The sequence below is a fragment of the Thunnus thynnus genome, chromosome 10 (genome assembly GCF_963924715.1).
Source record: "Thunnus thynnus chromosome 10, fThuThy2.1, whole genome shotgun sequence".
NCBI lineage: Eukaryota > Metazoa > Chordata > Actinopteri > Scombriformes > Scombridae > Thunnus > Thunnus thynnus.
The window spans coordinates 2,869,596-3,013,774 of NC_089526.1; the positions used below are offsets into that span (position 1 = coordinate 2,869,596).

The following is a 144,179-nucleotide window of genomic DNA, read 5'->3' on the forward strand; positions in this document are numbered from 1 at the left end:
GTTAGTTGCATTTAAACCTGCAGTCCACTGGTTTTCATCAGAAACAAGTAGTGAACAAAACTCTGACATATCATCAGCTTTTCAGTGACTTGTTAGCAAACAGCTGCTTATTTCCACATCCAGCAGTTACAACATGATCATCACATTGATAATGTCAATAATTACTTGTGGGGTTCCTCAGGGTTCTATTCTTGATCTTTTGTAGTTTCAATCTAGTTAAAGCTGCTTGAAATGATGTTTTGTCCACCGCAGTTGCGGCTAACATGTTAGCAAACAGTTGCTTATTTCCACATCCAGCGGTTATGTAGCAACATTATCATTCACATGGAGTCGTGTTTCTGTCCACCTGGTGAATGTGAGTCCAATATTCACTCTCTTTTAGCTTCTGTTTTTACTCTCTACCAACTCCTGAGGGAAATATCTGACTCTTTAGCTGCTAAATGCTCCACTATGTTCACCAGCTAGTCTACAGCTAACTGTGTCTGTTTGCCGTTTGGTGCTGAGCAGGTAGTGTACAGCGGCTTTTTACAGCTTTTTCTCTGAAAATGACGCTATGAGAGCGCTGAGAGTGAACCAGAACAGTAAAGTTGAAACTCACTATAAAGCTCCGTAAAGCCGAGAGAAACACATTACACACTGACAGCTCAGACAGTGATAGTGTAAGAAAATATTGATTATAGCTGCTCTAAGTTTATATTAAGGTGTGTGTGCACAGATGAGGAGATATTTTTAAAGGTATAATGAGATGTTTGTCCCCTTTTTGATAGACTGTGGATAATAATAATGAGCTCATTTCATACAAATCATTGGTCTCATGTTGTATTTATTAATATTACAGGCACACAATGAGGCACACAAGCTGTTCAGTGTGTGTGTGCGTGTGTGTGTGTGCGTGTCTATGGACATAATGTCCTGCTTGCCAACATAATATGTTATCACTGTTGTGCATCACAATCAGCCGTCATAACAATGTACAGTCGCCTTCCTGCTGCTGCGTCTTTACATAAGTGGCTAATGTTTACTGTCTGTGTTGCACAATACCGTCCTCTGTAAGCACAGCGGGGGTCAACGACCTCGTGTTGTTGTCACTGAACTCTTATTGAGTAATGTATACGCCGCCAAGTAGGCTGAGTCTAATTCTGGAAAAATCCAAAAAGTGTTGTGTTTAAGAGGTGCACACTCACTTCCTGTAGGCGTGATATGTGGCAGTAAACATCTCCTCATGCAAACAGGAATTCCAGCGGTGACGAGTGTTGAAGGTGAGATAACAAGCGTTGACTGTAAAGGCTCATGTGTACCTCCCACACACTGTCCTTTCACTTACAATAAACTTTACTAGAGATATGTTTCAGTCCTTACAGCTGCTTTATCTGATGAAGGTCTAAGAACTGAAATGTTGTATCTCTAATAAAGTTTATTGCAAGATAACAAGCATCAAAATGTCCACAACCAACCTCTCTACTGTCCATCTGTATGCTTAGTATGCTCCATATCTTCTCAGAGATATTGACAAAAACACAACTTTCCCTCATACACAACCTTGTTGAGATCCTTCTGTCACAGCTCACTCACTAATTAACTAATTTATTGTCTCAAATATGCAATTGATGCTCTTGAAATGCAAATATGTGCTCTCTAATTACTCATCTGTGTGCACAAAGTAACAGAACTCAACTTTCAATGATGTATTTGATGTTTTAAAAAGATGTTTTCAGATCCTTTACTGCAGTAAAAGTACCAATACAGCGATACAAAAATACTACATTACAAGTAAAAGTCCTGCATGAAAAATCCTACAACAGTAAAAGTACATAAGTATTGTGAGCTTGATGTAGTTAAAGTATTGCAGTAAAAGTAGTGGTTTACTTTAGTCCAGTGGTTCCCAACCTAGGGGTCGGGGCCCCTCCAAAGGGTCAGCAGATAAATCTGAGGGGTCGTGAGATGATTAATGGGAGAGGAAAGAAGAAAAAACAAAAGTTCATGTTTTGACTATTGTGATATGTTGGATAATTTTACCTCTTTGGACACCAAGCTGTGATTTAAATGAATCCATGTGGGAAGTCTGGAGGGGAACTAATGCTAATAACTCCTGTTGTGTGAATATTAGCAGATAAACAATCATTGCTATTAAACCGTTGCAGTAGAAGAGGACAAAATGAGATGATGTCATTAAAAAAGCAGCAGCAGTCAAAGCTCAAATGATGGAAAACAAGATGAAAATATGACATTTCTGTTTGTTTCCACTCAGAAATTGAAAATGCACATAAAGACAAATGGATGGAAAAACACCGACAGACGTCTGACACAACTGACTCACGAGCCAAAAGGTTCACGTTGAACAATGTGTTGTAGTTTATGAGACCATCATGTGTTTGTTTTTACGTCAAATCTCAACCTGAAAACTATTTACAGCTGTCAGATAAATCAAGTGGAGTAAAGCTTACATTAAATTATATTTCCTTCCTGGACCTTTAACGTCAGATTCTCCGCAGCAGTAAACACTCACACTACCTCCTCCAGCTGTTGACGGTTGCTATGGTGACGAGTCGTGTCAGTCGAGGGTTCATCGGTCGATTTGTCTCTTCCCTCAGGACGTAAACATGCAGAGAGGAATGTGGGCCAAGCGGCACGCCGTAACACACTGACCTCTGTGGGGTGTGACTGTTCACAGCTTTACAACCACACACACACACACACACACACACACACACACACACACACACACACACACACACACACACACACACACACACACACACACACACACACACACACCCTTAACGTTTGACCAATTGCAGACGCAGCTTTTGTTCCAAATTGCACAAGTCGTCTCCAATCAACTGGTCTTATGTTTGGTTTGTGTGATGTGATGTTTTTACAAAATTCCATTAAACAATATAAATATTTTTTATAACAAAACATCGTTTTTTTTTTTTTGCATTTTCCAAATACAAGATAAAATATGACCAAAAACCATTAAAATATCCATGTTCAGGGGAAGAAAATAAGATATTTAATCAAAAAATAATCTTTTTATACAAGAAAATGCTTTTTTTTTTTGCAAAATAGGAAATGGTTATTAAGTATTTTTAGTCTTAAATTGGGATTTAGTGTGAAATTCAATAAGAATAAACAAGGATTTAATAGAATTTCAGTATCTGACATTCATTTTGTGACGTTCTGTATAACTGAAGCTCGTCTTCTTATCAAGTTTCTTTTTTTTAAAACATGACAAATCTGACGTTTACGCCAATACATTAACTTTTTTTTTTTTTTAAGAATTTCCTGGAATAATTTCTCATGAGTCAACTGTGGTGACTTTATTCTGTCTCATTTCACCATTTAATTCATTTAATCTGAAACACATGATTGCTGTAAAAGTGGAATTTCAGCCAGGAGACGTTACTCTTAACATCGAGCGAGCAGAGATCAGTTTTCTCTTTATATTTCAAGGATTTAATGTAGATTTATAGAAGTGAATTATATTTAACGGAGCAGAAACAGACATTTATCTGTCTGTTCAAACTGGAACACATTGAAAAGTTGAAGTTATTTAGATTATAATATTTATTTTAATGGCATATGATGACTATTTTTTCAAGATATAACCACTTTTATGGAATCTCCTGGACAGATTTTTTCGGGAAAAAGTGAGATCTGCAGGTTTATAACTGAGGCGTCGCTGCAGTGACGGCGTCTGATTCGTCTACACTGATAATTCAGACGGGCAGAGGAGCGCTTTAATGAGTTTGTGATACTTTCTTTCCAGCATGAAAGCAGTTTGAACCCATTTTAAAGAATCAGGATGTTGATTTTCTATATTTTTCTTCATGTTTGGATCCAAACCAACAAAGAACTGATCTACTAACAAGTATTGTACGTGTATACAAAGCCTGATATATCTTATTCCTCCGTTGTTGTCCTAAAAAAACTATTAAAAACACGTCAGTGAGTCACACCGCTGCACTGGGTGACATGTTCCTTCATCATGAAGAGTTTGGTCATGTTAGTTTGTTAAGAAATGGCTCCAAAGACTAATAACAGCATCACGTTTTCAGTCTCTGGAGAGCAGTTCTGTGTAAGGCAGACGTCACTGAGCATGTGCAGGAACACGGTTCTGTTTACAATGTAGTACAAAGTCAAGAGGTTTGTTCCAGTTGTTTTTAGTCTACAGCACAGAGGAATAAGATGTTTCAGGCTCTGGATAAACACATCATACAGGAGATGTTGTATTTGGAGAATCAGCAGACTGGTCCTTTAACAGACTGACTGTAGGTTGACCAGCTGGTGTTCTCTTCCTCTCTCTCTCTCTCTCTTAATGATGAAGCAACACTTCTGCACAGGATGTTTGATGCTCAACAGATAGATTGAAGGGTGGAGTGTCACTTTAAGTCACGATAAGCTTTTGACATGCGAGACCACAAACATGTGAGCACACCCAGAGGAAAAATGCAGCGTGTGAGAGAGAGGTGGAGAGTTTGATGGGCTGATATCACACACAGATGATAAAATGATAAAACACTGAGTATCTGCAGGGTTAATTTAAAGACCTTTTTAATACACGTTTTACTATCAAACAGGCTAAAATATGAAAGTATGATGGAAAACCTCCAGTTATTTATTTCTGTATCACATATCTTCAGCACTGTAGTGGAGCTGTATGTAACAATAACCTCTAATGATGTAATTAATTAAATTTAGGCAGAAAATAGATGGATGGATGAACCTCCAGCTGCAGCAATTAGTTGAATTAAGCAATTAGTCAACTGACAGAAAATTAACTGCAAGTATTTTCGCAATTGATTCACTTTTTTTTCAAGCAAAAACACTAAATATTCACTGTTTTCCAGCTTCTTGAATGTGAATGTGTTGCTTTTTAAAACCTTCTAAGACTCTTTTTTTTCAAGGAAGCTGAATTCAACACTTTACAAGTCATGAAAAGTCATCTTGTTTCTGCAGAACACACACTCAAGTCTGGAGGAAAAGTGACATCCTCCTCCTGAGTTGCATCAGCTGAGCAGAGCCGGAGGCGGGACCAAACGGCAGAGAGCCAGCGGGTCATTGGCTCTCGACGTCCCGTCAGTCACCTCGGTGAACCCGCTCTGTGCTGGCTGAGCTGCAGACCTCAGCTCATAAAAGTCTGTTAATAATAGCGGTGAAGTCATGAAAACAAAGCCTGTTTCCTTTCTCCAACTAAATAACTTGAGGAAAGTGAGTCACTGAAAGTTTGAGTGCTTGTGAAGAGATCTTCCTCCTCCTCCTCCTCCTCCTCCTCCTCTTCGAATAATAATTATCTACGATCACATGAGCAACAGAACCAAATGTGAACATATAATAAAGCATTTAACCCTTTAAACCCCCTGCTCAGTTTTCACTCCCTTTTGGTAGATTCATGTCTCTTGACCTTGCAAAAGCAGCTTTAGCTCACTTGTTCCAGACCTTTTGAGTGTATCACATGATCTTCATCAGCAGATGGACTTTACTCTGATGTCATGGAAATATACTGTACATGTTCAAATGTACCAACCCTAAAGTGTTCAATATTAAATAAATAAAAAAGACACACAGTTTGTGAATTAATTGGAGAAATTATAAATAACTACAGTATAAATTAAAGACATTTTCTCAAAAGTCTGTTTTTATTTCATCAATGTACGTATGTGTGAATGTCTTTGTGAACACAACACTGACACATCATCAGCTCTTAAGTTAATATGTTGAACTTGTTAGCAAACGGTTGCTTATTTCTCCTCCCTGGATAAAAAAAAACTATTTTGTGCTTCTCTCGTTATTGAACTCTCAAAAGCATTTAATACCATATTATCCTACTCTATAAACTACAATCTAAAGGTTTAAATGATGTTTAATTGGCTCCACTCTTCCCTTACAGAGAGAACTCAGACTGTTGTTGCTGATGGATCAGAAATGGGGTTCCACAGGGGTCCATACTTGGTCCACTGCTGTTTTACATTATACATAAATAAAATAATTCTCCCTAATCAATACTTCAATGTCTATTTTTTGTTTGCAGATGATACAATTTTACACGCCCCAGGCTCTTGACTAGTCTTCAGTCTGCCTTTGATCCTTTCTAATTATCACTCATTAATCACAGACTGGTTTTAAACCCGGAACAGACCTGAGTACACGGTGTTCTCCACCTCCACCAGTGACTCAGACTATCCTGCCATTAAAACTTTAAACGGCACCCATATTACTCTCAATGAGTCATACAAATACTCAGGAATTTGGCTTGACGGCAGACTATCATTCAAGATTCATATTCAACATTTGACTCAAATTAAAAATCAAACGAGGCTTCTTGTATAGAATCAAAGGACGTCTGTCTTCCTTCAACCGTAAAACTATTGTGCTGCCAACCTTCATGTCTGTCCTTCATTATGGAGATATTCTGTATTGTTATGCTGCCCCATCAGCACTTTTCTACTGCTGAAGCTTCTAAACTGTCTCACATCTCTTCTCCTATTTACATCCAGTAACTACTGAACCTCAGATATCTCATATGTTCCCACTAACGCTGGCAGAACTGGTTTCAGCTGCTCTGCAACTTTTAAATGGAATGAACTGGGTTCATCATTTCTCTTGGAGATTTTAAAGCTTTATTATCTTTTGTTTTTTATGGTTCTTGTAACTGTTGTTATTAATTCCTTGTTGTGTTGCTTCTCTCTGCTGATTCTGTTTTTGTCTTATGAATGTTTTCTTGTTCTGAGGCCTCTCTTGGAAAAAAGATCTTAATCTCAATGAGACTGCTTGATTAAATAAAGATTAAATAAATATTTCCACATCCAGCAGTTACGGAGCAACATTATCATTCATTCGGAGTCGTGTTTCTGTCCACCTGGTGAATCTAAGTCCAATATTCATTCTCTATTAGTTCTGTTTTTGCTCTCTACCGACTCCTGAGGGAAATATCTGGCTCTTTAGCTGCTAAATGCTCCACTATGTTCACCAGCTAGTCTACAGCTAACTGTGTGTTTAGTCTATAAAACGTCTGAAAAACAGTGAAAAATGTCCACCACAGTTTCTTAAAGCGGTGATGTGTTCAAAACACGGCTGCAACTAACTAATTCATCTGATGATTAGTTGTTTAGTCTATAAAATGTCTGAAAATTAATCACCGCTTCCCAAAGCCAAAGATGACGTCCTCAAATGTCTTGTTCAGTTTACTGTCATAGAGGACTAAAGAAAGCAGAAAATATATATTTATATTATATTAGATTCATTTTAGAGGCTGGAACCAGAGAATTTTGGCATTTTTTCTTTAAAAAAATGACTAAATCTAGTAAAACAATGATCAAAATAGTTGACGATTCATTTTTCAGTCAGTTAATTGTTCTTCATGTTTCATGCAAATAAAGTCTCACATTCGGCTGCTGGTTCATGTAAACACCAGAGAAGAAGACAAACATGTTGAACTAACATTACAGATTAACTGGAATCACTTTTTGTTTTGACTCCACATCGCTGCCAAAAAAACCCTCGAACCTTGCAGGAGGACTGGTTACCGGAAATCTCTTACTGAGTCATGTGACCTATTTAGAAACGCCTGGTTGTCCTTGCAAACAGGACAAATGATCAATCTTTGCAAAGGAAACAGCGACAGCAGAGAGAAAAATTAACCTGAGGAGAAATTAAGCTTGTGGTCGACCTCATACTTTCCCCTCTGCAGACGGTAAATGCAATCAGGATTATTGAACACTGCTGCACCTCTGCAGATAAGTGCTTAACGACCGCCGTAAGTCAACCAATTTCACCTTCGCTCAGAGCACAAGAACAAAACAGAGACAGAGAGAAGAGAGTCAAACACAGCTGCTTATTGAAAAACCAAATGGGAACAATCTGAACGACCGAAGCTGCTGAGTTCAATAATTTACCGCTTTCTGTTTCAGTTTGTACAACATGAACACAATAACTACCGAGTCACATCAGACGGAGGCTTTTAATCATTCAGTCAGCGACGCCAAGTGTTTAAATAAACTCCATTTTTGTGGACTTAGTGAACATTTTGGTTTAATTTACGCAGACAAATAAGCCCTGTTGGTATTCTCTGTTAAACTGATGCAGATGGAGAACATCCTGGTGTTTTTATTACATATTAATGTCACACTTTTATTTGTTTAAAACGACCTGCTGCTGCTGCACCTGGTTCATCTTAAATATCTCAACTGTAATTGGAAGCATTGCCATGAAATTCTGTTCAGACATTCATGATCTCCAGAGGATATATCCCTCCCACTTCAGTGATCTTCTGACTTTTCCTCCAGCGTCACTGTGAGGTGAAATATCTCGACGATTATTGGATGGATTTCCATGAAATTTACTACAGATATTCATGATCCCCAGAGGATAAATTCTAATGACTTTCATGATCCTCTGACAGGTTAAATGTTTCACTCTGTCAGTGAGACATCTCAACATTTATTTATTTAAAGTTTATTTGTATAGTGACACATATGTAGCATAAACTAGCATTTATAGCTTAAGCTAGTTAGGGCTTTTAAAATACATAAAACTCAACTATAAAATAAATATGAAACTGCACAAGACTCAACAACATAGAGACATACAGAACCAGTCAAAAACCTGGACTACATGACTGATTTCTCTTTAAAAACTGTTTGAGTTTAAAATGATCTCAGTCATGATCCATTCGTGGTTCTGTGGGTAAAAAGTTCCACATGTTGAAAGTCGTCTGACCAAGTCAATCAATCAATCAATCAATTTTTATTTATATAGCGCCAAATCACACCAAAAGTCACCTCAGGGCACTTTTCACATGGAGCAGGTCAAGACCGAACTCTTTAATTTACAGAGACCCAACAATTCCCTCCATGAGCAGCACTCGGTGACAGCGGGAAGGAAAAACTCCCCTTTAACGGGTAGAAACCTCAAGCAGAACCTTAGTGGGCTCTTGGTGGGCGGCCATCTGCTTTGACCGGTTGGGTTGAGAGAGAGAAAGAAAGAGGGAAAGTGGGGGGGGGGGGGGGGGGGGGGGGATTTAAAGAAAGAGAACTTTACATCTATCTGACGGATCGGCACACAATCCCGTTCAGACGTTCATGTTCCCCAGAGGTTGAATCCTGATGACTTTTCATGTGGCGCCACCATGAGGTCAAATTAACCCAATAATTAGCCCAATAATTAGATTTATGATGAAATATCTGAGAAACATTTTGCCATTTTTACTAACAAGAGCCCTGATACAAATTCTCAAGTAGCTGATGAGCTGCAGCGAGCGAATACGAGTTTTTCTTTAAATCATTAAAAAAAAAGAAACATGTTGAAGTAGACGAGTATCAGAGATACGATAAACAACAAGAAAGTAGTGCAACAATCAATAAACTGCTGAAAGGTTAAAAGCTCACAAGTGTTGAGGTTTTCATGGAAAAGCTGAGTTTTCAGACATTTCCTGTCCTGATTTACGGAGCTACAGTCTGTTTCTCTAAACTGATGTGCACCTTAACTCGTCTGAATCACATTTCAAAAACATTATTATTAAACTACGAACATAATCTGGAACACTACAGGACTCTTATGGTCACAGACTTTGTGACATTTGTACTGCTTGTTAGAAGAACGTTCAGGCCAAACACTGATGCAGGATTTCTCTTTAAATACACATTTTTTTCAGCCTGTAGTTGCATTTTATCTGTGAAATGTTTCACCAACTGTAGGAGAAAGTGTTCTCATATCACAGATACGAGCTCCCAGTCAGCAGATTTGGTGAAACAGTCCTCTGGGCAGCAGATTGAGGGTGATTGCAGCCTGTTTTCCATATCAGCTGACAGCGCGTCTGATGCAAGTTTTGTTAATGTTGGAGTATCCCACTAGCCTGCGGCAGAGAGAGAGAGAGAGAGAGAGAGAGAGAGAGAGAGAAGCATCCTGACAGGTTTTGTTGTAAAGATGTCGGCCGAGTTTCAAAGAAGTAATAACAGCCGACCTGATTCTTCAGATTCCTGCAGCTCCTCACATATCCGAGCTGCGGGGCAAAACCGAGCCTGCCAAATACTTGAGCGTGTATGTTTACATGCTGCCTGTCAGTCAGTCTGCAGGGAAACATGCATGTAGCGTTTCTGACCTCACATACAGGGATGTTTTGGTTCAATCGCTCGCCAACGTCTTCATTCCTGGAGCCAGAAACTTATAATTTTGGCTGCTCAGCTCCAGTCAGAAGAGATTTATTTCTTTAGAGGTCTAGAGGAGGTGGATCATTTAAATATTACCTGTTTGTCATTTTTCATCCTTAAACCCAGTAATTACAAGACCAATTAACTGTTTTTTTCTCCATCATTTAAATCCGCAGTGTGCCCATCAGGGATGTGCAGAGAGTCCAGTATTTGTATTTGTTGAGGCAGCAAAATTATTTGTATTTGAATAAAAGTGGAAAGAGGCTTAAAAATCCTGTTTTTGTTTCTATTACGCTTTTAATTCTAGAAAATTAAAGTGTTACAATAAGTGTTCATGAAGCGTGTGTCAGTAGTTCAGCTTTATCTCTGGGGAACACCCCCAACTCTGGGAGTGATGTCGAAATTAGGAAATGTGCGTCATGTAGCAGGTGGATGTGACTCCCCTCACTGAGACCTGCTGATAGACGTCACAGCGGAGCAGAGGAGAGACACTGAGATAGTGATGTAACCGACCTGCACTCTGGTATTTGACATGGTTTATTTTTCTTCCTGAAAACAAATAATTTTTGAAACATTTGTATGAAACAAATATTCGTAAAAAAAAGACCCCACTATTTGTGCTTTTCCGAATAACGTATTTGTATTCGGGCACACCCCTAATGTCCACACAGTCATTTAAAAGTCTGTGTGAAGCTTCTATTCAGCTTCAGCAGTCTGAGTTAGTCATATCAAGTGGATATCTGACACATTTACAGTCTTTTTAGCATCAAATTCCCTCTTTGTGTTTCCTCGGACAGTGTTTCCCTGTTGAGCTGCAGGTGGAAGTATAAAAAGACTATAACGTTGAAAGATATCTACTTGATTTGACTCATTTAAACGGCTGAAGCTTCATATTTTGCAGCCTCATCAAAAGTGTTTTTTGTGACGTCTTGTTACAGCTGATTCTGTCTGACCTTGTTACAGTTGAGCTGATTTTACGTGTAGCAGGGCTACATGACAAATAAATATAATAATATATATTGATTTCCATTTCTATTATTATTTTATATTTAATTTCATATTTTATTTACAGAATCCTCAAAGATGGAATTACTCATTCTTTATTTTCTATGACATGAAACAAAAGCTTCATTGTCAGTTATATTTGTATATTTTGATGTTAAATTGCATCATTTTAAATTTCCAACCAACCAAGACGGTTCGCTTGGAAAACTAGTTAAAAATCCACCAAAATGTCAGTTAAAGCAAACATCCTGCAAAACAGAAATAATATCTTCTGACTCCGTATACTTCATCACCAGTAAGTATGATATAAACTTACTGCGTACTGTCATATAATGTGAGAAACGTCTCCTACGTTCATTTAATCCAGCATGTAGAAACTCAGCTGCTGAAAAGTGAAACTAGAACAGATTGTGGTTTTCACACGTAGTCGTTGGAGCGATTCGGAGTTCATGTGAACGCTGGTGGACAGAAACGCTTCGTCTGAGCTCGACTCTACAAACTGACAACAAACCGAAACAAGAGAAGTTTTTACTCACAGCAACACCAGAGAGCTGCTGGTAGAAAATAATAATAATAATAATCCAGTCAGAGAGGCAGAGAAGAAACCTCGTTTCCTTTTCACACAGTCAGTCCTCTGTTTCTAAAATCACTATATTTAAAAAAAAAACAACAACCAAAACAACTCAGGATACAGAAAATGAAACATTCAAACCACAAAGAAAAACAGCAGCTGTGTGTTTGTGAGCTGCAGAAAAATGCACTAAACAGACATCATGACCTCAGAATGACCCAGAGCTTGTTGTGAATGTCTGAGCTCATGACAGGATGAACTGATGTGCCTTAAAATCTGCGTACTATCCCTTAAAAGCTGCTGATGAAGCCTTGAATATGTTAAACTCAAAGCACAGCTGAGTCTACGTACGACTGTTGTTAATCCAGGTCTGAAGTCAAGTTTTCATCCAAATTAACACAAATTTCCAGAATATATCAGCAGATAAACAGCAGGTGGCGCTAATCCTCCAGTCGGTGCCATTAAACCGCTGCAGAAGAAGAAGACACGACGAGATTCAATTCTCTTTAAGTGCCAGTCAAACCCTCAGGAACGGCGCCACAGTTACATAGTGGCCAAACTGTGTAATTACATCATATCAGACTCACACTGTGAAAGAGACGTCTGTAAATCGTTTTGAGCATCAAAACAAACGACTTCTGGTCTGATCACGTTTCGAAAGTCTAGAAGAGCCGCGTGATCGAATTGTTGTTCAAGTTAACTGGAGGCTAAAACAGAAGTTAGTGGTCTCGGCTGGAGGAAGTCTCTACTGAGCATGCTCCATGGGTGCACTGTATATTTACAGGAAGTGGCTTTTATGGCTTCATGCACCGCTGAGCAACTTTCATAGAAATGAACGGGACCCCCACATACATCCAGTACTGTACTGGTACCAGTATAAATGCAACACATCAAAGATTCCTTCAATCTTTGAAACTCTAAAGAGACTCTGGTGAACGCAGAAACAAAATCAGACGCAGATTCATCGTTTTGTGGTCAGAATTGAATCCTGATATTAATATTTATTTATTTATATGTATAAAACAGGCAGAAAAGAACCTGTGATTGACGTGACAGATATGACAGTTTGGTGACTTTTACAAAAAGAGTTATTATGAAGAATGTCGTGAACATTATGAAATCTTGATTTAATACAAAGCTGAAGAGAAACCTGACCGGATATTTACCACTACGACTAAGAATTGTGCTTCTTCTTTATCGTCTTTTTTTTTTTTTAATCTGATATGATTTGATATAATCTGCACATTATTTCATCTCACAGTTGTGTTACATTCAAACACGGAGCTCAGTGCATCATGAGAGGAAACATTTAAAAAACCTTTTTGTGTTAGAAGATTAAAACCTCGGTGACCACAGATGTCTGAACGCCGGTTAGTTCATCAGTTTACGAGTTGAAAACGTCGTCCTACCTGAAGCCGTGATGGAGACAAAATAAAGCTTTGACATCTTCTCTTTCATCTTTAAATTCAAAGACTTCTTCTTCTCCTGGAAAACTGTTGTGCTTCGCCTTTAAACTTCGTCGATGGAACTTTGACAAGATTCAGATTAAATCGATCAGTCGGTCGTTTCTCTTCGTCTCTTCTCATCGTCACTTCTTGGTCCTTAGACGTCGTTCCTCCCGACGACAGCTACAACGTCCCTGAGTTCTGCTCAGACCAGATTTCATCCTGAGAGTCGGAGTCCTCCAAACCGACGCCCGCTTCTTTCCCGGAGGAGCTCCTGGCGCGTGACGAGACTCCGTTGATGTTGTTGAGCGGGACGTAGGAGTAGTCACGGCGCTCGGGGAAGTGACTCAGCGCCGCCGAGCCGCGACACGCCCGCATGACGTGAGCCAGCAGGCTGACCGACAGCAGAGCGGCGAGCGTGAAGGTGATGATCAGCCATGATCGTCTGAGGAGAGGAAGAGGAGGGAGGAAGAGGGTCAGACAGGCTTCATGGTGTAAACATCAGCAGATGTTAAAGTTGTTTCGTTGGAGTCAGTCTAACAATGAGCCGTTTGCTTAGAAACTAATAACAACGAGAGCGTTTTCAGTCTTTGGAGAGTAGTTCTGTGTAAGGAAGACGCTACTGAGCATGTGCGAGAACACAGGTCTCTTTACAGTAAACAATCACCATTTCTTTCACGCTTGTCATATTGACACATTTCAAACAAACCCTTCCAGCAAAAAGTTGCTGCAAAGATGAACTAAATCTAACAGAAACAGAACAGGGTTACTGCACATGCTCAGTAGCGTCTGCCTTACACAGAACTACTCTCCAGAGACTGAAAACATGATCCCTGTTATTAGTCTTTGGAGCCGTTTCTAAACAAACTAACGTGACCAAACTCTTCATGATGAAGTAACATGTGACCCAGTGCAGCGATGTGACTCACTGACGTGTTATTAATCAGATATTTCAGCTTTGATACAAACACATAACACTCGTTAGTAGATCAGTTCATTGATGGTTTGGATCCAAACATGAGATTTGTTGACAGTAAGATAAATATAGAACATTTCCAGCCTTTTGCTTTAAGTATTGAGGTATGATTCAAACAAATCTCTCCAAACTACAGTAAGACGAAAAGTACTTTTTGGTATTATTATTATTATTATTATTATTATTATCATTATTATCATAATGTCCAAGTGAATAAGTTTGGTAAGTAAAGTAAAATGAAGAGAAAGAAAGGCACAAAAAACTTCTCGTGTATATAAAAATCAAACAAATAAAAATAAAATAATGGTGATTTAAATTATAAATGTAATATAAGAAGAGTAGAAATGCTATTTAACCTGATGCACTAATAGCTGTTTGTTTCCTCGTCGTATCTATAATTTCTGATGTATGTTGTCGTATTTGGAGTTTTGTAAATTAAAATATAACCTGAAGTTAACGGTGCTGTTTTTCAGCCCTGAGTAGCGTCTGCAGGTATTTGTGTCACCGTTAAAGTAGGAAAGTCTGTCTGTAACCTGAGAGCTGAAACTCAGGACTAAAATAAAAAAAACAGATGCCAAAGACTCCGAGCAGCTCACAGCGACTCAGATGTTTAAACATCTTCTCTCATCTGGACAACAGTCACTGTTACAGGAAGACGATTCGATTCCTTACACACTATTAGTCTCCAGATATTCTGATAATCGATTCATCGTTTCGAGTTATTTTTTTGAGGAAACAAAATGTCCAAATTCTCTGATTCAGCTTCTTAAATGTGAATATTTTCTGGTTTCTTTAATCTCTTTGACAGTAAACTGAATGTTTTTGGGTTTTAGGAAACACTGATCAACATTTTTCACCGTTTTCTGACATTTTATGGACCAAACAAGTAATCGATTAATCTAGAAAATAACTGACAGACGAAACATTGCAGCTCTGAGACTTTAGCAAAGAAAATCAACCTGAAACAATTAAAGTGTTCGTTCATTAAATCTTTAACAGCAAAATAAGTTTTAAAATCCATCAATGATGCAGCCTGAAAAGTCTCCTTCCTTCTTATCAGAACATTTTTAGGTTTTTCGGTAAATATCAAACAATCTTCATCTGTTTCTGCGTCTCGTCATATCTGAATGAAGCCGTATCGAGGATTAATGTAACAGTCACTTCTGTCTAAAGACAAAAACAGATAAATGAATCCAACAATGTTACATATTCCATGACTGAAAACAGCTTATGAATGTTTGCAAACTTCTGTCTCACCTCCTGACTATTTTCTTAATTAATCGATTCATCTTTTAATCTATAAAATGTCAGAAAAACATTAAAAATACCACGACAATTACACAAAACCCACCTGGTCCTGAAAATATTCAGTTTATTTTCATATTTGACAAACAAAAGGATCAAATAGTCACATTTGACAGCAGGATTTTGGCAGTTTTTCTGTATAAATGATTAAAAAGATTATTAAAAGTTATTAAACTAGTTGCCATCTTTCACCTTCCATACCTGCATCACTGCTCCAGCTGTTCAAATGTTTTCTAAACCAACTTATCTGGTCAAATAAGGGTTAAAACAGATGAATTAAAAAAAAAAAAAGTCCCTTCCTCCATCTGTAGTACCCCTTCACAAAGCGCTCTCCGGTAACCATGGCAACAACTAACAATCCCTAACTTGCATGTGAAAGGTAAGGAGGCTAATGAATGCGTCCGTCCTCAGAGTGTTTACATGTAGAGAGGACAAGAAGCCAGACGCAGGCCTGGAGAGCCTCCGTGTTGTTTATTTATTTATTTATTTTTGTCGTCGTCGTCACGGACGTTAATCAGAGCAGAGGACAGAAACGGTCACGACACGACTCCTGAGATATGATCATACTCCTCGTTAAAATATCTCACGCCTCTGTGTGAGACGTAGCGCCGCTGCGTCCTTGTGATTTCTCTTTCTACGTATTTTTAAAAAAAAGTGTTTTATTAGTGAGTTTAACTTTGAGCCTCGCTGACAGGAAACAGACCCTGCTGACGACGTGTGTGTGTGTGTGTGTGTGTGTGTGTGTGTGTGTGTGTGTTTAAGTGGCTGCGAGAGAAGATAAACCGAACAGTCGTGGTTTCAATTTACAAGCCGTCGGCTGGCAGATGGAAGAGATTTCACACCTCAGTTCACTAAACGTTTTCTACATCTGAGGGTCAAATCTGTCGACCTGCCGACTGTCAGAGAATGAAACTTCTTCTTCTTCTAGTTTTGTTTTATTTTTGTCTCATGTGTGTTGAAGTTTAATTTATTTTTTTAGCAAAATAAGATGCTCAAGCTGCAAAAATGTGTCTGTTTTTTTGAAGGGGACGGTTTATTGAACAGACGTGAAAGACGGTCCTGCAAAGGTGAAAAGGTCAAAGGTGAGGGGTGGGGTCATGTGACCTGAAGCTTTGACACTTACTCTGTTAGATAAGGCTTCTCTCTGTGAGCTTCTTCCTCCTTTCTCCAAGATGTAAACATCTTTTTGGCCAGGCAGTTTCCAGCTGTGGAGAGAAGAAGAAGAAGAAGTTTAATCTTAGTTTTTTCTTTTCAGGCTAAGTTGAGCTGCGTTCCTCTTTTTGTTACTATACTTCCACCTGCAGCTCAACAGGGAAACACAAAGAGGGAATTTGATGCTAAAAAGACTGTAAATGTGTCAGATATCCACTTGATATGACTAACTCAGACTGATGAAGCTGAATAGAAGCTTCACACAGACTTTTAAATGCATTTTTGCACATAATGCATAACGTGACAGGACGTTTATGGAAAAGAGAAAACGATCGATATTTGGCAGCTGGTGCTTGAGAGAAAGCAGAAAGAGCAGATAGCAATGAAGGAGATTTAATTAATGATGAAAATAATCATTAGTTGCAGCTTTATTATGTTTCATGTTCATGTTGGATGTTTACTTTGCTTGCATGTAAAAACTGATTCTACCAGTAAAAACATGTAGAAAAGGCAGATTTTTGTTTGGATTATTATTCTAATCAAGGTTAGAACAACTTTCACAAAGCAAAGAGCTTAACAAGAGAACAATTATTCAAAATAAGACCATAAAAAACAAATAAAGAGAGAAAAACAGTAAAATACACACAATGGAAAGACGTTAAAACCACTAAATAAACACTAGACAGCAGGCCAGACGAAGGCCCGTCTGGATAAACGTTACACCGACGGCTCCAGATAACCACGAGCGGTTGGAGAAGTGGGGTTTTTTTGGGGGAGCTGATGTGCAGATGTGAAACATTTCCAGTCCTCCCAGTTCAGTCGATACATTCAGAGCTGCTGCTGCTGCTGCTCTGTTTGGACAGACGGCAACAAAGACAGAACTGTTTTCACTTCTCGCTCTACGCAAACAGTCAAAGATTTGCTAAATGTGAAAGCACATAAAAAAAAAACACACACACACAATGATAAACACACACAGAGAGTCACTGATATAAAACACATTCAGCCTCTCACACCATGCGTGTCTCCGTCTCCCAGTCTCACGCTTTCTGTTTCACTCTGTCAATACACCGAGCAGCAGCAGCAGAGAGAAGACTAGAGATGAAACTACTGATTACTGTCACTACTGGTGATCTGACACTTGTTTTCTCCATTAACTGATTCATCTTTTTGTCTGTAAAATATCAGAAAATCCAAAGATATTCAGTTTACTATCAAGTATGACAGAAAAAAGCTTCATTCAGCACATTTGAAAAGCTGAAATCAGCGATTTTTTGTTGTTTTTGCTTTAAAAAAACGACTAAAACGATTATTTGATTATTACTGCAGATATGTTTTCTGTCAATCAACTAATTGATTAACTGACTAATTGTTGCAGCTCTAAAAAGGAGCCTCATGTTCTGGCAACACCTTAAACCAAGTGACCTTAAATCACTTCACTAGCAGGCTTTAACAAGAACATCCTCAGTCCAACTATTACAAACACTGAGGAGCATCAGAGCAATCAATTAAATGACACACAACAGTGTTTCTCCTGCAGGATTATGAGCGCCGCTGCTAAAATTTCAGACGATCATTAATATCAACGAGCTACTGATGACCCTGTGTTATTGTGGATTTTTTAGTCATCCTCCGTCTCTTCGTTCTTCAAAGGACATCTGTGTGAAAGGTACAAGAGTAGTGTAGCTCCGTTAGGGAATAAGGCAGTGCTTGTGTGTGTGTGTGTGCGTGTGTGTGTAAATGTGTGTGTGTAGTAGGAGCAGAGGAAAAGTTTAGCAGTTAGTTGTCAGTCTGGCAGTAAATGAAGAGTACAGGCTGTGTGTCAGTAAATAAAAGCTGCAGCTCCTCAAGACAAAGATAATACTCATCTATCGAGGGGGTTAGCTACAACGTGTTAGCTTAACTTGACTCAGACTTCAGGCTCACTGAAGGTGGACCAGCTGTTCTCATTTTAGTGTCAATCTCAGCCGCTGTCTAACAGAGAACGGAGAAATGTCTGACTGATGAGTCTCTTAATCTGGTATCTGTGGTGGATGTGCTGCTGTCAGGTCACATGACCTCCTCACATATGTGCACGTGTGTTCCCATGATTGAGAAACGTACATCAGGCCGTGTGAACCAATCAGAGCAGTGAGTTTTTACGTGTGTTTACTACAGAAAGCAAAAGAAACATGAAGCTGGAAGTGGAACAGTAGTCGTGTACAGAGCTGCAGACTGAGTGACCGCCGCCGCCGCCGCCGCCGCCGTGACCTCACTGGGATCAGAAACCTGCCACCACACAAATGACAGTAAACTTCCTACATGTTGGAGGAAGCAGCTGAACAGATTTCATGGTTGTAAAAAATGAAAATGAAAAACAACCAAAGATAAAACGTTCATTCTGTATATTTGTTCTGATGGATTTTACTGTTTAAAGTGTTTTATCATCCTGAGATCATCTGTTTTATTTTCTTATTATTCAACACAAGGCTGCAACTATCTCTTTATTTTCATTATTGATTCATCTGCAGATTAGCTTCTCAATTAATTAGTTAATCATTTTATCTATAAAATGACAGAAAATTGTAAAAAATCATGGTTATAATTTTCCAGATTGAAGGAAACGTCTTCAAACATCTTGTTTTGTTTGACCAACAAAAACCATTAATATACAGTTTACTATCATCTAATTAAGAAAATCTTTGGTTTTTTTTCTTTAAAAATTACTATAAAAATGATTAAATTATCAAAACAGTTGCCAATTAATTTTCTGTCAATCGACTAATTGATTAATCAACTAATCGTTGCAGCTTTAATTCAATATTATTAATTTAGCTTTAACATTGATTTTTATACATTTGTTGAATATCTGTGTGTGTGTGTGTGTGTATGTGTGTGTATATGTGTGTGTGTGTGTGTATGTGTGTGTATGTGTGTGTGTGTGTGTGTGTGTGTGTGTGTACCTGTGTGTAAAACGTAGTTGGTCTCTACTGGCAGTGTGGCGTTGCAGCTTCCTGTCAGCGGGTCACATGGACACTGGTCGTCACAGCGACACTTCTCAGCACAGGACACGCCGAAAAAACCCAGAGGACACACTGACGGAGAGAAATTAAACTTTAAAGATGATAAACTGATGTTTTTTATATTTAAACAAAACCAAAAAAAATCTCTAAAAAAATCGGAGGACAAATGATTATATATTTTAATGAGTAATTTAGTGTCACAAAGAAGAACTAAATGTATAGAGGGAAAGTAGACGCAGCTCTACCTTGTTCACAGGTGTTGCCGTGGAAACCAGGAGGGCAGGTGCAGAGTCCGTGGACGTGGTCGCAAGAACCGCCGTTAACGCAGGCGCAGGTCTGGTTGCAGCCGTCGCCGTAGAAACCGGGGAGGCACTCTGCAAAGAGGAAAAGCTGTAAATGTTACCATGGAAACGACAAACCGAAGCATAAAACTGAATAACAGCTGATCTGCATCTCTGTAAGTAAGTGAAACCAGAACCTCCAGGTCCTGGTCCAGAAGTAAGAAAACTTCATTATATCAGTGTAATAATGCAGATAAACAGTTTGTCCTGCTCTTCACTCCGTATGTCGAGATAACGACGTGTTTTCTGCTTCAGCTACTTTTAACAGTTTAATTTTACTGGAAAAACAATAAAAACTGACAAGTTAGACAAAAACTAACATTCCTCACATATACAGTATGAACAACAAACACATTTATAAGAGTAATTATCAATAAAATAATGCAGCATTTGGCAGAAAATTACACAGAATTTGAAGGGATCAATAAGAGATTGATTACTTCTGGAGTGATTTGGGTCTCTAGAGAGAAATAAAAACATCTCTGGCTGAATTCAAATCTTTTATAAATTATATGCTAAATTAATTATATGTTTTTAGGTTGTTTTAGCTTTCTCAGTACTGTTTCTCTCTTCTTAGCTTATTTCAGCCTTCATAACATTGTTATGTGGTTTTTCTGATTGGCCGGCTTCCTGGAGCCGACCAATCAGAACAGAGTGGTCTCATCAGGAGGCGGGGCTTAAAGAGACAGGAGCTGTTTCAGACAGAGGCTGAACTGAGGGGCTGCATAAAGGACCAGTAGAAGATAAATAAGGAGTTTTTAACTGGAAATCATGTAAAGTTATTCCAGTAGAGCCCCAGAATATAAATATAGAGGCTGGAAATGAGCAGAATATGTGTCCTATAAGACTTTGGGAGTGAGGACATACAGCCCTGAACTCACTTCCTCAAAGAGCAGCTTGAAGATTAAAGAAAGTAATTAGTTTGAATAATGTCAACACTTGAAGGAGGAGTGAAACCCGGCTGTCATAGAGACGGGCGACATGTGATAATCCTTCAAATATGGGTGTTAATAAAGGGATGTATGGAGATACGTTAAAGGGCAACGTGTCAATGAATGAGGATACTCACAACCGTGTGTGTGTGTGTGTGTGTGTGTGTGTGTGTGTGTGTGTGTGTGTGTGTGTGTGTGTTACCTCGGCTGCAGTTCTTTCCTCTCCATCCAGCATCACAGACGCAGCCGTCTGTCAACACACAAGAGACAGAAAGTAATGAAACGGGCCTCATGCAAGAAGCAGTTATACAAACAGATTCGCTCTGAAGTGGCAAATATCATAAATATCAGTGAATGATGTTTGTGTTTGTTCTTGTATCGTCGCTGCACTGGGAGGTGTTTCTTATATTAGGTTTATTCCAATGAGTTTATATCTCAAGAGACAATCCTGCTTAAATAAAATAAATTACTAAATGAAATAAAATTCTGAAAATGACGTTTTTGGAGTCACTGGTCTGGTTCTTACTGGCGGTGCAGACGCCGTGGACGCCGCAGGCTGGCGGCTGACACACCAGAGAGTCACAGGCGTCTCCCTGCCAGCCCTCCTGACACCGACAGCTTCCGTCCACACAGTCGCCGTGTCCGCTGCAGTTCGCTGGCTGACAACGCCGCGGGTGGACACACAGGATGGTGGAGACACGCCGGGCGCAGCGCCACCTGCTGTCTGGTTGACTTGGGAGGGAGGAAAAGAGATAAACATTTTTATCGTATCTGTCGAAACGTTTCATGGTAGAGGCGAGGCGATGGATTAACGGCTCACCAGTGATCAGACGGGTAGCTGGCCAATGAGCCATCGGTCACGAAGGTGGAAGACCCGCCTCCATCCAGATTAATGGCGTTGATGATTCCATACTTCTTCAGAAACTCCGCCATCTCCCAAAGATTCATACTGTAGAGACAGAAACGACCACATGGGTCAGACAGACAGTCAGCACATCTGTCAGTCCGTCACAACAGTATCAGGTACCTGACAGGAAGTGACGTCACAACTTCCATGTTTTGTTCTAAAAATGTAGATCTACAATAATGCAAATGACCAAAGATCCTGCTCTACAACATAAACCTTATAAACTCTGTCTTCATTTTGAATAATTTCCAAATCAGAAAACAAAACATCAAGATAATGTCGTTGTTATTTAACATTTCTGTTCTGAACAACTTTCAACATACGTATAACTAACGGAGGGTTAAAACTCCCGACGTTGACAGACTGAGGCCGTCGAGTGTTGAGCTGTTGGCAGCGATACATGTTTTAGAAAACAGAGATTACGACTAAAACGTTGGAAAGTCGACGTTAGAAGAGAGTGTTGGTGGAAAAAGGAGAAAGTGTTGATGACGTATAGCACTCACTGCCGTTTCAACCTCTAACATGAAGCGGCTCAGCAGTCGGGTTATCCTGAGAATTTATTTGGCGTCACAGGGTAACTTCCATGTGAGTGAACGTGGCGCCATCTTTGAACGCAGCATCGAGTTCTCACAATTTTTCATCCATCAAACACTTATTTTCTGGAGCTTAATGTTTTTTTTGTTATTGACAATTACCTCAAAATGATTCATCCATTATCAAAATAGCCATCAATCAACTTTCTCTCTCTCTACTAATCTGCAGCTGCAGGGCTCAATTTAAGACTTTTTAAAGAGCTTTTATATAGTAAATTAAATGTGATTTTTTTCAGGATTTCCAAGCAGAATATAACAACACCACCTGATGAAATCATGTTTATTATTATTATATTTATGCAACCTAGCAGCATAAAACTGATGGATGGATTAACCAATAAAAATAAGACTTGCTCGTTAGGAGATGATGAGCTTCCTGGAGACAGTCTACAGCAGGAAAGAGAAAATATTTAAAACCTTTGTAAATGACATTTAAGACTATTTAAAGGATCAGTGAGTGAGATTTAGCAGCATCTACAGACTTTAACACCTTCTGAGGCCGATTCTGAGGAAACTTAATTCAGTGGCTTTTAAGACTTTTGAAGACCTGCAGAAACCCTGTAATGACTTAAATACACCTACTCCAAGAAGACTACAGACCACTGCGGAGGTTGAGGTTGTTGTTGATGACAGACGGAGGTTGAGGTTGTCATTGATGACAGACGGAGGTTGAGGTTGTCGTTGATGACAGACGGAGGTTCAGGTTGTTGTTGATGACAGACGGAGGTTCAGGTTGTCGTTGATGACAGACGGAGGTTGAGGTTGTTGTTGATGACAGACGGAGGTTGTTGTTGATGACAGACGGAGGTTCAGGTTGTCGTTGATGACAGACGGAGGTTGAGGTTGTCGTTGATGACAGACGGAGGTTGAGGTTGTCGTTGATGACAGACGGAGGTTCAGGTTGTTGTTGATGACAGACGGAGGTTGAGGTTGTCGTTGATGACAGACGGAGGTTCAGGTTGTTGTTGATGACAGACGGAGGTTGAGGTTGTCGTTGATGACAGACGGAGGTTGTTGTTGATGACAGACGGAGGTCGAGGTTGTCGTTGATGACAGACGGAGGTTGAGGTTGTCGTTGATGACAGACGGAGGTCGAGGTTGTTGTTGATGACAGACGGAGGTTCAGGTTGTTGTCGGGTCAGTTCAGGTTTTATTGAGCTGCTGCTGGTCTGATATCGAGTGTTGATACACAGAGAGCAGCAGACATGTGCAGACATGTCAGCTTGTTGTCCTGCTTTTCAAAGTCAGATCGTTAACAGCAACACATTCATCTCCAGAGTCACAGCGGGTCTGCAGGGTCACCGCTGCTCTGATGATGATGATGATGATGGTGGTGGTGGTGGAGGGGAAAGTCCGATCAATAGAATCGATCAGTGGAGAGGTTTAAGTGGGTTGAGGTGACGTGAGGCTGACAGCGTTAGTTCATCTCACAAACCTTTCAGAGGTTAAAAGGTCTTTCACTTCACTCCTATTTATCATCTTTATTGTTTTTATTCTCTGCCTCCATCTTTCCTCTTTTTCATCAGTTTATTATCTTAACATGAACTACTTCCTGTTTCCAAGCAGCCTATCAACACGTCTCCCACTTCTTATCTAATAAAGATTTTGACAACACATTTACAATAAAACCTCGATGTTTCTTGAGAGCCGTGACACCACTAACCAGCTCCAGTTTGCGGTGTATAATAACTGATAATAACTGTCACAACCATCTTCATCTTCACTATCTTGTCAACATGACATGTTTATCACGTACGACCATGTTCTTCTTATCTCTGCTGTAATTCAAGAAAGTTTCTCAGAGCTTGTTCTACTTGTTTTACTGTGGTTTCAGGAAGTAAACAGACATGTTGGATTAATGTTTGTTCAGATTATCTACTGGTTTCTGTTTGCTCGTCTGTCTTGTTTGCTTTGTTTATTCAAAGCTTTCCTTAAATATCTGGATTGAAGATAATGGCGCTATTGGTTTTAGACATGTATTTATGCCAACCAGTTAATATACAGCATTGTAACTCTGATCCTTTTTATTATCTGTATGAATATACAACATGTTTTTCTATTCATCTGTATCATGCTCCTATTGACCTCTCTGGCTTCTTCTTGTGCTGCTGTAAAGCAACATTTCCCTCCTGAGATCAATAAAGTTTGATTTCATCTTAATATCTTTTAAGGACCAACTGAAATGTGTCTGTAGTGTTGAGTGTTGTATTTCCTGCTTGTCTTAGACATCATTTTATTTTAAGTTAACTTCTTCTACGGCTGCTCGTGTTAAGAAAATGTCCAACATCGATCCAAGTTTGTCATATTCTGTTAAATTAAACATTAGTAATAAAGTATGTTCATATTCTACAAACCAATGATCTCCATCTACCAAGTCAGACAGTTATTAAAATGTTTTTTTGATATTCATTTGACATCTTTTGACTCTCAGAATGAGCCTCTGATGCATCGACTGGAGTCTTTGTGACAGACGTTAAAACGTTCTTGTTTTTTGAGGTTTTGACAAAACATTTTCACATAAATAAAAGCAGCGAATTAAAACAAACATGCGTTTTGTGTTTTGAATAAATCGGGCAAAGAAAATTGCAAAAAAAAACTTTATTTAACCTCATCAAGTCAAACTCTTCTGAGACGTTTTTCACAGTGAGAAGATGTTTTTCACAGCGGTGGTTCAGGCATGCAGAAGTAAACTGTGCATATTTAATTCCTTGTCGAGGCACTTTTGTATTGACTCAGAGGCCTGTGAGTCACTTTATGTTAATGGAATAAATTATCATATGTTTTTTTTTCTCTCGTCCACAGCTGCGTCTCCTCTCTTTCTTTCCTCCCCAGAGGGAAACTAACTCTCTCATCCACTTACTGGGTGGTAAATAAGAATATTGCTTCCTTTTTTTCCATTTCGTCAATTTTCTAGCTGACTTCTTAAAAAAAAAGTTTAAAACAAACTGCTTGATCTGGAAGTTAAATTTAGGGACTTGGAACGACTTCTTAGCTCTGCTACGGATCCATCTGCCTTATTGGAAATGAGATCTATTAAACAGGAAACGGATCAAATCCACAGTGACGAGGTTGAGAAGAAAATAAGATTCATGAAACAAACGTACTATGAGGCAGAAAGCTCCATTTATAAAGTCAGAGACCTTAAAACAAATAAAATAACAATCAGAAAACATGTGAAATATATTACTAATCACTATAAACCCAAGCAGAGAGAGCTAGTGACATTAAAACACTTCTTAAATTCATTAGATGTCTCCTCTCTTTGCAAAAAGCACAACGACAAACTCTCCTCTGAAACGTCAAGTGAGGAAACAGGCACTGATGGATATCCACCAGAATCATTGTTTTCATTAGTTAAAACCTGTTTCCATCACATCATGATGGGAGGGAGACTTTTATTTACCAAAAGAGGGCAAAGATCAGCTGGACTGTAACTCTTATCAGCCAATAAGAGTCCAGATTATAAATTGTAAACATCAATTCTGACTAAGGCCTCAGAGAAAACGCCAGTCCTCCCAGTCATCTGAGTGGGGGTAGTGCGTTTCGGCTGCAGCTGTTTTGGCGGGGGAGTAGGGGAGTACATTTATCTTCATATGATAACGTTAAAAGTAAAGTTAGACTTTGCTGTCGGCCTCTCCACTCATTTCAAAAAAAGATGAGAGAAAAAGAGAGAGAGCAGCTGTGGTCGAGTGAGCTATAGAGTGAATGAAGAGAGGGAGCGTTGGTAACGAGAAAGCCGGTGAAATCAGATCAATAAAATGTTATTTTGTGATTGTTTCACAGCGGTTACGTTCTGGAGCATAAATAAACACACCCACACCCCCCCTCCCCCCCACCCTCCCCCACACCTCCACTCGACCCTGCTGCTGAACGCCGCACCGCCTGATTTAGTGTGAATACGACCTAAGAGGATGATAAAGGTGACGCTACTCTTGATAGACGAGGATCAAACTGGGTTTATAAGAAACAGACAAACTCATGATAATATACAGAGACTCTCCATGTTATTGATTATTAATACAGGAAAAAACAGTGCAGGCTTTTGACTCTGACAGCTAAATATTCCTATACCAAGTAATGGACAGATTTGGGTTCAGTAAAGGATTTAAACAATGCACAAAGACACTATGTTCAAGGGCAAGAACGGCCTCTACAATACTGTGAAGGTCTGTTCTAAGATAATTGGTATCTGGCAAAGAGACTTGCGTTCTCTGTGGGAGAGGCAGGTGGTCAAAAAAGCTTCCCGACCCGACCACATCCTGTCCTCCGACTTCATTTTAATGCCCTCAGGCTGTCGTTGCGCCACCTGTGAAGGCAAATCGTCTTTCCAAATCTTTCATTCCTTCTGCCATCGGGCTGTTAAACCTTCATAGCAGTATGTGGAATGAATAATATTTCCATACTTGTGGAGTTTTTATTCGTCTTAACTAATCATTCTGGGGCTTGTTATTACTGGGACTAGGATTCTACTTATTTATTATGTACCTATTTGTGTACTGACTGTCTCTGGCATAGATCTCTCTGTTTTTTGTTTGTTTGTTTTTTGTTTTTCTTATGCATGGTCTGGGTATCCTGCTAAACTGAATTGCCCTTTCAGGATAAATAAAGTGAATCTGAATATTCATCCTCGACTGCTTGGATAGAAATTAATGGCAGACTCTCTCTAATTCTACAGACAGAGCTGCTCCATCAGCCCAACGCTCTTTAATCTCTTTATTGAACCTCTGGCACTAAATATTAGACAGGAAAGATGTTTGGAGGGTATAAAGTCTGCCTGTACGCAGGATCATTACAAAACCCAGGTTCAGGGTTACCTTTGCTGATGAATTTATTAAAGATGTAGTCTGGATATGTAGTTAATATTCACAAAACACAAGCCTTGACATTTAACTACACCCCCGCCCAAGAACTGGCAAATAATTATAATTTTAACTGGCATTTATTATATATTCAGTACCTCGGGGTCTATAAATGTCCTCCTTGTATGCTATTAATTATAATCATATATATTGACATGGACAGTAAGATCAATCAAGATGAACCCTTCTCAAATTATTATCTATTCACAGCTCTGCTGGTACAGGAACCTTTTAAACAGTTTAGAGAATGGGGATAAACACATTTCTAGGTTTATATGGAACAAAAAGAGACCTCAAGTAAAAAATACTCAATCCTTGAGCTTCCGCGGTTACCAGATTACCACGGTAACGCAATCACATCAAGCCCACCGCAGAGTCAAACTGATCAAGCTTCATCGCTGGGTGATCGGCTCAAATGTTGGGACGACAGTGATTCTCTCAGGCTTGATATAAAGAATGACTGACTGATATTCAAGCTGCAAGGTTGGCCTCTTAATGACAACGCTGGAATAAAGACATTTAACTTATAGAGGCTATAAAGTACAGACTACAGGAATAAATGCATTTGAAAAGTTTACCGTATTGGTCTGAATATGAGGCGTTTTTTGTTTTCATGGAAATATGTCTGAAAAAGTGGGGTCGTCCTACATTCAGGGTCTAGACAATTATCACAACATTACATTTTCTTTTTGAATGGATACAGTGTAAAACCAAGCCAAGTTGTACCCATGGTCTGGGTACAAGACCAAGTTGATTCTCTCTTATATGAGGCATCAGTGCTGAAATGTCTTTGTAATGAACTGTACTTGTCCACATGTCTCTAATGTTTGTTGATACCAAGCAACACCTCATGTTCTCTGCCTCATGTGTTTGTATATTAAACTTGAAATGTTGCAGCTGCTTCAGATAAAAACATCAAGGTTAACCTTTTTCCCGTTGTTCTCCTTCAGTTAAATCCTTTTCTTACCCTCTTCGCTCCGTCTGTCCATCGATCTGGAACAGGATCAGTTTGCCTTCAGCGTCGTGACCCACCGCCGTCCTGGCCGACACCACGTCCACAAAATAACGGAGTACTCCTATTACAAAAAAAAATGTTTAGTATAAATAAAAGTTTTTTACATATTCACAAGGCTGTAAATAATCTGAGAAACATTAGAGGGAATATTCATTATTTAAAATCACATTAAGCAGGCTCCAAATAAACAATTAGACTATTAAAGCTGCAACTAATGATTCCAATTATTTTATTGATTCGTTGATTATTAATTTTGTCAACAAAATGTTGTAAAATTGTGAAAAATGACCGTTATAATTCCCAGAGTCAAAGGTGATGTCTCATTTTGTACGACCAACAGTCCAAAACATCAAAGTATTCAGTTTACTGTCATGTATGACAAAGAAATCATCATATTTAAGAAGCTGAAACAGGCACATTTTTCACATTTTTCCATTAAAAGGGACATATTCTGCAAATTTCCAGCTCTATATTTATATTCTGGGGCTCTACTGGAATATCTTTACATGATTTCCAGTTAAAAACTCCTTATTTATCTTCTACTGGTCCTTTATGCAGCCTCTCAGTTCAGCCTCTGTCTGAAACAGGCCGTTTAAGCTCCTGTCTCTTTAATCCTTTAAGCTTTAAAAATCACAAAAAGCATAAAATGTCCCCTTTAAAAGACTGACTACATCAATTAATCGACTAATGCTGTACTACTACTACTAATACTAATGCCATGATTGACCGTCTACAGTGGGCAGATGTCTCTATAGAGTTTTACAGAAAATTTGAGGGTAAAAACACAACTATGAATTTATTTAAGAGTGTTTTTTTAATCTTTATCAGTTAAATAAATGAATCAGAGTTTTACGCCCTGATTTGGAGAATCAGAGGATGATGAATCAGTGCTGTGAAAACTCATCTCATCTCTTTTATAAAGTGTGTTTCTGTCTCTGCAGCTGTAACAACAGTTGAGAACACTGATGTGAACTTTGGTTGGTGCTCACAGTTTCACTCTTGTCACTGTTAATCAAACAGTGCAGTGTGTTGTGTTCTGGGTTGGTGTGATGGAGTCACGTCAGGTAACTCTCGGGTTTCTACATTATGCAAACATCGCTCGGCGGCGTTCTGAGATACGGTTACACTTAATTACTGCTGAACCGAAGCGGATCCAGTCGCTGCCTCCCGGTCGGGTGAACTGATCCCCGGCAGCTGGAGGGAGGAGGGAGGGAGGGAAACCTAGACCAGAGCGACTTACCTCAGTCTGATGAGGTGAAACTCAGGGAAAACTTTGATTTTCTGTTACAAGAAAAGACTCTATGTATGTTACTATGGCAACTAATGTCTGGAAACTAACCGCCTTATGTGTTTCAGCAACCAGAAATGTGGATACGTCACCTTCTGTACATTAACATCTGCAGTTTATTATCACCTTGCACTCACATGTTAGTATATAAATATAATATCTGACCAGTTTTATAAAATAACACTCAGAGTGACGGACTGACGGAGCTGAAAGAAGACGAGAGACAGACAAACACTGAGCGCTATTTTCATAACGGCGCTAATTAGATAATTTCTCTCTCGCAGCAACGAGATCAGCTGCTCATGATGTTACCGGTTATAACAGTCACGGTGACTCATCATCTCAATGTGTTTGTGTTTTGTTATGTATTTATAAGAAATATGATGCAACAGAAGATGTTGAAAACATGTTAATGCAATATTTCTTCATCCAAAACACAGAGTGCAAAGCAGAGACTCATTAGCTTGGTCACACAGTGTTCCATCAATAAAATATGTTTTAATACATGTTGATAAGTGAGACTTTCTACTGAAGATCTTTGAGAAATTTATAATATAATATAAAGTGAGGAGGTTGTGTTATGTAGCACAACAAGCTAGTGAAGCTGGTTACTATCTTATTATTTTTACTCTTTGGAGCTGTTTCTAAACAGGATACATTAACCAGCGTCTTCATGCAGTTGATGGTTTTTGTGGTTTTTTGAATATCTTTAAAAGGAGCGTAGACCCGGCGCCGTACGTACCCGTCTCCTGCGTCTTGTCGCATTCGGCCTCCAGGCTCTGGTTGATGTAAACCTCGCCGTTCCTCAGCAGCCACACGACTCCGCTGACGAGCTGGACGAACGGGTTGTTCTGGTCCTGGACGTCTTCCTGTGAGAGATACCTGAGAGGACAGACGGGGAGACAGATAATCAGCCTGGTACGAACCCACCGACAGGGAGTTCCTTCTATACTTTGTTTGTTATGTCGGCGTAAACTGCAGCTTTGAATCTGATAACCTTATCCTGACGCCAGTTGTTTAAACTGATGTGTTGGCTGCTGGCACGACGCCACAGATGTAGTTACATAACTCTGACAGCAGCGATCTCCCCGATTATTATTACTGTGACAATGTTACCTCAACTCACACTGAGGAATCCCCTCCAGTTACATTACATCACCTTACATTACCAGCCAGTGGGAACCTTCTTTGGTGTTTTGAACTTTGACTCTGGTTGAACACACCCAAGTCCTCCAGCAATCCTTTACTTCCTTTACTTTCCTTCAGTAACAATAGCGCATGAACTTATTGTTTATATCTCGCAGCAGCAGCTGCTGTTTGATAAAGCTCATTAAAACTCTCTCAGATATTAACACTTCAGGCCCATTTAGCAGTCAAATTAAAACAACATGTTCTCATAAATAGATTGTTTACACTCCATGAAACACAGGAGCTGCACAGGTGCACATGTAGCCTCCAGCCTGCAGTAATAATCTACCATTTACATCAATAAACACTCAAACAGATGTTGGTTTACCACAGTCTCAGTCTCAGTTTAAATGTGATACTGAGATGAACTAAAATAACAAGCTTAATGCAAAATTAATATCCTGTTCACCATCTAATCATCACTTTACTGAGTTTGTTTAATGTGCTGATGTTTATGTCAGTAAACAGCTGGTTCAGGGTGTTTCTGACAGTGTTACATCAGCTACTGTAGGCTGTAATATTCTCTCCTCTAATATCTCTGATGGTCACATGACACCTCTCATATTATTCATGGAGTGTTTTGCTTTATAAAGAAGTTTTTTAGCTTCTAACTTCATGTCCTCTTTATTTCTGTCACAGTGCAGCTGCTCTGAGTTGTATTAATATTTTCTAATAGTTTTATGCTGATGATGAAATCTCAGGAACGTTCAGCTCCTCGTGAACAGGCGACGTTCATCAGGCTGAAACAAGCGATTTCCCACCAATTTTTAAAAGAGTTTACTGAATCAAACTTGGAAAACTTATACGAGTAAAACTCACAGAAAAGAGAAAGAACATAAAACTGTTGATGCATTGAACACATTGAGGCTCAATGTTTGTAGAAAGAGTTGCGTTCACTTACAGCTTTATTTCCACTAATGAAAACATCTCTCAGGTCTCATTTATAGGATCCAGGGTGAGACGGCGCTGACGAAATGTTGAGCTGACTTTGATTTGAGGTTTGAGTTGGATTATATCTTTAAAGATTGAAAGCTACTTATGGAATAGTTATGGCTCACTGGCACAAGCACACATAATACTGCTGGTTTGAATGTTTATGAGAGGAATCATTGTCTCCAAACTGTGCGTATGCATGGCTCAGAGTTTGCGTACAGGTCAAGTTTGTTCTTATAGATCATAACTTTTACGTGGGAAGCGTATGCAACACTTATAAATGAGACACCTGATCTGTGCAACATAAGAAAACACGACTTTTAAGCAGGGAGGTGTAAACACGGCTCGACTGTTGCATCACACCGCGACCGAAAGTTGACATTTTGGGGATGAAGCAATCGCTGGTTGAAGCAGGTTTTTGTGGTTTCTGTGTGTGAGGTATATCAATGTTTACTTTACTTGAGCTTCACTCTTCTCTCTGGATGTTTGACCTCCACGACACCCACACACACACACACACTGTTGCATCATGTAGAAATTCTTGGTTTAACTGACCTCAGGTATCGAACAAACAAGTTAAATTGACTTTTTTGGGGGGTTTATAGATAAAATGTGTGTGTGTTTTGTTTGCGTGGTGGTTGAGCGTTGACCCTGCGGTGGTATTATAAATATCCAGCTCTATCCTTGGGGGAGTAATGAGGAAATTACTTGAGAATTAACTATTTAACTCCACTATTTCATGCTTCATTTGTTGTTCTTTTCCAGACGATCTGACGTGAAGGTGTCTGGATTTCCATTGTGATGTTACCAAAGTTGGACCCGAGCCACCGTGAGTCAACAGTGAGTCATGGTCTGTGAATTGTTTTGGAGTTGTTCAGATTGTCTCAGATAAGCAGATGTTATAAAGTTACTGATATGAGCAAACAGGAAGTCACTCGACTGCAAATGTGGTTTATTTCAGACGAAGGAGGGGAGGCTGGAGCGAAATGTGACATTATAGAAACAGGAGGTGGTCAGGTGCAGAAAAGCAGAGAAAGATTAAGACTGAAAGCGGGTGAAGTTTGTTTAAAGGCACGTTCCGACACTGATGCTATCTCTCATGAAGAATGGCAGCTCGTGTCTTATCAAAACAAAAGCTGTTGTACTCAGAGAGCTTCTGCGGTTGATCGACTTATCTTATTATGTAACACCATCAGGGAGGCGTCTGATCATCTGCAGCATGGCAACAAGCCCAAACATCCAACCAGACTCATTATGATCTATCTCCAGCTGCAAGAGGAACAAGGAGTCCTGCAACAGACGGTCTCTGATCTCAACATCATGACGTCAGTAACATGATGAGACAGAAGCAGCTGAAGAAGAACTGTGGCAACTTCTCCAAGATGCAGGAACAATTTTTATTTTATTATTTATTTATTATCATTATTTTTGTAGGCATCCTTACTTTACTCTTAGTACCTAAAACATTTACTGTATGTGTGCCAGAGCTGTGAAAAGCTTTAAATAAGTCATTATTGAGATCTTGTTGTGTTATTGTGATAATGCCAACAGTGTTTGGCTGCATCTCACACCAAGCTGCACAAGCACAGTGTCAAGTACATTTTTATTTATGCAGCCCAATATCAGGGGGCTTTACAATCTGTACAGCTGAACAACGTCCTCTATCCTTAGACCCTCGATACTGATTAGGAAAACTCCCCCCAGAAAAGCCTTTAATGGGGAAAAAAGTGGGAGAAACCTCAGGAAGAGAAACAGAGGAGGGATTCCTCTGCAAGGACGGACAGACAGGAAATAGAAGTGGTGCTCATGTGCGCTTATGAAGTACAAATAACATGCGTGGCTGATATGTTAACCCTTAGGAGTCGTCTATCACGCCGGCGTGATCAAATGACTGTTTCAGGACGTCATAGCGTGAAAACAAAGTCACATAGTATGTCAAAGTGAAAAAATGATTGTCTGGTCTTATAGGTGATGTTGTGCTGAAAAAAAAGATACCAAACATGTTAAACATTTTTTAAAGTGATATATAAAAGGCAAATTCAAAAGTATACAAAAACGGCCAAAATAGCCCAAAACTCCTAAGGGTTAAAAATCACTTTTACATAATAAACTTTTTTCACATTTTTGGGATACAGATGCCCACCGACGTGTTTCCTCCGGGTATATCTGGTAAATAGGTATTCAGCTGTTCTTCAGGTGAACATGAGAGTCGTCACAGTAAACAGAGAGGCATCGGTGAACAGCTGGTGGTTCCAAATCTCCATCTGTTCTAGTTCTGTTTTGAGTTTTATCAGTTTCCTTTATGTCTAGAAATGATTGATAACTTCAGGGTGAAACGCTGATGTTCACTGTGGGAACTGAGCTGAGTGACAAGTTGTGGTTTCACAGGAGGTTGTGTTCTTCTGTGTTCTTGGCCGGGAACAGTGATTTCCTGGAGTCTTGTTCTCACCGTGAGGGTGCCAGACATCCAGGAAGTCACAGCATCATAACCACAACTTGACATGTTTAATTTAATAATAATAATTGAATCAAACAAACGAGATAAAACATGTTCATCAGTGAGCTTTAGCGGTGCTGGTAGGTGGCCAGGCTAACAGTTTCCCTCTGCTTCCAGTCTTTGTGCTAAGCTAACCAGCGAGTCCAGAGAGTGGAAACAATCTTCTCATCTAACTCAGCAAGCAAGCTTATTTCCCAAAAGGTCAAACTATTATAGATTATGTTAGAACTACCTTATATCGTTTGTCTTTGGTTTTTCATCTACTGAATTTATAAAAATGTCCGAGTAGACAGCCACATTTGGGAAAAAGTAAAGAGAAACAGCATTCAAGTCAAATCATACATAGATAGAACAGTATTATACTCTGCAGAGCTGCACATTGAAGTGAATCAGTAAACCTGCATCCTGCAGAAACCCTGATGTTGAAGTCCTTGTTCAAAGTTTACAGTGGTTGAAGTGGTTTAATGATGCAGTGAGTTTACTGACCCAGCACAGAAGGGATGGAAACACTTTATACCGTAAAATCAAACAATTGGTAACCAAAAGGTAGAGAGGTAGGGCATTTGCATACAGGATCAAGGCAGTATAGTAAGGGGGGCGGGGGGGCTCTCAGGTAGGTGAAATCAAGGGGGCGCTGCATTCAGACAGGATCAAAAGGGTCAAATCAGCAGGGGTCAAAGGCAGGAAACCCTAACCCTACCCTACTACCCTAACCCTAACGCCCTACCCTGACCCTACCCTGACCCTGACCCTACCCCGAAGCCTGACCCTAACCCTAACGCCCTACCCTACCCTAATCCTACATAGTTGGCATCTTGTTGATCAAGGAGTTATTCCCAGACATCACTTGATTATCAAATCTCTACCCAAATGTGTATTTTCTTCTTCAGAAGGAAAAGCAATCGAGCCTAAAAGGAATCGATCCGATCTCTGGGCTATCGGGTTATCAATCAGAGACCTCTGACCCTCAATCTGCCTGCGTCTCTGTACTGTGTTCTGTCCAGATGACCGGAGGTGAGCTCGGTTTAAACAGGAATACTTTGGAAATTTACAGTACGCCTGTTTCTTGTTAAACTCTTTTTTGTATAAGTGGATCAGACATCACTTGATTATCAAATCTCTACCCAAATGTGTATTTTCTTCTTCAGAAGCCACCGTTTCTGAAAGTGGTTCTGTTTTTTTTTTTGCATGAACTGACCCTCTCAGGCTTCCTTTCCTTTTGCTGCCGTCTCCAACAAAGTTACCAATCAAGTAAATCTGATTATAAATGGTTAAAGGGTCATTTTCTCTCTTATTAGCCATGCAGGTAGTTTTAGTTTTACCACTATTCTTAATAATTTTGGTAAACTGACCCTATAACATGGTTGAAGCTGGATCTCTTACCCGAACACCAGCGTACCGTCCCTCCTGATTCCAAACTGGGCGTTCTGCACTCCACCGCTGTCCTGCACCATCGTGCCGTCGCTCACCACGTTGCCCAAACACTTGCCCGTGCTCGTGTGGAAGAAGCCGGCGTTCTGGGCGTACAGACACCCGGCGGCCTTGGCGGTTTCCTCCACCGACGCCTTCTGGTTCATCCCGCAGCCGCCCGGCCCGCCCGGCTCCAACACCGACACCGTCCTCAGCGGGTCGTGGACCACCGTCATGTGACCTGGAGACAAAGATGCTGCTTCAGGGACACGCATTTAAAAATCTATTTAAGTAAAGGTACATAAGAAGCACTTTTACTTAACAACATTTTTGCCATTTTTAGGATACAGATAACCACCGATGTTTGAGGATTTCCTCCATGTATATTTGCTAAAATAACCAATTTCAGGTGGTTCAGCTTTTATTATACAGCTGTTGCTTGTTGGAATATGAGTTTGAGATTGGTTATTTAAAATTCACGTGGAAAATTCATGTTCCTGATATTCAAAAGCTACATTCAGAGCTAAAAATCAAAGTCAAAAATTCAGATACGTTTGGTCAAATTCAGACTCTACAATTCAAGATATAAAGTTCAGAGCTCAACAGGAGGGACAATGAGGAAAAGTAATCGAGCCTGAAAGGAATCGATCCGACCTCTAGGCTATCGGGTTATCAATCATCAATCAGAGACCTCTGACCCTCAATCTGCCTGTTTCTCTGTATCCGTGTTCTTGTGAAACATCATCAGTCACAAGTCCAGATGACCGCAGGTCAGCTCGGTTTTAACAGGAATACTTTGGAAATTTACAGTACGCCTGTTTCTTGTTAAACTCTTTTTTGTATAAGTGGATCAGAGGTTGGAGAGTAAATATTGAAACAGACGGATCAATAAATCAGAGGTTCAATCAAACAAACATCCAGAATTCAACACAGATCAGCACAAACTCACTGCACTCTGTCAATAAAGTCCATTTTGTTTTCCTGTAACTTCTGACTCATCACTGACCGTAAACCCATCTGGAAGTTCCCGGCACATCGGACACAAACACTTTGGATTCGGCCACCGGCAGCCCGCTGTGGTTACTGGAGGGCCGGCTCTCGTGGGTGGTGTTACCGTGGACAACGGACTGACAGTCTCGGACATGGCGGTGGGAGTGGGAGGGGCCGTGGCCGTGAGCGTAGGGCAGCAAAATGTCATCTTTCATTGAGTCTCTGAAAAAAAAAAAGAGAAAGAAAAATGTTTACAAAGTTTTACAGGAAGTCGCCTTCACTCCTTGTTGCTCAGGCTGCAGATGGATGTTAGTGGGACACACTGAGTAAGCTAACGATTATTTTCATTATTGATTAATCTGTCGATTATTTTCTCAATTAAGCAATTAGTCGTTTGGTCTAAAAGATGCCAGAAAATAGTGAAAAACGTCGATCACTGTTTCCCAAAGTCCACGGCGACGCCCTCAAATGTTTTGTTGTGTTCTGACCAGCAAATATATTCAGTTTATTATTATAAAAGACGAAAGAAAGCAGAAAATATTCACATTTGAGAGAGAATTTTTTCTTAAAAATGACTCAAAACAATTGATTGATTATCAGAATAGTTGGCGATTAATTTTCTGTCCATCGACTAATCGCTGCAGCTCCATCATCTTTTTGTTGTTTTGTTCACACTGATGTTAGTCTGAGTGATGTTTGGATTATGGAGTAAACAAACTGGTTGCATTTGGTTTAAAACCTCAACTTTTTAGTCTACAAAATATGAAAACAATAGTGGAAAATGTCCATCATAAAATCTCCTCGAGCCTGAAGTGACGTCTGTTTCGTCTGACCAACGTTCCAAAAGTAAATCCTGACAAACGAGAAGCTGATTAAACAAATATACAACATTAACGTTCATAACTGCTGTTAACTGTTGACCTGCAAATGGTATTATTATAATCAGATTTGTGTAAAAATTGACAGAAGAAGAAGAAGAAGAAGAAGAAGAACATGATGATATTGTGACATTATTTAAATTCGTCTACCATCAGAGATGTTTCTATTTACTATCATTTTAATATCTCTGTGTGTATTAGACCACTGTGGCCAGTGCTGCACATCAGATATGTTCATATTAATAATGTCTTTTTATTGATTTACTCTAACTTGTTTATAGTGTTTAATACCTGTTTTATTAACAAGAGTTGTGATACATTTTCTGCAGCGTTTGCAACACTATGCATGAAGTGTTTTCTCAGTTTGTCAGTTTTCAGTCGTATCAGGACATCAGGTGTTAATTAGCTGAGAGAGGCCTGAAACATTTATATTAATGTTGTTAAAATGTTGATGTTTAATGTGCATTGCCCTTTATAAATAAACAAACAAACAACACAATCTAAAAATCCATTATTGCTAAATATTTATTTTTTCAATTATTAATTTGCCGAGAATGACAAAAACAGACACTCATGTCCTTCCATAAAACGTTCAGAAACTTTACAATATAATGATTCACAGTGTACATAAACCGTGATATATGTATCTTATTCATATCGCCTACTCTTTAATGCATCTTAGAAAAATAAAAAGCATAAATGAGCTCTTCTTATGACGCCAAACAACACACCAACATCAACGTGTCCTTTACTGTCTGTGTCGACTCGCTGTGAGGAAGAAACTGTCCTGAAAACATCGATTTCTTTACTTCAATCCCCTAAAGGAGACCGCAGAAATGAAAAATATGTTTTTAGTGTTTTAGGGTTTGATAAATAAATCCTGTGTTGGGTCCCGTGTGGATTCGTTGAACGGGGCGGATTTCATCACACAGCCTCCGTTGGTCAAATCGTTGAGTTTCATCACGTGAAGGAATGTTTTCAAAGAGCTGAGCTGTGGTTTCTCTCCGACCGGAGAAATAACAGTAGAAGAAAACATCAGGACAAAAAGCGCAAGTTTGTTCATCCATTAATCTATAACGGAGACACGAAGGCAGATGGAAATTCTTTAGTATGTGTTGACAAAAGTGGTTGGTAGCATGTTTATGTTTTCACAAAATGAAAGAAACTGTAATAACAGATTTTCTTTTTCCGTTGATTTTCATGACAAAAAAAATCGTTGCAGCCCTGTTTCAAACTGCCAAAACCCAAAAATATTCAGTTTACTGTCATTATTGCTTTAAAAATGACTGAAACGACTGATCGATTATCAAAATAGCTGCTGATTATTTTTCTGTCAAATGAATTAATCGACTTATCGTTGCAGCTGTAAACGAAAGGCGCATTGTAAAGCACTTTGGTGTAAAAGTGATACATAAATACAGTCTATTTAACATTCACCACACTGAAAATGTCACAAACAAGATGTGGTTGAGGTCTCTGTGGGGGGGTTGGGGGGTGGGGTGGGGTGGGGGGTGTTAACTGTTATCTAACTTCCATCTCAAGGCCACATAGCGTGTGTAGCATCATATTACTGGTTTACAGACTGGTCCCAGATCTCATTTTATCATCTTTGTGTGGTTTTTGCTCACAGTGATGTTTGAATCAAAGGGTTAAAAAATTAGTACTAATTAGTATTTTCATTAATGACAATTGCTTTTTAGACTATTTGATTGTTAAGTCTAGAGCTGCCACGCTTAGATGTTTAATTGATTAGTTGCCAACTATTGAATTAATCAACAGCTGTTTTGATAATCAATTAATCGATTTTTAAAAAAGTCAAAATTCTCTGATTTTCTGGGTTTTTTAATCCTCTATGAGAGTAAACTGAATATCTTTGGGTTGTGGATTGTTGGTCGGGACTCAACAAGACATTTGAGGACGTCATCTTGGCTTTTGGGAAACAGTGATCGAGATTTTTTTAACCATTTTCTGACATTTTATAAACTGAACAACTAATCAATTAATCAAGAAAATAATCCACAGAGTAATGGATACTGAAAATAATCGTTAGTTGAAGCCCTAAATGTTTTATTTCATAAAAGTGTTTTAATTTTTATAATGTTAGTGGAGGGTGTTGTTAAAGGACAGGTTCACAGTTTTTTCCAGACTGTCTTAAACCAACAGTCAGGTGTCCATCTGAACAGTTTAAGAGGTTTTCCTTTGGCACTAAAAAGACTGTAACGCTGAAAGATATCCACTTGATTTGACTCATTAGGAAGCTTCATATTAGCTTCAGATAAACTTTTTAAATACATTTTTGCACAGAAGGAGGACTGTGGATTTTGTAAGGTCATTATGAAGGGATCTTCTAATGGTCAGTATGCACAGGAGGAATGATTACAGCAAGAACAACATGTTTCACTGTTCATTTGGGCTCCTGACTGTTGTTTTAAGACACACTTGAGAAATGATGAACGGGTCCTTTAAAGTCACTGTGCCTGTGTGTGACAACGACACCATCTTGTGGCCAAAGTGTCTTTGCACATAAACTGTCAGTTTCTGTGAAGACTGAAAGCAGAAGAGTATTGACAGGTCTCATCATGTGACTACAAGTTTTATCAGTTAACTGTCCAAACTAATGTTATTCGCTCTTTTAATCATTTCAACACAACACAGAATCAATCTATTGAATACTATATATGCAACACATGAAACCAAAGTAGCAACAGTTGTTAAATATTAAAATTTTACTTATTTGTTTTTATGATTAGTCAAATAAGACTTAGATACGTGTTTAAGGAGGACAGACAGTAAGAGTTTTGAACTTTGCCTTCAACAACTGTGATAAGAACTTAAATAGCATGTTAGCATGAACGTGAAGTTTCATGATAAATTTACCTAAAACTTAACCTACCACAAATGATCCTTATCCCGTTAACTCAACTGTCACTTCCAATGAAGAGAAACAAGTCTGAACACACTTCTCTAAAAGTCTTCAAGCTCGGCTAACAGCTGGCAGGCTAACGTTAGCGGTTAGCTCCGCGTTGGAACCGGCGGTTCTTACCGGGAGTTTCTGGTCTCGGACAGCCGGACACAGAGCCACAACAGCAGCCCCACACACCGACATTTCGCCGTCGCTGCTGCCATATGAGGAGGATAACTAGCCTGCCACACTCCCCTCTCCTCGGGCTGGATCCCACATCCTCCAGCTAGCGCACTGACACACACTTCCTGTTCGGCTCTACAAAATACAAGCTGAAAGTTCTGCTTCTTCTTCGTTGGTTTTTTTTTTATTGGCGGTTTAACATCGGAAATGCCGCATTACGCCATCTAGTGGGTTGAAAATAAGACTCAATTCAATCATACCTACCCTAAATTATTATATATTAAATAAAATTGAATTAAAATAAATAAAAGTCTTCCTCACCCCACCCCTGAGAGAGCCTGACAGCCTCTCAGCAGCTCCTGCATTTCTTCTCCAGTAATTTCCACAATATCCAAAAACTTTCTTGCTGCATCAACAACTATCTCTATTCTGTCGGATTTCCTCTCTGCCTCAGCGGCATTGTTAATTACCATGGCCAGAAATACTCAGAACTTAAATTTGTCCTTATAAAAACAATATTCATCATGCTTCCTATCTGATTTGTTCTCCCTTACCTCTTGAATCTTTTCATTCCTAGTCCTCATGGCTTTGCTTTCTCTTGGACCTGATCCTAACCTGATCTCTTTCTTTCTCTTTGGACAGTGTTTTACACGCCTCATGACTCCCCCCACACTCATTACACTTCTGCTGCACTTCTCATCTCCAAATTTACACATGTCCCCAAATCACGTCAACACATGAGCGAGCTGTGTCCAAATTTACAAAAATGTCAGCACTGAAAGGGTTTGAGAACAAAAAGGCCTTACTGGGTAACTGATATAATGTAAGAATACTTTGTCAGGTAGGATTTCTGATTCAAAATGCAACAATACACCTTTCTCCGTCACTCATCCTGATCATTCTAAAATCTACTTGCATTGACCACATACGGTACTCCATCCCCAACGCCCTTTACTGGAGCTCTTCTAGTAACGGGGGACACAAGACACTTGGTAACCATCTAACTCAGATATTTCTACGACACACATCCAACAATGATCACTTCTTTTAATATCAAGTACATTGACAACGCCAGCGTTGTCCAGAATCCAACTGGCTGCTTCACGTTTGTCCACCAGAACTCCAGATCTGTCCACTGCTCCCAGTCAGTTTTATCCCAACCAAGTGGATTCTCTTTTGTTCTCTCTATCATCACTGTAACTTGAAATTTCTTCTCTTTTCTTCTTTTTCTCCCTGATTTGTTCCCGCTGCTTACACACTGATGCTTCAGTATTAATAATCTAATGAAGTCATATATAATAATATATCAGTCAGAGGGACCAAACAACTACTTTTACTGCAATACTTTAACTACATCAAGCTCATAATACTTATGTACTTTTACTGCAATACTTTAACTACATCAAGCTCATAATACTTATGTACTTTTACTGCAATACTTAAACTACATCAAGCTCATAATACTCATGTACTTTTACTGCAATACTTTAACTACATCAAGCTCATATACTTATGTACTTTTACTGCAATACTTTAACTACATCAAGCTCATAATACTTATGTACTTTTACTGTAGTAGGATTTTCATGCAGTAGTGCATGAGTCATGCAGAGTATTTTTACATTGTTGTATTGGTACTTTTACTCAAGTAAAGGATCTGAGTATTTCTTAATCCACTGGTTGATTTAACTTTCTCTCTAAAACTGTGGTGGTTCCATATCTTTTTAAAACACAGTGTTAGCTTGTTTACTTGTACCTTTATAAAAAGCTCAACATTAACAACAAAGCCAAAAAATATCAGTGTAACTTTTGGCACTAAGTGTGGAAATTACACATAAAAGACAGCTGAGTTGTCTGTAAGAAAGGGGATGGATTGCCTCCAAAAACCAAAGACACACTGACGCAACAGCCTCAGTCAGCAGATACATCATCAAAAACAACACCAACACATATTGACTGCACTTCAGTCTTCCTTAAGGAACAAACACACGCAGACAAGTAAACACAATAAGCACAGATTTCAAACTCGGGCAGCAACTAACAATTATATTCATTATGGATAAATCTGCTGTGTATTTTCTCGACCATCAAATATCAGAAAATAGTGAATAATGCCCATTATAATTTCTCAGAGCTCATTTTAATGCCTGATGTCCTATTTTGTCTGCTCAACAGTCCAAAATCCAAAGATATTCAGTTAACTGGCATGACACAGAAAAGCTTCAAATCCTCACATTCAAGAGGCTGCAACCAGCAAAGTTTTAGCATTTTTGTTTAAAAATTGACAAAAATGATTATTCCCTTATCAAAATAGTTTCTGATTAATTTTTTGTTGATCGTCACAGCTCTACTTCAAACACGTGAGAACAACTGTAACAACTCAATGAATGAACATTATGTCAAATGTAAAGTAATAGGGACATAAAAATACATGTGGATTTTTTTAAAGCAACTTATGAGCACTAAGACGGTCATCATGGAGGAAAAAATATGCAAATGCAAAGAGTTGCTGTTAGCATGAAAAAGTCATTTCATCATAAACAAGACAGAATATTCTTTCAATGTTATTATTTTTTTATTTTGAAAAAATACCAACATTTCTCTGGTATTTTTAACGTAATTTGTGTGGTCACATGACTGTCACAAACTGACTTGAATGAATGCTGTTTTGGTGTAATTAATGTTTTGGGTCTGTCTGCTTTTTTAATGTATTCCTGTACTGGCACAAAATCTTTAAAGTTGGGAATATGTTCACTCGTCCCTTTTCATTTGCTGGGTTTTTCTCCCAGATTTCAGTATATTTGTGTTTAATTTTTAAGGGGGTATCAATGAAGTTGAAGCAATCTGAGACTCAGTTTGTCTCCGTTGGCGTTGCTCAGTGGGACGTGTGTGTAGGAATAACCAAAGAGAAGCCATCTGCGACTCGCCCGCATGAAGTGAAACACCAGTGGGACCAACAGCAGGGAGGCCAAGACGACGGTGATTATCAGCCATGTTTGTCTGTAGAGAGAAGAAAGTTTAGATTTGACTTTTTAATATCTTACAAACTTTTAATCAGGTTCTGATCCTGAACGCAGCATGTTGAAGGAGATTATGAACAGAATATTTCTATAAGCAACCACTGGAAACAGCTTAATCAAAAGATATGAAACATACTGTCATATTTTTTTTTTAAAAAAGTCCAGTTTTGCTGTGATTAATTTGTGGCATTGAACTGGAAAATTAGAGAAAGGCTGCGTCTTCATAAGATTTCTCATGGTTTGTTGAGGTCCTCCAACCACCATAATGAAGCTTAACATCAAATTTCCCATTTCAACTGAAAAAAAGGACACTTACACTTTATATGACTGTTGCAATGATCTCAGTTTTGCTTTAACTTGGCAGTTATCAGCATCAGTCATTAAAAAGACCCCTTGCAGCGCTACGCTATCAAAAATCATCATTTTTAATTCACAGGAATATTTTGGATGGTATGTTTGACCCTCGCTAATTAACTTTTGGTTATGTTAGTCAGAACCAAAAACACATTTATTGCCATGTAGGTTCGCACGTACAAGGAACTTGCCTTGGTGTTGTGGTGCATTACAATAAAAAAAAAAGAAAAGAAAAGGAAATACAAGTACCTGAAAAGTCAGGTGATCATAAATAATGTAAATTTAAAAAATCTGCAGGAAGAAAGGGTCATAGACTCCTCATAAACACGCAAATTTTAGTTAAACTAGATCAGATTAAACTAGATGTAAAATGTAGGAACTTATTTGAGACTTTGGACTGAGGAGGATAAATTCATCAGAAGGAGAATATCTTACTCTGTCAGATATGGTTTGTCTCTGTACGCCTCTTCTTGTTGTCTCCATACTGTAAACATTTGTTTAGCTAAACATTGTCCTGCTGTGGGAAAGACAGAAGAAAATCATTTACAACCTTACCAGTAACTCCAGTCATCAGAGAGAGTTGTTGCAGTAAAAAGTGTTTCTTGTGCGTCACCTCTGTTTAATCTGCTGTCAAAGTTGGAGACGCAGCTTCCTGTGTGCGGGTCACATGGACACTGGTCATCGCACTGACACCGCTCGGCACAGGAGACGCCGAAGAAACCTGGAGGACATGCTGACGGAGAGGTTCGATCCTTTCAACATCACATCTTCAGCACAAAAGCTTTTATATTAAAAACGCCGATAATTAAAATAAATCTCCCTGCTGTCATGCAGTCCCACCTTTTTCACATAAGTTGCCATAGAAACCAGGGGGACACACACAGCGTCCATCGACACGGTTGCAGGAAGCTCCGTTAAAACATACGCAGGTGTGTCTGCAGCCGTCACCATAGTAACCTGGAAAACATCCTGCCGAGGAGAAAGGAGGGAAATGATGCAGAGGCTGATCGCAGGTGATCAATGAACCTTCAGACAACAACAGATGAACATTAATAAAACATCACAGTCTAGAATCCATTAGCTAAACTAACTGAATTAATTAAAATAATTGGCATAATAAGATGCATTTTTGGTTTGAGGTTTGTTCCTAACTTCCTTAGTAAGATGAGATATAAACAGTTAATAAATGCTTTATAACTCACTATAATGTAGATGTAAGCAGATATAAGTGTTTATTAATATATTTGTCTACGACTGTAGGGTAAAGTTGTTTTCTGCTGTATAAAAAGAGGATTGACAATATAGTAAAACACAGCTGTAATAATATAAAATATGTTTTAATAGGAGAAGTTATATTTACTGACAAATATTGTACATAAATAAACACTTAAAATGTCCTTATATCTGCTTATAACTACAGTATAGTGTGTTATAAACCATTTATTAAATGTTTCTATACTGCTTATTAAGGCTAAATGGGGAGATTGAGTTATACTACTAATACTTCCATAGCTGTTTCACATAATCTGGATTCCCCCAAATATTGAAGTGAAACATCCAAATTAGAGATAATATATAGAGAGATAAAAAAAAAAACAGGTGACAGATTCTGCACAGTCCCACACAAGAATAATGGATACGACATGTAGACCAATTCTGATCAGAACTGAGAAGCAATAATAGCATGAAAGCAAGAAAGTGTGTGTGTGTGTGTGTGTGTGCTTGTGAGTGACCAGATGATTACCTTGGCTGCAGTTCTTTCCTCTCCATCCAGCAGCACAGACACAACCGTCTGCAACAGGAGACAGAAGATGTGGTTTATAAACCTGTAAAACCTGCAGTCATTCAACACGGCATGGTTTTACTGTGTGTGAGTGTGCATTCTTCACTGCAGTGACAAACATGTTAAGTCCAAAAATGTACCAAAGCTTAGATTAATCTATAAGTGAAACAGAGCAGACTGACGGATGGTTTGAGTAGCCATCACTATCACTAGTGTCAAGTGAATATACTCGTTACTGCACATGCAAGTATCAGTATCCCGCTGACTGTGTTTCATTCTTCTCCACCTTGCCAAGAATAAAATCCAGGGAGACATTAAAAACATGGTTCATAAATGGGAAAATAATATAGATGTTGCTGAAAACTGCCATGATATATATGCAGGAAACTGCAATTTCTTGGCCAGGAAGTGCTCTTTCTAGTTTTGTGTTTTTTAAATACAAACTCCACAGTGCCGTTTCTCAAGGATTCGAAGAATAAGGCTGGTGATTTTCTATATTTTTCTTATCTTTAGGGTTTTTAGGGTCTGCCTTACACAGAACTACTCTCCGGAGACTGAAAAGGTGATTGTTGTTGCACTACAGGACTTAATGTTTACAACTTTTAAAGCAAAAAATCAGCTACCAAACTGTTCTGGCACAGTGATACGTCACCTCTACCTCTTAACTACATGTCTTTGTTAGCTTGATCATCTGTTTTAACCACCACTGGCTGCAAGTGAGCTCCAGCTCCACACTTACTAGCGGTGCAGACGCCATGAGGGCCGCAGGCTGGCGGCTGACACACCAGAGAGTCACAGGCGGCTCCCTGCCAGCCCTCCTGGCACCGACAGCGTCCGTCCACACAGTCGCCGTTTCCGCTGCAGTTTTCTGGCTGGCAACGCCGCCGGTGGACGCACAGGATGGTGGAAACACGCCGGGCGCAACGCCACCTGCTGTCTGGTTTACTGGGAAGGGAAGATGAGCGGTAGAGAGCATGGAAAGAAGGAAGAAAAGATGAAGTAGAAATTATACCACTGCTACTACTGGTATTACTACTTCCACTCCTACTACATCTGAAACAGTGATGATAATAAACTTTATTTAGGTGATATTTTTCAAGTTTGAGTTTTTTTTGTTTGTTTGTTTGCTTTTTGAGCTTAAAAGGGGGATTTATTGTATAGAATTGTGAGATCAAAATTCATCCAACAATAACTGGAGCCAGGTTTCTTTGTTAAAAGACAAAATAAACCCACAACAAAGAGCGTTAAAGGATGATAATCTTCAGTTTTGAATGGTCAGAGTCAGCTTTTATCAATTTCATCCATGTCAGTGACAAGATAAGCCCAGAGACACAAGGAAACACAGACAACTGACTGACTGTTGCCTGATGATGATGTGAAAATGATCAGCTGTAGTAACGAGCTTGTTGAACATCAGCCGAGTTTCCCAACAGCTCTGGAGGAAAGAAATGTACTGACAGTGAATACAAGAAACAAAAGCAAACCTTAACAGATAATTCTGCTGATTTTCAATTATAATCGTAATCAGGAAAAGACGAAACGAGGGGAAAAAAGCAGTAACAGTTACTGAAAAATAAAATCCTGACCCTTGAATAGATAAGTCCAGTGCTGAAATCACGGTTACTTCTATCATGTTTAATTGGCTCACCATTGGTCAGGAGGGTAACTGGCCAATGTGCCGTTGACCACGAAGCTGGAAGACCCGCCTCCATCCAGATTGACAGCATTGATCACACCGTTCTTCTTCAGGAAGTCTGCCACCTCCCAAAGATTCATGCTGCTCAAATATGAACAAACATGTGTGTTATGAATGTTATTCTGTCAAGTGTAGAGTGACCACTGTTGTTTTTATCAGGTGTGTTTAATATGTACGACCTGATACAAGCTGACAAATGTTAAAGTGCTGGAAAACCAGGAGGACAGGTGAACAAATGCTTCACATGCTGCTCTGATTTAGTAGAAGTATAAATGAATAAATGTATAAGTATAAATAATAAATGTTACCCTCTTTCATTGGTCCGTCCGTCCACATGAAATAAAACCACGTTGCCGTTGGCATCATGACCCACCGCCGTCCTCGCTGACAACACATCCACAAAATTGCGGAACATTTCTGTCAGAATATAAAGGAAGTGTTTTATATTCAGATTCAACACGAAACTAAAATGTAATATTTCCAAATGTTATTTCACATTCAATTTCATTTTATTTATGGAATGGTTACTATGGTAATGATGCCTTTTCAAGCATGAAAATAAAAATTTATTTAATTTTCATTTCACAATGTGAACACAAATTGCAAACAAAATGTCAATTTGATTGAATAATTAAATTTGAATATTGACGATGCTTGACATCCATTTTGACCACTTTTTTAAACAAAAAGCTCCAAAACAAGAAGCTACAATAAACTTTCACCATTTTAGTTCTGATTCAATCATCAGAAAATGAATCAACAACAATTTTTAGGTATCTATCAAAGAAAAAAATGTCATATGTCACAACATTTTGTAAGGATTTGTTGTGTTTCTCAGTTTTATATAATTGTAAACTGAATATCTTTGGGTTTTGGACTGTTGGTCTAGTTTCGGTCACCTTGGTCTTTGGGAACTTGTGAGGGTCGTTTTTCAGTATTTTCTGACATTTTATAGAGCTGCTCATGTGTTTCTATCAGTGTATCAGTGATGTGAAGTTTGTGACTGCAAGTGGAGTCTTAATTACTTTACTTGACATGAAGTGTGGAAAAAATGTGAATGTGGATGTGGATATCTGCCACATTTACAGTCTTTTGTAGAATCAAATTCCCTCTTTGTGTTTCCTCGGACAGTATTTTTTTTGGTTTTTTAACCCTGACTGACTGAACCACGCAAGTATTGCAGTTTGCATGGACTTTGTGCCTGTGGAAATGTCAATAAAGTCTCTTGAATCTTGAGCTACAGCTGGAGGTTGATTGCTTCAACAGAGATGTGAATGCTGTGCAAAGTAAAAAATGACAGTAACAGTTCACTTTGGAAAGTGTGTCAGACGAGTCACTAAATTCTTCCAGGTCTGAGTATTTGTGTTGAAATGCTGTGACTTTTAGCTGCAGCTTTACCCTGGTCGACTAACTCGTCGCACTCGGCCTCCAGGCTCTGGTTGATGTAAACCTCCCCGTTCCTCAGCAGCCACACCACTCCACTGACAAACTGGACAAACGGGTTGGACTGGTCCAGAACATCCTCCTGTGAGAGATACCTGGGGGGACAGAGGAGGCTCTTCTTATCTTATAATTCTCGTTTTTTTATGCTGCATTTTTGTTTGTGTTTGTCTTACCCGAACACCAGGCTGCCGTCCTTTCTGATGCCAAACTGGGCGTTCTGCACCCCGCCGCCATCTCTCACCATCCTGCCGTCACTCACCACGTTGCCCAGACACCCATCGGTGGTGGTGTTGAAGTAGCCGGCGTTCTGGGCATACAGACAGCCGGCGGTCTCTGCGGTTTCCACCACCGTCACCCTGTGGCTTTTCTCACAGCCGCCCGACCCGCCAGGCTCCAACACTGACAACGTCCTCAGCGGGTCCTGAACCACAGTCATGTGACCTGAGAACAGTGAAGCTTCAATATAAGATAACACTTATTACAGCTTACGACACGTTACTGCTGACTCCATCACTGACCGTAGACCCAGCGGGAGCTGCCCGACCTGCCTGGCATGTCTGATATGAAGACAGTGGACTCAGCCACTGGAAGGCTACTGTAGCTCCTGGAGGGCCAGGTCTCATACGTGATGCTGCCATGGGCCACGGACTGGCAGTCCCTGACGTGGCGGTGAGAGTGAGAGGGGCCATGGCCATGAGCGTATGGCAGCAGAACATCACTGTCTGTAGAGGTTCTGTGGAGAGAAATTCACTTCACTTGCTGCATTTGACACTGTGGATCACACTGCCCTCCATACTACCAATAGACTGTCAGAATTCCCTTCCCTGTCACATGTGGTGTTCCACAAGGATCGGTTCTCAGCACCCAGCCTCTACATGCTCCCCCTTGGACATGTCATCAGCAGACATGGGATGTCTTTTCATTGCTATGCCAATGATACTCAGCTGTACATCAAAACTGCCCCAAGCCCTTCTGCAGCCATATCAGGCCTCAGCACCTGTCTTAAAGACATAAAGGTCTGGATGAGCACAATTTTCCTGCAGTTAAACAGTAGAAAAACTGAAGCTCTCCTTATTGGCACTCCACACAAGATTCAGATTCACCCTTTGACAGCCAGGACGTCCCCCTTTCTCCTCAGTCACTAATGTGGGTGTTAGGTTTGACCCTCAGCTGACTTGATGACCTCATAAGACATCTGTGCAAAACCTCTTTCTACCATCTCAAAAACATCTCTAAACTCTGTCTGATGCAGAGAAGCTCGTCCATGCCTTTATCTCCTCAAGATTGGACTACTGCAACGCGGTCTTCACAGGGAACCTAATGAGAGTGCCAAAACACGAACTTACAACACCAATTCTGTTTTCATTGCACTGGCCGTCTGTCTCCTTCAGTAGTGACAACAAAGTCCTCACATACAAACTCATCAACCGACATGCGCCCTCTTACCTACAGGAACTGATCACTCCACACAAACCTCCACAAGCTTGCATCTCAGGGCCCCCAGTATAAGCTCAGCACCATGGTGCAGGGCTTAGTAAGGGGGCCCTACTAAGCTCTGCACCACATGGGGGTGTGAGCCTTCTGCTCAGCTGCACCATGCTTGTCTTTAACACGGGTTAATTTTAACATCTCACCGTGCGTCTTTGCTCTCCAACAGCCAAACCCGGAGATACAGCAGCAGGAGCCTCACACTCTGGCGCCTCGCTGAGCTCGTTGCCATGGTTACGGCGGGTCCTGTGGTACCCGCTGCCCGGGTTTTTAATGTGTGCCCGCGTGTGTACCCGCGTGTAAGTGTCCTCTCTGTGCAGACAGGCGGTGTGGATCCCGTCCTGTAGGCCCGGGTGTTGGTTTTTGTTTCTCGCTGCTCCGGATTCTTTCCACATTCCAGGAGCCAGATGCATTAACGAGGCGTACGCACAAAAACCTGCACATAAACTGGTATTTATGAACACAGAATGTGCGCATCTCAGGGAGATGTGATGAGGTGGAGATGAAATATAAGGTGAGAATCTTTTAGTGAAACATTGTTTGTTTAGGTTGATAACCAGCTGCACTGACTGTTTGATTTATTTATTTATTTGCGTTTACACAGAGATTTGTAAAATGCCAATCAAAGGCACATTTATAAAAGTACCATTGATCGCTTTTGTGTAATTAATTTTATTATTCTTTTAATTTACACAGGAGTCAACATTTTATTTTGCTCTTAATATTATTTTTATTTTATCCTTAGTTATGACACATCTTGTAAAGTCAGTTTAGATATGAGAGCTACAAACTGAGATATCACTGCTGATGATGGTTTACAGTCCGTGTGATGAATTAATGATATGGATGTTTTAAAGAGCCGTACAGCTGCTGTTGTTGGAGAAACTCGCCGGTGCAACACAATCTTTGAAACTGCACTTCTTCTTCTTCTTCTGTCCCGTTTGTGTCATTGACAGCTGTACAGACTGGTGGAGCAGGCGGAGAACTGATATGAAAACAGCTGGTTCAGGGCGTCTTCATCCATTTATGGCTAATTGTGGAAGCGGAAATGAGGCTCTTGCATGTGCGCCCAGTTCTTCATTACTGAGTAGGCACAATTTTATGAATCTGGCGAAAATAATGCTTCCTGGCTTTGTGCGTAGACACAGTTTTAGTCATGAATCTACACAGAGTTTTACGCATCTGGCGCCTGGAGTCTGTCCAACATGTCTTGATACGTTGTCCGCTCTATTCTGGGGAAAGGAGGGTTTTGTTCATTGAATTACAGAAACTGTGAATTAAAAAGAATCCCCTGAGAAAACTGGAGTTTCAGTAAACTTCCTCAAAACCACATATAGATATCACATCATATATACAGCAGTAATGACGGTCTTACACCAGCGGGAGGCAGCAGTGCATTAAACCGTGCCCAGTCTGCGGGAAAAAGGAGAAGAAGAAGAAGAAGTTGAAGGGTAACATGGCAGCTGGCATCAGTGTTAAACATGGATTATTGAGCAGTAAAACCTGGCTGTATCTCGCTGTTCACAGACAGATTTCTCCCAGCGGTGCCGGAGTCCACAGAGCCGCCAGCAGCGCGACGGCGGACTCACAACACAACGAGAAGTTCTGCTTGGATCTGGTCCGGTGGGTCTGACTGCACTCAGTCATCACAACAAACCAGCTGAAGTTAACTTAATTAACTTCATTTACCTCTATCATCAGACTCCACACACCACGTCTTTAATTAAAAGGAATATAGCAATATTATATAAGGATAAGTTTCAATTTAGATTTCTATTTTTTGTAGGGAGACGAGTCCTCGCCAGACTTCATTCAAATATTAGGTATAAACACAGACATCGCAAGAATTAATAACACTAAATACATATATTTTTAAATGTTAGTGTTTTATCTTAATCTTTAGTGTTCACTGTTAATTTCGGCTCAATCCAGATCACACAGAGGTTAATATTTAGTATCAGAATCATCTTTATTGGCTGAGTAACGTTTACGCACACATGGAGTTGGACTTCGGTTCCTGATGTACTTATACAGAACACAAAAGGCACAAAATTATCATCAGACAGCAGCCAAATGCTGGTGAAACATGCAAGTAGCTGCTTCACTCACCAGCCAAAAAACCAAACAAACAGTGATCTATTGAGCGGCTGATAAAACGTGAACATTAACCAGCCGTTTGACCGGTGGACAAAAAAGTTGATTTCGCAACTTACAACACAACAGAATAGACAAGGAATAGACAAGGAATGTACATATCTATATGTATAATATACAGACGGGTGACGAATTAAAGGAAAAACCAATATAAAGCCTCCAGAACAGCTTCAGTGTTATTGATCCTACAGTCTCTGAACTCTTCTGGGATGAACATTATTCTTCAGAAAGATTTTCCCTCATCTGGTGTTGTGATGATGATGATGATGGTGGAGAGCGTGTCTATAGGTGATCAGCTGGGTTGAGATCAGGTGACTGTGAAGGTCATAACATATGATTCACATCATTTAATACTCATCAGACCATTCAGTGACCCGTTGTGTCCTGTGAATCATCCTGGAAGAGAGACCACTCCCATCAGGATAGACATGTTTGATCATAGGACAAAGCTGATCACTCACAACTACTTAGTATTGATTAGTAGTGATCCTTCCTTCTAAGGGGACAAACCAGGCCAGCAAAATGCCCCCCACAGCATAACAGAACCACCAGATCCCCTCACTGTAGAGGCATTCAGACCTGTACTGGTTTTTCCTTTCATTTGTCATCCGTCTGTGTTTATAGTAATGAATGAAATGTATTTCACATTTTGTATTTTAAACTAAAATAAATATATATAACTTGTAAACAGAGTTCCTGTCAGTCAGCGTTCAGGTTGTTGACGTACTTTCTATGATTATTGGTCAACTTTTATCTCATATTTGGAAAATGCAATGGACTTTTGATTAACTTTTGTTAAAGACAAAGCTCATTGTATTTCATTGAAGCACTGTTTTTGCTTTTTGTTTGTTTGTTTGTTTGTTTGTGACCGGGGTAATGATGAAGTGTTAAAAATAGTGAAAAAAATGCATTTATGATTTTTTTTAGAGCCCACAGTGATGTCATCAATTAGCTTGTTTTGTCCGACTAAAGCTCCAAAACATAAAGATATTCAATCACTGTTATATAGGACAAAGAAAAACAGCAAATCATCACATATGAGAACCAGGAAATATTTGGGGTTTTTGCTTGAAAAATGACTAAAATGATTCATAGATTTTCTAAATAGTTGTATAATAGTTTAGTTAAAAGTCTCAAACACGTTTCATTTTCAGTTTAATAGCTTTGGTGCCTAATGAGCAGAGGTTTGATCATGTTTAGGATTGTTTCCATATCTGTTGCATCTCTGTTTGTCTGAAAAATATTAATATAGAACTTGTTGAGTCCCTGCTGAATGAAAAAGTAGTAAGAAAAGGAGGAAAATGTTGTCAGAAGTAGAAAAGTACTGCAAGTTATCTAAAAATGACGAAGACAAAGAGTGAAACATGACTATAAGTATGTAAGAATGATATGAAGTGTATGTCTTCACTCTTCACTCTCAGGTCCAGAGACTATGACGGCTTCGTGTCCTCGCTCCTCCTCCCGGAGGAGGCGCGGCGCTCCTCTCTGGCTCTGAGAGCCTTCAACGTGGAGCTGGCACAGGCAGGTATTCCTACAGCCAGACAGGACCAGGACTCACTACTCATAATACTACTGATACTACAGTACCACCTCTACTACTACAGCTAATACTACTGTTCTGTACTTTTATAACTACTGATACCAGAACGTCACGTAAAAGCTTCTCTGTTTAAAAAACTACATTACGAATCATCCAGTCTTTGTTTCCAGGCTGCTCCAAAGTAGTTTATTTAAACATTTGCCTTCTTATGTGTGTTTCTCCACAAGGTGAAGGACTCCGTTTCCCAGAAGACCATTGGTCTGATGCGAATGCAGTTCTGGAAGACGGCCATAGAGGAAATCTACCGAGACGAGCCGCCGAACCAGCCGGTCAGCAACGAGCTGTGGAGGGTAAATATCAGCCTGCTAGATGTTTTATATCTCTGTAACAAGCTTCATTGTTCTCTCAGGAACTTTAAGTCGATTAAACGATGCCTCGTCAGATAATTAACGGTCTGGATGATGTTTTGCAGGCGGTGAGGAAACACTACCTGACAAAGAGATGGCTGCTGAGGATCATAACAGAGAGAGTAAGACACGGCTGCATCATGTGTCACTTTATTAAAGTCACCTTGTTGAATGTGTAGTTATAACAGCTTATACATCATGTGTCTTGTTTGATTGGTGGGTTATCAGTGTTATTTTAAAGCACTGGTTCCCAGTCTGGGGTTCAGGAGCCTCCTCAAGAGTTTTTTGGTCTTTATACTTTTTATTTATTTATTTGCTCATATTGAGATGGTGGGTCGTTATACTGGACGTCTTCAGGACCTTTAAATATTCAAATAAAACAGTCTGAGAAAGAAAAAGAAACAGACATGCTTTGAATAAAGAGGTCATAAGTCAAAAATGGTAAGTTAGTCTAAAGTGCTGTCAACAAAGGAAACAGTTACCCAAAAGACAGGTTCAGTTTTTCCAGTGTGTCTTAAACCAACAGTCAGGAGCCCAAATGAACATTAAAGCTGTTTTTCTTGCTGTAATCATTCCTCCTGTTCATACTGACCATTAGAAGATCCTTTCATAATGACCTTACAATGGAAGTGATGGAGGACAAAATCCACAGTCCTCCTTCTGTGTAAAAAAATGTATTTAAAAGTTTATCTGAAGCTAATATGAAGCTTCAGCGTCCAAATGACTCAAATCAAGTAGATATCTTTCAACGTTACAGTCTTTTTAGTGCCAAAGTCCCTCTTTTTGTTACTATACTTCCACCTGCAGCTCAACAGGGAAACACAAAGAGGGAATTTGATGCTAAAAAGACTGTAAATGTGTCAGATATCCACTTGATATGACTAACTCAGAATGCTGAAGATGAATAGAAGCTTCACACAGACTTTTAAATGACTGTGTGGACACACTGTGGATTTTGGCCTCCATCACTTCCATTGAAAGCACATTTGAAGGATCTTATAATATCCAGTATGAACAGGAGGAATGATTACAGCGAGGAAAACCTCTTTCACTGTTCATATGGACACCTGACTGCTGGTTTATGGAATGGAAACTGTTGAATCCGTCCTTTTAAGATGAATATTCACCAAAACTGTCTGTGTCTCAGGAAAAGGATATGGATGACAGAGCCTACAGGAACCTGCAGGAACTGGAGAAGTATTCAGAGAACACACAGTCCTCCTTATTATACCTGCTGCTGGAGTGTTTAGGTGAGGACAGGTGGACTTGAACTTCAGCAGATGAAACACTGAATGAAATGTCAACATGAGTAAAAAGTGAGTAAAGGATGAAACTTTTTGTCTGTTTTTGTTCACAGGGGTGAAAAACGTGCACGCGGACCATGCAGCGAGTCACATCGGGAAAGCTCACGGAATCGTGACATGTCTGAGAGCGACTCCGTATAACAGCAGCCGACGGAAAGTTTATCTGCCAATGGACATCTGCATGTTGGTGAGCAGAAAACTTCAGTGACTTTACTGTTCTGGTTCACTCTCAGCGCTCTCATAGTGTCGTCATTTTCAGAGAAAAAGCTGTAAAAAGCCGCTGTACACTACCTGCTTAGCTGTAGACTGGCTGGTGAACATAGTGGAGCATTTAGCAGCTAAAGAGCCAGATATTTCCCTCAGGAGTTGGTAGAGAGTAAAAACAGAGCTAAAAGAGAGTGAATATTGGACTTACATTCACCAGGTGGACAGAAACACGACTCCACATGAATGATAACGTTGCTCCGTAACTGCTGGATGTGGAAATAAACAACTGTTTGCTAACAAGTTCAACATATCAACTTAGAGGGTGAGGACATATTCTGCACATTTCCAGCTCTATATTTATATTCTTGGGCTCTACTGGAATATCTTTGCATGATTTCCAATTAAAATCTCCTTATTTATCTTCTACTGGTCCTTTATGCAGCCCCTCAGTTCAGCCTCTGTCTGAAACAGGCCGTTTTAGCTCCTGTCTCTTTAAGGCCCGCCTCCCGATGAGCCCACTCTGTTCTGATTGGTCAGCTTCAGGAAGCTTTCTCCGGCTCCGGAGGCTACGTAAACAAACTATAGTAGCAGGATTTCACTTCTTTTTCTCCTTCTTTACTCCAAATGTCAACTTCTCAAATCCATCCGTACATGTTGGAGCTGAATCAGATCTAAAATATGAAAGTAAACAACGTGAATGACACATGGAAACACCTTAGCAACCACAGCTATGGAATGGACAGCCGTTTATGGGCATGCGTGACGAGCTCATAGCAGCAACGAAGCGTTCAGGGCAGGTTGAAGCCCTGAGTTTTGACTTGCAGGCAGCATTTCTACACACGTTCACCTCAAGTTTTGGAACTTTAACCATGTTTAACATCAGGATATAATTAACATAAAATCACAAGAATCCCCCCCCCCCACACACACACACACACACCCACACACATGCCTGCACACGTTTTGCTGACTAATGGTTTGGCTGTGACGTGATGTCAGAAGATGTTCTTGTAGAAAAGCAGTAATGAAATCGGGATCATTACACAACGACTGTATGGTGAAAAAGTAGAGCACCTCAGATTTAAACCCTCCTGCCTGATAAACAGATAAACAAATAACGCTGCAAACAATTTGCAACCTTTGCCTGAGCGATCTGTCCCACATAGAGAACAACAAACCGCTGCTGCTGCTGCTGGAGGATCTGAGAGGAGGAGGAGGAGGAAGAGGGTTTATACAGTATATATATATATATATATATATATATATATATATATATATATATATATATATATATATATATATATATATATATATATGGTGCAGATGTATTTAGGCTGCTGCATGAAGCACACAGGCTCTGCCCTTAAAGTCTTCAGCTGGAGTGATGATGTTTGTGACCTGAGGCCTCCTGACTGACCTCACATCACCTCCACTCTGCTGCCTGAAGAGGGCGCTGTGGTGATGTGCTGTAAACTCCCACAACATCTCCAGAACCATTTAGCTCCTCTTCTTCATCCAGTGGGACGAACTGAACACATCACTCAAACACATTCATACCTTTGACTTGATTCATGTGTATAATTCCTCATATTTAACAGTAAAAACACATCTGACAGTGAAAAGTCTTTTCTAGTTTCTTGTTTTTGGGAAATAAGGAGGAAAAAAAAAAGTTTTTGTTGTATTTTGTCTTCAGTGAGACGGTCGACAGGTTGAGAGACGATGAGTCGATCAGTAGATGGATGTTTGTGTGTAAACAATTTTTTTTATTTTTTGCCCAAGCGTCTATTAATCTCAGTCGACAGTGACACACAATGCATAAATAGAGTTCAACAGCTGGATACTGTGATCATACAGGTGTGTTTGTTTATAGATTGATCCACAGCTGGAACTAATAGGCGATTAATCAGTGAGTTTCCAACTATTTTGATAATCTATTAATCATTTAAAGTCAGAACATTTCCTCATTCCAGCTTCTTCAATATGAATAATTTTAAGTTTGTTTAGTCTTCTTTGATAGTAAACTAGATGTCTTTGGTTTGTGGACAAAACACGACATTTGAAGACGTCATCTGGACCTTTTTCACCATTTTCTGACATTTTATAGAGAGATAAACATATCGATTAATTGATAGATTAATCAATAATGAAAATAATTGTTAGTTGCAGCCTTGTATTGATCTCTGATGAGTCTGATGTTTGACTTTAATTGGAGAAGCACAGTGACGTCAGACTTCAGTGCCTCTACATGTAAAGATTAAAATACAGTTTTACAATCATCAGTTAATTAATTTAACCAAATAATTTGAAAAATATTTTTCTTGCCTTCAATTGAACTTAATTACATCAATTAAAAGTAATAACTAATGTAAAACTAGTGTATAAAACTCTTCATCTTCCGCCTTGTTCAGTCACTTAAACTGCAGATCTTAGAATAAACTTTCAGGATTATTCTGATGATCAGCTGAAAAGTTACAAACATCAAATATCCTTCATTCAACTTTGTTGGATGTTAACTTTACTCTCATCCTCTGTTCAGCCAGTTTGATCCTCTGAGCTCTGGGAGGCGCTGTAGAGTCTAGAAACTAATAACATGTTTAACTAGTCCTTCATCTTTAGTGCCGTCAGTCTTCTGAACTCTGCAAACTGACTGATGACAATTAAACCACAAATATTAACTGTTTAATGTTTAAAGTCTCTGTGTTTGTTTTACTGACTGCTTCATATATATTTCTTTGGTGAACATAAAGATCATTTTCCAGCCTGGTGGATAATAAAAATAAATTATATCCTCAACGTTCTATATTATCTCTATAATTAATACCAAATTACTCCTTTCAAGGAAACTTCTTGCAAATTATCAGGAAGTTATTCAAGGATTTTGGACCCATTAAATAAAATGTTAGAAGAATAACCAAGAACAGAAACAAAAGACAGTGAAGGACTTTGTTTTGATATCAGAAGTTTCCTTGAAAGAACTTTTGTCATTTGGATTTAATTAAAGGGATACAAACAGTTTTAGTTATTACACTTTCATTTTATTAATTAACAGTCAGCTGAACATGCAAACATGTGAATCACACAAGTGAACATATGTGGATAAGACTCCGTTGTTTCCAGAAACCTTCCAAAAACTTTTCTTTTTCAAAACATTTTTTTTTACCATTTTAATTAAAATTCAATTCAAACAACTTTATTTTATGAAAAACTACACGAGCGAATCAGTCAAACAGATAAAAGCAGCATGAGAACATTATTTAAACAGCTAATTAAAAGCTCTGTCAGATGGATAAAAGTGATTTTTGTGTTTTTTGCTCTGAACGCTACCTGACTGCATGACTGCAGAGCCTCCGGGTTCATATGACTGAGACTCTGCTGACACATGATCGCAGCCTCGAGGCAACAAACAGTCAGTGTCAGTTTTTACCCAAAAGACGCCGAACATGACTAACGGACTCATGGACGTTTTCTATGACTCACGCTTCATGACTCAGAGTGCAGTTATGGTTCACTTATAAACCATAAATCCATGCTAATCATAGAATACAGTCTGGTCAGATTAAAAGACTCTAAATGTAGTTAAATTAAAGAGACTTCTGTCTTATAAAGAATATAAACATCTGGTAATATCAGCTTATCTGCAGGTCTAGAGAAGTTTTGACGTTATTGCTTTCAAAAAAAGGTTTTAGAAGGTTTAAAACATCAGAAAATATGATGTTTATAAAGGTCTTAAATATGGTGTCCTTCCTGCTGGAGACAGAAACATTAGTTATCATTTGTTTTTGTGTGTTTGCGGCTGTCGGGAGACGTTTTACTGCTGTAAATTAGAAGTGAGGCTGGTGTGACAGTGGATCATGCTGCAGGAAGCTGTTTCATCCTTTTCTGTGCAGTTTCAGACCTGCAGCACTGAAGCTCATCTACTCACTGTAGACAAGAAGAGAATCTAACAAAAACATAACAAAGATCCTCCAGACATGATTTAAGACATTCAAAGAAATACTCTGCTTTTAATAATATCATCTGATGAGGTTTTTTCATAAAAAAGTATAAATATCATTAAAATCTTTCAAACATCTCCTCCTTCACTGTAAAGTTCATTCTCAGTGTTTGTGCTTCGAGTTTCCACATCACACTTATGTAATCTGAATACTGGACCATGATTGGCTCCAAACTGGTTGTGATGTCATAAATCCTGCTCATAGGTTCACGTGTTAAACTGAGATTTAAGGTGAACTCAGAGAAACTTTCCTCCTTCAGCAGATGAATGAAAACAAACTGCACAGAGAGAAGAGAACAACGTCACCATGATGTGTCCGTCTATATATATCACCGTCTGTTTGTGTCGACTTTACAGAGAAGCAGCAGTTTTAGATCAGCACATATCAGCTGCTGTTCATTTATTAATTCCTCTGTCTGTGTTTTGTATCTTACATTTCACAGCAGCAGTATCAGTCGCTGTGCGCCTTCGTTTAGTTTTTGTTCTATAAACTGTGTTGATCATCACTCATGTGGCGACGGTCCTCCCGAGAAAATCAGAATGTCAGTCACCAACAATGAAAATAAAGTTATATTTGAGTGACAGATGCCATCTAGTGGCCGTAGTAAGTACGACCTGGAGCAGTGACGCAGTTCAGATGTCGTATATGTCGGCAAATTTTCCACATTTGGAGGAGAAGGAGGAAGAGGAGGAGGAGTGGGGACATTTTTAAAATAAATGTAACTATGATTTTTAACCCAAACTATGACCTTTCCCTAAACATAACCAAGTGGTTTTTTGTGCCTAAACCTAACCAGACTTTAACCACAGCGTTGCCACGTCATCAAACATCTTGATGTTTAATGGTTTTGGAAAACACAGATAAACGATGTCATCCTGTCGATTAGAAAACGCTCCTATGTGTCGTTCTGGTGTCACATGGTCCAACGATGTATTTGCTGGTTTAATTTGGAGGACCGGTTGGCTGTTTCTAGTCGCTCTGCTCAATATTTCTTAACCGGAGAGAAGATGTGACTTTATCCTGAGAGGAAAATCTGCCTGTAAGACTCGTTTGAGGGCTTGAAATTCACAAGATTCAGTTGTGAAAACACTCTGACGGTCCAAATACAGAAACAGATGATTTTTTTCTGGATTTTCATCAACTCAGGGTTATTGTCTCATATATTATATATAACAGCTGGGTGGTGTTAGTGCACCACTTGGGCCAATTTAAGCATTTCACCTGTTTGTTCAACATGTGGGCGATGAAAACTGGAAATAACACCATCGATCCTGAGCAGGAAGTGCAGCCAGTTTGGTTTCCAGGTTTAAATAAGTGATTTACTGGTAGATTATAAGCTGATGGTTCATATGTTTGGATGCTGACAGGTGTCTCTGAGGTGGAATATAAATGGTTTTGTCAGTCAGGTGTTACTGGTTGAAGTGTTCACCCTTCACTCTCATAAAAGAAATCTCTCTGCAGCTTTCAGCCATTATTATCTTCACATCCTCGGGCAAGTTTCCTCCCATTCAGACAGGAACGGGAGCAGAAATTGGCCTGTTTTTTCTTTTTTGTCTCGTGTTAGAGAAAGAGACGAGGTCAGAACGCTTCACTCGAGAGCCTCGATTTAGTCGTCACAGTCTGCAGAGCCGAGGTGCTGAGAGAAGAATATACCAGTGAAGAGATGTCATTTCCTCCTGTCCAAAGGTCTCACAAATAATAAAAAAAAGATTCCTCCTGCTCCTTATTTTTAAGATGATGTTGTTCACCAGGTAAGGCAGGTGATTTTCTCTATTTTTTTGTTATTGTCAACAAATCTGTTTGCAGCCGTTTCTACATGAAGGAACATGTGCAGCGCTGTGACTCACAACAACAGATAGAAAACATATCAGGCTTTGGATGTTTGCACAGTTCTTGGAAGTAGGATGAGTTCTGTACATGAGATTTGTTGACAATAAGAAAAATATTTAAAAAATCACGGTTCTGTTTTAATCACACAAACACAAGCAGCTAAGCGTTAGGTGTGTGTTGGCGTCTCCACCTGCTGTTTCGCTTCAATTATGTGCAGCAAAGGTGCCGGGAGCAGTGGAGTATAGATGAGAAGATGAATTAATAAATACACTCTCAGCCAATCACATCACTGGTCTTACAGCTCTGAAACAGCTGAGCCAATCACAGCGAAGCGTGACGACAACCAGCTCAACAAATGAAGAAGAATCGGCTTCTCCAGGAAATGATGTTGTTGTTGTTTTGGATGTGTGTTGCCATGTGAACACGACACCACACGTCTGCAGCCAGAGGACGATGGCGCGTTATAGAAATATGTAATTTGAAGAATATATTTAGTTGGAGCAAAGGTTCAATTCGTTCATCTATAAAAGTATGAAAATGACAGATCTCACATCCTAATCAACCAACACTGATCAAAGTGCAGTAAATAAATACCAACATGTAAACCATTGATAAAAACTGTTAAAAAAACAATATTAAAACATCCAAACAACAGTCGTATCCGCAGTGGGATAAAATGCTAAAGATGCTCCTCATCCTCCTAAATCCTGCAGAACGTTTTACAGCGGGCAGAAAGCCTCGCAGCTCTCCTGGATATTTAATTTATTCCCTCCCGCAATTCAAATAATTCTAAACCTGACGCTGTTTCAGTTATAATTCTACTGTAATCACATCTTAAACACTGCAGTGTTTGCTTGGTAATGAATTTCAAGAATAACACAAGAGCTGCTGGAATTTTTCTTTTAATCAGAACAAGAGGTTGTGACATGAAGGAATAATGAGCTCTGGGAATCTGACGTCTCCCCCGTTAAACAGGCCGGTTATTACAGACCCGTCTGATGTGTGCTGAGGTGTCTGTTTACTTGCAGCAGCCTGATGTCGTTAGCGGGAGGTTTAATGAAGGTAAACACAGTGGACTCTTTGACTTTATTCACCTTTTTATTTAACCAGGAAAAAACCTCACTGAGATTAAAGAGGAAATATTCTGCTTCTTTCTGGTTTTCTGTTATTTATTTCCTGTTCTGGTGTCGGATGTTAAACATAGTCAGTTAGAAAACTGGAGGTGAACGTATGTAGAAATGCTGCCTGCAAGTCAAAAGTCAGGGCTTCAACCTGCCCTGAATGCTTTGTTTGCAGCGTCTTTTTTCTACCTTGCTGATTAGCTGACGTCATAAATGGCCGTCTGTTCTCTAGCCTTGGTTGCTAAGGTGGTTGCTAAGGTGTTTCCATGTGTTGTTCAGCTCCAACATGTACGGATGGATTTGAGAAGTTGACATTTGGAGTAAAGAAGGAGAAAAAGATGTGAAATCCTGCTACTATAGTTTGTTTACGTAGCCTCCGGAGCCAGAGGAAGCTTCCTGAAAGCTGACCAATCAGAACAGAGTGGGCTCATCAGGAGGGCGGGGCCTTAAAGAGACAGGAGCTAAAACGGCCTGTTTCAGACAGAGGCTGAACTGAAGGGCTGCATAAAGGACCAGTAGAAGATAAATAAGGAGTTTTTAACTGGAAATCATGTAAAGATATGCGTGTCTGCACCAAGATAGGAAGCAGATTTATCAACATATCAGTCCTGCTGCCTTCAGACGCTGCAGACTGACGGAGAAGCTTTTCATACAGTATAAAGCAGCTGTGAACAGAAGATACTGTAAGAATCTCTCATCTCTTTATAGATCAATACAGACGGCTTTTTTTAGACTTCTTTACGTTGTAAAGTAGGAAAGAAAGGTTTTATTATACCAATATAAACAGATCATCTCTAACAAAGTGTTTGAGACAATAATTCTCTAAATGATCATGTAGATGACAGTTTTATTCCACTTTATTTCATAGCTGTAACATATTTATGATCAGTCCTACAGCAGCTCATGAAAGCTTTTATATTTAATTTTCTTCTGTTGAAACACAGGAAGTGATGTTTAGGTTTTATGTGGAATAAACAGAACAACAACTCAGTCTGGTCTTGACAGCAGCGTCATGTAGCCAAACACCAGGACACACACACACACACACACACACACACACACACACACACACACACACACACACACACACACACACAGAGGCTTCATGGGTATTTTGAGCATTAATCTGGCACATTACCTGCCAGTTGTTGCCAATTTACCACTTTTAGGAGCAATTAGTGGACGGTTCCGGCTTCTCGAATGAAAGGATCCGCTGCTTGTTTTCTAGTCAATTTCATAATTTGGGTTTTGGACAGTTGGTTCAGACACAACAAGCAGTTTAGAGGTGTCACTCTGGATTCTGAAGTAGAGTTTTAACCACCAAAGATTAACCAATTAATGGAGAAAATAATAGAAAGATAAGTTGGTTCGTCTGACTTTGGTCCAGACTGAAATATTTCAACAACTATAAATTGTTATCAGAGGATGAATCTCACCGACTTTAATGACCCTCTGACTTCTCTTCTAACGCTGCCATGAGGTTGACGTTTGTGAAATATCTCAACTAATATCTCAGATTAATTTCCATGAAATTTACAACAGATATTCAAGGTTCCTGGATTTGGTGATCCTCTGACTTTTCCTCTGGCGCCACCATGAGGTTGACTGAGCTCTTTAACGAAATATCTCAACAAATATCAGCTGGATTGCTGTAAAATTTGGTCACATATTAATTTTCCCCTCAAGATGAATTTTATGAACTGTACCAGTCTTCTGGTCAAAATTTAATTTTGTCCAACACTTTTTAAGCTAGATTTATAAGCTAATGACATTCCCATCAGCTGTACTTTGTGTTTAATTAGCAAATGTAATCATGCTAACATACTAAACATTATAGAACTGCTAGCATGACTGTTGACTCTTGTATTCTGGTATTAAACTCTCAGGTTTCCACCTTTGCAAGCTGACAAAAATCAGATAAAAGCACCTTTTAGCTTCACTGTTTGTCTTTTATCTCCTTTGTCTTGTTTTTTTTTTTACTATCAAAGAACAATGTACAGATCATTCAAGCAGCCATTTATCTAAATATTACACATGTAATCTGTCTCGCAGAACTTGTGTTTTAGACCTTTGAATGTCATTCATTGAGTCTTAGTTCTTAAATATTATGTTACTTAAAGGTTTGTCACATACGGCAGCTAAAACTAAACCTAAACAGATCTGATTAGGGGTTCAAAAGTGATAAATATGATAAGATGTTATTAAACCTCAAGCCCACCGTTAGCATGAGCTGTGATGGTATTTAGTTTGAGACAAAAAGCAGAAATCTTACTAAAGAAACTCAAAACTTTATAAAGAGAAAATCTTTTGGGGAACATTTAAGACAAATGTTTGTGCAGATTAATACTTCCAGTGACCCAGTAATGTAAAAGCTTGAACCTTAAACAGTTTAAGGTTTTTGGGTTCTGGTGTCAGATGGTTCTGTGAGGCGTCAGTGTCGGCTGTATCCTGCAGCAGCATGTCTCCCGCCCTTGCTGGTGCACAACAAAGCAACCCGGAACAGTAAAAGTTTCTTCTTTCAGCTGTTTTAAAGACTAACTCATCTCTCATACATGTGTAAAGCTGAACTGCAGAGATCGTCTCTGTTGTTGAATCAGTTGTGAACCCGAAACACAAACATCATGAGTCGTTGTCTTTTTCTGTGTTTCTGCAGCACGGAGCTTCTCAGGAGGACTTCATCCGCGGCAGCCGTGAGCAGAGCATCCGAGACGTCACCTATGACATCGCCAGTCAGGCTCACGTTCACCTGGAACACGTACGTAACACATCACATGGCCAAAAGTATGTAGACACTTAACAGGCCCCCGTTCTTCTTTTGGATCATGACTGCAGGGATTCGCTCCACTTTAGCCACAAGATACGATCCGACAATCAAGTCCAGTTCATCCCAAAGGTGTTGATGGAGTTGAGGTCAAGTTCTTCTGCACCAAACTGGGAAAACTAAGCTTCTCAGAGGAGGAAATCACTCCTAACTGGCCAAAAAAATCACAGGGTGAAACGTTTCTGGTCTTACTTTTAGGACTGGGAGTAAAAGTAACTTTCTTAACTAAGGAAATCTCTTCTATATTGGCTGACATTTAGGAGCTCCAAAGGAGTCCTAAGCTGTCAGGAGATGATGTTCAGAGAGAGGAGAGATGTTTTATTAAAGCTTGATGAGAACAAGCTCACTGAAAGGTTGTTTTGACTCCCCCAAATAAGATATTAGGCATGTGAGAGCAGCTAAAACGTATGTGAACACTAGGGCTGTAGTCAACCAAAGAAAATGTAACGGGACAGAGTGCACAGTAAACTCGACAGCCACACATTTCTCTGTTCTGTATTTCTCTGTTTAGTGTCTTCAGGTTATGCTAACCCATTGTTGCTAACTTTGGAGATAACCTCCTTCACTTTTCCAGCATTTGAGGAAACAACAGACGTGACTTTTTAGCATTTATTAACTGACACACTGTAGTCTGTACTGTACATTTACTGCCAGACTGACAACTTACTACTAACCTTTTCCACTGCTCCGCTCGCATCCACTGTCACCTTCCTGCTGACCGCTACGCAAACATACTCCTTAACGGAGCCGCGCGACCAGTGGTTTCCCAGGCAACGACACAGACGTCGACTCACGTACCGGAAGAGCGCTGCACAGAGACTCCCAAACGCTGTCGATTTCCGCTATTTACGCTATCAAATATTAAAAAATATCTTTTTTGTCCTGGCGGGGGTTCTCGTTGTGTCATTATGGAAAAACACAGATTCAGTAACCGTTCAGTAAACGTTCAGTAAACGTTGAGTACAGTTAGACCCAGCAGTCTCCGTTAGGTTGGGCGAGTTCAAAGTTGTGAAAACAACGGGGGTGTTTTGAATACACCCCCGTTGTTTTCACAGGTAATTTGTTAGTCTGTCCCCCCCGCCGCAGGAAATAATGGATTAATCCTGGAAAGCTGTTGATGTAGCACTTTTCTCCTCATGAAAATAACACGGAGATTATTCGACCAATGAGAATTTAGTCGGACGAGAGCATATCGACCAACTAATCGACCAGTCGACCAGCAGACTACAGCCCTAATGAACACGATCACGTCCTCCTGGCTGAATAATGAACCTCAGCTTCATGACAACAGGTCAAATGTTTTTATAAGGTCTTAAATCTTATTATTTATTCAGGCTAGAGAGATGCTATGTTCACATTTCTGTATAACATTGCAGAATTAATACTTTTAATACTGTTATAATTTACTTAATAAGCTACATTTTATTTTTTAGCCCATGTGAGTAGCTTTGTTTACAGTCTATGGAGGCGTGTTTGTATCTATGTAAGAGAACTACAACACGTAGTTTCTACTTTGTGGCTCTGAGTGCAGTAAAACAGCAGCGGAGATGGGAGTGATTCCCTAAGTTAAGAAAGTTGAAGAGCTTTTACGCCTTGGCCTTAAAAGTGGGATCAAATTTTCCGCTCTGAGACGCTTGATGAGTCCGACCCCACAGCTTTTATTAGGTAGAATCTGTTCTCTCTAAAAGTCCTGGAAACTGTCCTGGAAAAGCAAAAAAAAAAGTTTCTCTGGAAACCATTTTCATGCCGAACAACATCACAGTCAAGTGAGACCGAAGCTCCCGACACTGATGCAGCAGCTGGCGACTGAAATCCAGGCTCTGACAAGGGAAAATTAAAATTCCCTCCCGCAGCAGCTTTGTTTTGTAACACTGAACGCTGAGAGCTCTTGAACACCTCTTAAGCCACTTTAGCCGGAGCTGAAACAGCAGGAACAAGATGAAGAGCTATTTTTTTAATATTCAAATGAAGAGCGGTGAGAGTTGACACGCAGCTGTGTGAGATGTGTTGTGCATCTGCATCACGGCGGCTGAATGAAAATGTTCTGGAAAGTTCATTTTAAATCAAGTTTTAGTTACTAATGTAGCTCTGATGAGTTTGGGGCTAATTGCTTTTGAGATTTATTAGCGTCGGCTAACACGCCTCATTGATTTGTTTATGTGTGGAAGCTTTTTTCTTTTTTTTTCATTAAGCAGCCGTCCAAACATTGGTCAGCATTAATGTTTTATTTGAACCTTGTTTACACCAATTAGAAATGTTCCTAACAGTTGGAGCACATGTGATTGTACTGAGTGTAAACAATAAGGATATAAATGAGGGTTTACTTCCTCCTTTATGTATTTAATGTGTTTACTGTTTACTGTCCTTTTATGATGTTCTCTTCTGGCTGTGAGTCAATTAGGAAAATGCTGCGCTAATTAACTGAAAAAGAACAAGAGTGGAGGTTGATATGCAGGTTATTCCAGTTATTAGAATATACAGTATAATGGTTCTAATGAAACATTTAAATCCATAATGATATTAATATACCGCTGTGCATAAAGCACAAACAAACAATTAAATATATATATTTAAATGTATCTAAGAGACAAAATTAGGACACGTGACTGCAAGAAAAATGGTTTCTTCACCCTAATCTTTCTCTTAAAGGTGAAAATGTTGCCAAAAGTCACATTTGTTGAACATAAATTCACCCAGAAAAACATTAAATAAACAGAAAGTTTTAGTTTCTGGAGCCAAAATGTCAAACATGCTTCTTTCTGCCTTTATAGCTTCTTAATGGAAACACATAATTAAACTTTTAAATAGTAGAAGAAAAGCTACAGAAACTATAACACAGTATGAAAAAATCTATTTATGTTTTCAATGAGTGGAAATGAGGAGAATTTTTTAAAAAAAGTCAAAATATCACAAAAGTTTTTACGTTCAGCTGAAGTAGAAAAGTTGATGCATCAGTAAAAGCAAAATGTGACGAAGTGCAACGTAAACAGACTTCATGAATCTATGATGACGTCATGAATCATGTGACTGAAGAGCTGAAAACATCAGATCTGTGCGGAGCGATGATGAGGAGACTGTAACCTTCCTCACATCAATACATGAAACTAACAGGAACATCATATTTCCATCATGTTTCCCATCGTTAAAGCTTTGACTGACGCTCTATTAACCCTTTCATGCATGGTGGTCACTACAGTGGACAGTATATATGCATGGGGGTTTTAATGGTATAGTTGCACATCAGCCAACACAGTGGACTCTAGTGTGTCGTCCCAGACGCTGCCATCCATTGGCCAGCCTTTGTAAGTGCAACACAAATTTCTCAAAACCAAGATGGCCGCCGACTGGCCAGAAACGCTCAGCAGCTCAGGAATATCTTGCCAATCCTTCTATGGCAGTAGACCCTTGCAGGTACATTTTCTAACATCAAGTAAAAACTAAGGAGTAAAACAGTTGTTAAAATTGTATAACAAATGACAATTAATCATCTGTCCACTAAGTTGGACATCAAGCATCACTGACTATATTTCAACTACAATTATACTATTACTGCAACTGTGTTGTTCTTGAAAATACTTTATCTGCAGTAACTCTTTGGCTGTAAATCAATTGATTTATGTTATTAGAATGTAACTTGAAGTTTTTGGGGGCTAAGGATACTGAGGGAGCTGAGGATGCTGAGGATGCTGAGGATGCTGAAGATGTTGAGGATGCTGAGGATGCTGAGTGAATGCTCGGCACTTCAAAAGAATGTCTGGATTAGAAAAGAAGGATCTTCTGCATTTCAAGTCATCTGTAGCTCATGTGCTATATAAATGCAGTAAGACAGAGGGGAGAGGCTGAGGAGTCAGGAACAAGGTTCAGTGTTTTGCACTGAACAGTATTAGAATGTTAAAATACGTTAAAACATTAGTTTAACAGCTTTGAAAATAAATATTATTTTATAGTTTTCAAATACTGTATAATCTGCATGCATGGAAGGATTAATGACGTCATCTCGTTGTGTCTTCTTCTTCTTCACTGGTTTAATGGCACCGACTGGAGAATTAGCGCCACCTGCTGTTTAAATACTCGACTAGTTTGACAGTCGTCGTGTACGACAACAACCAGGATGTAACACCTGAAACTGAAGCAGCTTAAATGGACTCATTCAGTTTATTATTCACACTTTAAACACCTGTGAAGAAGGTTGAATGACGTCATAAAACTCTCAGCTGAGCTGCGTTTTCTACGTCAATGTGGACGTTTCTTCGCTTCACTTGTACTCAGTTTTAGTCCCAGTTTGTGACACTAATGTGAATAAACTTTTAATGGTGTTCGGTCTGAACAGACTAGACTGAAACTCTTCTTTGAGTTTTTTTTTTCTTGTTTTCTCCTTCAGGCGCGATCGTTCAGCCACGACGTCCCGGCAGCTGCTACTCCGGCTTTCCTCCAGACGGTGAGTCTTCAAACATTAAATAAATGGATTAAATACAATCTGGGACAAATTCAGGATGACATTTATCCATGTGGCTTTGAAAAAGTTGGGAGGAAAAAGGAAGCCATCTGTCAATATTTTAAAAAAAACAAAAAAAACACTGAAAAGCAAATGTTAAATGATGACTTGAAACTTTTAATTAAGCGCTGGTGAAAAGCTTGAAGTAAATGCAACATTTAAACCAGTTTATTCAAATGAAAGTCTCTCTTTTTGTGTTTTTAAGTAGCACAAACACACAAAAACCCAAATGTTCACTAAAGCTGAACGATTCTGACTTCTCATCACAATAAACTGATTCCTCAAACAAGCCTTTAGGGCTGAATATCAAAGCTTTTATCTCTCGATAGTTTCTAACTCTAATCTGTTACAGCTCAGCCTGAGGCGGATCTGTCCTCTGACATGTGTTCTATAATATATTTATTGTATGTTTTCAAGGTATCTTGCAGATAAAAAACAAACTAAAACATCCTCGGTGAAGATAATTCATCACTTTATTCTTTTTTTAGATTCTAAAATGTGCTTTCAGGTCACATGCAGAGATTCTAAATGTGTTTTCAGTCTCGTATGTCGACTGAAAGTTAATTCACGTCGGTCTTGTCTTCAAGCAGCAGGAGTTAAAACACTTAAGTGGCTCTGACAGTGAAAATATGAGGAGATGTTGTTATTCAGTGGAGCGATGATGTAAGTTGAAGGCAATCATGAAAAACAATGATGCCAGTCTGCTTAAAGGAGAATACATTTACAATTACAGCCTCTAAGTTTGTGTCTGTGTTTCGTTTTTTTTTCGCCGCGGGATCGTTTCATCCGTCTGTCACAGGAAATATCTTCACAAACAGGACTTGGGTTTGGCAAAATACCAGAATGATTTTCACTCAGTTTGGCAATTTTGAGATGAGAAGAAGAAAAACAGATTTAAAAAAAAAAAACCTCATAAACTCGCTTATTCATGTTTAACAGGCTGCAAATGTGTGTGTGTCTGTTAGTGTGTTTCACCGCCGCCTGTTAGCAAAACTGGAACTAAATATTCAAATATTAAACATAATTCTTGTAGCGCCGAATGCTTTTCAATATTTTTGCAAAAAGAAATTATATAAATAAATAAATAAATATATAATTTTCTTCTCCTAACATCTATGAACAAGGTTTAGCTTTCAGTTATTCTGTGTGATATCTTTGATATTATTAAAAATAAGGCTGCAGCTATTTATTATTAATCTGCCAATGATTTTCTCAATTAATCAATAAAAAGTTCAAAAATAGTGAAAAAAATGTCCATTATAATTTCCGAGTGAAATGTGACGTCCTCAGACGTCTTGTTTTGTCCAAAACCCAAAAATATTCAACTGTATATTTTTATGACAAAGAAAAGCTTTAATTTTTCACCTTTCAGAAACTGAATTATTATTTGGTGAAACGATTTATCACATGCAGCTCTAATTAAAAAAATGACATCTCAGTGCTTTTTAAGTGAATTTTCTAAAAACATTGTCATTTTCATAATTACTCGTAATGAACAAAGGAGATGACTTTTAATGACGTCATCTCGTTGTGTCTTCTTCTTCTTCTGCTTCGTTTATACTGATGCTCCCAAACCTTAATATTTGCATAACAGTAGTAGAGACTAATCTTTTTATAACTACAGGATGAGATACTACTGGAATTTTTAATAACAAAGAGCAGAAACTCTCTATAAAGCCGAGGGGAGGGGGGGTTCAGAGTGGCTGATATCTCTCTGCAGGTTCATCACCACGAGCCAAACACATTAAACTCTGACAGCTCAGACTGTGTAATTGTAGAAATGATGTTAAGTCTCTGGATTTATACCTGAAACGAGAGGATTCTGACAGTTCAGCTGTAGGTACAGGCAGTCGGGGGGTTTGGGTTTATAATTCAGTGTCAGATTTCACCTTTTTTACATCACGACAGCAACACTAGACAGACGTCATCGCTCTGTTTCCTGCTTTGATCTTCCAGCCTCAGTATCTGTGTTTACATCCTTTCATTTACTGCGTGTTACAAGCAGCAGAGGGAAGGTCGGTCTCGTCTCGTTATCTCCGCGCTCTCGTCGTTTATATAAATGATGTTTCTTATTGACTGTGACAGACAGATGATGCCAGATGTTTATTACTGACCAGCAGCAGATTACTGACTCTTCCTTCAGACTTGCATCATGGTGTCGTCGCTGTCAATTAACCGTAGCTGACCAATCACAGCTCTTACATTTCTGAGGAATAGACTCGCTTTAATCACATAAACTGTAAACCCACCTTTAACATGTAAACAGTGTTGGTGTAGAGAAGTAAAAAACACAATATTTCCTGCTGAGATGAAGTGAAGGAAAGTCTCATAAGATGGAATCAGTCTACTGGCCTGAATATAAGACGACTCACCATTTTTCCAACAGCTGTTTGTGGAAAAAAAAAAAAAAAAAAAAAAAAAAAGGCTGTTAGGAAAGTTTCCCCTCAGATATTATTAATCCAAGGAGAAGAAAGTCTTCATCCGTGAAGCTTTTCTGTCTCGTAAAAGTTCAATAATTCCATTAAAGCAGATTGTAAAGTCACGAGTGTCAGTCAGCCCGTCTGTGGAAGTGATCACAATTACTGGAACTCCTCCTCAGCTTTTTGCAGATTGTCTTTTTTTGACTTTTTGAGCTCCTCGTTATCTGTGACAGCGGTAATTCTCGACCGTTTGATAGACGATTTTGGAGCTCGATGTGTTTCTGCAGTAAAAACCTTGTTTTCACTGTTAAAACAGAACCAAAAGCATCTCTGTTGTTGTGAACATGTGTTTGTCTTGTCCTCAAATAAAAGACGGCCTCAACTGTTTTAAATGTAATTTCCAGAGTTAATTGTCTCATATTCTGATCCAGCTAGTAGCTTAAATATAAAATATACTTACTGGCTTTCCACCTGAGAAACACAGTTTGTGATTTAACATATTTTAGTGACAATTTCTTTGCTGAAACTCCTCTAGAAAGTCTGCTCTTACCCCTCCTAAAAACTTAAAGCTGCTACAACTGATATTTTTTAATGTGTTTGGCTCGTAGTGATGAACCTACAGAGAATTATCAGAGACTCTGCAGCTCCTCTCGGCTTTACGGAGCTTTATAGTGAGTTTCAGCTCGTTGTTTATCTGTCCGGCTGCAACTTTACTGTTCTGGTTCACTCTCAGCGTCTCATAGCGTCGCTTTCAGAGAAAAAAAAGCTGTAAAAAGCCCCTGTACACTACCTGCTCAGCACCAACAGTTAGCTGTAGACTAGCTGGTGAACATAGTGGAGCATTTAGCAGCTAAAGAGCCAGATATTTCCCTCAGGAGTTGGTAGAGAGCAAAAACAGAAGCTAAAAGAGAGTGAATATTGGACTTACATTCACCAGGTGGACAGAAACACGACTCCACATGAATGATAATGTTGCTCCATAACTGCTGGATGTGGAAATAAACAACTGTTTGCTAACATGTTAGCCACAACTGCTCTATAAACTGATAATATAACAGAAGTCATGTTTAGAGGCTATTCTGCTGAAAACAAGTGGACAAAAAAACATAATTTCAAGCAGCTTTAACTAGATTGAAACTACAAAGGATCAAGAATAGAACCCTGAGGAACCCCACAAGTAATTATTGACATTATCAATGTGATGATCATGTTTTAACTGCTGGATGTGGAAATAAGCAGCTGTTTGCTAACAAGTTCAACATATCAACTGAAAAGCTGATGACATGTCAGAGTTGAGTTCACTGTTTGTTTCTGCTGAGAACTAGTGAACAAAAGATACACTAGTACTATACATACAGCCGATTAATCAATTAGATGCCAACTATTGAATTATTGAACTATTTTGATAATCAATTAATTGTTTAGAGTCATTTTTTAAGAATAAATGTCCTGTTTCCAGCTTCTTAAATGTGAATATTTTCTGGTGTCTTTAGTCTCTTTGACAGTAAACTGAATATTGTTGTGGACAAAACAAGACATTTGATCGACATTTTATAAAACATTTATTGATAATGAAAATAATCTCTAATCCTACATTATATCTACTGTTAGACTCATTGTTGTAGCTTTTATGGCTTTTTTTTACTGAAAGATCTTTATTTCTAATAAACTGGTTTAAACTTTAACTGATTAGTAGTTATTGTGATGAGAGAAGCTCAGTAAACGTTCTACCTGCTGTTGTTCTGATCTGTTATAAATACAGCAGAGAGCTGAGACACTAAACGCCGCTCTGCCCTCCTGAACGTAGAATTATGATTTTCACGCTGCAGTGGATGTCTGCGGTGCAGCCGAGGTTATTTGTGTGTGTGTGTGTGTGTGTGTGTGTGTGTGTGTGAGTGTGAGACACAGCCACTGAAAATTTAATTCAGATGAATCGCAGGTTTGGATGAGAATCATCTGAAAGAGCAGGAAACACAGAGCGCTGCTGGTGAAGCCTCAGGGACGACTGACCTCCGCAGCTCTTTTATTTCCACACACAAATCTTTATTTAAATGCTGCTCAGACAGGTGAGCGCTGCGAGAGTCGAGCACAAATATCAAAGCCTGAGGAGGAACAATACGTGATCTCTCCATGTTCTTGTTCTCTACAGATTTCTGCAGCGGATCAGTTCACCCAACGTGTAAAAACACAAACATACTGGTCTCTGTTGTAGTCCTGCAGATAGTTTTCCTCCCTGATTCAATTAAGGCTGAATTTTCTTTTCTGCTCAAAGGAAAAAAAACTGGAAAAAAATCACATTTGACAAAACTCAAACGTACATGTGAGTCTCTGGAGAGAATCTAGTCTGAATTACAGCCAACATCTCAGTGTTGTTCAGTGATTCAAATAGACGTGATGTTTGCTGCCCACAGTAGCCACGTCCAAGAAAAACAGTGACAGAGAAGCTGCCAGAAAAAAAGACACCAAAAGGTTTTTATAAGTCAACTTGCAGAATAATAATAACAATAATAATAATAATATGTATAAATAAGTTCTTTAGATTTCAGTCCTGGTTGATTTGTTGGTTTTCTGCCTCTGTATCATTTACATTCCTGTAACTTAATAAAAACCAGCCAGTTTCTCACCAGTTAAACACTTTTAATGAGAAGCAGCAGCAGCAGTGGGAAACGTTGGCTTTTGCATCAACACATAAGACTTTAAAACTGAAGAGAAATACACAGATTTATTATCGCACTCCTTTAACTATTGTCAGACTCATTATTAAAGAAAAGGATCCAAATCAAGCAGCAGAACTACAGATGTCGTCTTTTTATACATTTTTTCTTCCTTGTCAAAACTTGGGTGCCTACATTACCCACAATTCAACTCGACTGATAACTTCACACCCTCAGATTGTTTTTACTTGTCAGCCAACGCTGACTCGAGTGACATCACTGGAGGCAGTTTATCAGATTTCAAACACAGAGAACAACTGGAAACATGCTGAGGTGGAAAATCGATGGAGAGAGAGAGAACAGTAAACAACCGGGAGGCTGATATCACCGAGATCAAATTATAAACAGTAAAAGATGGATCACATGCTGCCTCGTTTACAGTGAATCAGTGTGATTGTGACTCTGCTGCTAATGAAAACGAAACTTTAGAGAGAAATAATTACAGAATTTAAATACATTTAATGGCCTTTGCTTCAAAAAACGCTGACTCTGAAGTCTCAAAAATGAGGTTTATTTTCATGTAAATGCTCCATCAACAGCTTCTGTGTTGATTAAAAAAAAAAAAAAGGCCGTCTCACTGCTGATTGGCTGGAGCTCCTCTCAACAATAAACCTGCTAACATGAGCACAATGTGAAGCTGAATGAATACACTGAAATGAAAATGCATTTTAGTCTAATTACCAGGCTGTTTACTCACCATGTCAGAGCTCTTTCAGCCAAACCTGATCAACTCTTCTTCTTCTGTGGTGTTGGTGTGCTGCAGGTGGTGCTGGAGGACTACCTGCAGAGAGTGAGGAGGGCGGATTTTGACGTCTTCCACCCGAGTCTGCAGAACAGAAACCCTCTCCTCCCCATCCAGCTGTACCTCCGCTCCTGGAAGAAGACCTACTGATACCAGTCCACCTCCTTAACTCTGTTCCCAGTGATTCCAGTTTGACTGAAGCCCAGACAGTCCACCTCTCTGGGGGGAGGGGGAGGGGGAGGGGGGGGGGGCGGGCATTCTGGCTTAGTGCAGCAGGTCTGCAAAGAAATCTTGTTTTGAAACACAGCGCTGCCACTGATGTCTGCCTCTTAAATAAAAAAACACAAGAACACCAGAGACACCAGCCGTCATTTCTCTACTTCTGTCCTGCTTCAGTCACACATTCAGTATTTCACTGTCGCCATAATCACTTGAATCCAAGTATTTCATATTTAATTACAACACTGCAACACTTTGATGAGATGTGTTCTTTGAGTTTTAAGTATAATTACGGTTTTGCTGCAATTTGCGTTTTATTTTCTAGGCTGTTTTCAACCAGAGAGTTTCTGCAGAACCTGCAGAGGAACTAATCTCAAGAACTAAACCAGGAAGTAAAAGTCTCTTTGGTGCATTCCTGTTTCTGTCAGATCTGAGGAACTGTGAAGATTATGCAAATTAGACTCATTGCAGATTTTTAAAAAAACAAACCAAAAACACTGCAGCGATCACAAATGAAGGAACAACACAGAGTTGTCTTGTTGTTCTTTGTATTTATGAATGAATGAAAGGAAGAAATGCAGCTCTCCACCGTAGACGACCTGTTGATGTGTTTTGTGGTTATATATTTCTGTTTTTAGATGAAAATGAAACCTGAAAATAAAGTTTTTTTTTCCCACATTCACTTTCTAGCTCGTTGGTGCTCTCGGCTCGTTGCTCTCTCTTCTCTTTTCTCTCTTTTTAAAACGACTCAGGAAGTCGACAGTGAAGCCCGACTCTGCTTTTGAAGTTAATAAACAACAAGAAATGTCCGTCCAGCGTCCTGATATGGATATTAGAGGACATTCATTATGAATGAAGCAGTAAACAAGTTGAAGTAACTGTGGTGTCTGTGTTTGACCAGTCAACCCTGCAAACCCAAAACCCCCCAAACTAGAGGTGTTCCTGAATACAAATACGTTATTCGGCAAAGAACAAATAGTGGGTTTTTTATGAATATTTGTCTCATACAAATATTTTGGGAAGAAAAAACAACATGTCAAACACCAGAGTGCAGGTCGGTTACATCACTATCTCAGTGTCTCTCCTCTGCTCCGCTGTGACGTCTATCAGCAGGTCTCAGTGAGGGGAGTCACATCCACCTGCTACATGACGCACATTTCCTAATTTGGACATCAGTCCCAGAGTTGGGGGTGGTCCCCAGGGTTAAAGCTAAGTGCTCCCAAGGGACTCTCGGTTGTAAAAAAAAAATAGGCAATAAATGAAAAGTGCAAAGCAAGAATCACCTTTGAAGTTCTTCTACACGTTACACAGTGTGCTGTCTCTGTGTTATGGGTGTATAAATAGGTAGAGGTCTGTCTGCAATGAGGTGATAAATAAAGTTTTAGCTCAGTAGTCAGCGCAGTCGTCTGTGTGGGGACCTCCTTCATAAGGTAGTTTATTCATGAACACTTATTGTAACACTTCAATTTTCTAAAATTAACAGTGCAATAAAAACAAAAACAGGATTTTTAAGCCTCTTTCCACTTTTATTCAAATACAGATACAAATAATTTTTCTGCCTCAACAAATACAAATACAAATACTGAGCCCTCTGCACATCTCTACCCCAAACTACTTTAACCTGGAACTATCCTACAGGAACTAAACTTAAAATCATAGGTTTAGTTCCTGAGTTCCTCCAAACTTACAGCTTCTTGTGCCGTAATTTTACTTGTGTCCGTCATTTCTATCAGTAATAATAACACTGCAGCTTCCAAGTTAACAGTAAAGATGTGATAAATCACTGAAAAGAAGTCACAGATCAGCATGTAGTTTCTGTTTCCTCCTGTAGCTTCTTAAGATGCTCTCAGCCTCCTCCGAGTGTTTAGGAGTCACGCTGTTACTCTGCCATCATCATCTCTAAGAGTCTTCAGTTAAAGTGCTTTTGGGAAACACCTCTTAACACCTCTTAAGCTTAAGAAGGTTTGTAAGATGGATTTTACAATAGTCTTTGTCTTGAAAATGCTTGTGGGAAACGAGGCCCCTGGTTGATCAAGCAGTCAGACAATCAGACGGGTTTTAAAGAGACACAGGTTAGAGAAACTTATTTAGGAACCAGCGTGAACAGTAAAACTCGGTCCTGTTTCCCACAAAAAACACGATGGGGAATCTGTGATTTTTAGCCTGCATGTTCACGTACTGAAGACTATTATTTGTCCTGAAACAAAGACTATTGGATGCAGGTTTCTTCCATTATGTTTCATGCTAAAATGTCATCTTACAGTCCAGCTGTGTCAGAAGCTGCAGGCAATTCAACAAGAAGCTTAATCAGACATGAAGGATGTACAAACAGTAGTTCACTGCTCTGTTTTTAAAATCAGATTTCATTTATGGAGAGAAATCACAGTTCTCTTGTAAACCAACACAGTTTACACACCGTTTTGACTCATGATACTTGCTGTAGTTGTGCTCACAGTTTTCCTGCACGATGAAGGATTGTGATAAATGATTTAGATAAACCGGACGGTTCATTTCCAACCTGCTCGTCTGTCTTAACCCGTCAGAAGTACAATCCCAGAAAGCATATGGAAGTGGACCACTTCAGGCAATGATGCGGCACTGCTGGTCTTCTTCTTCTGGACCGGACAACATAGATGTGAGCCTGAAATGGTACACATGTAAAATAGCAAATATGGCCCAAATATCCCAAATCAAATGTGGACCAGTTCTGGTTTATCTGGTTTGTTCTTGGTTGACATACGGCATTGCTACGGCTTTGCTTGTGGCCCAGTGCTGAAAGTGTCGGGTCCGGGCCACAGCAATTTTGCTATCTGGGATATGTTATCACTGTTAGAAATGATGGTCGGACAATAAGACCCAAGTTGCAATAAAACCAGAATTATTCTTTAGGTGAGGTTTTATTTTAAAGGTCCTTTAATTTTATAACAAATTCCTGTAAATTTTCAGGGTAATTTGCAGGTATTTAACAGTTAATTTCTAGAACATTTTAGAGAAAGGTGGTGCAATTCGGTGCAAATTATATGAAAAAACGGAAAAACGTGTTAAGTTGATTGAGTTGGTAAGTACCCTCTCATCATATTTGGGTTCCTAGCTTTGTATTTTGTATGCTGTGTTCTTTGTGGGGTTTTTTGTTTGTTTGTTTGTTATGTTTTGATTTTTTTTTTTGCTTTGTACTGTTTGTTGTTGTGCTCTTGTATGTTTTGATTATAATGGACTACGGATGCAAATTAGCTTCAAGCTAACTCTGGTGCAGTGCATCATTTATGCTTAATACTGCACACTGTTCAATAAATCAATTATGAATTAAACTTTGCAAACAATCTTAATAAATTGGACTCTAAACAATTCTTTAACTGACAGAAAATACTTATAGTTTTTATATAGTTTGTATTAGTTTTGGCATATTAGATTCTTATAAACTAAAAACTTTTTGGGAAGCACATTTCCTATAAATTTCCATATTTACTTTATTGTCATTATGCAAACACAACAAGATTGCAGTTGCATCAACCTCAAATGGTGCAATTATATTTAAGACTTTACACATCTTTACTTCACACATTTTTACAAAAAATGAATAAAAATATAAAAAAGAAGAAATATAAAAAACATCAGCGGTTAAGGGTGCAGAATCTAAGCAATTTAAGTATAAAATATAAGCAATATATAGTATAAAATGCAATTAACAAAAAAATACAACTAAAAAGGTGCAAAAGCATCGGCAGTAAAGTGTTGAATGACGTGTGGTTGGTACAGAAATATTTCACATGATCAGTGGTTTAATGTAACATGACATTACACAGCAACTACTTTTAGGAAATTGTTGAAAAAACTACACATGAAACTACATTTTTCTTATAACTTGCACCAAATATCACCATTCTTTCTGTAAAATGTCCTAAAAGTTAACAGTTAAATTACTGCAAATTACTCAGAAAGCTTCCAGGAGACAGTTGTTCCCCTTCTTTATAACATCACTTCTGTCAGTGTCGGTGTCGCACCAACGAGACAAATCCCAGTTGGGAAAAGCCGCTGTACAGCTGTCACAGTTGTCATGGTAACAGGGGAAATTTAGTCACCCTTAACATCCCATTTCCAGTAAACTAGTTGGGCTCTTCAGAGTGCCAGAAATCGTCTCTGCTCTTAATCCCATCTGAGGCCTTTTGTCTGAATAAATTATAAATCTCAAATTACCGTATTCATCAAACACATCTGATTGTAGAGTTGAGAGGGTTTTTTTTGTTGTTTTGTTTTATTTTGTTTTTGCTCCCAGGGTTCCTTTTCTCTCCTCCTCCGAGGGGCAAAATTAGTGAGGCTGCAACGTTAACAAGATCTTTGATATAATTTCTGCCCAAAATTCAGAATTCAGGAGCCACTCAGCACAGAGAGCCACTCAGGGGGTTGAGACAGAGAGAGAGAGAGAGCACCAATCAATCGCAAGAGGAGCATCTCAAAAGATAATGAGAAGGATGATGTACATGCAGGCAGGCGGGCAGGCGTCAAATATGGAGCATTTTATCTTTGAACAGGCTTGATATGAAGTACACCTGTAGAAAGCTGTTTGAAGTTTCCTGCTGCACAAATGCATCAGTGCACTCATACCGGTCCTGATGCGTGTGTGTGTGTGTGTCATTTTTTGGGCTCAGTGGTTAAAGTTAGAGTTAGCTTAAGTCTACAGGAAATGAATGTAAGTCTATGTAAATACCCCAAAAGTGACTTAAGTAAACCTGTGTGTGTGTGTGTGTGTTTTTCTCAGAGGATAAATCTGATATTTCTGGCTGTTACTTGATTAGAAAGATGCTTTTTTCAGTTAATGTCACACTGAGGCAGGAGGACCGACCACAGCTCTGTAGATGATGAACTGAACTGAAATATAGACACACATCACATCTGAAGGAAAAAAACAAACACCTGCATCATTAAATAAAGAAAGTCTCAGAAGTGTGATGTTTTCTTGTTTGATTCATCTGCCTCTGATGCGTCTTTCTTTACGTCTTTTTGTCTCATCAAAGTGAGATTTTTCTGACTGGATTTGATCAGATGTCTGAACCGACATGTCAAATAGTGATTTTTCCCTCTAAACTTCTCACATGCTTTCATTTCAATAAATGTTCAAATGATCCAATATTTCAGCAAAAATCAAAGATTAGAGAAAAAGTCCAAAAACTGAAAACAGATTTGTGTATCAGAACTTTGTTTTTTCTTCTTTCCTCTCCCATTAATCATCTCACCACCCCTCAGATTTATCTGCTGACCCTTTGGAGGGGCCCGACCCCTAGGTTGGGAACCACTGGACTAAACTAGCTAACTGTATATAAAGTAGTGTAAACTAGCTCCACCTCCAGCAGCTACAACAGTAACATGCTGCTCTAACACTGATGCTTCACTATTAATAATCTAATGATGTCATATATAATAATATATCAGTCAGAGGGACCAAACCACTACTTTTACTGCAATACTTTAACTACATCAAGCTCATAATACTTATGTACTTTTACTGCAATATTTTAACTACATCAAGCTCATAATACTTATGTACTTTTACTGCAATATTTTAATTACATCAAGCTCATAATACTTTTTATGCAGGACTTTTACTTGTAATGGAGTGTTTTTACATTGCTCTATTGGTACTTTTAGTTTAGAGGGAAAAATCACTATTTTATCGTCTCTTCTCTTTTATTTTGGAAATGTTACAGAAATGTAGTCATTCATGTGTTAAATGTAAAGCTGGGCTGCTGGTGACCGTATTTCCTCTAAACCTTTGTAAGCCGTTCCTCGTAAAAGACTAAAGTCAGTCGGACAAACTTGATGTCAAATCAGCCGTTCAACAAGCAATTAAACATAAGCTGACACATATTCAGCATGAACATTTCACTGACCATCTAAAGAGGTCAAAACTCCAGCAACACTTGTAGTATATAGAACAACTTTACTGTCAGACTTGAGCTGATGAAGACCACAAGCTGAAATGTGTTGACATCATTAGATTATTAATAGTGAAGCATCAGTGTTAGAGCAGCATGTTACTGTTGTAGCTGCTGGAGGTGGAGCTAGTTTACACTACTTTATATACAGTTAGCTAGTTTAGTCCAGTGGTTCCCAACCTAGGGGTCGGGCCCCTCCAAAGGGTCAGCAGATAAATCTGAGGGGTGGTGAGATGATTAATGGGAGAGGAAAGAAGAAAAAACAAAGTTCTGATACACAAATCTGTTTTCAGTGTTTGGACTTTTTCTCTAATCTTTGATTTTTGCTGAAATATTGGATCATTTGAACATTTATTGAAATGAAAGCATGTGAGAAGTTTAGAGGGAAAAATCACTATTTGGTGGAGCTGTTAACAACTCATAGACATGTGAAATGTGACCCCGACTACACACTGCTTTTTGTAAGACGTCAAAAGACAAAAAGGTTGGAAACCACTGGTTTCATCTTTAACAATGTGTTGTATTTTAAAAGCTTGTTATATTATCCATTGTGTCAAATCTTCATCTGAAAAGTAACTAAAGCTGTCAAATAAATGTAGTGGAGTAGAAAGTACAATATTTCCCTCTGAAATGTAGAAAGTAGCATCACATGGAAATACTCAAGTAAAGTACAAGTACCTCAAAATTGTACTTAAGTACAGTACTTGAGTAAATGTTCTTACCACTGCGCTGTCACAAAATGCAATGAAAGAAAATATCAGTAATCATTTGAATATTATTAGCACATTAATTTGGTTATGACTGTATGTACTGTACATTTTTACAGAACCTCTTTATAAAAACATGTTGAGAAATGTAAAGTGTTAAAGACGAGCAGAGTAAGTAGAGGAGGAAGTGATAGTTGGATGATGGGAACACGATTGCTCCATTTTCATGTTTAATGTCAGACAGGAAGCTTATTCCAACACCAACAAGCCAAAACAAAGTAATGAAGATGATAAACTACTAAACACTTGACAGGTAAGTGTGTGAATGAGATAAATCCAACAAGGGTTACAGATCTTAATGGTCTCATGTCAGATTTTCGGGAAGTCGGCAGCAAGCGGGCGGGTCATCCACCCGACTCTTTACAGTCACTTGACAGGTGCCTCGTTAGGCTTTAATTAAGCCTGGTCCCCTCTGCCTTAAGCTGTCACTGTCAGCCACAGAGACCTGTAATTACCTCCTACAACCCAGAGAGCCTCAGTGTTTACATCAGCAGACACACCGGCTTTATACCGCGGAGAACAGAAAGCATTAATTAGGCCATATCTGCCTCGTCATAAGTAATTACAGTCAGCGGAGGAGACACTTCTTCACCTCAGCAGAGTCACTGAAGCTGCTGCATGAACTTTAAAGCTGCATTTATCAGGTTGTTTGCCACAAGGGGGCAGAAGAAATCCACCATAAGCTGACCGACACACAGTTGTAACAGAATGAGCAGAGAAAGGTGGTAGATGGATACGTTTAACTCTGAGCAAGCTGTTAAAGTAGGCGATAAAGAGAACAACACTCACATGAAGCTGTCCGCCATTGTTGTTGTTATGTTTCTTTTTCTTCATCTTCCAATGAAACGCCACTGTCAGCAATATCACAGCATTTCTACAGGGCTCTGTTTTCCCTGCCAAAGCCAGCATTTTTACATCTACACACTCTGGAGGTTGTTTAGGAAAAGCTCAGTTTTTGGCGGAGAAAAAAAAACATTTTAGTCTGGACGAAGGGCCAAAAAAAGATACGTTTACAGATTTAGCCGGCTTATTGTGAACATGGTCTTTCTCAGCTTTCCCCGTGGTGTCGCTGGGATGTAAAACCAGGTCTCATCCACTATCACAGCTTGTGAATCCGTATGTGTCAACTATCTTAATTAAATTATTGCTCATTCCTATAAATGTGTGTTCAGACAGAACACAGCGTGATTACATACAAAGTTTTTACCATAGACTGTATAAAAATATGGACGTAGTTACCGTGACATCACTCGTTGGTTTCTGAAGAGCGGTTTTGAAGCTCAAAGCGAGCCGCTCCGGCCGTCGCCATCTTGGCAGTGCGTGACGCTGCCTAACTCCCAGCCAATCAAAAATGGGCAAAGAGGTGGGCCGAATGGCTGAAACAAGCCACCTAGCAGTTGGCGGTCCTGTCACTCAAAGCAGCCATGTCCTTCATTATGCAGAACTTTACGGCTTAATAAAATTTAAATGGGTGAGTTATAAAAAAATTCAGCCCCCGTACAGTTGTCATGAAAGAGGAAATTAGCTACAGAGACCAAAACCGTTGTTTGTACCAGACTGTAAACATGTTTATTTCTGCTGTAAAGTTGGACATTTTAACATGGGGGTCTATGGGGATTGACTCGCTTTTGGAGCCTCAAGTGGTCGTTCAAGGAACTGCAGTTTTTGTCACCTCCACATTGGCTTCATTTTACAGCCCCAGAGGTTGCCGCTTGGTCTTCACACAGCACAGGTTACAACTAGAAAGTTGAAAAATGACTTAAGCTGAAAGTGTTGGAGAGATTTATGTTTATGGACGAAACCAACTTACGATGATGTAAGTACCCGTGCTGCCACAATTTCTCACAAAGAACTGTTTAACTTTGTTAAAATCAAGAAGGTTTCAGCTTCTAAGAGCAGCTGCTGTAGCGGATGCTGAGTCGTCTCAGAATATGGAAAATAAACTCCGGGAACACGCTACGTTTTTTTCAGAAAGACTGATGAAAGCTGGCGGAACAGATGCAGCCCTGATGTGACGTCATGACTTCAGCTCTCTGTATGTTTTAAAAAACATAAAAACCACAATACTTCATTATATTTGTTTGATTTATTAGTTCATATACAGTACAAAGCTTCACATTATAGAATATGTGACCTATAGAACAATCACTATCCAGGTGATTCTGCAGTTTACAGTTCAAAATCTACAAAAAAAATCACAATATCTGTAATTTACAAGTAAAATATACATTAAAAAACACAGCAGTGTGTATTTTTTTAAACCCATTTAATGTCCTGTTTTGTGAAAGCAGCTTTCATTTCATTGACAACTAATGAAGCAGTTCACAAACATGTACTAACTATGCCGCCATTAAAATATCAAACGGCTGAACTGTCACAAAGCAAAGAGTTTAATATGTTGGCAGAGCTTCAGTTTCATAGCTCAAATATGAAAATCATCAGAGATTGTTTCCTGAAAACAGCTTTCTGCTGCAGCTGAACTATTCAGTAAACATACCATGAAACCAAAACTAGGAGCTAAAAGAGGCTAAAAAAACCTCTGTAGAGCTGCAGAGTTGGGGGGGAATTATCTGTCGGTTTACACTTCTACTCACAATAAATGCATCTCTGTAATGAGTCCATGCTATTTTAGTACAGGTCACATAACCTTGACGTTGGCGTCATATCCAGATACTAAAAAACTAAATGAGATGATGAATGTAAACAGACAACCTTTCCTAAATAGAACAATATAGTCTCTAGTTTTTACATAACTACTGTATAGAGCAAGTCAGGGTTTTTTATACAGACTGAAGGGTGAAGAGTCAGAGGCAGAGCTGCTGTGAAAGCAGCTGTAATGAGACTAAATTAAACCTCAGTGGGCGATGTCATACAAAACCACCATTTTTCAGACTGCAACATAACTGTTAAACTAACAAGCAAAAAAAACCAATAACTAAACTTTTTTTTTTTCTGGCCTCCAGTGGTCTCAACTTACTGCAGTGATGTAGAAGTGTACTGAGGGTGTGGTCAGTGCACTGTGACATCACTGGTGGGTGTGGTTACACAGAGGTTTTCCTCGCTGTAATCATTCCTCCTGTTCATACTGGATATTAAAAGATCCTTCAAATGTGCTTTCAATGGAAGTGATGGAGGCCAAAATTCACAGTGTTTCCACACAGTCATTTAAAAGTCTCTGTGAAGCTTATATTCAGCTTCAGCATTCTGAGTTAGTCATATCAAGTGGATATCTGACACATTTACAGTCTTTTTAGCATCAAATTCCCTCTTTGTGTTTCCTCAGACAGTGTTTCCCTGTTGAGCTGCAGGTGGAAGTATAGTAACAAAAAGAGGGACTTTGGCACTAAAAAGACTGTAACGTTGAAAGATATCTACTTGATTTGACTCATTTGGACGCTGAAGCTTCATATTAGCTTCAGATAAACTTTTAAATACATTTTTGCACAGAAGGAGGACTGTGGATTTTGTCCTCCATCACCCTAACCCATGTGTTCATTTGGGCACTGGACTTGAAAAACTGTGAACCCGTCCTTTAAACTTTCAACCAGAAGATGCTTTTGTTTAGTTTGGTATTACTTGTTAGGTATCAGGTAACCAGCGATGAGCCACATGATGTGAAACTTTTTTTATAACCACATTGGTCAGAAGTGGGTAATTTATAGTGAGGGTTTATTCTACAGAAAACTAAACCCTTTACACCATTTATTATACCTGCTTACAATCAGCATGTCATTTTTCAGCATTTTTTGGTAATAATAACCCTTACAGTTATCACATGTGCAGTGCTGTTTCACATGTGATAACTCACATGTGTTTTAACATGTGATGCATTCAGGGGCACATGTGGTTTTCGGACGTTTCACATGTGAAACTTCAGGGGAACATGTGATGCATTCAAGGGCACATGTGGTTTTTGTGAATTTTTAGTTCACATGTGAAATCACAACACCACATGTGAAATGTCTCAGTTCAAATGTGAAAGACTGAATTTCACATGTGCTTTCTTCGTAAGGGTATGCATCTGACATTATTTCACCCATCTTTCAGCCAAACTGAAGATTGACCAAACACCAGGTGTAATAAAAATTCCCTGAATCGACGGCAACACTTGAGATGACACAGGGTCGGTCTATCACAGTATTAGTGCATCACAGCATCAGTGCAGCCGGCCGAAGCTTAACTGAACCTGTGACATCATTTCTGCCTCCGGACAATGTTTGTTGAACATCTTTTCCAATCTGCAGACACAGGAGGGAAGCCTCTGCTCAGATTTATCCACACTGGTGTATATACAGAGTCAGGAAAGCCTTTTACTTCTCATCATCTGCTGTGCTGAGACAAAAACTGTCCTTTAGATGTATTACAGGCGACACGTAGCTTTAGGGAAGGGGTCAATTTAAATCTAATAGACTTAAGATGACAATTTGGCCCTTCAGCAAAGAGGAGAGACGTGTCGAGCGTGATTCATCTCGGGTGTCGCTGTGTTAGCAGAAGAAAACAAGTGGAAATTGAGCCCTGGTGACTGCCGAGAGATGGATAAAGGAGATTAACTAATAACTCTGGCAGGATAAGTTCATTTATGTAATCTTGTCTAAATAAAGGAACACAAGAAAGAAGATAAAAATACAAACACTGAACACGGAGAGAGAAAAAGCTTCAGAGGCTCATCAGCGATTTGTCAAATTACAAGAAGAAAGAACAAGAACAAGAATTAACACGTCGTTTCTTTTATCTTGGAACAAAACTGCAAACAAGCAGGAATGTCAAGAAGGTCGGGAGTGGAAGTGGGAGGCAATAAACGGAAAAAATATCAAGAATAGAGCAGATGTGATGAGAGAAACACATGTGGAGGAATAAGAGCTGATTTATCTCAATTATCTGGATTTCAAAAGCAAACCTGAGTCTTTTTTTTATATATGTGATCATTAATCAATAGAAACAGATGTGTGAGGAAAAAGGAAAAAAAAATGAAATAAATACAAACTATAATAATAATAATTAGAAATATCTGAATAAAATAAGAATAACATGATATTAAAAATACATAAATAATTAAAGTTAATGTTTATTTATTTACATTATTTATGTTGTTATACATTTTTATTATGTTTTCATTGACATTTTTTAAAAAATTATATTTAGTTTTTATTTTTTGAGGGGAGTGGAGGATCTTCCTGTAAAACAATCTACTGTATAACAATATTTATAAATAAATAAATAAAACAAAAATCCTAAAAATGTAAACAAATTAAATATTAAAATAATAAACAATAGAATTTAATTAATTAAATATATAACATGTATTCCTATTTATCAAACGCAACACCTAATATTTAAAAATAATATAATTTTATTATAAATATATATTCATAATATATGTTATTATATTCTGGTAAGGCATCATCATCATCATCATTCAGTGTATGTTGTGGGCTGTTTGTAACTGGTACAGTCAGACAGCTTTGTGTTAATTAACCAGTATCTCCCAGTTCTACCTGTGCTGTGACGTAGTGATCAAAGATGTAATATGATACAAATACAAACACAATAACTGATCAATATCACTGATCACCACTGTAACTGTGGTCAGTTTAATCACTAATATAATCCTCTTACAGCACTTAATTTTTTGGCAGCAGCTATGGAACTGGTGCAGGGCTCTGTGCCAGTACTAAACAGGCTGCTGGTCCAGACTGGTTTTCTGTGCAGACAGTAGTTTGTTCTATTGGTGCAGAATGGATTTCTAGAATTTACTGTCAGACTACTTGTTGAACATGTTTTACCATCATGTCGGGCATTTTAGTGTCGTTTAACAGGACATATTTACCCCATTTTAATCCAAACTATGGGAGGGACTGATGTATCCGTTAGGGATGTGCAGAGATCCCAGTATTTGTATCTGTCTTTGTATTCAAATAAAAGTGGAAAGAGGCTTAAAAATCCTGTTTTTGTTTTTATGACACTTTTAATTTTAGAAAATTTAAGTGTTACAATAAGTGTTCATGAATAAACTACCTTATGAAGGAGGTCCCCACATCGGGTCTTGAACTGGAGTCTCTCAGATCATAGACGGCTGCGCTGACTACTGAACTAAAACTTTATTTATCACCTCATTGCAGACAGACCTCTACCTATTTATACACCCATAACACAGAGACAGCACGGCGTGTAACGTGTAGGGAGGAACTTTAAAGGCAATTCTTGCTTTGCACTTTTCATTTAATGCCTATTTTTTTTACAATCTAACTTTATGGAAAGGAGAAGGGGAACAACAGGTTTTGGAGAGTCCATCGGGAGCACGTTGCTTGTGTCAGTAGCTCAGTTTTATCTCTGGGGAACACCCCCAACAAATAACTTTTTAAATATTTGTATGAAACACATATTCATATAAAACCTACTATTTGTGCTTTGCCGAATAACGTATTTGTATTCCGGCACATCCCTATCCTCCATGTTGAAATAATTTGAGTTTGATCACGTGATCTTGCACAATCAATATCTATGCAGATTCATAATAATTCTGTACCAACAATAAACAGACTATTGACACAGAGGAATCTGCACCAGTATCCACTTCCTTATTTTTTATCTGGTTTTAATTTTTAGGTTTTTTTTTTTACTTCTTTCTTGATGTTTGTTTATTATTTGACATGTGTAGCTTCCTCGTCTCAGTGTTTTGTTCTCTGCCTGCCAGAAAAGGTATAAAGATGTTGAAGTAAACCTGATGAAAACCTTGAAAAAACAACAACAACAACAACAAAACAAACCCTGATCTAGCTTCCCTCAATAATTCTTCACCTGCATGCTCTTAAAGCTCCCAGCTTGATTAAATCTCATTTGTTCTTGGGTTCGCTGTATATTTCTGCGGTTAGTAAACATCCACAAATGGCTGATAGTCCTGAACTGTGAGCGCCTCATGAACAAGCTCCCTCTTTTTTTTTTTTTTTTTTACCTCCATCCCACTGATGAGTCACCGCCTTCAGCCTCCCGTATCACGTCTCTGCAGAGCCGCACTGATGTTGTTGTTGACAATGAGAGGATGCATTAGTAAACATTAAAGGCACACCGGTCACTAATGACTGACACGGCTGCACAAAGAAGCCAATGTCAGAGAACGACTGATGCTTTTATGGCAGCTGCGGTGCGTCGGTGGGAGCGACATAAAGAGATGAGAAGAATCTGGAGGTTGTTTTGTGTTTGAAAAAGATCGTTTTTTCTCTGTGAGCTGGTTGGCCTCCTTTAGAACGGTTCACATAGGGATATACAGTATATATATTAACCATATGTATTCTTCTCCACATCATGTATACCAGAGAACCATAGCAGCATTTATTCTCTATATATTTGCAGACTGTTTTTAAAAGCTTTGTGGATGGATATTTGGATATAAAAAGGTAGAAGTACTCTGAACCAGCAGCTGCAGGTCATGTGATATCCTGGTGTGACTAAGTGGCTTAGAGTCAGTGGAGTAAAAAACAAACCTGCTTTACGAGCAGAGCTGAACTAAAGGGTAATGCAGCAGAATCAGGCTCGTACAGTCACTACGGCTACATGCACAGAGACTCAACTCAAAGAGCAGCTGCTGGTCACAGATAGGATGTTTCGAAGGTAAAGGAAAGGGGTTTTTTGTGCAGACCTTTGTCACAACACAACACAGCTCAAAGGTCTGTATGGGGGGTGTTTTCAAACCTGGATTGTTCTGGTCTGAATCACTGGATGAGTCTTTTCACACAGACAGAATTCAAATCAAAATGCATCAGTAAAAGCCAGGTGAGAACGTTCTTTCCACTAACCCTAACCATAACCCTAACCATAACCCTAACCTTAACCCTAACCCTGAAGAAGCTCCTACCTAATAAGGACGCTTTACAAAAAAGGAGAAAAAGAAAACTAAGCCGAGCTTAAATAATAAGCAACTGAGAGGTTAACTGGTTAACTGTGGGCCAAAAGCCTGAGCAAACAGGAAGGTTTTAGGGCTGACTTGAAAGAGTCCAGGGTAGCCACGCTGAAGGCTCTGTCTCCGAAATTGTGTCGGCTGGTGCGGGGGGACGGAGAGCAGTCCCGAGTCTGAGGACCGCACAAAGTGATGGTTTGGTACAGTACATCTGTAATTGTTGCCATGTACTATTGCTCACCACATTATTGTAACCAAATAACTGCATCTAATATCAGCGTCTGTTTGTTTTTTAAAATTGGTAGTTTCCATTAAAAAAACCCTAATTAATGTCCCTCTAATGCAAGTTTTAACCAGACTGTCCAAGTGTGTGTTTATAAAAGTTTGTAATGAGCGAATGGCTGACTGACAAAGTGACTGAGTGACTGAGTCACTATGAGTAACCAAGACTAAGTGAGTAACTGAAAAGTGTGGCTAACAGACTGATTGTGTGGGTGGGTGAGAGGGTTCGCTGTCCCATTCAGAAGTCCATTAGTTTCTTTAGGGGAGCCATCTCCAGTGAAAGGACGGGGTGCCTCTCAGTGTTTATCCCTGTGAACCACCTGAAAAACAAACAGTGTGTATTATAAACTGTAGTAGTATAAATAGCACACGTCAGTGTTGCATCCATCCAGGAATGCAACACTGAAGGACTGGGATATTGCTGCAAATTGCTGATGTGTTTCATATAGGCCACTAGAGTAATAAATCTACAAGTACACAACACTACACAGACAGCGATGGGATATTATCGACATAAAATTAAGTTATTTGGGCATGTTGTCATATAAAACAAAGTAAAATGAAACTCACTGTGTAATTTGGAGCATCAGAATCACAAGTGCAGCTCTGCTCTCAGAAATGTTGACTTGCTGCTGAAACAAGACATTATTTTAGCAACAGAACAGATGTAGTAGTTAGCAAGACTGATTTCAAAACTTAACTCCTGCATCTTCAGTCCTATGCCTTTTACATTTCAACGGAATTAAATTCACTTCAGGAAAAGAATTTGAGCAAAAACTCCAAATCGTCAAGATTGGTCAGTAAGTCGGAGAGAATCTCAAAGAATAGATAGCTTCAGATAAACTTTTAAATACATTTTTGCACAGAAGGAGGACTGTGGATTTTGTCTCCCATCACTTCCATTGTAAGTGCATTATGAAGGGAACTTCTAATCCCGTCCTTTAAGCACAAAAAGAAGATTACATAACAGTGAGGTTTTGAAGTGCAACCTGCTCTGGCAGGTCGACCCTGTTTGGAAAACATCCAATCACCTCCTGCTTTCAGTCTCACAGTACTCTATTATTTAACACAGACTGTTTAGAGCTTATTCAATATTAATAAGACATTTGGGATAAACACCGGTTTAAAGAATCAGCGGTAAAAGTTGCCAACACAAGACATTTTACCTCCATCTCATCTTCATCTACACATCTGTCATTTCTTACTGTGCTGAGTCCATAATTGTGATAAATTAAACCTGCTTTCAAGCTTCATTTTTCCACATTTGTCATTCTGGCCAATAATTAGCTTACAAAGGCAGAGATTTTAATTGGACTCTCTGAAAAACTCACCTGATAGCTGAGCGCAGACTTCACGGGTCTAACAAACACACACAGACGCGCACGTCAACATAATTGCTTAGATAAGGTGCTGCTGTTTGCATGCCTTTGAATTTGCAGCTTCTCTGATAATATTCACTCGTATTTATCCAAAACACTTTCACATCACTCTCACTGTGCAGCTGCAACATGGATATTCATTAAAGTTGAATGCATGTTATTATAGATACTAATAGTCTGCTATATATGCAGAGATAATGCAGAGATAATGCAATACAACAACACCACAAACAACACGTACAAGAAGCATAAAGTTCATGCATGAAACTCATGTTTTTACTTGTTTTTATAGGTTTTATGCTTGGCTGAGGTGGAAAAGTTGGTAAATTGACTAAAAAAAGAAAATGCAACGATTGTGTAAGTTTATTGCATGTCACACTGTGAGTGATGGGTCTAATAAAATCTTCTCAATCTGTGTTAGACTGCACTGTATCAGCCTGAGGCTGTCAGATTGTGAGGTGAATGTGTGGTGAATTGTAGAGCTACGACATGAATAGAAAAAGTAAATGAAAGCGGAGACGTGTCATCAGCTCGTCAACCGTCTGCAGCTCTGATGTCTGAAAATACAGCGAAATCACACAAACGTCTTTTTTAAATTCTCCTCCATCGTTTTAGTTTGTGTTAGTGTAGTTCAGTGTCACTAGGGATGTGCAGAGATCCCAGTATTTGTATTTGTATCTGTATTTGTTGAAGCAGCAAAATGATTTGTATCTGTATTTATGTTTAAATAAAAGTGGAAAAAGGCTTAAAAATCCTGTTTTTTTGTTTTTATTACACTTTTAATTTTAGAAAATTATTATGATTACTGAGCTAAAACTTTACTCATCACCTCATCGCAGACAGACCTCTCTATTTGTACACCCATAACACAGATAAAGCACACCGTGTAACGTGTAGGGAAGAACTTCAAAGGCAATTATTGCTTTGCACTTTTCATTTATTGCCTAACTTTGTGGGAAGGAGAAGGGGAACAACAGGTTATGGAGAGTCCCTTGGGAGCACTTTGCTTGTGTCAGTAGCTCAGCTTTATCTCCGAGGAACACCCCCAACAAATAATTTTTAAAGTATTTGTATGAAACAAATATTCGTATAAAACCCACTATTTGTGCTTTGCCGAATAATGTATTTGTATTCAGGCACAGCCCTATTTCCCACTAAAATTTATTTAAAAAACTGCACTTCTGAAATGTCATGTCGTATTAGGTGTCATTTCATATCATATTCTGATTGGTTGGTTTGTAGGCGTGGGTCGTACCTGCAGTCACATTGTGAGAATTTGGTCTAAAATTTTTGACTGTCAGAATTTTGTCCTCAGGCAGGTGGACGAGTGTCTCATGTTTCTCTCACGATTGTCAACTTTTGTCCCAGACAGCCCAAAATCACACTGTGTGAAGCAGCATTTAGCAAATAAAACATGATTTACATGAAGCATGTAACTTAAATTGGACATATTATGGTTCTTATGGTTTTCTGTTTATATCCTGTTCTGATGTCAGACGTTAAACATGGTCAAAGTTCAAAAACTTGAGGTGAAAGTATGTAGAAGTGCTGCCTGCAAGTCAAAAGTCTCAGGGGCTGCATAAAGGGTCAGTATAAGATAAATAAGGAGTTTTTAACTGTAAATCATGCAAAGATATTCCAGTAGAGCCCCAGAATATAAATATAGAGCTGGAAATGTGCATCATACATCAGCTTTCAATGTCACTCGAGCGTCCACTGCAGAGATGAAAAATTGCTGCAGATGAAAACATCAGGGGCCTCATGTATGAACGATGTGTACACACAAAAACATGCATACACTGCATTTCCCGCACATACACAGGTACTTATAAAAACAGAATGTGCAGTGAGAATGTGGCACATCACACATACTTCAGACCATCGTACACACAGTTCTTCCTAGAGCCAGCTGTGGGTGTTATGATGAAATGGAAATGAAATACAAGGTGAGAGACGACATCATACGGTAAAAAAAATTGTTCAGTTTTTCAGACATTTCCACTGATTGTGTGATTGCAGTCTCTATATCTGTAAAAGTAAATCAAAGGTGTATTTATAAACTAACTTTTGAGTCTTGAATCTTCTGACATTTAATAATAATGATGAGATATCACTGCCGATGACGGTTTAGAGGTGCATGTGATGAATTAATGGTACAGGTGCTATAAAAAACCACATCTCTCATCTAATGACATCTGCTCTGTGGGAGAACCTTCAACATGCAGCTTCAACACAATCAGTGAATTTTTTTCTTCTTTTCTTCTTATTGACAAGTCTCAGGACTGATGGAGCAGACAGGATCACTGATGTACAAAAGGCTGATTAAAGGTGTGTTTTCATCTATTTACAGCTAATTGCAGGGATGGAAATGAGGCTGCACCCCTCCTGTTTGTTAATGAGGTGGATATTCCTAATATTAGGAGCACAGTTCAATACAATACACACCAGTAAACCACAACCACTATCCTCAATATTAAACATGACGTAGCATTATCACCTTTCTGATAATATCAACAGAAACTAAAAATGTATAAGCTTCATAAAAGTAGAATTTATGTCAGAGCTGTTGTATTGGACAGCATATTCCTAATAAAAGTGCTCACTGAGTGTAGTTAGAGGAAATTAAAAAGGACTTTACACACAAACATCATGATGAATTTATGATTAGCTGGTGCAACACAGTGCAGTTGGTCTAATGGCACCAGACTGGAACTGTGTACTTGTTAATCCCAATAGTCCCAATAACAATATTTGCATAACAACAGTAGAGGGAAACATGCATTTATTAGCTTTTTTTTTTTTTTTTTACTGATTTCCTGGAAATTGGTTAAAATTTGTGCTACATGTGGTTGAAAACTTTGCTACTGACTGATTAATTATGGTAACTGAGGTGCAGTGAGCGGCAGATATGCATAAATGATGTATGTCTCTGCTGTCCTCTCCACTAAATGAACTGCTGCTCCGGTTAACAAACCTGCTCCAAACTAAAAGGAAACATCTCTGTGTGTGGGTTTTTTTTTTTTTTAGGGATTATTTCGTTAATTAGATTCCATTTCTTTTTGTTGTGGGTGTATCAGGTGATGCAACTCTGATATGAAAACACTCAATAAAATACAGATCAGACAAAAAGGTTGTGATGAATTATCTCTCTCTCTCTCTCTCTCTCTCTCTCTCTCTCTCTCTGCAGAAGCTGCTTTTCATACCGAACATGGAAACAAATCACACTTTAAACTTATGCATATTCCTTTCAAATATACCAGTTTCATCATTCATTCATTTAACCATCATCAATACAACAAATACAGATTCATTCGTTCCATATTGTTTTTGATCCTCACTTGAACATTATAACCTGACACTGTTGAATCTACAAGAAAATTCAGAAACAAAAAGACAACATCTCTGCATGATTTGCAAGTCTAACCACGCTGGTTTATGCAGGAACGTTGTGGCGGAACATGTTGAAAGGAACAAGAAACAAACACAGGAAACACTGAACACAATAAGACGATGAAAGAAACTCCACCGATAAATTGGGGTCTGATCTGTTGCCAAGGAGACCTACCTCTCCTTTCATCTTTGACATTTTGGGAGCTTGACTCATTCATCTTCATTTATTTGGCTGTTGAATCGAAATCCCCCTGAGAGGGTCCCACACATGGGCACACCTGCAGCCAGCTTTGAAGTGCTGCATCTCGAAACTCACAGTCACTACCTGAATGCCTTGTGTTATTCCTCTGTTTAAATTCCTAACAGAATCTGACTCTGGAGACTGAATGAGAGCAGCCTCAAATAAGAGAGAAATAAATGGAGTATTACAGTATATGTCATGGACAAACAGGATTTGTTTACTGGCAGCTTTTTGTAAATCCAGATTATAATGAGATTATGTTTTTCCTTACACATTTACAGAAAAACAAAGGTGAAAAACACCTGTTACTTTCAGGAAACAAACACTGATTTAATGCCTTTTTAAAATATTAGCCTTTTTATTTTCAATACTGAAATGGCGAATAATTAATTGTACCTGTGTATCTGTCTGTGATTAATTAATGATCCCAGTCCTCATGTTTCTGTTCTGCATTTCGGTTTCTTTGTTAAAGGGGATCTATTGTGCTCATTTCCAGCTCTGTATTTTAATTCTGGGACTCCACTAGAGCAGCTTTGCATGACTCACAGTTCAAAAAGCTCATTATTCATCTTATATTGGCCCTTCATGCAGCCCCTCAGTTCAGCCTCTGTCTCTTAACAGGCAGTTTTAGCCTGTTAAGAGACAGAGGCTAAAACTGCCTGTTAAGAGACACCCTGATCCCACGCTCTGATTGGCCAGCTTCAGAAAGCCTGCTGAGGGGAAGCCGTAGTCGTGTTAAGTTACCGCTGATGCAAACCCAACGTTTCCTGCTTTACTGCTTCATCTTAAAAGCTTTTTATTTTAGATTTTTATTGTGAATAATTTACAGGAAATTAAACATGTTCACAGAATTAGCAGAGCTTCGTTTGCGGCGCTAAAAACCAGTCGACACAACAACATATGGAGATATTTGGAACAATGTGTTGAGCAGATCAGTTAGAAACAATGCAGGGAGGAATAGTACAAACAGAAACAGCCACAGTGATGATGATGTTTGATGAAGAGCTGCAGACGACCAGCATACTTCCAACAGATAAAATACTTATTTTATTTTGCCCTGCTGTGTAATGGAAACACACTCACAGCGTGCCAGCTCAACTACAGTCATGGCTCAGACTGACTACCACCAAAACAATGGAAAAACACCATAATGTTTGCGGAGCGGAGCAGATAACTGGCGCGCTGTGTGTGGAACAGATGACCATATAAAGAAATCCGTCACCAGCCGACATCGGCTCGGACAGAAAGTAGAAAAAAACGTTGGAAACTGAGCGTTCAGAGCAGTCTGAAGCAGCTGCTTTTTGCTCACAGGGATTACTGCTACATATGTCATTATGAACATCCGACATTATAACATTATGTATACGACTGAAAATAAGGAAACCCATAACCGGTCCCCTTTAACTTTAAAATGTCAAAACTTTAGATTGAGCAGCTAAACAGGATTTCTGCAGCGTTCACCAAATTAAAGACTTTTAAGACCTTTTTTTAATAAAACACAATTTAATACCCGTTTTCCAACAAATCCAACAAATTAAATGACCAGGGGCCTCATTTATAAGCGTTGCGTACATACAAAATAGAGCTTGAAAGAGGCGTACCCCACTTCCCCCGAAAAAGTTGGGATTTGTAAAAACCAACTTGACAGGAGAATGTGGCACCTGTACGGAAACTCTGACCCATGCATACAAATTTTTATCACTTGCTTGTACTTTTATTTCACTTTTCAATTCTTAAAATGAGAAAATTCTGCCGACAATCTTCACCTCACCAGTATCAGGTTGATGAGATTTAGAGAAGACTTTCTGGAACAGATTATCATTAAAAGGCTGCACTGATCTAAAGATCACAGTTTATCTTGTGATAAATGTCTTACTTACCTGATTTACCTTCATGACAGTTTCCACTGAGCTTAAGGAAAAGAGGTTAGAATAAGAGGGGAACAAACAGATAAAACAAAACAAAAAAACAATTAAAATCAAATGGATTCCAGGAACACAATACAGACAGTTGATTACATTCACCTATGTATCAAAATAACCTCCGATTAGCCGGCTGAAATGGAAACTTCACAGCTAAAGCTACAGACACATGAAGGGACACGTGTTTGAAATCACAAAGAAAGAAAGAAATCTTATACATATTTATTTAGCCTTTAGCCTGCATATGTTAATCTGGTTTTCATTGTGCTTTGCCAAGAGCTTAAAGGATAAGGCTAGCAATATCTTACAGTTATTGTCAACAAATCTCATGAAAAGACCAAAACAAACAATGAACTGATCCACTAACAAGTATTGTGTGTGTATCCGAAGCCTGATATATCTTATTCCTCTGTGCCGTGGACCTCCATTGTTGTCCAAAAGATATTAAAAACACATCAATGAGCCACAATGCTGCACCGGGTGACAGACACACACACTGCAGTTTATTTGGACTCAGTCCCACACACACACCAACCTGCTGCCAGAAATACTCACTAAAGCAAAAGATCTCAACCATCAGGCCATCAGGGAAAAAAGGTGAATAATTACATAATTTCACCGCCAATAATAGGCTTTTTTTGCAGTAATGACCTTGAACTGGGCACAGTCTCTGCTGCATTTTCTCTCATTCTTCTCTGTCATGTCAAACCCCCCAAAAACAACATACTGATCTCTGACATACCAGTTCCTCTATGACGCGTGTTTAACGAGATCGCTGTCATTGTTGGTTCATTAGTACGGCAGCTATGACAGAAAACAACTGTCCTGCCAGAGCAGAGTATGTAAATTATGTGCTCAACGCAACACAACACATACACAGACACCTCGAGACTCATGAGAGGCCAGAGACTGCCAACTAGTTTGTGTCTGTAGGTTTGAACAGACCGATAGAGATGGAGGAGAAAATCCACAGTCTTCTCTCCTAATATTTGTTTCATACAAATATTTTTAAAATTATTTGTTTTTGGGAAGAAAAAAAAGACGTCAAATACCAGTTTGCAGGTCGATTACATCGTTATCTCAGTCTCTCTCCTCTGCTCCACTGTTACATCTATCAAGTGTAAATTTAAGTAAAGTAAAATTCCCCAAATAGTCACAGCACAGCGCTTCGCCAAGGTGGTTAAAAAGCCTTTATTAAAGTGGCATCAGGAGCACCTGCTTTTTGTCACACAGCTGTCAGATCGAAGGAGCACTTCCTCAATTGTTTGTTTTTTTTTAAAATCAAATTAATTAAAGAGTCTTTATCTCTGAGTGTTGACTTGAAGGTAAACATTCAGTTCTTTCCAAGAAATTTGCATGGAATTGTCATAATCAATGGATTTGCTCATGACAGTGAAATAAATCTGTTAAACTCTGAACAACAGCAAACTGCCTACGAGGGGTGTGCCCGAATACAAATACATTATTCAGCAAAGCACAAATAGTGGGTTTTATACGAATATTTGTTTCATACAAATATTTTAAAAATTATTTGTTGGGGGTGTTCCCCAGAGATAAAACTGAGCTACTGACACAAGCAAAGTGCTCCCGAGGGACTCTCCATAACCTGTTGTTCCTCTTCTCCTTCCCACAAAGTTAGGTTGTAAAAAAATAGGCAATAAATGAAAAGTGCAAAGCAAAAATTACCTTTGAAGTTCTTCTACATGTTACATACTGTGCTGTCTCTGTGTTATGGGTGTATAAATAGGTAGAGATCTGTCTGCAATGAGGTGATGAGTAAAGTTTTAGCTCAGTAATCAGCGCAGTCGTCTATGATCTGGGAGACTCCATTTAGAGACTCGGTGTGGGGACATCCTTCATAAGGTAGTTTATTCATGAAGACTTATTGTAAAACTTTAATTTTTCTAAAATTAAAAGCGTAATAAATACAAAAACAGGATTTTTAAGCCTCTTTCCACTTTTATTCAAATACAAATACAGATACAAATAATTTTGCTGCCTCAACAAATACAGATACAAATACAAATACTGGGATCTCTGCACATCTCTAGTACAAATACCTTCCAAAGTTCAGCTAAAGCTAACATAAAGTTTCAGCAGTTTTAGCTAAATCTAGTCGGTATCTTAGAACAAAACGTTTCTGGCCAAGCTGCAGCGGAGGGATATATTCTGGTAGTCGTGTGTAGATTTGTTGATGTTAATGACTCGATCAAGCAAACTCAGACTGCTGAAGCCTCATTTCAGCTTCAGACGAACTTTGGAACGAGGGCTGTGGATTGTGTCCCTCGTTTCTTACTCTGTAGTCGTGTTCAGAGAGAATAGCTTCAGCGTTTGTTGCAGTGATATATTATATATTGGCGCAACAGTGTTGTTTTAAAGGACACATAATATGCTTTTTGTTGTTATAATGTCAGATATCAATGTTAAACATGGTCAAAACTCCAAAACTTAAAGTTAACGCATGTAGAAATGCTGCTGGCAAGTCAAAATGAACTGAAAGTCATGCAAAGATATTCCAGTAGAGCCCCAGAATACAATCACTGTTATAATCAGCCATTCTTTCTCTCTCTTGTTTGCTCCCTTTTCCTCTCTCTCTGGGGATGAAGGTATATTGGCTTGAGTTTGGAAGATAAATGGAGCGAGATTAAGGATGAAGCATCTTGATGAACAATAAGAACACCCCCCCCTCCTGGTCCACAATGACAAAGTCGATATAAAAACGATCCGTGGAGCCAGAAAGGTTGGGAATCCCTTTACTAAAGCTCCTAATGTGGATTAATCCGCTGCTGAAAATAGTCCCCAACAGATTCACTACTTCCTCCTCTTTGAGTGACTGCAGTCACCAGCAGTTTTAGGAAATTACTGAGTCCTTTATATGAATAAATCTATATATTCATGTGCTCTTTTTAAAGATTAACGAGACATATACAGAATAAAAAGAAGCAAAAAACGGCACTAAATAGATGATCAGAAATGAGATGAATCACTTCACCTGTTTATCATCCAGCTCCTGGTTGTTATACCAGTATAATACCAATATAAAACTGGTAACTGTGACCTCTGGCCTCCCAGTAGACTGAGGAGAAGAACATATCAGGAAGAAATACAACATCAGAATAAAATCTCAGCCAATTTTAGTTTTGAATTTAAAACTGCAAATGAAAACAGCTGCAGGAGATAAATCCGCTGCTGAAAATAGTCCCCAACAGATTCACTACTTCCTCCTCTTTGAGTGACTGCAGTCACCAGCAGTTTTAGGAAATTACTGAGTCCTTTATATAAATAAATCTATATATTTGTGAACCCTTTTTAAAGATTAACAAGACACAGACAGAGTAAGGAAGTTTGAAAGTACTGACAGAGATAGAATAACACCAGACTTATCTGTTAAACATTTATCTAGAGAAATAAACATGTTTGACAGCTTACATGTGACATTAATAATAATAACCTTTATATATATAAATTTTCCCCAAAGTTACAAAGTGCTTTACAGAAAAAGAAGAAAAAACAGCACATCATCCAGCTCCTGGTTGTTATGCCAGTATAATACCAATATAAAACTGGTAACCGTGACCTCTGGCCTCCCAGTAGACTGAGGAGAAAAACATATCAGGAAGAAATACAACATCAGAATAATATCTCAGCCAATTTTAGTTTTGAATTTAAAACTACAAATGAAAACAGTTGCAGGAGATATTTCTCTCTTTTCAAAGGTTGTTTTCAGAGCTCAACTTCTTCCTTTTTCCTTCCTGCTTTGACCCACTTTCACAGTTAAAAACGATCAAAATATTATCATTGTTATCTAACTCAAGTCATCTGCAGGAGGTTGATGTGAAAGTCAGTCATTGTTAAGGTCAAACAGTGTTTTCGTTTGAATAAATTCACTTTCTTGTCTCGATAATGATGCACCTTAATTCATAGCGTGATCTACTCTGTTCCTTTTGGCATCAAGCTTGTATATATTCATATTTAATATATTCTCCAGACTGGTTCACGCTCATGTTTTGTAGAAAAATACAGTACAGTAATGAATAATTACGCTGTTATATGAGCAGGTTGAGAAACTCATCAGTTAGATTGCGACCAGGTGGGCTGAATGAGCTGCTGGAATCAAACCAGCAAGAAAAATGATTTTCTGGAACATTATGGAGCAAAAGTTTAGTCCAGATTCTGTCCTGATATATGTGACTCATAACTGATACTGATTGCACCTCCCTGCAGAGTATCTTTCAGAGGCTCAGCTCGAATCAATACTGTTTCTCAGATAAGGGCCGCTGTGCTCCGGGAGAAAGTTGCAATGATTTTTTTCCTAAACCTCCAAAAACCGAACGCTGGGAATCATCTGATTGTGGAGAGAGAACAGAGCAGAATCCTGCTGAAACACATTATTTTGGTAATTGAACAATTTAGAAATGGAAGGAATGGAATGAAGCCAAATGCCATCATTATTATTATTATTGAATTTTATTTTCAACTTTACTGCGTGCAGGTTCAGGCTCTTTCACAAGTGTTCACAAGTAAAATTCCCCAAATAGTCACAGCACACTGCTTTGCCAAGGTGGTTAAAGCCTTTATTAAAGAGCATCAGGAGCACCTGCTTTTTGTCACAGCTGTCAGATCGAAGGAGCACTTCCTCAATGTTTTTTTTAAAAAAAAAAATCAAATTAAGTCTTTATCCCTGAGTGTTGACTTGAAGGTAAACATTCAGTTCTTTCCAACACATTTGCATAGAATTGTCATAATCGATGGATTTGCTCATGACAGTGAAATAAATCCATGTGGAGCATTTTCACTGAATGCAACTGTTGAACTCTGAACAACAGCAAACTGCCTACATTTAAGGGGACTGAGAGAGACATGCCAGAGACTGGAGGGAAGGAATATACGAACACCGACAGTAAAAGCAAGGATGGTTCAGTTAATCACCGTCGGTAGTTGCCCCCTCCGACAGATGTCTGCATGTGGAAGTTATTCAGTCTAAAAGCACTGATCTGAAACCAGTGAAGCCAGTTCAGAGCATGACTCCAAGACATCTGCTGTCCAAGCCAGCTGACTTCCTGTTCACTCCCTGCACGCATGAATGGGATGAAATAATTTAATCATACAGCTCCTCTAACTTTGGACCAAATGGATCAAATTCTGATAATAAAGAGTCATTTTAGGTGTTTGTGACGATCAGAAAAATACAAGATATAAATAACAGAAAATCACAAAAAGTATATTTACCTTTTAACATTTGTCTTTTAGCAACGCTAGCTAATTAGCATGTTAGCTTTAGCTTTCTTGCAGCTGATTGAGGCCAAAACAAACGCATAGTTAAAGTTATCACATCACTTTCCTTAAATTCATCAGCCAAAGTATCCATATGTTTGTTTATAATTACTAATAATAAACAGGTCACCAGTTGTGAGAGAAAGAAAGAGTTGGTAGGGGGGAAATAATTTAAGCCATTACAACCATTTACTTGTCCCACCACAAGTAACTGGCCAATGGGGACGCAGCTCTGTAATACCCGCCGGCACAACAGCTTTGTGTCAGAACTGAAAAACTTCAGCATCAAAACTGAAGAAAGAGAAAGAAAAGTGGATATTATTGTAATCAAATATAGAACTGTTGTTTTACTGTAAATGTTGCTTTTGGAAGATTTAGTTCAATAATTATGAAAAAAATTTAATCCCGTACAAACACGCTCCTCCTCCAGTAACAATAGTCCTTCTGAGACTTTATCCCGTCACTGTAGAGTGAATGATTTTTCCTTCTCTGTTCTATATAATATGGGCTGAATTATTATAAATCTGTACATCAATCACTTATACTCAGTCAGGAGATCAGATGTGTGTATCTGTGGTGAAGCCGACTGCAGCCGTCCAGCATAAAGCCATCTGTCCGAGCTGCGTTCCAAAACCCGAGTTTATCTTCCTCCTGATCAGCAGATTGATCCTGTGCAGCAAAATACCAAACCTCATACAGTCCTACTATATACAGACCGCCATCCTCCTCTTCACTTGTTCAAAGCCTGCTGGTCTCTTTTTCCTCTTGTTGTAGCATTTTACTTTTTCACTGAACTTCAGTCTAAATAATAAGAATAATACCCAGAAAAATTCAGAATAATATTTCTTTGACTCTGCCCACTGACCGGAAAGCAGTACAGTGAAATGAATCTGCTAAATACAGTGATTACATTTACTCAAGTGCTGTGCTTAAGTACAATTTTGAGGTACTTGTACTTTACTTGAATATTTCCATGTGATGCTACTTTATACTTCCACTCCACTACATTTCAGAGGGAAATATTGTACTTTCTACTCCACTACATTTATTTAACAGCTTTAGTTACTTTTCAGATGAAGATTTGACACAATGGATAATATAACAAGCTTTTAAAATACAACACATTGTTAAAGATGAAACCAGTGGTTTCCAACCTTTTTGGCTTTTGACGTCTTACAAAAAGCAGTGTGTAGTCGGGGTCACATTTCACATGTCTATGAGTTGTTAACAGCTCCACCAAATAGTGATTTTTCCTTCTAAACTTCTCACATGCTTTCATTTCAATAAATGTTCAAATGATCCAATATTTCAGCAAAAATCAAAGATTTGAGAAAAAGTCCAAAAACTGAAAACAGATTTGTGTATCAGAACTTTGTTTTTTCTTCTTTCCTCTCCCATTAATCATCTCACCACCCCTCAGATTTATCTGCTGACCCTTTGGAGGGGCCCGACCCCTAGGTTGGGAACCACTGGACTAAACTAGCTAACTGTATATAAAGTAGTGTAAACTAGCTCCACCTCCAGCAGCTACAACAGTAACATGCTGCTCTAACACTGATGCTTCACTATTAATAATCTAGTGATGTCAACACATTTCAGCTTGTGATCTTCATCAGCTCTGGTCTGACAGTAAAGTTGTTGTATATACTACAAGTGTTGCTGGAGTTTTGACCTCTTTAGATGGTCAGTGAAATGTTCATGCTGAATATGTGTCAGCTTATGTTTAATTGCTTGTTGAACGACTGATTTGACATCAAGTTTGTCCGACTGACTTTAGTCTTTTACGAGGAACGGCTTACAAAGGTTTAGAGGAAATACGGTCACCAGCAGCCCAGCTTTACATTTAACACATGAATGACTACATTTCTGTGACATTTCCAAAATAAAAGAGAACATTTGGGTGCATGTCCTTAAGCCAAACAGGGAAAGCTGTTTGCTGAAGCTTGTGAGCAGTTAAATCTGGTTCTGGCTGTTAGTTGTGAACAGGCAGAGAGGCGTCTGTGCAGCTTCAGCACTGTGACACTAAATCCATGTCGACACAAGCTTTAAAGCTCCTCAACAAAGCCTCCTGCTGTACCGATTATTCTGCTGCCGGGGATATGCTCAACACTAACATGTACACAATTTTACTCCTATGTTAGTTTAAAGGTGCAGTGTGAAGAATTTAGTGGCATTTAGCAGAACGGACTTGGCAGAATTGAAATATAATATTCATAAGTGTGTTTTAATTAGTGTTTAATCACCTGAAAATAAGAATTGTTGTGTTTTTGTTACCTTAGAATGAGCCCTTTATATCTACAGAGGGAGGGAGTCCTCTTCCATGGAGCCCACCATGTTGCACCACCATGTTACTACAGTAGCCCAGAAGGGACAAACCAAACACTGGATCTAAAGAAGGCCTTTCGCGGCCACCGTAGTTTCTCCTACACACTTGCTAGATGCCAATAAATCTCACACACTGGCTTTTTAGGCAAAGTAAGTTTATTTGTATAGCACATTTCAACGACAAGGCAATTCAAAGTGTTTTGCACAGAGCATAAAAGGCATCAAAACAGAATATAAAAGCAACACAAACATAAAAACAGAGACATAAAAACAATTAAAAAGTGTTAAATTTGGAAATAAATAGAAGCTAAGAGGGAATAAGACAGATAAAACAAGAGAATAAAAGTTACAGTGCATTGTAAAATATTAACCCTCAAATTAAGACAAAAACTTTTTATCAAGTCCTTTTTAATCAAACCCCAAACTTCCAAAAGCCTCCTTAACCCCAAAGTTAACCCCAAATATCCCCCAGAACCCTAAAACGTTTTAGAAGTATTCTTCAATATATTGTTTACATCCAATAGATGTTGTAGACTGATGTACTTGTTCAGCATTGACCCACCATGTTTACCACAGTTATGTGTACTCACTTTCTTTTTCTTCTTTTTTTTTTTTACAACTTATTTTGTATTGTGTGCCGTCACGAATGAGGACAGTGGACAGACAGGTGGAGAACTCAAATGTGGACTCACAAGAGAGAGGCAGGTGAAATTAGAAGGTAATTTAATGCAAAAGCAAATGCTGCGTCTCAAATCGCATACGTCTGTATTTACACTTAACATTTTGAGTGCATAAGTGCGTTCACACTGAGAAGTATGGGAAACTGTGAGAACCCGGATGGTGCACTCAAAACGGTCAAAAAGTTGAGTGTGGAACTATGGACACTTCTCGCCCTCAATGGTCGCCATCTTGGCTACGTAGCGGAAGGAGAGGGACCACTTTTCAAACTGGGAATGGTGGCCGAGGATGTTGTAACCATGGTGAACATCGCCACATTATACAAATGTAAGTTATACATGTGTTTTTTTAGCACTAAGCACCACTATAGTGTTGACGGATATAAGCCATCGGTATGTTTTTTGGGTTAATTTAGCAGTCTGTAATGATTTGGTAGCGCGAACGACAACGAGAATGCTGAAGCTAGCTGATGTTAATTTGCGATCGTCATTTCCGGTAAGTGCACAACAGCCGTGTTTGATTTGAGACAACACTACCCTGTAGAAATTCGCACACTACGCCAGTGAGTACATAGTGTACACAGTGTACTACATGAAAGTGTACTAACAGAAGTATGTGATTTGAGACACAGCTTAAAACTCAGGCTTACAGGTAGCAACGAGAGCTGGTCCAAAACAGGTGACCAGGTCAGAGTGGCAAGGCAGATAAAAAGGTGGCAAAACAGGGTCAGACTACAGGAACAGATAAAGTCCAGGATCAGACAGGATCAGGATTGGCTGGAAAGCAAATGTCCCATAAATCAACTTCAACTGAACTGGCAAAGAACAAAGTAAAGGACCAGTGCCAGGTGCAGACAATTACTGAGCGGGGACAAGTGTGTTGATGGGGGAAAAGAGGAAATGTCCGAGGGCATCTGGTGGACAGCTTGTAGCTGGCAGGTCTGGGGAGTTGGAGGGAAGAACATGGCCTGAGAGAAGTGAACAGGTGCTGAAAACAGACAGAGGGCGGCGCAGAGGGCTGCGGATGAGAGGATGTGGCTGCAGAGAGGAACTGAGGACAGATGGTGACTGGATCATGACAGAGTAGGCGACATTTTTACTGTACATTCCAGATATTACATCAGTTTTTCTTCTCAACATAAAGGTTTGGGATCTCTCTCAACCATCTTTCCCTCACTGCAACAACATTTTGTCATTTGTCATGTGTTTCACCTGAGTGAAGTCTATCCATACCGTACATCCACCCAATTAGTCCTCTTTACTTGCCTTCCCTCCCACTTCTCCCATTCCCCCATCCCAGTATTGATGTCCCTTATTTACAGTTATAATATCAAGAAAATAAAATTCTGTCTTGGTATTACAGATTACCCAGGGACAATCACATAACACAAAATGTTTTACAAAGAAAAATGAATACAATAAATGAAGCAGAACTACCACACAGAGGAAAAGTCTAAAACAATCAGATAATATAATTACTTTGATTTCAGCGACCTCTCCACTCACGAGTGCACCCGCCTCTGAGCGCAGCTCGTCTAGAGCCAGTTGGATGTGCTCGCTTCCAATTTCATGTTTAAATGAAGTGGTTTGTAATTATGAGATTCTGACTTGTAAATAGTGTTCGAGCCAGTTTCAAAGCCATAATTACGACCGGGTTAAAATGACTAGTCAGCGATAACCTGTGGTTATGGTTTGGGTTGATTGTGACCATAGTTTTAAAAAAAAAACCAGTGCTGACTCACAGTTTGAAACAGGAAGTGAACTGCAGTCTCCTGTGTTTAAGTCTGATGTTTCATCGACTCATCCAGCCACACTGACCTCCTCTCTATGTAGACTTTATGGCTCTATAATAATGTCACCTGATTTCTTAGGACAGTCTCATGAAAGCCGCCATTTTCCTCTTTTTCACAATTATTGTGAGTTAGGTTTATTGCAACTTTAATTTTTGGGTTGTTAATATTTAATGCTTTCATTATGTTAGAGTCAGTTGGGAAACTTGATCTATATTTTTTATAATAATGTCTGATGTGTCAATGTGTAATGTGTTCGTAGTGATGAACCTACAGAGAATTATCAGCGATTCTGCAGCTTTATAGTGAGTTTCAGCTCATTGTTTATCTGCCCGGCTGCAACTTTACTGTTCTGGTTCACTCTCAGCGCTCTCATAGCATCATTTTAGGAGAAAAAGCTCTAAAAAGCCGCTGTACACTACCTGCTCAGCACCAAACAGACACAGTTAGCTGTAGACTAGCTGGTGAACATAGTGGAGCATTTAGCAGCTAAAGAGCCAGATATTTCCCTCAGGAGTTGATAGAGAGCAACAACAGAAATAAAAGAGAGTGAATATTGGACTTACATTCACCAGGTGGACAGATATTTTTCAAAGGGAGACTCAAGAGACGATTTTCAAAGGTTCCAGTGAAAACCTTTTCCAGTACTGGATTGTGAACCCGGCCCACAAGGTACAGAGCCTGTTGCCTGCAGTAAGAAGGCTGTGAACTAAAGAACAGTCACATATTCTACACCTACATCAAGTGCGGTAGGATTGAAGTGAACACACACATACAGCTCTGGAGACAGACTTCATACATACCTTTCTTCATACCGGTCCCACACCGGAGTTGGAGTGAGAACTGTGACTCTTACAAAGATTTTGAAAACATATCTTTATTGTTTTTTTTATGATTCTGTAGATTGAACTTTTCTTGGGTCCCACCTGCCTATTATCTGGTTTACTGTTGAATAAATGCAGTCAAATCTACAGCAGTGTCCTGTGGTCATTCATCCTCTTGGCTCCCACTGTTCCTCAGTTCTTCTTCTGTCTTTATTATTCATTTCTCACACTGTACTTAGTGGTAACATTAACACTGATATCAACAGTGGCCACTCTGTATCTGTATTCAAAATGTCACGGTCAAAATTATACCAAACACCCACCTGCTCGCTCTCTCACTCACTCTGGTTTTTCTCTCTCCTCTGTTATCTCCGTGAGCTGAATGTTAACAACACCAGAAGAGTTCAGAGTTTATGTCCCTGTGGATAAAAGCTCGCTGAATAAATTGAAACGTAAACACCTTCACGCAAGATGTTTGCTCTCTTGATTAAAGATGCTCTTTAAAATCAGCGCTGATTTTTTTTTTTCCTCCCTTTGATTCATTTACTTATGAACTTGTTTTTGTTAAAACTCTGAACATAAAATTGACCTGAGCTGATTAGAAAGTCCCATCTGCTGTCGGTTTGAGAGGCACTCACATCTCAATTAGACTGATTGACTGATTAGATTGATTGGTTGTCTGATTAGATTACTAAACAGCCAGATTCACTCCCTCCAGAGGAATAAATCCCCTCAGAGAGGCAGATGGGAATACAGATTACAGCCGAGTTCAAGTCAGTCAAACTTTATATCATCTTTAATGCAAGGCGTAATCTGAAGTGAAGAGGCCAACTCACATCAACGCCACTAACGAGTTTGTGAACTTGTGAGATACTTTTCCACGTCATAACAAGTTTTTAATATACATCAGAGTATCTGTTAGTTTGTTAAACATAACTTTTTGATGACAGACTTTTCATGTAGCACCACAATCAAGCAAATCTTCATATATCTTTACATTTTTATATAAAAAATATATAAATGTAATGGGTAGATACAGTATATAAGCTTTAAAAACAACAGATGACCCACAGGAATCAAACCTTTAATCAAAAAAATACATATTTAAAGCTACGTAACCAGTATTTATAATGCGATGGACACAAACTCAAACATTACTCAATGCTCAACATCACAAATTAATTATAATGTTGCTTCCTGTCTGCTGGATGTATAAATAGGTATTTTACTAATGCATTTCCCGCAACAACCTTTTAACGTGATAATAATGCATCAATGTTGTGTTTTCATCTTGACATACTGAATGTCCTGTACATACCGGAAGTGTATCTGCAAAACAACCAATATAGTTTGGTGAGTAATTATTTGCATGATTTATATTGTACATAAATATATTATAAATATGTGAAGGAAATGCACAAACATATACTGTGTGTATTATGCACATTTTCCAGGTCTACATTTTTAATTTGGGGCTCTACTGGAATATCTTTGCATGATTTACAGTTAAAAGCTCCTTATTTGTCTTATACTGGCCCTTTAGGCAAGACAAGGTGAGTTTATTTGTATAGCACATTTCAACAACAAGGCAATTCAAAGTGCTTTACATGAAACATAAAAGGCGTCAAGACAATGTAAAAGCAACACAAGACAATAAAAAAAAGACATTTAAATATAATTGAAAAGTGTTAAATTAGAGATAAAAATAAGCTAAAATAGAATAAGATAAAACGGGAGAGTAAAAGTTACAGTGCACTGTAAGAAATTAATCAAAAGCCTCAAATTAGATTTAATAAAAGGCAGCAGCAAACAGAAAAGTCTTCAGCTGTGATTTAAATGAATGGAGAGTTGCAGCAGACCTGCAGTTTTCTGGGAGTTTGTTCCAGATATGTGGAGCATAAAAAGTGAAAGCTGCTTCTCCATGTTTAGTTTTTACTCCAGGGACAGAAAGCAGACCTGATCCAGATGACCTGAGAGGTCTGGATGGTTCAGAAATGTATTTTGGCCCTAAACCATCCAGTGCTTTATAAACCAACAGCAGTATTTTGAAATCAATTCTTTGACAGACAGGAGATCTGAGAACTGGAGTTATATGATCCACTTTCTTGTTATTAGTGAGGACTCGAGCAGCAGCGTCTGAATCAGCTGCAGCTGCCTGATCGATTTTTTAGGGAGACCTGTGAAGACAGCGTTACAGTAGTCGAGTCTACTGAATGGACAAGTTTTTCCAAATCGTGCTGAGACATAAGTCCTTTAATTATTAATATAGTCTTCTGACCTTGTAATTGTCTTAATGTGCTGTTGAAATTCAGGTCTGAGTCCATGACTACACCAAGATTTCTGGCTTGGTTTGTGGTTTTTAACATTACCAATCGAAGCTCCAAAAACAATGACCTCCATTTTATCTTTATTTAATTGAAGTGCTTGTATTGGACCATAGTAATCTGGTTGTATGGTTATGTAAATTTGTGTGTCATCTGCATATCTGTGGTAACATATTTTGTTGTTTTCCATAATTTGAGCCAGCAGAAGCATGCAGATTTTGAACAGAAGAGGCCCCAGAATGGAGCCTTGAGGAACTCTGCATGTCATTTTTGTCTGCTCAGATGTGTAATTACCTATAGACACAAAGTAGTCCCTGCTTTTTGAGTAGGATTCAAACCAGTTTAGTACTGTGATAGAGAGTCCCCCCAAGTTTTCCAGTCTGTCTAGTAATATGTTGCTGTTGATTGTGTCAAATACAGCACTGAGATCCAGTAATACCAATACTGAAATTCTGCCACTGTCAGTGTTTAAGTTGGTGTCATTGAAGACCTTAACAAAAGCAGTCTCAATGCTGTGTTGTGGTCGAAATCCCTACTGGAAGACATCAAAACAGTTGTTTAGTGTCACAAAGTTGTTCAGCTGTTAAAAAACTTTTTCAGTGATTTTACTTAAAAACAGAAGGTTTGATATGGACCTTTAATTGTTCATTAGTGGCGAGTCTAGCTTGTTCTTTTTTAAGAGTGGCTTGATGACTGCAGTTTTCAGGGCCTGTGGGGAGAAACCTTGACAATTTGACAAAGATCTGAGGCCATGCAAATTAGAAACATTTTTGAAAAAAGCCTGTTGGCAGAATATCAAGGCAGCAGGAGGAGGATTTCAGATGTTGTATAATGACCTCCAGGTTTTTATGGTTCATTAGACAAAAATTGTGTCGTACTACTCATATTGATTGTAAGTGGACACAGGGACAACACATATCCTGCACCTGATATGGAGGCACTGACTGCTTGTCTAATTTTCTGAATTTTGTCAGTGAAGAATGAGGCAAATTCATTGCAAGCCTTGATGGATAGAAGTTCGGGGGCCACTGACACAGGAGGGTTTGTTAGTCGATAGTAGCAAACAAGGCACGTGCATGATTATTGTTTTTGGCAATGATGTCAGAGAAGGAAGGCCGCCTTGTATTTCTCAGTTCCAAATTATAAATGTGATGTCTCTCTTTATAGATGTCATAATGTGCCTGGAGATTGGCTTTTCACCACCTGCGTTCAGCTTTTTGACACTCTCTTTTTTTCTATTCTGACCAGTGTGGCGTTTCTCCATGGAGATCTTTTCTTATCAGAGACCACCGTCACCTCAGTGGGTGTAATGGCATCAATAACATTTGTAATTTTAGACTTGAAATTATCTACAAGCTCATTGACCGAGACCCAAGAGAGGGCAGGTGTGGAAGAGAAAGCCTGAATACATATTTCACTGGTGTTTTCAGTGATAGACCGTTTTGTGATTACGCCTGTTCGAGCATTTGTTTGCATGGAGATAGCACTCTCAGAAAAACAAAGGAATGATTAGAGAGAGCAACATTAGTCATCACAACCTTAGAAATGTTCAGACACTCGGAGATGATTAAGTCCAGAGTGTGCCCCTTTATGTGTGTGGGCTCTGTCACATGCTGAGTCACTCCATAGTTATCAAGAACACAACACAGTTCTTTAGTGCTGCTTTCTTGGGGGTTGTCAACATGGATGTTAAAATCACCAACAATAACAAAACAGTCAAAGTAAATACAAATTATAGACCGCAGTTGAGCTAAGTCATCAAAAAAGTTTGCACAGTTTTTAGGTGGCCTGTAGATAGTTAGAAATATAGCTCGAGAGGAGGAATTCAGCTGAAGAGCCACATATTCAAAAGAAGCAAAATTTCCATAAGATATCTGCTTGTATTGGAGGGAATCATTCAACAAAATGACAACTCCACCTCCTTTCTTATGCATTCTAGCTTCACTTATAAATAAATATCTTGGTCTAACCAAGTTTCAAAACATATAATTAAGATTATGCTTGATAATAAAATCATTCATGAAAAATGTGTCTCCTGTCAAAGACCTGATATTTAATAATGCCAGATTTAGTGTGTTAAAAGCATTTTCTGCATTATCTATTGTCAGCTCCAGTCTCTTTATGAGCCCGCTCTGTTCTGATTGGTTAGTGTCAGGGAACTTCCTCCTGCTCCGGAGGCTACGTAAACAAACTATGAAACAAACTATAGTAGCAGGATTTCACTTCTTTTTCTTGTTTTTTACTCTAAATGTCAACTTCTCAAATAGATCCATACATGTTCGGGCCGAAATCTGAGAGTGGACAACGCGAACAACACATGGACGTTAGAAACAACCTTAGCAACAAAGGCTACAGAACGGACGGCTGACGAAGTGTTCAGTGCACGTTGAACTGACTTTTGCAGGGAGCATTTCTATATACGTTCAATTTTGGAACTTTGACCATGTTTAACGTAGATATCCAACATCATAACAGAATATAAATAATAGAAAACCAAAAAAAGTTAAATGTGTCCTCTTTAAATCATTAAAATAAAAACCAAAAAGCAATGCAATGAATCTCTGCAGTAACCAATAAAATGTACATTCACCTACACACTACATATTAAATAACACCAATGTACGAAATGATATTCCCGATAATACAAATACCATTTTAATGACACAATAAATCCTTGCTTGAGTGTCATGGGATTGTTTTTTTTCTTCTCTGAAAGTGCTGATAAAATGTCTAAATTTCAGAAAAACATTCCCTCCTCTTCTGGATAAAAACCATGTATGCAGTACATCCACTCACCCCACCCGCCTGCTGGCCCCTCCTCCTGCTCTGAGGGGAGTGAAAAACAAACCCACCCTGCTGAAACATCGTAATAAATCTGCTTTAAGCAAAGTGGTGAGCTCTATGTGAGACTAACCATCCCGAAATTGAAATGTCAATACAAACCTGAGTCACACAAACCATTTCCAAAGATCACACAGAGAACAACACCAGGCTAAATCACAGCGGTGAACATTCAATCACAGAATTCAGTACAATACAATACAAAGTGAGATGCTGGGTGCAAAACAACACATGTTCGGTCTTGTCTGTAATTTTCTTCTAATAGTGTCAATGAACAACATACTGAACACATACCTGCTCACACTCGGGACACAAAGACACTCACTTTGTGAACATTTCATTGGTGGACATTTGAGTTTGGGTTTACCTCTTGCCATCATCTTTATGCTTTTTTTCCACTGTTGGAACTTAAAGGGTTTATATTCTGCTTTATGTGATTTTCTGTTATATATATATCTATATACTGTTATGATGTCAGATGTTAAACATGGCCCAAGGTCCAAAATTTGAGATGAACATATGCGGAAATGCTGCCTGCAAGTCAAAAGTCAGGGCTTCAACCTGCATGAACGCTCCATTTTCAACATTTCTTTCTACCTTTGCCAATGAAAGACGTAGCCTTGGTTGCTAAGGTTGTTGCTAAGGCTTTTCCACGTGTTGTTCACGTTCTTATATTTCGGATCAGATTTCGGCTCCAACATGTATGGATGTATTTGAGAGGTTGACATTTTGAGTAAAGAACGAGAAAAAGAAGTGAAATCCTGCTACTGTAGCGGCTGTGACGCAGCTTCCAGAAGCTGACCAATCAGAAAAGAGTGGGCTCATCAGGAGGCGGGGCCTTAAAGAGACAGGAGCTAAAATGGCCTGTTTCAGACAGAGGCTGAACTGAGGGGCTGCATAAAGGGCAAGTATATGATAAATAAGGAGTTTTTAACTGTAACTCATGCAAAGATATTCCAGTAGAGCCCCAGAATATAAAGCAGTAGCAGTGGTAGTTTGACAGAATGGAACAGAGAGAACCACAGACTGTATATAAAGCTGGATTTAGCGAGGTGTGACGTCACCCGTTGGTTTCATTGGATGTGGTTTGAAGCCCAGAGTTGCAGTTATGGTCGGTGCCATCTTTTCCTTTTTCGAGCCATGACCTTCCAAATAAGGAGCGCGGGGTGTTGCCTTTCACACTCTGGAAACACACGCCGCTACCTGGGACCCAGGCTAACACTTAGCTTACAGGGAGCACTGAGCGCTGAACCCTTGGGCTAATGTTAGCTAAAGACATGGCCGCTTTGAGTGACAGGTCACTAGCTGCTAGGTAGCTTGTTTTAGCAACCAGTCTTCATTCGGGCCCGGCTCAGCTCCACCTCTTTGTCCATTCTGGATTAGCCAAGAGTCAGGCACTGCGAAGATAGTGATGGCTGGAGCCGCCCACTTTGAGCTTCAAAACCACTCTTCAGAAACCAACGGGTGACGTCACAGTGGCTACAACCATATCTTTTACAGCCTATGGGCATCCCTCAAACTCCAGTTCCCAGAGGAATCGCAGCTAAATACTACCACCTACTGACATGCAAGAGCATAACAAGATATAAAATGTACAACCTGAACAATACTAATGTGGTGATTGTAAATTTGTTTTTGTTTTCTTTTTTAAGTTAAACAGAAAAGGACTTATATATATATGAACTATTAAACTCATGAAGTCCCTTTTTTATAAGCACCACACTCACCCTGACAAATAAAAATCCTGACATTTCTAGAAAACCAAATTCTCCCAAAACTCTTCACTCCCACTAGTGAACATATGCTGGGTGTGTGTGGGCTGTGTATGTAGGCTGCAGGTAAGGTGTAAGTGAATAAAGTGAAGCTATGGATCCTGGCACCTCCCTTATAGGTAAGTATGGTATTTGAACCAGTGTTACTATGTTAACTGAAACTGTGGCATAAAATATTCTTAAAATGACAATAATATCATTTATTTCAATTATTTCTTAGACAATATATTATCCAACAAAAGTAGTTATTGTGACAGATCTACTTGTTAATACATAATTTGGATCCAAACATGAGATTTGTTGACAAAAAGAAAAATCTAGAAAATGGGCAGCCTTATCCTTTAAATCATGTATGGACAAACTACTTCACTTTTTAATGTTTTTATAAGTAAGTTAAAAATAGGAAATTATACCAACCTCCTTTAAAGTCCCCTTCCACTCATAAACATGTTCTTCTTCTTGTTTCTTCAGTTGGATGTTTTTTCTCTTCTCTGTGCAGTTTGTTCCTCTGAGCTCACCTTAAATCTCAGTTTTACACATGTACCTGCCATGGATGTATTAAGGAGAGCTGGATACCACGTTCAAAGATGGTGTCCATTCATTCCTATGAAAGTTGGTCAGTGGCAAATGAAGCCAAAAAAGCCCTCTGCGTTTCTAGAAGACTTGAGCTGAGCAAAGACTCAGCAGCCACACAATTCTCCGTTCTCTGTTTAGCATCGTCAGTTTAGGCTAACGCATTGTTGCTAACTTTGGAGCTAACCCCCTCACTTTTCCTGCAGTTGGGGAAACAACAGACCTTTCTTTGTCTTGAGAAGCTGCAGCATTTATTAACTGACACACTGTAGTCTGTACTGTACATTTATCACCTGATTTACAACTTACTGCTAACCTTTTCCTCTGCTTTCCTCACTTTTTTGCCACTAACTCACTCGCTGAACCACACGCTAGCTACACACACACATTACGCACTGCCCTATTCCTTAAAGGGAGCTAAGCTAACAACAGTTTCCCAGGCATCGACACAGAGGCTGACTCACATTTCAGAACAGCGCTGCACAGAGACGCCCCCAAACGCTATTGATTTCCGAATGAATGGATATTTGACGTTATTTTTGGCATTAAAAAGATATTTTTTGACCTGACAGGGGTTCTCATTGTCTGGCCTGTGCAATTATAAGGGAAACTCTGATATGTATATGTAAAGTTATTTTGAAACATATTCAAATGTTCAATTTATGCTGCTTTTTTAGTATTTTTCACATATATGTGAACATATTTAGACTCACATTTATTCGCACTTAATAGGTATCCATGTATGTAAATATTTGCATTTTTTTTAAATATTATTTTAACATTTATTGTCACTGCTATTTACACATGCAATATGAAGATTAATTGCTCTAAGTATTTTTAAAATATATTTTCCAAACATATCTGAATACATTTACTAGTTTCTCACATATATGTGAATATGGCCTATGCTACATTTCTGTATGGGTCTGACATGGAGACAAATTTGAGGAAAACCCTGAATAAATGAGTGCAGAAACATAACGATAAAGGATGAGACGGTTCACTGAATGGCTTGATGAGTATGAAAATGAGACATGTTGGACACCAGCAGCATCAAAACAGTTAATTAGGGGGATTATCTTCGGGGAGTTTTTGATACTGATTTAGGGAATCTAAGTCTAAAGCTGTTCTTGACCCATCTGTACTTCCAAATACATCTTTACATACAACAGATGTTGTGGAATCAGAAAACAGATTTTGTTTGTATCATGTTTTAATCAGTGTTTATCACAAACATTCCACAGACTGAAACAGGCCGCAGTTATCGCAACATTACACAAAAACAAGACGAATCCCCAACAATGAGGGACATTTAATATCCAACATTTTGTGATCTGAAAATTTTCCATGCTTGTTAACGATGTAGAAAATTTTACTTTCACAACAGCAATCCACAAGACATGCAGACACGCCTCTTAGCGAGACTCACAATGTGTGTTGGACAAAGAGTTTGTGCGACAAACAAACGTCTAAATGATGCTCAGGTTTGTCTGCAGTCTTTGGTTCCTGAGTGGTTTTTTTTTTTAGGTTTTAGTTGTGTCTTTTCTCTGGAAAGGCATGAGGAGCTTGTGTGCGCGGAGCCTGAACTTCTGATCCCAAACGCTGTAAATAATCACATTCCAGCAACTGTTGGTGGCCAAAATCCAGAAGGCGAAAAAGGAAAAGTTGCACCACTTATTCCCCAAAACGTTCCCCACCACAAAGACGGCGATGGGCGTGAACGACGCGGTGAAGGCCACCGTTAGCGTCCCAATAGTTTTGGCTGCCTTGATGTCAGAGAACGTAGGTTTGGTGGTGCTCTGGCACTCGGTTTCTGCCAGGTGTTTCCTGCGCTTCGAGTGCTGCCTAATGCTGGACAGAGAAATCATGTTAATGACCACAGTGCCACCGAGGAGGGTGAAGTCAAAAGCGGGGAAGAGGAGGAGGATGTTCCAGGCCTGGCTGGGGAACTCGCCGATGGTCCCCAGAGCGTAATTACACATGCGGCTGCAGGAGTTGTACTCCAGAGCGATCTCGCTGCTGAAAACCATCGGAGACACCGCCAAGAAGAAACTCCCCACCCAGGAAAGGACGATGAGGATCGTGGTCCTTTTACGTGTAATCACTGAGTCTTTATGCAGCGGTCTCAACACGGCGATGCTGCGCTCAATCGTCAGCAGGAAGATGGTTGTGATGGAGACCAAAGTGCACCCTGCGAAGATCGGGCCGATAACATTGCACGGGTGGAAACTCACCGACTGTGAGTTGTATGAAGTCCACTCTGGCGCCGAGTCAGTCGCCATAAGATAGACCTCGGCGTAGACTGACACCGGCACAACAAATATCCCCACTGCAAGATCGGCCACGGCGAGTGATGCCTTCAGGTAACCCTGCGGCGTGTGGAAGTGTTTGGTCCCCAGCACCACCGCCAGAGTCACCAAGTTCCCAAACAAGGTGGCGAAGATCAGCAACACCATGAAGAGCACCATCAGGATTTTGTTGACCAGCGTGCAGCAGCACACGGTGCAGTGTGCCGGCTCGGTTCTGTCCAACATGGTCGGTGTGCTGGTCTCAATCATTGGATGAACTGATGCTGCACATTCACATTATGACCTGAAATACAAACATAGAGGGACGTCAGGTTGGATCATTCCAAATACAGTGAGAGACTTACAAGTTGCAAGTGATTTAAATAATGTTTTGTGTAAAACAATAAAGTAATGCTACAAAAAAAAACTTGCAGTTTTTTTAAGCATCCATGTTTCTGGAAATGAAAGAACTGTTTATTTTCTCATAGACAATGTGACTGACAGTTGGAGCCTTTCAAGGGTTAGATAGACTGAAAACTCATCAATACAAAAGATTAAAAACTGGGAGAGTAAATATCTGGTTCTGTGACTGGAAAAGTCAACGATAAAAGCTTGTGGACATAAAAACTTAATGGGAAAAGTTAACTACAACTCCCAAGATGCATAAACATATAATCACAAAGCTTCAAATTCTGTTTTGCGAACCGCTAACGGTGAGCAGAAGCTAAATATTCAATCTTGAGAACACTGAAAATACAATTTGCAGCTTAAGTTTATTCAGTTAAGGATTCTGGATCAGTTTTGGATGATTTTAGCAACAATGCCACCTTGTTTTGTTCAAAAAATCCACAATGATTTCCACCTCTGATTGGCTTCTTCTCCATAGCAACAGCAGCTAACGCTCATTTAGAGTCGTCTGATGTACAAAACATGATTTCTAAGAAATAAAATAATAAAACTGATGACCGGAACTCAAACCTGTATGATTGCTACATTATCTGGTAGAGTCCATGTTTCTATGTTAAAGTACATTGAGGATAATGTTTAAGGAACACAAAAAATGGCAATTATGGTTAAGATAAATTAGGTTTTTTATTGATTAACTCTGATTGTACTATTTTTTAAAATATTATTAGTACAAGAAGTTGTGATATGTTTTCACCAGGTTGTGTGTATGTATTAAGTTTTTTAAAATAAAATAAATGCTAATATGACTTATTGTTAAATTGTCCATTTGACTTCTGTTTTAGTGGTGTAAATAGCTCAGGTTCAACAATGTATCAGGCATGATCACTTTCTACTTAAGTTCTTGTAGAAATTAACAATATAGTACGAAGTCAAGAGGTTGTGATATGTAGCACAACAAGCTAGCAAAGCTGTAAACAGAACCGCGTTTCCGCACATGCTCAGTAGCGTCTGCCTTACACTGAACTACTCTCCGGAGACTGAAAACATGATCACTGTTATTAGTCTTTGGAGCCGTTTCTAAACAAACTAATGTGAGTAAACTCGTCATAATGAAGGAACATGTGACCCAGTGTGACTCACTGACGTGTTTTTAATAGTTTCTGGACAACATCGGAGGAATAAGATATATCAGGCTTTGATACACACACAATACTTGTTAGTAGATCAGTTCATTGTTGGTTTTGATCCAAACATGAAATTTGTTGAAAACAAGAAAAATATAGAAAATTTTCAGCCTTGTGTTTTAAAAACTCCACCTCCTAATTATTCAACAAATCATTTAATCTTTGGATTTAGTAATTTAACCTATTTTTTCCTTCTCAGATGTTCCCGCGCTGTTCAACCACATTACGTCAACGATGTGACATAATGTGAGTCATGGCGCGAGAGGCAACTGGAGTAAACAGAACTGGCTTGGCACGCGCGCACTCTGCGCTCTGCTCGCTCACGTGAGGGCGACCCGGGCACAGGATTGATGGATGGAGGGATGGATGGAGGGATGGATGGATGGATACTACTCACTCCAACTGCAGGAGAGGTGACGTCATAATCTACTCGGACAGCTGTAGTAGTAAACAAAACCCAGCTGGCGTTGCTGCGTCTTTAATCCACAGGGACACACATTTTTTTTTAAAAAGGTTCCTGGACATCCTCCTTCACATATACTTACATTGAAACTATGATACACATACACTCACATTAATGCAGCTAAATATCAGGAGGCTCTACTTTTTAAGGGTTAAAAACGCACAGTTACACCCTGTGGTCACTTCTCTCTTTCACTTGTCCTCAACTCATTTCTCAGAGATGCGGTGAAGCTGAAACCTCCCACATATCCTGCATATAACCAACAGAAGATCCATACATGGTAATGATGAGAGCCTCCAGCGCGAGGAGAGCGCGAGGAGAGCGCAGGCTGATCTGGAAATGTTCCTGGTAACACTTTACTTTAAAACCCCCTCTATGACATTTATTAGCGATATACAAACATATTAAATAAATGGTTTATAACACCCTATAATATAGTTTTAAGCATATATAATTGTTTATTAATGTGTTTGTGTGCACCTGTAAGAGAATGAATGATAATATAGTTGTAATAATAATATAAACATAGGAGAAGTTATAATTGTTTACATTAATATACACATAAAATGTCCTTAAATACTTACATTATATTATATTTTAAAATGTTACTCCTATATAAATGCTAAATAAGGGGACTTTAAGTAAAGGTATTATTGTCAATAATTTTCTTGCATAAAAATTCAGTTTTTCGGATGCCAATGTGGAAAAATGCTGACAAACACGCAGCTATAATCTACTCTGTTATTACTTATGTCTCCTCTCATTTTCAGATGCCATGTCCTCAAGCTTTTTTCTTTTCTTTCTCTGTATATCCATCTACAGCGCGCAGTCATGCAGAAACCTCCCGCATATCCAGCCAATAATCCTCAGGATGCAAATCCATGAAAAAACAAAACAAAATCACTTTCCAGAGCGCACGGATCAACTGAGTCCAGCAAGACTCTGCGCGTCTTACAGGACAGCCTCTATCCAAAACATATTTAACATGCAGCTATTGTCGCAGTCACTCTGTTTTGCAGAGATGTTGGATTATTTGGGATGTTATAGTTTAGCGCACTTCCAGATTCCAGATTCAACCCTCTTTAAAAAAAAACAGTTTTCCGAGATTACTACAGGAGCTTAACTCCTGTGTGTCAATCTCCAGAGGTCAGATATTCACGCTGTGATAATAACTGATATTGCAGTCAACTCTACTCACTTTGAGCTTTAAATTCCCTTCAAGACGCAGAAGCCAGCGATGCGTGAAGCAGCATCTCCCTGCTGGATATCCACGCAGCAGGTTCCCCGCTGCAGCTTAAAACATTCCGCAGTCCTCAAGATGAAACTGGAGAAGAAATGAAGTCCATAACCAGGAGCAGAAAACTCACTTTCCACCAACGCGCAGATGTTAGTGCATGTACCGGGGGGAGGGGAGGGGGGAGGAGGAGGATGGATCCGCGGAGCCGGGCGCTGCGCTCTGGTCCGCTCCGCTCCGGAGAGCCGGTTAAAGTGTCTCCTCCGCTGGTTTCTCCATTGGCTGAGGATGCTGATGACAGAGGAGCCCCCCCACTCCCACCCCCACCCCCAATAGTTTGACGTGTTGAGGATGGTATACATCCTGTCACTCTGTCCAAGTGCTTCAATTATCTGACAAGAAATTCTTGGCTGCAGAATTTCTCCAACATCTACTCCTCCTCTAAAAGCCCAGTTTCTTCTTTTGTATCATTACCTTTCATTGAATCATAATTTTAGGCATGAGTCAGTTCAGTACATCAGACTCAGTGCTGCAGCAATCCGTCCAAGTCTGAGTCAGAGCTGCAGGATGAAAATTAGATCCTGAAGCAGCCACTTCCAGATCTGAGGTTTCAAGTGACAGAGTGACAAATGATGTTGACTTTTGTGGTATTTTGTGCTTTTATTCACAGTGAACATTAGAGGTTGGTAGAAGAGAGACGGAGGGAATGAAATGCAGCAGAAGTTTAACTAGAACCAGGGACATTTTTCCTTTCAGTCATAGTTTATGTTCTCTTGAGATGTTTATGTCTTAGAACATCGTCTAATCAATATTCCAAATGTTCAAATATGAAGCAAAAAACATGTCTAATAAGAGGAGCTGGAGGAGGTAAACATAGCCTCAAACATCTCTGAATACAAGATAGTTAAACCTGCATTCATGGATTTTTTTGTCCACTAGTTTTCAGCAGAAACAAGCAGTGAACACAACACTGACATATCATCAGCTTTTAAGTTGATATGTTTCCACATCCAGCAGTTACGGAGCAACATTATCATTCATGTGGAGTCGTGTTTCTGTCCACCTGGTGAATGTGAGTCCAATATTCACTCTCTTTTAACTCTGTTTTTACTCTCTACCAACTCCTGAGGGAAATATCTGGCTCTTTAGCTGCTAAATGCTCCACTATGTTCACCAGCTAGTCTACAGATAACTGTGTCTGTTTGCCATTTGGTGCTGAGCAGGTAGTGTTCAGCGGCTTTTTAGGGCTTTTTCTCTGAAAACGACGCTATGAGAGCTCTGAGAGTGAACCAGAACAGTAAAGTTGCAGCCGGACAGATAAACAATGAGCTGAAACTCACTATAAAGCTCCGTAAAGCCGAGAGGAGCTGCAGAGTCTCTGATAATTCTCTGTAGGTTCATCACTACGAGCCACAACCAACACATTACACACTGACAGATCAGACACTGTTATTATAAAATATATTGATTATAACCACTTTAAACCAGATTGTGTTGATTTTTTTACATGGTTATTAAGTTTGCAATATTAAAATTTTAAGAGACAACCATCAAAAACAAGAACTGACAGGTTGATAAAACCTTTTATCATCCAAATGAATCAAAACACTCTAAACTGCTCCTGTGCAAACGACTTCTTTATACACGTTACATCTTTAGGAAGATTAGATTCTCTGGTACAGAGTGTTGTTTTGTTTTTTAGGGTGTTTTAACACTGGGACAAGATAACCCAGCTGTTTGTGTGTGTAAAAATGCTATTTTCTACTATTCTTGGATTGTAGAAAAGCAAATAAAAAAGATAACCCCGTAAACTTTGATTTGGTGATTTGCAGGTCAAAAGACATCTAGATTTTATAAAGTTTGTTTGGTGTCTACAGTTACTTCAAATATCACATTTCAACATGTGATATTGATTATCTGTCAGCGTGCGGTCAAGATCTGCTCCAGACTGAAATATTAAAATGTTGCTGAAGCCTTGAAGGTTCAACACTTTATTGCTTTTGCTTTCTTTGGTCTTTTCTGCACATGGAACATCTATTTCCTGTCTGTACATCATCCCTCCTCTGTTGTTCTTCCTGAGGTTTCTTACATTTTTTTCCCTGTTAAAGGGTTTTTAGGGAGTTTTTCCATATTCTAAAGATGGAAGATATTGTGTTGCTGTAGAGGTTGTAAAGCAACCTGAGGAAAATTTATGATTTATGGTACTGTGGTATAGAAATATTGATATCTCAACATAGCTTCGGAGTGCTCACATCAAACAGCCATGAACAACCACACTGACAATAAAACAGAACAACATGACATTTTCTACCAAATTCAGCTGAAGTAAGTATGTCTTTTTGATCTGAACATCAGTGTTTATTGGTTCTCAGAGCTATATTTGTGAAATTATCTTGAATCAAACTACTCCACCAGTTGTACTCCTAAAACATTATCGGACTCATGCTGAACAGTTTTTCAAAAAAGGATCAAAATCGATACAACAGAACCAGAAATATCTTCTTTTTTTATTCCATGCATTCTTCTTTCTTGTCAAAACTTGACACACCTGATGCATAAAACTCTGTAGATTTATGACTAAAAGCTGTGTGACGCACAAAGCCAGAAACATGCATACGCACTGTTTTTGTCTGATTAAAGAAAAACTGTGCGTATGCATGGCTCTGTTTTATAAATCTATTGTGGAAATAGACGCATGTCCACAAGTCTCATAACCACTGCCACAATTAGCCATAAATGGATGAAGACACATATGAACTCGTTGCCTGTTCCATCAGTGTTCAGACCTGTTAATGAAACAAACAACAGTGCTCTCTCTTGTTTTTAAATATATATATATATATATATATATATATATATATATATATCTTGGGGGGCATTTTATGCTTTAATTGGACATCAACAGATGAGAGATGACAGGAAACGAGGGGAGAGAGAGACGGGGAACGGCATGAAACAAAGATCCACTGCTCAAATCAAGCCACGGACGTTGCAGTTATGTAGCATGCATCTTAACCAGTAGGCTACTGGGACGTGTTGCACCGCCGAGGTTCTCCAACAGCCAGAACAGCTGTCATTACATGTGACTGTGTGGGTATTTATAACCATATCAGTAATACATCACATTGACCTGTAAACCATCGTCATCATTTTTAAATGTGTTTATATTGAAACTGATTTATTTTCCCCGTTTGGGTCGTTTGTGTCCCAATCAAGGATAAAAAAAAAAGAATATTAACAGCCAGATGATCCTTCCCATGTAAATTAGAGCGATAAATGTGCCTTTGATTGGCATTTTACAGGTCAGTGCAGTTCATTTTCAACTTCAATTATGTTTTAGATTCTGTCTCTCACCTCATTTTATATTTAATAGTGAAGTAGCCTGGAGCTGGTCGCCTCCAGCAGAGATGAGGAGCGGACTACAGAGATCTGGTAACATTACTGCTTTCTACTTTCACACCCCCACATTTCACACGGCTCCCTCCGGACACTAGAAAGGCTTTATACTACTTTTTACACATGTAACACCTGGAAACACACTTACATATTGGAAATAGGTGGAATTCCTCTTTAAAGGGGACCTATAATGTTTTTCCTCATATAAATAATGTTACAGTGTCGGATTTTCATATTAAACGTGGCCAAAGTGTCAAATAATGAGGTAAATGTATGTAGAAGTGGAACAAAAAGCACCAGCTGCAGACTGCTCTGAACTCTTGGTTTGCAACTGTTTCCTCTACTTTCTCTCCGAGCCGATGTCGGCTGGTGACGGATTTCTTTATATGGTCATCTGCTCCACACACAGCTCACCAGTTAACTGCTCCACTCTGATGACATTATGGTGTTTTTCCATTGTTTTGGGGGTAGTCAGTCTGAGCCATGACTGTCTTTCCATTACACAGCAGGGCAAAGTAAAATAAGTGATTTACCTGTTGGAGGTGTGCTGGTCGTCTGCAGCTCTTCATCAAACATCATCATCACTGCAGCTGTGTCTGCTTGCACTATTCCTCCCTGCATTATTTCTAACTGATCTGCTGAACAAACAATTCCAAATATCTCCATATGTTGTTGTGTTGACCGTTTTTTTAGCACCGCTAACAAAGCTCTGCTAATTCAGTGAACATGTTTAATTTCCTGTAAATTCTTCACAATAAAAGTCCCCCATTATTTAGTCATTTAAAAGCAGTAAAGCAGGAAATGTTGGGTTTGCATCGGCGGTAACTTAACACGACTCTGATACAGCTGTGTCTCTGCAGGCTTCCTGAAGCCGGCCAATCAGAGCATGGGATCGGGGGGGGCGAGGCCTTAAAGAGACAGGAGCTAAGACTGCCTGTTAGAGACAGAGGCTGAACTGAGGGGCTGCATTAAGGACCAGTATAAGATAAATAAGGAGCTTTTTGAACTGTGAGTCATGCAAAGCTGCTCTAGTGGAGTCCCAGAATAAAAACAGAGCTGGAAATGAGCATAAAACGTCCCCTTTAAGTGTTGCTTGTACCGTCAAACTCACTGAGAATTAACACCCTCAACTTTAGTAATGCCCAGACATTTTCCTTTAACTCTTCTCCTTCTTAAAACCTCAAAATGTCGTTTTTTATTTATTTGCCTTGAAGCTTTAACCGATGCTGTGACTGCAGCAGACCGACTGTGCTGTAGTAAACACTGCCTGTGTAATGTAATAGTATCATTTATCTACAGGTTTGGCTGCAGTTCTGCACTGGCAGCAGTGGACAAAACAAAACAAAAGCATAATCCTGTGCTTCTCTGTGTGGTGGGTAATCCTTAATCCAGGGGTCACAGCGGGCTGCAGCGGTCCGATGCTTCACATCACAGCGTGGCGAGTTTGTCTCTGGAGCTTAAATCAGCCGCAGAGCTGCATGAAACCTGTCAGCTGCTTCCTCTCGGGATTTGTTTTATAATTAAAAGACCCTCTCCTCATTTGACTACTACTGCTACTAGCATAAAGATTAAAGGGGAATTCCACCCTTAAATCAATATTTTGAATGCAGTGAGATAACATATAATGTCTTGGGCTCAAGTGTCGCATACAGCTGCAATTCAGTTCACAATTTTTCTGTCAAGTCTGTCTTCAGATAAACTTTATTGATCACACGAAGGGAAATTTAGGAATATAATACCCATACTGTGTATCTGCTCATTCCATCATGTTTTTGAAGCTATAAGTTTGTTTACAGACAGGTATACAGCCTTATATTTATTTAGACTAATGCTCCACCAGAGCTGTTACTGTTTTATTCTTCATATCTGTCTCCTGTTAACGCCTGAACACACTAGTATTGGATTTGCTCACAGGGTGAAGTAAATCTGTGCAGATTTTTTGTGAACTTGTGAATTTGTGCTTGACAAAGAGACACGATGATACTTCTCTGTCTGAGTAAAAACTGCTCCACAGAGGAGCAGCGGTTATGAGACAGGAATCGATGGTAAAAAGAATACATCTTTTGTTGTTAAAGAGCTCCTCCAGACATGTTTGAAGACATCTAAAAATACTCAGCTTTGACTTATATTTCTGTCTGGTATCATTTTGCCATAAAATACCTCCTTAAAGATTCTTAAAATTTCATTAAGACATCCAGAATCTATGAGAGTTTTCCTGCTGGACACCAGATGTCTCCTCCTTCACTGTGAAGTCAGTTCTCAGTGTTTGTGCTCTGGAGGTTTCAAGTTCCCACATCACACTTGTGTAAACTGAATGGCTCCAAAATTGTTGTGATGTCATAAATCTTGCCCCGTATGTGCGCATCCTAAAACTCATATTTCAGATGAGCTCAGAGAAACGTTCCTCCTTCAGCAGATGGATGTGAAAACAAACTCATCCATCATTCTGCACAGAGAAGCACAAACATCCGACTGAAGGAACAAGACGAAAAAAACACATCTTTGAGTGGAGGAGGACTTTAACTTATTGTAAAATGTTGTAGAATCAGACATTTATTTTAAATTTAGAGACAGTTTTGACACTTTTCTTTAAGAATTTGAAATGGGTCTAAAATTATGTGAAATTTTACAGAAGATTTTATGTAAATTTACTTCCTTTTTTACAGTGTAGACTACATTAAGAGAACTTTGTAATTGGAAATATTATAAACAACATTTTATACACATTTCCCCCAAATTCAACCTGACATATTAGTTATTTCAGGATATATACTGTACACTCTGAACTCTCTGAACAATGCAAGACAAACAAAATGATTGTGTGAAAAGCTGCTTGTTTTTAATGTGTCAGCAAAACTCAACATCTCATGTCTCAGCTGGTTTATTTATGTGTCGAGTTGACGTCCCGGTGGAATCGCAAATTCAAGGAAAAATGATGAGAGATCAGAAATAATGTTTCAATCTTCTTTGAAGTATAAGAAAACACAATTTAACAAACACAAAAGGAGCGTAACGGCGTTTGTTTCCCTTTCGCTGCTTCCCTGATTGTCTTCGTAAAACCTGTAGGTGTTGGCTGCAGGCTGCGATGGCTTCTTCCTCACAAAGTTCTGTTGAATTCATCGCTGCTTCTCCCTGCATGCTGCCTCTCCCTGCATGCTGTCTCATTAAGCAGAGAGAGAAACGCCGCTCTGTCAGGTTATTACGCATTTAATTTAAAAGTCAAGTAGGCACACAGAAATGACAGCAGCCTTATTAATACTGCAGTTGGACTGAAATGTCAGAATGAATTTTATTACTTATTAGGTTTTAATGGAGAGCTTTAGTGTTCCATCATCAGAAGCTGCGTCTGACACGCTTTCACTTCAAAGAATCAAGTTGTTGGAGAAAAAACTTTTCCTGCATGAAAACATTTGAATGTTTGTTATCAGCGGCTGCAGTTCAAATACCGACTCATACTGAGTAATTGATACATTAAAGGTGCAATTAATGACATTCAGCCTCACTGGATGTCAGCAACGATTTGCTACGTGAAGTTATAGTGGCGTCCTGAGCAGAGAATAAAGTCACACTCCCTCTGTGTGTGTGTGTGTGTGTGTGTGTGTGTGGTTATCTGAGCTTCTCTGTTCTTTGTTTTGGTAGCCGTGTCGGCATGTTAGTGTGTGTAAGTCCCTCCGTGTCCATTTCCAACATGGCAGCCATGTCAAATACTTTCCAAAAACATGTTCTGAGAACATTTGAGGCAATGCAGCAACAGAATCCGGATCTATATTTGATCAGCTCTGCCTAGTTTGACAGTTTCATCAAAGTTTCATGAGCTGTCTGTGTTTTTTTTTTCCAACTTTATTGAGTAAACGACACACACATTTGTTTTGGTCTGAGATGTTGGTGCCAACTTTAATATGCAGAGAAAGAAATGTGTATTTTACTTTGCACACAAACCAGATTTGGAAATGACTCTGCACCCGGTGGAATGAGCCTTGTTGACAGTTTCATCTCTTTATTTAGAGACAACAAGGCAATCATACAAGCCTTCCACAAAAAAGGATTTAATAATACTCTAAAAATACCTTTATTAGAAAAAGCACATGTGACTTTACTGCATGTGAACATACGGGCGTGATGTCACTCGTTGAATTCGCTTTGGAGCCGGTTTGAAACTCAGAGTTGCAGCTTATGGCTTATATATTATAGCTACTTTAGCTAAATTGTGCAGGGCAGGAATCATAATCAAATAACATTAAACTTAGTGAAATATTACGACAACAGTCCGACTCAGCGTGAGTCCCGGAGCCGAGGAGAACAGCAGGTGAGTCGATCAACGCCCACACGGCAGATATCAAAGCGGCTACAAGTCTTCAAATCTTATTAACGGAGCAATAATTTCCAAAATGACCACCAGCACACTGAGTAAAGGGTCTGAATTTAATGATTAAGACCATAATGACTCATTGAAACACATGAATGTCTCAGTATTTCCAGAGAGAAGTTGAGGCTTTATGAATCAGTTCGGATCTACATGCATGTTTTTAGATAATTTACACGTGATTTACGCACGTGTGATATTTACAAGTGATGATATAATAAACATTTTTAGTGCATACTGTAAACAAAACCAGAACATTTGTCTATAACATGATGATATTTAATTCACTAAATAGTTAAATTAATAGTGGATGTGACTTCCCGTCCGGTTTCACCTTTGTAGAGAAAGTTATTCTCTCCGTCTCGTCTGTATGCAGCACGTTGCTGCAGCTCTACAAGCATGAAAACACTGTTCACTAGGTGACAGCAGTGACACACGCTGTCTGGTCCTCCTTCTCCTCCTCCTCCTCTTCTTCCTCCTCCTCCTCCAAACCTCACCTACAGCAATTCAGAAAGCCTTTGTCCTCCTTGTCAGTAAAAACCCAAAAAGAGAAACGATGGGCTTTGTGATTCTGTGACAGGCTTCAAGGTGAGAAAAGCTGCTGCTGGTTAACTGTGTGAAGAGCTCTGATGACCTTTGACCTCCGTCTCCCCAGACACACCAGTTTAGAGCCTCTCTGGGGCTTTCATGCCTGTCTGGAGTAGAACAGAACTTAACTACTTGGTAAAAGCTGTCAAAAGCCTCCCAAAAAGCACTGTTGTGATGAATTACAGGTCAAAAGATGCCAAAACGTTGAGGTTAAAACAGCTTGTTGAAAAGCAATTTTTAAAATACGTCTCGGTTACATATTGCTAAGATAAAGATTAAGATTCATAACAGGTGAGAGCTTCAGGACTCATCACTGTCACTTGTTTAAAATTAATGAAATACATACAAACAAGAAAAAAAAATCAATGTGCAACGAGAGGAAAAAATCCTTGTAGGCTTATTGATTACATCTACCTAAATAAAATACATATACACATAAATATACAAGAAAAACAAAATCAGACTATTGAAAAAAACAAAATTAAAGCCTTTTTAAATCTTTAAGGAAGAAAAAATTTTAACCCACTGAGAAAAGTAGTTCCATAAATTTCCTTCCCTCGTCGAGCTCATGTGTAAAATTATATATTTGTGAAAATGTTATATCAATATCATAGTGTAAGATGCTGCAGCTACGACTGGTTATACACACAGAGCTGCGTTGTATGTTTATATATGTATGAAGAGAGCCGACCTTCTACTGAGGAACCATTGAAAGCATTCTCACCTACTGCATCACTTCCTGGTTTTGGTCATAGCAGAGCGGAAGAAAGACTGAACAGGATAGTGAGAAATCACTGGTGCCTCGCTGCCATCTTTGCTGAGTTTATACAATCAACGCTGCGTCTGTAGAGCATCCAGCATAACACAGCCTGTTCTCCCTCATGAAGTCAAGGAGAAGATACAGGAAGATTCGCTCAAGGACCCGAGGCAATCAGACCTCTAACCCTTAACATGTGATCATTCTGGATCACAAAGACCTGCTCTACTCTGCCTCTGATTGGCTAGTGCTCATTGCCTTCATTTGTTAGGTTTAGCCATGAGGAGTGAGATGGTTGGGTTAGGGTAAGAATATCATGATCAGAGCCAATCAGAGGCAGAGTCGGGGAGGGGCGGGTCTTCGCAGAACATTCCATCGCCATCCTAGGAAATGAAAACTCACTTGCAGTGTGAGGTGATATTTTTCTTTGGGATGCTGAGGACACTGCTGCTGCAAATAAGGCAAGAGAGGAATGCTCTCATCATGCAAATTCATAGGTTAATGTATTTATTTTGTTTTGTTTATTTTGTTTATTTCTAACATGACAATTGCACATTGTAGAGCTTTTAAACTTTATACAGCGTATTTAAACATTATACTCAAGAATTAAGTAAATGTGGTAGAAATTAATTTGATATTATCTGTGGTAATTACCAATAGACTAATCAATGTTTTAATCAGCGTTCTACGAGCTGCAGCACCAACAGTGTAAAATGGACTTTGCAGCAAATGAGGACCAAGCATAAAAACATAATCCAAAGTAGTATATAGTCGCTGTAACTTCATTATTCTTTTACCGTATGGATGATATGCTGTGTAAAAGTTAAAGTGCTAATATTACTTGAAGCAAAGAGGAAAAAATGAGAGGGAGACTGGAGGGGAACCAGATAAAAAATTTCAGAGGAGCTGGCTCTCTCTCTAACAATCAGGGTCGGTCAGTAATGGAGGAGATCCAGCGGAGCGTCCAATCTGATCCTGGCGCTGGCAGCTCCCAGCAACATTTGTTTGTCCAGGGAATGTATACGTGGTTTGGTGGTAAAGTACGTATTTGTAGTGGCCATCAGGTGTGAAAAGTCTTTTATCTAATTTACAGCTGAAGGAGATACTTCTGCCCGAACCGCCAGCACTCAGACTTGTTGACCCACACACAGAGATAACTGTCGAAGCAAACTGTCATGTTCTCTTATCAAGAGATAAGTGTTGAATCCACTTAATGCAGTTCTCTTAAATCATTCTTCAAGTGGAGATCAATGACAAGGAGACACTGACTGCTTACCTTAGCTGGATAGTAGGGATGTGCATAGAGTCAAGTATTTGTATTTGTATCTGTATTTGTTGAGGCAGCAAAAATTATTTGTATTTGTATTCAAATAAAAGTGGAAAGAGGCTTAAAAATCCTGTTTTTGTTTTTATTACGCTTTTAATTTTAGAAAATTAAAGTGTTACAATAAGTGTTCATGAAGCATGTGTCAGTAGCTCAGCTTTATCTCTGGGGAACACCCCCAACTCTGGGAGTGATGTCCAAATTAGGAAATGTGCGTCATGTAGCAGGTGGATGTGACTCCCCTCGTTAAGACCTGCTGATAGACGTCACAGCGGAGCAGAGGAGAGACATTGAGATAGTGATGTAACCGACCTGCACTCTGGTATTTGACATGGATTATTTTCCTTCCTGAAAATAAATCATTTTTGAAATATTTGTATGAAACAAATATTCCTAAAAAAAACACTATTTGTGTTTTGCCAAATAATGTATTTGTATTCGGACACACCCCTACTGGATAGCAGAGTCCAGGATACTGTCAGGGATGAGGGCGCAGCAGTTTGTCATTTCGGGAGGTCAGAAGCAGTCTCGAGTAGTCCAGTTTATTGTTGATGGAGCGGCCATTGGTGAGGAAGATTGATGGGAGAGTTGGTCGACTGGGGTTAGCCTTTAGCCTAGCTTGGATGCCGGCTCACTTGCTTGCCGCACTTCTGCTTCCTCGTGCACCACTTTCGGCTTCCCCCTTGGTGGTCGAACTCATGGGGCGATGCCAGTCATAGAAAGATCTGTACCTTGCGTTGGATATCATGTGGAAGGGAGAGTTCTGTAAACTTTGTTTAGGTCTGGTGGGAATCTGTAAACAACTAAAGGTGCCTCCCAAGGCCGTCAATGTATACCAGTGAACTTCTTTCCTTCCTCAGAATTCTCCACGGAGACTCTGCACACTCTCCGATGCTTGACTTCAACCAACCTCAGTCTATTGATAATTTATCCATCAATTTGGTCCTTCGAGACGGATTCCTGGATGTGCTTCTCGGCCCTCTCTCCAAGTTTAAAGTTACAAAATCCTTTTCCTGCTACGTTCAGAGATAAAGGCGCTTGCGGGCCTGGAGAGGGTCGGGAGCCCCACGGATTCCTTTGTGAGGTGAGAAGTTTGTCTCTTTAATCAACATTGAGTTGTTGTGAATTTGTAAGCCCAGCATCAAGCTATGTGGGTGAGAGTTTAGTGGTGATTTTAAACGGCTGTATCAGACTGGCAACCTTTGGGAGAGTGAAGGGAGGATAGGTGTGTCTACCTAGGTTAAAAGTGTGAGAAATAAGAACCTAAAAAAATAAAATAAAAATTTATGCTACAATAAAAAAAAAAAAAACACTAACAGTGTCTCAGTGAAATGAAAACCAGACAAGGGTAACCTCTCGGTGTCAACAAATTGTCTGAGGACTGGAAACCTAACGGTGACAACAAAAGTCTACACATTTCACTGATTGGACCAGTTGCTCGGGTGAACTCCATACAAACTGGTCAGCTGCAAGCCGAGGCAACGCCGATTGTCCGACGTATCACGTAGCCTCTTACGTCTCCGCTGTATTACCGTATATCACACAGTATATGCACAAGTACATTAGACTACCGTATATGACAGTTGTGGGTAACTTGTGATGACGGTAGGCATCACAAGGTCGTGGTATTGTGATTATCATCACAGTCCTATTTGGGGGGGAAATTTATCTTTATCATATGGTTAAGCTGTGGCCTAGTGTATCAATGAAAGGCTTGTGGTATTCTGCACATACAGGCTTAACTGCTTTAGGTGACCTGAATAATGTAAAGTAATTGAGTAGCTTCTCTTACTGATTTATTTTACAGGAGGAGGAACATGTGCAACAGTCCCCTCAGCCTGTGGCCTCCACTTCTAGGCCTTAGCATCTTCAATGAGATGTTAAGAAGAAGATGCTAACTCTGGTTTATCTGCTTTAGCATTTGAGTGTGACAGAACCATCAGTGTCGGCTGGCTGTCTCTGTCACTCTTTAGTATTTATTTATCAAGCCTTTTTATCTTTAAAACTGTCAGTTTTATATACAGTACTTTGCAAAGTTTGCTGCTTCTGTCTCTTCATGTTAATCTCAGACTGACTCCATGATGTTGAGATTAGAGCTCTGTGGGGGTTGAACCATCTGCTGCAGGACTCCTTGTTCCTCTTGTTGATGAAGATAGTTCTTTATGACTCTGGCTGGATGTTTGGGCTCGTTGTCGTGCTGCAGAATACATTTGGGAACCATCAGACGTCTCCCCGATGGTGTTGCATTATAGATAAGAATCTAAACATCTGAAGTGTCTCAAACTTTTGCACAGTGCTGTATATATATATCACAAATATCACAAATCACAAATTTGCCGCAGGGGGATTTATTATCTGTGCAGCAATACGGCTTCTTCTGTCTGTCCTCAGAGCCCCCGATTCAGATAAGGAAAAACTCCCCCGCAAAAAATGTGGAAAAAATGGAAGAAACCTCAGGAAGAGCAACAGAGGAGAGATCAGGACGGACAAACAGGAAATAGATGTTGTGTGAACAGAATGAATGAGGAGAGCAAAAATACAGGATGACAGAATAATAGATGGATTGATAACATAAAGAGTCAAGCAACTTCCAGAATAGGACCTGAGCCATGTGACCTCCATCACCATGGAAACCTGGACACACACACACACACACACACACACACACACACACACACACACACACACACACACACACACAGGGGAAGCAGAGAGAGACGGGGACATTTTATCTGTATCTATATGTCTGATTTGCCTTCTAAATTTTAATGTTTGTTTTTGCTTGCAACATTTTTTGTTCTTGTCCTGTGTGAACGAGATACCAGCACAAAGTGTTTCTGCTCTCATCGGACCATCCTGTATAAATATATAAGGTTATATATATATTATATAAGGTTGACTGAGTGAATGAATGAATGAAAATATTCCCTCTCTACCCTCTCCTTCCAGTCACACATCAAATCCGATACCAAATCCGCCTTTTTCCACCTCAAGAACATCTCCCGACTCCGGCCTTGATCCAAGCCTTCATCTCCAATCGTCTGGACTACTGCAATGGAGTCCTGTTCGGGGTTCCCAGTAAAACCCTGGACAGGTTCCAATATGTCCAGAACTCAGCTGCCAGGGTTCTTACCCACACCACTGAGGTCCTCGGACTCGGGGCTGTTCTCCGTCCTCCGCACCAGCCGACTCAATTTCGGAGACAGGAGGCTTCAGCGTGGCAGCCTCCCACCCTCTGGAACTCTCTCCCTTCCATAACGCTCCGACCCTGGACTCTTTCAAATCAGCCTTCAAAACCTGTTTGCTCAGGCTTTTGGCCCACAGTTAACCAGTTAACTTCTCAGTTGCTTATTATTTAAGCTCAGCTTAGTTTTCTTTTTTTTTTTCCTTTTTTGTAAAGCGTCCTTGGGTGTTTTGAAAGGCGCTATATAAATCTATTTTATTATTATTATCATTATTATTATTATTATTATTATTATTATTATTATTATTATAATGGCTGTTTCAACAACATTTCACTGTTGATATTTCAACCTGTTAGGACCTGCTTCAGCCAATTTTTGCTGAAAAGTCAAAAATATCATTGTTCTTGTGTGGTGAGAGGGTTTTTTTTTTCCACATTACATAATACTATATTAAAGGGGTATTACACACATGTAGTTTTAGCATTTAGTTATAGCATCTCTGTCTAGTTGGGGAACTCATGAGAAACAATGTTTCTAAAAAATAGTAAAAATTGAAGCAGCAGATGTTGAGATATCCTGAATTTGAGTCCAGTAGTAGGGTCAAATTTTAAAAACAATGGATCCTACATTACCCAAAATGCAACTCATAGCAGCTTTTCAATGCTAACATAACAGTAAAAGTACTTTTATTTTTTGTAAATTATATGTGCAGTTGCTTTGTTGTAGCCTCCTATAGACTGATTCTGGTTTATAGGGTTCATTGCATCAGCAGTTCTTTGCTTTTTGTCCAAGGAAAAATTGACTGAATGTGACATTGTCTCGTACGTCACACCCCCGAAGTACAAGACAGCGTCACGTTCACTCCAATCAGAAAATCTGTCGGCGGTCTGGAGAGTCCTGTTTCATTTTTCCAGACTGCCACAGACGCTGGAAATCCAGCTTTAACATAATGTTGCAATTAAATAAAAGAAAACGAGTGTTGCAGTTACACAAAATTTCTTCAATTTTTTTCCCATTAAAGGGTTTTTTTAGGGAGTTTTTGCTTGAATCAAGGCTCTAATGTTATATTGCTGTACAGATTGTAAAGCCCCCTGAGGCAGATTTATGATATTGGGCTATATAAATAAAACTGACTTGACTTGACACATAAGTGAAACAAGAACCGTCATGTTGTCGGTGAAGACAGCTCGGCTGTACGGACTAAAACCGAAGAATATGGCTGAAACACGTCTGATGGAAAAACATTCTGTCAGAGCTGAAAACATTTATTCCCAACATGCTCCCTTCATGTTAAAAACACACACAAGACATTCAACATAAAACTGAGCTATAAGACACAATCACAAACATTATTCATTTACATTTTGTCGTTTGGCAGACGCTTTTATCCACAATGACTAACAGTGAGGCGAGAAAATCAAGGTGATGCAAACGTTCAGTTGTGTGGGAGTGCTTAGATGACATTTGATTGACAGTTCCGGCCACGTAAACAAACAATCACTCAACTGTCTGCCATCTGACTCAAATATAGCTGAATTCTGATTGGTGCAGGGAATATGTGACATCTTCTTACATCCACTCTGTCAAAAACAGAAGAAGAGCTAAGAGGAAAAAAACTCAAATACAGAAATATCTCGTTTCAAACAACCATAATGTTATGTTCACGTAGCAACCCGTCACTCATAGGAAGAACTTGATTATGGAATGACATTTCATTTGCCCTTTAAAGCAGCATTTATCCTCTGATAGCATGATGAAGGAAGGTGAGATGTATTTTTAATGCTCCACAATAACTCCAGAGGAAAGCACATGCAGATGACGACAACTCTCCAACTAAACCTCATGACTTATTCAAACAAAGAACCTCCCACGTTGTTCTAATGATGTCTCCTTCAGGGATTCACATGTTGAAGCTGATTTCAGCTTCGTATTCCTGCAGGCTGAAGGTGACTTTATGTACGTTTATTAAAGGAAATGTCTGGTGATTTTCTATATTTTTATTCAATTCAATGCAGAATCACCATGCAGCATGGTCCCAACACACTTCACAGTTAAAAGGACAACATACAGCAATTAATTAACAATAATAAAAAACTGAAAGTGAATCAACCACATTAAAAACATCAATGTTAAATAGATGTTAAAAGGTGATATGCCCGGCTAAGTTTTAGGGGAGGCATAATGTAGTGAATAAAGGTAAGTTTTCAGTCTTGATTTAAAGATTTCAACGTGCTTCTTTAACTTGTAATGGAAGGCTGTTGCAGAGATAAGGGGCACGGTAGGCAAATGCTCTGAAGCCAACTGATTTTTTATTAACTGAAGGAATGACCAGGAGACCAGCGTTGAGAGAGCACAGAGGGCGTGCTGGTGTCTGATAGGTGAGGTGGTGCGAGTCCATGCAAGGCCTTATAAGTTAAATGAAGAACCTTAAAAATCAGCTCTAGATAGATATATCAGACTTTGATACACACACACACAATACTTGTTAGTAGATCAGTTCATTGTTGGTTTGGATCCAAACATGAGATTTGTTGACAGGAAGAAAAATATAGAAAATCACCAGAATTATCCCTTAAAGGACAGGTTCACAATTTTTCAAGTGTGTCCTAAAACAGTCAGACATCCACACATTCAAGTAGGAGCTATGCTCAAGACTCAATTCAAAATTACTCACCAAAAAACCCAGAAAAGACGAGCCCCCAATTTGTTACGACTCGGCTCGTAGGCCGTGACAAAAACAGGAGAATACAAACAGTTGTACGCAAAAATCAATCACTTATATTTATTTTTAAAGAAATTACAACAAAGTAGTAATCTAAAGTGTAAGGTAGGTCAATCAGTAGATCAGTAGTGTTGGTGTGTGTAGATGTGTGAATGTGTAATGTTGTAGGAGAAATGCAACAAAAACCAAACAAAAGAAACATGTGGTGCCCGGGTGGGAGAGCCAATGATGATGTCAGAGAGCGAGGAATGGAATAGCTGGTCTTAAATGCATTCTGGATGGACCAGATGCACCCAGTGGCATTAAATGAGTCTCAGCCGACCTGGATCTAAAGGCAGAAACACAAACACAGCAGCCCAAAGCAAGACACAAGCCAGAGGGCCGTCACAATATGAGCAGTGAAAGAGGTTTTTTCCTCGCTGTAATCATCCCTCCTGTTCATACTGGATATTAAAAGATCCTTCAAAATGTGCTGTCAATGTAGCCTAAAGCTGGACTCAGACTGCAGGAGTTTTAAAGTGAGTTACATCACAAACATGAGGAGAAACTTCTCAGATGTTCTTCTCTCTAATCTCAAACATGCAAACAATACAAGATTTGAAAATAGTGGTGCATCACACACACTACAGGATATTATTAAAATTATGGTGCCAGACGGAGCAACGCAGCACCTCAGGTGATCTCTAGTGATCTCATGGGGAAGCAGATGTGAACAAAATGCTTTGCAGTGAGAAAAAAAACAAAAGCAGGAGGCTAAATGAGTCTGGATGAAAAGATGTTTGGGGAGACGTGTTAATCACGGGTCGTCGCTTTCATGGGACAGACGAATGAATCAGAGGATCATATATGACGTTAACATGTGCAGCGTTCAAATAACAATATCAGACAAAATACAACACAGTGAGTAGCTAGCTGCTGCTGCTGCTGCTTTACATTACAGTGATGTTAATGTAGCTGATAGTTTGATAGCTTGACTGCTGATTCATTCCCACTGTGTGTCGTTTGCCCACATTTACTGTAATTAACATTGTACAAGTTAAAGTTCTGCTTCGGGCTCTGTCAGACTTTTAAAAGGAAGCTTTTTACATTTTCAGAGTGAGTGAAGAAATCAGGAGAGAGGAGACAGATGTGAGGAAGAATTGGAAAAGGAAAGAACTGATTCAAAAAAGAAGAAGAAGAAGAAGGTGCAACTGATTCAAGATTTAAAAAACAGTTTAAGGGGGAAAGAAGCAGCCCAGATGTCAGGAGAGACATGACCTCCACCTGTATCCAGATGAATTATTGTTCTGTAAATATTTTTAAAAGCACAATCTGTTATCCAAATGTAAACTAAAAGACATCCTGACAAACAAACGTCAAAGCATAAGAATAAAACCTGCTATAAAAGGACTTACAGATCCTTGAATACAGGCACTAACACGACACAACAACTTTATTAAAATGATGTTTTCTTCAGCTGTTAGAAGGTCGTTGTTGTAAACACTAAAGCACTAAAACTGACAGATAGTTTCAATTATTAGGAAACAAAATACAACCCTGATGAGCCTGCGAGTAGTTCTGAAGGTTCTGTAAACCCCCCTCACATTACCAGATAATCTGGGCTGACCAGAGTCCCAGACCAGTTTTTTCACTTGTTGAGAGGGGTGAACTGGGGATAAATACAAAAACCTCCTGTAGTCTGAGCCCGGCTTAAGTGATGGGGGCCAAAATCCACAGTCCTCGTTTTGTGCAAAAATGCATTTAAAAGTTGATGTGAAGCTTCTATGAGGCTTCAGCAGTCTGAGTTAGTCATATCAAGTGGATATCTGACACATTTACAGTCTTTTTAGCATCAAATTCCCTCTTTGTGTTTCCCTGTTGAGCTGCAGGTGGAAGTATAGTAACAAAAAGAGGAACTTTGGCACTAAAAAGACTGTAACGTTGAAAGATATCTACTTGATTTGACTCATTTGGACGCTGAAGCTTCATATAAACTTCAGATAAACTTTTAAATACATTTTTTTGCACAGAAGGAGGACTGTGGATTTTGTCCTCCATCACTTCCATTGTAAGGTCATTATGAAGGGATCTTCTAATGGTCAGTATGAACAGGAGGAATGATTACAGCAAGAAAAACAGGTTTCTCTGTTCATTTGGGCTCCTGACTGTTGTTTTAAGACACACTTTAAAAACTGTGAACTCGTCCTTTAATGAGTAGCAAAGATGACTGTATCAGTAAAAGCAGAGGGTGAAAAAGTGAATAATTTCGTCCACTTTTCAAACAAAGTGTCCAACATTATAAATAGACACAAAAAGACAGATGACAAACATTACGTAACACATGTAATGCAACAGCTTAGAAAGCAGCAAACAACTATAAGAACAACTTGAATAGAGACAAAAAAAAAAAAGCTCAGAAGTATAAACAGCAGCCAGACCAGACCATTATAAGTAATGATCTTAAAATCAATTGTAAAATCCGATATGAGACAGTGGAAAGGATAAAAAACATGAGAGCTTTATCATCTAGCTTCCAACTTTTAGCAGCATTTAGAAGCAGCTGGAGACAAGAAAACGTTTTTTCCAGCTTCTACAAGAAAAGAAGTGTTTACAGCAGTCAATATTTTCACATTCTGCGAGGAGAAAAGAAGTGTGAAATGATGATTGGTTACCGGCTGCAATAGCTGGTTGAGTTAGTTGACCTTAAGAGACGGGAGGGCAGGAAGACGACAACCTGAGCATACCAAGGACGTGTTACATAAAGCTTATCTAACCAGGTTGGATGACTAAGAAGACACACTTTATTTACGGTAACACCCTGAAGAAGCAGACTTCCTCAGGCGTCCACACACACACACACACACACACTCATGACAAATTGGTGATGCTCAGTATCGTCTTAAAATGAAGAAAAATCTCCTCTCACATCCTTTCACATGGTTGGTTTACTCTCAAACTGTAGAGCGAGGTCACGGAATAATGTTAAAAACTGCAGCTCAACCGCTGTGACGTCAAGGAATCAATAGAAACATAATTTATTTCTTGTGTACGTATTTGACTTTTGACCTTGAGGAACAAGGTCACTGTATAGCTGTTTCACCCACCAGCTCCTCCTCAACAAAACACATCACAGTAAATCAGTTTCATGTGTGTTTTTTTTTTTTTTATTATTAAAGGATAAGGTCGCTGATTTTCTATATTTTTTAACAATGATCTGATCTACTAACACAACAGCAGCCACAAAAACATTTAGTTAGGGAAGGATCATGGTTTGGGTTGAAATGGTCATTTGTGGGTTAAAGTTACAACATCCTTAAAGTTAGGCAACCTTTGTTGTCATAGCAACAGTCAATACCATGACAATCGTGACACTTTTTGCCATCCATCTATCTAACCAACCCAGTCGCCAGAAGAAAACGTCGGCATTGAACGTTTCTACAAACCACAGAAACGTTGAATATATACGTTTCAACACGTGTAATACGTATCGTATCAACATTTCTACAAACGTAGCATATTAACATTTCTACCCGTTGAGTAATGATGTTTTATGGTGTGACGACGCTGTGGTTCAGGTCTGGTTAGGTTTAGGCACAAAGACCACTTGGTTAGAGTTAGGGTTAGGGTTGAGATGATACGTTTTGTTGACATTTTCATATGATATTAGAGGAAAGATCATGGTTTGGGTTAAAATAAAAATGAAAAATAAAATAAAATGGCCGATGTCTCACTAAAAAAAGCCGGTTTTCTCGCCAGAAAAACGGCTGAAAATGTCCTGACGTCTCGCTAAAAACACCCGCTTTTGTCGGTTGAAACGGGAAGCGGACATTGTTTTCGGTGTCAAGGTGGTCTCGGACTGTGTTCTCTGCTGATTTCCAACTTGTTGCCAAGAAACTTACTAACCATCCACCTGCTCCTCCTCCTATATAGGAAAGATCAACTCATATAGATCACATGTGAACTACGTCACTTTAGAAATGTTAAAATGATACGTTTTGTTGAAATGTTAAAATGCTACGTATTTCACGTGTTGAAACGTAGATATTCAACGTTTCTGTGGTTTGTAGAAACAAATAATTTTGCTTCCTCAACAAATACAGATACAAATACAAATACTGGGCTCTCTGCACATCCCTAGTATCCAAAGCCTGATATATCTTATTCCTCTGTTATGTAGACCTCTGTTGTTGTCCAAAAAACTATTAAAAGCACGTCAGTGAGTCACATCGCTGCACTGGGTGACATGTTCCTTCATCATGAAGAGTTTGGTCACGTTAGTTTGTTTAGAAACGGCTCCAACGACTAATAACATCGACCATGTTTTCAGTCTCCGGAGAGTAGTTCTGTGTAAAGGAGATGCCGCTGAGCATGTGCGGGAACGCTGTTTACATTTCAGTAAAATGAAAAATAAGATGAATAAATGTTTCAATAACTATTTAAGACGTCTACTTAGGCATGTTTAAGGAATTCACATAAGTTGCGTGTCCAGACCTTCTTCAGAGTTCACGTGTGATATCTTCAAAAATCACACATGAATTTATTTTGAGGCAGACAGGAAACGAGGGCTGAGGAAGAGGTCTGATATACGACACAGATCTCCAGCTGGAACTGAAGTGGTCGGCATCTCAAACATTCAGCTATCGGAACAATCCCCGTCATGTATTTTATTACTTGACAGTATTTATACTGTCAGTGTTGTTGTCATGTGGTGTCTGCACAAGCTGTGATGCTTTAATGAACTGACAGATGGGCCAAAGACAATTTCCTCCTTTTGTGGAAAATATTGATTTGTAGTCCAGTATAAATAATTGCACACTGAGAGGAGTGCATCAATATTCTTCAAAAAGTTTTATTATTTATTCTCTGAAAAGTAAAACAGATGAAGCCTGAGGCAAAATCTGTTGTTTGAACTTGTAATTTCATAAACATGAACTTATGTAGAATAGTGACACAAACCTCTGAGGGTACAAACATTATCTTTTGAAGAAGATCGATATGATAAATAAATATATACAAACATCAGAGCAAATAGATGTAAGTTAACTTTAAATAGTTTGCTTTAGCAGGACAGAAACATTTGGCAAATGATCAATCATGAGACACTGCAAGAAACATTTTTTGAAATATCTTGAAATGTTTTGGCCTTCAAAGGAATAATACATTTTAGTAAATATGTTTTTTTTAACTGTCTTTTTGACTTCGCACCAGATAAGAAGATCGATCGGTTTCATTTTTATGGCTCCGATGCAGAGATGAAAGTCTGGAAGCAGGTGGAGAATTACAGGAAGCCGGTGACCGATCCGTCAGAGAGTTTTAAAAGAAAGTTTCAGAGCAGATCCTTTCAAATCTGAAATATTGCATCTCTCGAACAACTCGAGAGAATGTGAAGGTTTGTCCAAACTTGTGACTCGTACTGTATCTGTTTTACTGCTGTTTCATTTTTTCCAAGTAAAAAACCTGTTAAAAACCAAGATGAGTTGAGCTGATGAAGGATTTCTTCTTTTCCAGCTGGAGTTTGTCTGAAATATCGTCCAAACGAAGGCTCACTGCTGTGAAATTTACTCTGTATATATGAAAGGGAATTTCAAACAGGGAGACAGGTATGGACAAAGTAGTGAATGAAATTACTTAGAGGACAAGTTCACAATTTTTCAAATTTGTCTTAAAACAACAGTCAGGAGCCTAAATGAACAGTGAAACCTGTTTTTCTTGCTGTAATCATTCCTCCTGTTCATACTGACCATTAGAAGATCCCTTCATAATGACCTTACAAAGGAAGTGATGGGTGACAAAATCCACAGTCCTCCTTC

The 144,179-nt window shown here is 39.1% G+C and overlaps 4 protein-coding genes and 1 long non-coding RNA gene across 8 annotated transcripts; 1 reads left to right on the forward strand and 4 right to left on the reverse strand.

The window, feature by feature from the left end:
* Positions 1-12,691: 12,691 nt before the first annotated feature.
* LOC137190783 (N-acetylglucosamine-1-phosphodiester alpha-N-acetylglucosaminidase-like) lies at positions 12,692-40,678 on the reverse strand. Its single transcript, XM_067600404.1, has 12 exons — positions 40,479-40,678; positions 36,574-36,779; positions 35,541-35,808; positions 30,282-30,421; positions 28,204-28,312; positions 21,698-21,826; positions 21,404-21,609; positions 21,080-21,127; positions 19,850-19,978; positions 19,545-19,676; positions 16,574-16,655; positions 12,692-13,614 (listed from the first exon to the last, which is right to left on the reverse strand). The coding sequence occupies exons 1-12, from the start codon at positions 40,559-40,561 to the stop codon at positions 13,353-13,355; spliced, it is 1,794 nt and encodes a 597-aa protein (XP_067456505.1). The 5' UTR covers positions 40,562-40,678; the 3' UTR covers positions 12,692-13,352.
* Positions 40,679-42,677: 1,999 nt separating this feature from the next.
* Positions 42,678-50,788, reverse strand: LOC137190784 (N-acetylglucosamine-1-phosphodiester alpha-N-acetylglucosaminidase-like). Of its 3 annotated transcripts, none has more exons than XM_067600406.1 (12): positions 50,451-50,788; positions 49,335-49,549; positions 48,990-49,257; positions 48,772-48,911; positions 47,682-47,790; positions 47,326-47,454; positions 46,417-46,622; positions 45,639-45,686; positions 44,735-44,863; positions 44,508-44,627; positions 44,330-44,408; positions 42,678-43,520 (listed from the first exon to the last, which is right to left on the reverse strand). In XM_067600406.1, exons 1-12 carry the CDS (start codon positions 50,534-50,536, stop codon positions 43,346-43,348), a joined length of 1,704 nt encoding a protein of 567 aa, XP_067456507.1. In that variant the 5' UTR covers positions 50,537-50,788; the 3' UTR covers positions 42,678-43,345. The 3 variants fall into 3 exon arrangements, with proteins under 3 accessions (XP_067456507.1, XP_067456508.1, XP_067456506.1); XM_067600405.1 differs by having other exon boundaries at positions 42,679-43,520; positions 44,330-44,411; positions 50,451-50,786; XM_067600407.1 differs by lacking the exon at positions 50,451-50,788 and having other exon boundaries at positions 44,330-44,411; positions 48,990-49,237; positions 49,335-49,511.
* Positions 50,789-51,712: 924 nt separating this feature from the next.
* Positions 51,713-76,951, forward strand: ndufaf6 (NADH:ubiquinone oxidoreductase complex assembly factor 6). Of its 2 annotated transcripts, XM_067600408.1 has the most exons (9): positions 51,713-51,927; positions 53,880-53,979; positions 54,226-54,348; positions 54,471-54,527; positions 55,553-55,655; positions 55,763-55,896; positions 65,516-65,617; positions 70,065-70,121; positions 76,076-76,951. In XM_067600408.1, the coding sequence occupies exons 1-9, from the start codon at positions 51,761-51,763 to the stop codon at positions 76,202-76,204; spliced, it is 972 nt and encodes a 323-aa protein (XP_067456509.1). In that variant the 5' UTR covers positions 51,713-51,760; the 3' UTR covers positions 76,205-76,951. The 2 variants fall into 2 exon arrangements, with proteins under 2 accessions (XP_067456509.1, XP_067456510.1); XM_067600409.1 differs by lacking the exon at positions 51,713-51,927 and having other exon boundaries at positions 53,885-53,983.
* Positions 76,952-117,277: 40,326 nt separating this feature from the next.
* LOC137190786 (5-hydroxytryptamine receptor 1B) lies at positions 117,278-123,948 on the reverse strand. Its single transcript, XM_067600410.1, has 2 exons — positions 122,020-123,948; positions 117,278-119,070 (listed from the first exon to the last, which is right to left on the reverse strand). The coding sequence occupies exon 2, from the start codon at positions 119,034-119,036 to the stop codon at positions 118,002-118,004; it is 1,035 nt and encodes a 344-aa protein (XP_067456511.1). The 5' UTR covers positions 119,037-119,070; positions 122,020-123,948; the 3' UTR covers positions 117,278-118,001.
* Positions 123,949-129,857: 5,909 nt separating this feature from the next.
* LOC137190551 (uncharacterized) lies at positions 129,858-131,333 on the reverse strand. The gene is made up of 2 exons (XR_010930233.1): positions 131,127-131,333; positions 129,858-130,509 (listed from the first exon to the last, which is right to left on the reverse strand). It is a non-coding gene; the product is annotated as an uncharacterized lncRNA (long non-coding RNA).
* Between the last annotated feature and the right edge of the window lie 12,846 nt (positions 131,334-144,179).

What these genes read in the sequence shown, in the direction of transcription:
- LOC137190786 (XM_067600410.1), bottom strand. Translation starts at nt 119,036, where the DNA reads ATGATTGAGACCAGCACACCGACCATGTTGGACAGAACCGAGCCGGCA.
- LOC137190784 (XM_067600405.1), bottom strand. Translation starts at nt 50,536, where the DNA reads ATGGCAACGAGCTCAGCGAGGCGCCAGAGTGTGAGGCTCCTGCTGCTG. An exon ending in TTGGAGAGCAAAGACGCACG is followed by an intron (nt 49,550 to 50,450) that starts GTGAGATGTTAA and finishes TTCTCTCCACAG; the next exon opens with AACCTCTACAGACAGTGATG. An exon ending in GACGGCAGCCTGGTGTTCGG is followed by an intron (nt 48,912 to 48,989) that starts GTAAGACAAACA and finishes CTGTCCCCCCAG; the next exon opens with GTATCTCTCACAGGAGGATG.
- ndufaf6 (XM_067600408.1), top strand. Translation starts at nt 51,761, where the DNA reads ATGGCAGCTGGCATCAGTGTTAAACATGGATTATTGAGCAGTAAAACC. An exon ending in TGAGGATCATAACAGAGAGA is followed by an intron (nt 54,528 to 55,552) that starts GTAAGACACGGC and finishes TCTGTGTCTCAG; the next exon opens with GAAAAGGATATGGATGACAG. An exon ending in CAATGGACATCTGCATGTTG is followed by an intron (nt 55,897 to 65,515) that starts GTGAGCAGAAAA and finishes GTGTTTCTGCAG; the next exon opens with CACGGAGCTTCTCAGGAGGA.
- LOC137190783 (XM_067600404.1), bottom strand. Translation starts at nt 40,561, where the DNA reads ATGGCAGCAGCGACGGCGAAATGTCGGTGTGTGGGGCTGCTGTTGTGG. An exon ending in GGACAGACGGAGCGAAGAGG is followed by an intron (nt 21,827 to 28,203) that starts GTAAGAAAAGGA and finishes CTGTCTCTACAG; the next exon opens with TATGAATCTTTGGGAGATGG. An exon ending in AGCTACCCGTCTGATCACTG is followed by an intron (nt 21,610 to 21,697) that starts GTGAGCCGTTAA and finishes CTCCCTCCCAAG; the next exon opens with TCAACCAGACAGCAGGTGGC.